Here is a 139,304-nt window from a genome sequence, read left to right on the forward strand (position 1 = left end):
CTCCCTTCACCCACTCTTCCGCTTCTGCTCTCTTCGCTCTCCAGATCTGGTTTGCTGTAGAAGGCAGCTCAGCACTAAGTCGCCTCTACCCCTCCACAGCCTGGAACCTGTACGTCAGCCTGCAGATAGCTAGAGGGTCAAAGGACTTCAGCTTGAATGAGACATTTGTGAGCCTCTTCTTTAACAAGGAGGGACTGCAGCAGGTGAGCCCGGGTAGCAGGAGTCAGACTGGAGGTGCCCTTGGTGAGCGGGGAGGGAGTGTGCTCACGGGGGTGACTCGTGACCTACAGAGGGTTTAATCTAGCCCTGGTCTGTAGTGCTGGAAAGCTGCTGACTGTGGCTGTTTGGCCGGTGGGCTAAAGAACAATCTCAGTCCAGCTTCCAGGGCCAAGTGGCCACAGCAGACCTGCCCCCCTTGTTAGCAGGTGCTGTGAAGATTGAGCTGCCTCCAGGTCACATGTGAAGCCAGTGGGCAGTGAGTGTGGCATACAGACAGGCCTTTCTGCTTCCGCTTTCAGGCCCTTATCCTGGCCCCAGGGTGGAGTGTGATGGGGTTCAGGGGTCCCCCTGCACTGCACCCCGTCCGCTGGCAGGAGTGACTCTCACTCAGCAGGTACAACACAAGGTTTATTAGGCAACAGAAGCCCAGTTTCTCACAGAAGTGACAGTACAGCAGCCAGAGACAGTCCTTCCAACCCGTCCTGGGGAGAAGACCCCGAGGGGTGTCCCTCTGGGATGTAGCTTTCCCCCTCCTCCGGCTGGCTGCCTTCCAGCTCTCCCTTTTTCTAGCCTCTCACTGCCGCCCCCGATTCAAAACCCAGCTCAGCTCCTCCCTGCTCTTTGTTCAGGCAGAGGTGTTACCTGCCAGTTGTAGCCCCAGGGTCATCCTTAGCCACTGGGAGCTGCTGCTTGCCTCAGACATCCAGCCTGACTCACACATGCACCCCCCCTCCACTCCATTACATGGAGTAACTCCATTTACAAGAATGGGGCTACTCCTGATTTGCACCCGTGTGAATGAGACTGGAAGCGGGAGGCACCCCCACTGCTCATGTCAGGGAGAGCTGCTGTGGTCCCTGTAAGCTGAGACTTGGGCGGCTGCCCAGGGGAGATCCAGGTGCCCCCCAGCTGATTAGCAGAGCGCCTGCAGCCAGCAGCCTGGGTTTCTGCTGGTGGTGCACATCTGCGCAGGCCTTGGTGCACCTGACAATAGTTATTCTGTCCATGGATGGAAAAAGTGTGAGGGAACGTTGGAGAGCTGCCAACCCACACCCCACGGGGCGTGGCCACAGGCTAGGTCAGGCCATGGCCCATCCAGAAACCAAAGGCTGTCCCATCTGCACACAGTTCCGTTCCCTGCTTCCCTCCTGCATCCAGGAGACTTCACACCAGCACCTGCGCTGGGCACTTCTAAAACCTGCCAGCACCAATGAGCCAGAACCTCTTTCCTTCCTACCACTGTTCAACCCTCAGTCGTCAGGCTCCAGCTGCCGCTGTTCAGTTCCAACTCTCCGTAATTAATGAGGTGCCCATCGTGGGCTGCCCTGAGCAGCCTTCACTCTCACACGAGTTGCTAGTTAAGGAGCATGACAGCCCCCGCCCCCGGACCCAGGCAGCTATTACTGATTCTGATCCCAGCAGCCCGGCAGAAATTCCAGGGTTGTTCAAAGTAGTGGGAGAAACTGGGGCTGGTCAGGTCTTGGCTTTGCAGCAAACTAGTTTGTTTGCCCGTTGTGTAGAGGGGCCTGTTTCCTTGAGCACCATAGGACTTGATGCCTCTGTGCTGCCAACCCCGTCCCTGAGGAGCTTTCTTTCAGCCCCCCGTCCTGCTTGCTGTGGCCTGCCTGGCTTTCTCCACTGCCTTAGCTCTCCAGGCCAGAGCTGTTCCGTCCGTAGGATGAACTCACAGGCCCCATGCTTTTGGGGGCCCCACAGCGGCTGCCCCAACCATCCTGTGGACGGGAGGGATGGGGGTTACCTGGGCTGAGGGTTGGGCACAGCAAAGGGAGCAGGGGTCACTTCTCCTCCCCTGGGCACTGACGACACGGGCGGCGGAGGGGCAGCCTGCCAAGCTGCTCCGTGCTGTGTGGTCCTCCCAGCCTGTGCACCTGGCAGCGGAGCATCCCTCCGGTTCTGGCTGCCTGCGGGGAAGCGAGGTGCAGCAGGCCAGGAGGGCAGAGCAGGCTGCTGCTCCCGCTGCCCATGTGGTGAGTGCGAGAGGGGATGGGAGGCGACTGCTGCCTCTGCCGCGCTCAGCCCTCGCCCCGAGTAATCCCCGGACACCATTGCCCTGCTCCCAGTGCTGCAGATGAAGTATGTGTTTGTACTGCAGCAGCTCCAAGAGCCCCAGGCCAGGCTGGCCCGTCACAGACCCACAAGACAAAACAAAAAGCAGTCACTAGCAAAGACTAGCAAAATAATGTATTAGGTGAGCTTTTGTGGGACAGACCCACTTCTTCAGACCAGAGCCAGAGCAGAACAGACTCAATATTTAAGGCACAGAGAACCAAAAACAGTGAGCAAGGAGGACAAATCAGAAAAAGATAATCGAGGTGAGCAAATCAGAGAGTGGAGGGGTCGGGGGGAAGGTCAAAAATTAGATTAAGCCAAGTGTGCAGACGAGCCCCTATAGTGACTCAGAAAGTTCCCGTCCTGGTTTAAACCACGTGTTAATGTGTCGAATTTGATTATAAAAGCCAGCTTGGCTATTTCTCTTTGAAGAAAGGGGGGAAAGTTTTTTTTCAGTAACACACATACCTTTAGATCATTAACAGAATGCCCCATTCCATTAAAATGTTGACTAACTGGTTTGTGGATCTGGAGTGTTTTGATGTCTGTTTTGTGCCCATTGACCCTTTGTCTAAGGGAGTTAGAAGTCTGTCCAATGTACAAAGCATCTGGGCATTGTTGGCACATGATGGCGTATATAATGTTAGTAGAGGAACATGAGAAAGTGCCCATGGTTCAAAGTGTTTGCCATGTAAGCCCAGCCGCCAGGGGGCAACAGCGTCTTGCCGCTCACCTACCGAGGAGCAGGGCTTGGCTGAGCGGCTGGTAATACCAGGCTTGCCCTGGGCCCATTCCGGGTATTTTCTGCTGTCACCTCTTGTTTCAGCTGGTTTACATCATGGACGAGCACGGGGAGGGAAAGCTAATCAAAAGGAGCTTCCCACTCCATTACATCCTGTCCTACCGGCAGCTCTTCGGCCAACCCTACCATTCCACGTACTTCCAGTGAGTATTGGCAGAGGATGGGCAGTGGGAGGGCCCAGTGCTGATGCTTGAGCTGGTGCTGGTCCCGGGGCTGCACCAAGGCCCACAGCCGAGCTGCAGCTGCTTGTACCACGGCTAAGCTCTCAGCTGGGCTAGGTGATAATTCCTGGATCTCAAAGCACTTTGCTAAGAGGAGCACTGTCACCCTCCTGCTTTACAGATGGGGAAACTGAGGCAGGGGCAGGGAGGGGTGGGGCAGGGCAGGGCGGGACTAGCTGAAGGTGACCCCGCAAAGTAGCAGCTCTGGGAGTAGGTGTCAAACCCGTCAAGTCTAGATCCAGCTCCCTGTCCACTAGGCAGCAGTGACTGAGCTCCTAGGGGCCTGATCCTGCCTTGTGTTCAGCGCCTGGAAGCGGCCCGATCTGGGCAAAATCAGACCCTGAAGCCGTCCACATCAGGCTGGGTTACAGGTGCAGCCCTCTGCCTCAGAAACCCCAAGGCAGCCTTCTGGCCTCTTCTGTGTTAACTCTGATCCTGCAGCTCCCTTTCACTTTTAGCAGTGTGGGGCACATGACACACAGCTGAAAGGTTCTGATTCCCTCCAGCACACACGCTCTGCCCCACCCTGCAGACCAGGGGCACATGCCCCACTGCCAACCTTGTGATCAGCTGGAGCTACCTTCCCCATGGGCCTGTCTCCCCTTCCAGGAGTACTCAGCACATCAGCTTCTTCCACCCCTGCCCCTTCTCAGTCATGCGCTTCCAGGACCTCCCAGCCCCGCAGCGCTACACCCGAATGGAGCACTATCGCACTGAGCCGCCTGATGTCATGGACAGAACAGGCTTCCACAACAACAGGTCGCTGGCTGTATATCAGGGCCTCATCTTCCAGCTGCTCTGGCTTCACGCGGACTACAGCAGAGTGAGCTCCTCTTCTCAGCTCTCTGAGCTGGGAGGACCCACAGCGCCAGGCAGAAAGGCTGCGAGTTTAGTGCTTGGGTAACGCAAAGGAGTGAGCTGGGACACAGGCGGGGAGTTGAATGGGTCCCTCCAGCAATCTCAGGGCCCTGGAAGCCCGGTCTACTAACATCGGGCTGGGTCTTTCCCCTGGCCCCGCCTGTTGGCCCCTGCGCACCTCCCCCAAGCGCCCCGCCAGCTGCCTGCCCTCAGATGGACCAGTGCCCCGCTCTGCCTGCAGCAAGCAGCTCTCCCTTGCTGCAGCCTGGCTGGGGGAGCAGTGCTGAGCAGGCTGACTCCTGTGTCTGCCCAGGGAGGAGGGCAGGAGGCACATGGCATTTCCCCCCCAGCCCAGGCAACTCTAAGTGGAGTCCTTCCTGCCCAGGGCTTGGGCGAGTGTGTGTGGTGCTGGGTGTAGGAGAAGGGGAGGTGGAAATGGGGAGCCCCTAGCCCCTGTCCCTCCTACACCCCAAACCCTCCATTGCCAGCCCCACCTCAGAACCCAAGTCCTCACTCCCTCACAAGGCAGGTGATGGGATGGGGCTTGGACCCACTCTGGACACTGCCAACAATAATACAAACCTGCCACCTCTGAGCAGGGGTGGCAGCAGGTGTTTGGACTTACCAGTGTGCCCTGCTGCAGGCCTGGAGTCCTTAGCAAGGGGGGCACACCTGGGCCCCAGAAGGGGCAGGGCTTCGGCTGGAAAGTTTAGGGCTGGGGCCAGACAGCCCCTCCGCCCCACCAGTCCTTCATGGCTAGTGGCTGGGAGCCTGGGGGGCGCCAATGGTGATTTGATGGTCCTGGGCCAGCTGCAGCAGCCAAGAGCCTTAGGCCCTTTCAGATCGCTCCCCCACATTGGCAGCCCCGCTGCCCCTTTAGCGTGGACCCTACCAGCAGGGCCGCTAACGTGGAGGAGCAGAAAGTCAGCCGTGTGTGAGCCAGTCCAGCAGCCATTCCCCTCAATGCACCACCTCAGCCCACACCACCCCACTTTCACCGCCAGGAGGGAGCTTAGGTGGCTCAGGGATGGGGACAGGGATTATCCAAGACTCAGGTACTCTACAGCAGGGCCGTGCTGTTGTGATGAGCAAATGCCATGTTTCCAGACGAGGGAATTTCACAAGCCCCGTGTCTTTTCTAGCCGTATGCTGACCCGGTCCATGACCCGACCTGGCGCTGGTGGAAGAACAGAAAGCAGTATGCTGTAAGCAAATTCTGGCTGTAGAAATAACCTCTGATGGGGAAAGGGAGACTGAGGTGTGGGGGGGGACTGTCTTTTCTTGGACCAGTTTCAGTAGGTGAGGGAGAGAGGTGCTTTTGTGCTCCCCCAGACCACTTCTTCGGGGCTGGGAAACAGATACTGCATGGCACAGCCAAACACACAAAGCAAGGAATGGTTTAGCATACACTGGGGTGATGTAGGGGGATGCACAATGGGTCATGTGTCACCCCAGCGCCCACCCATCTGCCCGCACTCACCGTCAGCACCATGCCATTTCTGGGGAGGGCAGAGCAAGGGAGGGGAGGGTTTGGTGGGTCGTGTAGCCTGTTTGTCCCCTGGATCCCCTATCACCAGTCACGACTGTTAACACACATTTCAAGCAACCAACATCTATACTGTATGTCCTGATCCTGCTGTGGTCTGGTCTGCCTGCACCGAAGCTCAGCTCAGCTGGCACAAGGTGTTCCAGGACGCTCAGCGTCAGGAAGTAGGATTAGGTTTATCGGAAGAAAGTCACACCAACGGCACTGCTCGAAATCGGCACATAGTGCTGTAACGGTATTGTGTGTGCAATGCACATGAACAGCTGTGGGGTGGAGAATTCTGAGCCCAGCAGATATTGGTCAACACGCTGTTACACTGGAAGGCGATTAAACCTGCCTCTCCTTTTTCAGGAGTATTTCTTTTACGTAGCTAGCAACGGCAACTCCTCCGGAGGGGTCTACATCAACATGGACAGCTACGTGAAGACCTATGACCTGCCACCCAATAACCAGCTGCCCGGAAGGATTTACTTGGACAAGAAGAACATCTATTCTTTCTCGGTGTTCCTGAGCATCGAGTCGAAGACAGACAGCAGTAAGTGCAGGGGGTCCTGGGAACTGGATGTGAAAGAAATGGGATTTTAATGCACAGGATTTGCAGATTAGAAGAGCAGGAGGACTGGCAGGCAGGAGTATGAATAACACCTAGCACTTGTCAGCTGTCAGTCTCAAAGTGCTTCACAAAGGAGGGTGGCAGCATTGCCCCCATGTTCCAGATGGAAAAACTGAGGCAAAGAGAGGGGCCTGGACTTGTTCAGGGTTACCAGTAGAAGCCACAGCTGGCAGCGTGTGTTTCTGCTGCTGGTGCATGTGTGCACATGCCTCAGTGCAGAGAGCAAAATTTATTGCATACACAAATGAAAACATGTAGAGGAAACATTGGTCAGAATTGGTTCCCTATTTTGTTCCCAAACATGAGAGGTAAGTGAGGTCTACTGACAAGAATGGGATGTTGATCTGCTGCCCTCTCTTAGCTGACATGTCTGGTCAGGGGGAGAGAAAGGAGGCACACCCCCGCCCCCCAGGGCTCTGGGCCTCTTTGAAATGCCACGGAGTGCTGTGCCACTTGTCCGTGCCGGGGGGGCCCAGGGCTGACTGCCCTAAGTCCCACTCCTTCTGCCATCAGCCCCATGCCTTCCAGGGGCAGGGAGCCAGCCCCTGCCTCCACCGTGCCCCCGGGCTGGCTGCGGCTGTCCACACCGCTGTGCCTGGCTGCCCACTGGCTTCTACAAACAGATCTGCTCTGACCTGGAGGGATCTTCCCTCAGAGGCGGAGAGGAGAGTTAAATCTCTGGCCCTTTTGATCCTTCCCGCCTTGAGGCCAGTTAGAGCCCATCAAATCAGTCCTGGCTGCAACAGGCAGAGCAAACCTGGCAGTCTGTGTGGCAAACAGCTGGTGACAACATTCCATGACTACCCACCTGGGTGAGATATGAACCAGTGACTGCCAAGCCAAGGCGTTCCTGCAGTGGGGCTGGGGGGGAGTGTAATCTCTGCATCCTTAAGCCACCCGCTGCCCTTGCCTTCGTAGAATGCTGATGTGTAGACCTGATGCCCGTCTCCCCCTTAGGGGCTTTCCTTAATTGGTCTGGGGTTGCATTATAGGCCTCTGTACGAATGCACTTAGTTGCCAGTGGCTCGGTTTGCAGCTCGCGGGATTCAAGGGCTACCTTCTCTCCTGCAGTGGAGGACATCCTGGAGAAGAACCCCCTGGATTATGTGTGGCTCACCATCGTCTTAGGCCACCCAAAGTTTGTGGTTTCACACCTCCACCGGCAGAATCTGCTCAGCCGGGACTCTGTGCTGTATAAGGTGAGAGCACCAGTGCAGCTCCTTTGGAAGGGGTGGTTTGGCAGCTGTTTCTGTGGATTTCCCATCATTACATGTTGGGGTACATTCAGTTACTCTGGGAAGTCTTGCTGGCCATGTCCAAGCAGAGGCAACGTGAGTGGGGTGCACAGGAGTCACATGAATCCTCCCAGCATCATCCCCCCATGCACCATCAGGGCAGTGCTGCCTCGCTCTCCAGAGCAGACCAGCCCAGCCCGAGAGCAGCGCCGCCTCGCTCCAAGGCTGGGGAGGATTGCCCTGTACCCACTGGAAGCAGCTTGGTGCTTCCACAGGAAGAGGCAGGTGTGGGCAGAGCAGGGAGGGGGCAGAGCAGGAGTGGGGAGAGGGCAGGGCACAGGCGGAGCAGGGGCGGGAGGGAGAGGGCATGGGCAGGGAGAGGGTGGGGCATGTATTCCCCTCTCCATCCATCCTGTTCTCTATCCATGCCACACTCTCCCCCACCCCTCCTCCACTCCCTCCGCTGCTCCACTCCCACCTACCTTCTCCTGCAGAAGTGCCAAGCAGCTTCTGATGGATGCAGGGGTAGGCGTTCCTGGTAGTTGCCTCTGCATCAAGAGGCACCGTAAGCAGACCTTCAAACCAACCCCGCAACCCATTGTAGGCTCGTCTATGCCAGTCTATCCCTAGATTTTAAAGGCCAAAAAGTACCCATGTGGTCATCTGGTTTGACCTCCTGTCTACCACCCGCAGTAATTGATGCAAAAGCCCCTGACTTCTGTTTGAGATACAGATGGGCCTTTAGAGAGACCTACTTGACTTTAACACTTCAGTGACAGAGAATCCACCACCTCCCTGGGTAAGTGGTTCTAAGAGTGGACCTCCTTCTTGACACAAGAATTCATTCTGCTCTGCTCTGTGCTGATCAGGGGAGTGTTGTGTCCAGTTTTGGGCACCACATTTCACGAAAGAGCTGGAGAAACTGGAGAAGGTCCTGAGAAGAGCAACAAGAATGATTAAAGTTGTAGAAAAAACAACGATGCATGCAACTGACAAAGCAGGTCTTTGCCCACGAAAGCTTATGCTCCAAAAATCTGTTCGTCTATAAGGTGCCATGGGACTTCTTGTTGTTTTTACAGATCCAGACTAACACACCTACCCTTCTGATACTGAAGGTCTAGAGAACATGAACTGTGAGGGAAGATGGAAAGAACTGGGCTTGTTTAGTATAGAAAAGAGAAGACTGAGAGGGGACATGATAGCAGTTAACAAGTACTTAAAACTGTGTTAAAAGGAGGAGGGAGAAAAGTTGTTCTCCTTGGTCTCTAAGCACAGGACAAGAAGCAATGGGCTTAAACTGCAGCTAGGGAAGTTGAGGTTGGACATGAGGAAAAACTTCCTGTCAGGGTGGTTAACCACTGGAATAAATTGCATGAGGAGGTTGAGATTGCTGGAGATATTTAAAAGCAGGTTGGACAAGCAGCTGTCAGGGAGCTTGGTCCTGCCATGAGGGCAGGGAATTGGCCCTGATGACCTGTCAAGGTCCCTTCCAGTTCTAGTGTTCTGTGATTCTAGGATTCCCTGTTTAAAAGAGTGTGTCTTATTTCCAGTGGGATTTTGGCAAACTTTAGTGTCTTCCAGCTGTATCTTCCGTTTTCTGCTAGATTAAAAAGGCATCTCCCACGAAAGTCCCTACGTCATGTAAAAATGTGTAGACCCTGTGAACAAGCTACATGCTGCACTCACACTAAATGGGCTGGAAGTTTTTCAGCACAAGTGATTGGATTAAGAGGCATCAACTTCCACAGCCTTCCAGTTTGAGACACATCCCGCCTCCCTCTCTCCCCTGGCCTATCCCACGTGGTTTAATACTTGAGCGATGTCCTCCTGCGACATTGTCAGAACGGACACTTCAGTGTTTTGGGTTTGGTGCTCTTTGCCACATTTCAATATGAAATTCGGTTTTTTGGTTTAAAAAAAAAACCATTTTAAAAGTTTTAAGGTGTTGGCGTTGGAACAAACCATTCTGATTTTATTGGACTGAAGCACTTTGATCAAACTTAAAGTTTGAAATGTTTCTGGCTCGCTTCTGGAATGGCCAAAAGGTTGAAACTGTGGAACTTCCTGGGAAATTGAAAGTCCCATTCCCACCCAGTTCTCACACAGACAGCCCCAGAACTCTGTACATGTCCTTCGCGTTTCACCTGCAGCCAGCCCTGTCTTCCAGTCTTGGATCTCCTTGCAGTGCTCTGCCATTGCATCTTAGTCCTGGATCGGAGCATGAAAGTGGAATGCTGAAATGCTTCCCTTGGTGCCAGCCAGCACCTGTTCTGACACTACTGAGCGGATAGCTACAGTGTGTGTGCGCTGGCCACGCCCCGAGTCTGCACCTGCGGGAACAGGGCATAGCCACAGTGCAGTGTGCTCCAGCCATGCCCTGATCTGCCTCCTGGGGAGCCCTGGGGAGCAGGGCTTCTCCCTGCTGAGAAACGAAAACACCAGGCTATCCAAACCCTCTCATCCAAATGACCGGAACAGGTGGCACCTGTACCCACAGCCATGCCCCAGTCTCTTCCATGCACTGGGGTCTGGGAGCAGGGTCTGTGCAGACCCCAAACCTCAGGTCTGTGGCTTGCGGGAAAGGGCCCCGTGTGGGGGCGGGTCTCATATTGTTGCTGCTCACCTGTAGGCCCCATTTTTGCTTCAAGAGGCTCAAGGCCCCAAATGTTAATAGACCAGAGATGTATTCAAGAGCCCAACCCTTCTCCCCATGCCCAAGGGAGTTGGATCAGGCACTTTCTTACAGAGCCTGACCAGCGCTCTGCAAATGCCCCCCATCAGGTGACCATCAGTGAGACCGGACAGTATCCGAAACAAGAGCTGAGTGGGAGGGACCTGCTCAAGAGTTCAGTGGCTCTCAAGGTAGGTTAAAAGGCTGGCCTGCTGCCCAGTGGGATCATGGGGAGCAAGGGCAGGCAGGACTGGGTGGCTGGTGAGCTTTGCCTGCTCTCTGCTCCGTGGCAGGCCGTCGGTTTTACATTTGTCTGGTCCTGGCAAAATCATTTCGGATTTGAATGTTTCAGGTTATAAATGCAGCAGCAAAATGTTACCACTACACAAGGTCCGGCCCACAACTCCAGGTAAGTGTTGGGTCTTAGCTCCTGGGGAGCAGCGAATTAATGAGATTATATTAACATTTTTGTTTGGGATAATAATGGAGCAATGGTGTCATATAATCTCTCCATCCATTCTCATCCACCCCCTGTATCTGTCTGTCTGTCTGTCTAACTGTCTGTCTGTCTATCCCTCCCTTCCCATCCACCCCCTGTATCTGTCTATCCATCCATTCCCAGGCACACTCCTCTGTCCATCCACCCCTATCCCCGTATACCCCACTATAATCTGTTTATCTAACGTGTCTGTCTGTCTACCCCCGTGCACGCTCTCTACCCGTCTGTCCTGCCCCAGAACTTGGTTCACACACAGTTCGGGTTGCTGAGAGCTGTCTCAGGCTCTTGCCCAGTGGGGAAAGTGGGTAAAGGTTACCTCTGAAAAGCAGAATACAGAAACTCTGGATGGTTTCTGCCTGCCTCACCCCCTGCACTTCCTACCTCTGCCCCACAGGATCTGGCAGTAGCCATGGTCCGTGGGGCAGGTACATTAATACGCTGGCACAAGCACGTGCCAGCGGTTGTGCTGCATTCCACAGAGGAGTCCCTGCCTGGCACTGCAGGTGTGAGAGCCCCACGACATCTGCTGGGGTACCCAGGCGCCTGGCAAGCTACAGAGCAAACGTTTGTATTCTCCCCTCCCCCTCCCACAGGGCTATGCCATGGTGCCACTCTTTATTGGCTGCCCCCCAGGCAAGGGGCTGGCCTTCGACATCACCAACACCTTGAAGTACGCCACCAAGCTGAACAAGCAGTACTTTGACTGCGTCCACAAGAACCCAGAGATGCCCTGCTTCTACTTCAGTGACGGTAAGGAGAGGCGCTGACCCTGGCCACGGCCCAGGGGCAGAGCAACCACTACGTGTGAAACCCCACTTAGGATGTCTGGTGCCAACCCTAGCATGGCCCATCTGCAGCTCCCCAGACTGGTGAGCACATGGCGGGGCGGAGATCCCGGCTCAGCTCTGATCTGAGCTGAGATTTTTGGCTGTGGCCCAAGCCCCAGCTCTGGGTGTCCTGAGCTGCTCAGAAATCAGCCTGTTTGGCTACTCCAGCATCTTAGAGCTGGACTCAGCTGCAGCCTGCTGCCTTCTGCCTTCTCAGAGCCCACCCTGGAGCAGACCCCCTAGGTCAGTGGCTACAGCCAGGAGCCTCTTCTCCACACAGGTACCCACCTGCAAACAAGCTAGCACCTCCCTGGTATTTCCCCCACTCCTGACCTAGCTGGGTCTCCCCTTCTAGTCCCATCAAGCTGGCATCTAGGGAGAGCTCCCCCTCGCCCTAGTCAGGATGTCACTAGGATCCCCTTCACTTAACAACATCAGAAGGACAGGATGGTCTCGCCCGTCTGAGGCTGGGTACTGACCCTGGCAATGACCCCTTAGTGAGGGAGACACTCACTCAGACGTTCTTCTCTTCCCTGCAGTATTTTGCCCTTTCTTCTTGATCCAAGACATGGTGACGGGGGACTCAGGACCATTTACGGGAAGGTGAGGCTCAGGCAAAGCCACCACCGTGGCTTCAGCAAAACTCCCCCAGCACTGGGAGACCAGACTAGTGAGGTCACGTCTTTTACTGTTGGTGGAAAAGACAAGCTTACAGCCTGGCCCAGAGCTCTGTTTCCAGCCCTGTCAGGAAGCTACCCCCTCTCACCAGCAGAAGTGGGGCCAGTACAAGATATTCCCTCCCCAACCTTCTCTTGCTAACAGCCTAGGACTAACACAGCTACACCCCCACCACAAACACAACTGGGGGACAGGGCTCCCCCCCCAGAAGCCAGCTGGAGTCTCAGGAGCTGCACACTCATAGGGATAAAAAGAACGGGAAGTCCCGTGGCGCCTTATCGACTAACAAATCATTTGGAGCATGACCTTTCGGGGGCAAAGACCCACTTCATCCGATGCACACAGTGGAGATTCCAGAGGCAGGTCTAATGAAAAGAAGGGAGTCCCAGTCAAGAGCAAGGCCAGAGATGACGAGGTCAGTTCAGTCAGGGAGGGTGTCCCCCACTTCCAGCAGCTGATGTGGAGGTGTGAAGGCCAAGAGAGGAGAAACTGCTTTTGTAATTGGCCAGCCACTCCCAGCCTCTGTTCAGTCCTTGATTGATGGTGTCAAGTTTGCGAATGAATTGCAGCTCTGCAGCTTCTCTTTGGAGTCTGTTTCTGAAGATGTGTGTTGCAGGATGGCTACTTTTAAACCTGTTACTGAGTGCCCAGGCAGAGTGCAGTGTTCTGCAGGGTTTGTGTGTTACCGTTCCTGATGTCTGATTTGTGTCCCTTTATTCTTTTACATAGAGACTGTCCAGTTTGGCCAATGTCAGTGGCAGAGGAGCATTGCTGGCACAGGACAGCATGAGTAGATGTGCAGGTGAAGGAGCCCCTGATGGTGTGGCTGATGTTAGGTCCTGTGATGGTGTCGCTAGTGTAGATATGTGAGCAGAGCTGGCAGTGAGGTTTGTTGCAGGGATTGGTTCCAGGTTTAGAGTTACTGTGGTGTGGTCTATAGTTGCTGGTGAGGATTTGTTTAAGGCTGTCTGTAGGCAAGGACTGGCCTGCCTCCCAAGGTCTGTGAGAGTGAGGGATCGTTGTCCAGGATGGGTTGCAGATCACTGATGATGCACTGGAGAGGTTTTAGTTGGGGTCTGTATGTGATGGCCAGTGGTGCTCTGTTATTTTCCTTGTTGGGCCTGTCTTGTAGCAGGTGACTTCTGGGTATTTGTCTGGCTCTGCCAGTCTGTTTCTTCATTTCCTCAGGTGGGTATTGTAGTTTTAGGAAACCTTGGTAAGGGTCTTGTAGGTGTTTGTCTCTGGGATTAAAGCAAATGTGGTTGTACCTTCGTGCTTGGCTGTATACAGTGGATTGTGTGGTATGCCCTGGGTGGCAGCTGGAGGCATGTAGGTTAGCACAGCGGTCTGTGGGTTCCCGGTAGAGGGTGGTGTTTATCTGACCATCACGTATTTGCACGGTAGTGTCCAGGAAGTGGATCTCTTATGTGAACTGGTCCAGGCTAAGGTTGATGGGGGATGGAAGCTGTTGAAATCACAGTGGATCTCTTCAAGAGCTTCCTTCCCAGGGGTCCAGATGATGAAGATGCCATCAATTTAGCTCAAGTAAAGAGGGGCACTAGGGGACGAGAGCTGAGGAAGCATTGTTCCAGGCCAGCCACAAAATATTGGCATATTGTGGGGCCATGTGGGTGCCCATAGAGGCGCCACTGATTTGAAATTGTCCTCAAATCTGAAATAGTTGTGGGTGAGGACAAAGTCACAAAGCTCCATCACCGGTTGTGCCTTGGCCTCATCAGGGATATTGATCCTAACAGCTTGGAGTCCATCTTCATGTGGGATATTGGTGTAAAGAGCCTCTACATCCATGGTGGCCAAAATGGTGTTTTCAGGGAGGCCACCAATGTATTGTAGTTTGCTCAGGAAGCTGGTGATGTTTCAAAGAAAGCTGGAAGTGCTGGTCGTGTACAGTCTGAGTAGAGAGTCCACCTATCTAGACAGTCCTGTAGTGAGAGTGCCAATGCCTGAGATGATGGGGTGTCCAGGATTCCCAGGTTTATGGATCTTGGGCAGTAGATAGAATAAACCTGGTTGGGGCTTCAGGGGTGTGTCCATGTAGATTTGTTCCTGTGCTTTTGTAGAGAGGGTCTTGAGCAGGTGATGTAGTTTCTTTGTGTGCTCTTCAGTGGTATCCTGGGACAGTGGCTTGTAAGACGTGGCACTGGAGAGTTGCCTGGCTGCCTCCTTTCGGTAGTCTGTCCTATTCGTGAAGACAACGGCACCTCCTTCATCGCCTCTTGGATGACAGCGTCAGTGTTATTTGAGGCCGTTGATGGCATTGTGTTCCGCACGGCTGAGATTATGTGGAGAGTGATGCCGCTTCTACACAATTTCTGCCTGAGCACGTCGGCGGGAGCACGCTATGTGTGGGTCCAGTCTGTCATTTCGACCCTGGGGGAGTCCAGGCAGAATTCTTTTTCTTGTACTGTAGGTGGGAGGGTGCCTGTGGGTCAGTGCGCTGTTCAGGGTCGCGTTGGACGTATTCCTTGAATCAGAGATGGAGGAAGTAGACTTCCAGATCCCTGCAGAGCTGTGTCAAGTTTGTGGGGCTGGTGGGGTAAAAAAAAGAGTCCCTGAAGTAGGGCCGACCCCTCTGCCGGGCTCAGTGTGTAGCTGGATAGATTGACAATATTGTGGGGTGAATTGAGGGTATATTATTGTGGCCCCAGGTGGCAAATAGGAGTTTAGATAGCTTACGGCCCTTCTTCCTCTCTAGAGAGGTGGTGTGTGTTGTAAACCTCCTGCTTGTTTTAGTAAAGTCCAGCCAGGCGGAGGTTTGTGTGAAAGGTTCGTTTTTTGTGAGAGTCTCCAGATTTGAGAGTTTTTTTTGATGTTTTCCTGCTTGTTGCACAGGACCCTGATCAGGTTCCTCTGTTTCTTAGAGAGTGTTTGGCACAATCTCTCACCAGAGTCTGCATAGTATGTCAATTGCAGTGGAGTTTTCACCGGCAGTCCTTTTGGTGTGATCATAGATTACTACGACTGGAAGGGACCTTGAGAGCTCATCGAGTCCAGCCCCTGCTCTCATGGCAGGACCAAGTACTGTCTAAACCATCCCTGATAGACACTTATCTAACCTGTTCTTAAATATCTCCAGCAATGGAGATTCCACAACCTCCCTGGGTAATTTATTCCACCGTTTGACCACCCTGACAGTTAGGAACTTTTTCCTAATGGCCAACCTAAACCTCCCTTGCTGCAGTTTAAGCCCATTGCCTCTTGTTCTATCCTCAGAGGCCAAAGAGAACAAGTTTTCTCTCTCCTCCTTATGACACCCTTTTAGATACCTGAAAACCCCTATCATGTCCCCCCTTAATCTTCTCTTTTCCAAACTAAACAAGCCCGATTCTTGATGTCCACCCGTTCACATTTGGAGAGGAAGCTGATGCCTGTCTGTATCTGTGCAAGATTTTCCATGAGGCTGATGGCTCCAGCTGATGGAGATTGGCGGTAGCTCTGCTGAAGTCAGCAGGACCGGATCCCCAGCTGGTATCAGTGGGAGCAGATCCCAGCTGGCATGAATGGGATTAGTTCCGTTGGTGTCAATGGGACCAAGTCCCCATCTGGTATCAATGGGGTGAGTTCCATTGGAGTCAATGGGACCAGATCCCCAGTTAGTGTCAATGGGATCACAGGCAGCGAGTTGTATGGGCCCGTGGTGCACAGGCTCCACCAATGTGAAGGTCCTAGGAGCCTGGCTCCACCAGTGTCAGGCCAGATCTCTCCCTAGCCCTGCCTGCCAGCCCCCGCACACCTCGCCCCAGTGTGCCTGCCGGGTGCCTCACCTGAGACGTCTGACCTGCGCCCTGCTCAGAGTGCTCTCCTCAGCAGCGGGCTGGCTGCTGCCTCTGCCCAGGGAGGAGAGCAGGAGGCATATGGCATCCCCACCACCACTCCTGGGCAGCTCCAAGGGGAACCCTTCCTGTCTGGGGCTTGGGTGGCTGTGTGGTGCCAGCAGCCTGGGGGAGGAGAGGAGAGGAGAGTAGAAGGGGCAGATGGGAGCCCTAGCCCCAGTCCCTCCCACACCCCAAACCCCTGATCCACACCCAAGAGTCTGCCCCAGCCCTGAGCCCCTCCCACACCCTCATCCCCTGCCTCACCCTGGAACCAGCGTCCCCACCCTCCCTAGACCTTTACAAGGCGGGTGTGGGGAGGGGACGACATTGGACCCGCTCTGGGCACCACCAAAAATTATACAATCCTGCCGTCCATGGTGGGAATGAACGGGACCAGGTGCTGGCGGGTATCAAGGGACACAGCTGCACCGAAATCACTGACAGCCCCGGGCAGAGGCTGAGGCTGCACCGATGCGGCAAAGCTCCCCCATCAAGGTGGGAGCATTTTACTCTCCCGCTGTAATTGGTGCCCCCCGCCCACCAGGGCAGAGACAATTGAGGGGCAGAGAATTCACACCCCAGTCCCCTCCTCTACCTGGGCCCAGCTGCCTAGCCAGGAGCTTTCCCTGCACAGAACAGGGCACACCGCCACCCAGGGGAACAGCTCGAAGGGCTGGAGGTTAGAGGTGCTTGGCTCACACACAGGGACAGAGCCCAGTACCTCTGAGCCAAACGAGGCAATGCTGATGCTTGACCTGAAGAGACAGTCCCTCAACAGAAAGCCAGGGGCAGGCTCAGGGTGCTGGGCCACCAGAAAGCATCAAAGGCCAGTACGAGTCAGCACGTTATGTCCAGCTTCCCCGGCTGCTGGGTTTGCCCTCTGGGGTTGTAGCAGCAAGCGCAGAGGCCTGGGGTGAGTGGGGTGCTTGGGTTTGGGCTGGGGGGCCAGGAGGATGAGTCCCCAGCTCAGACGGTCTAAGTGTTGAGCCCAGGGTTGGCTTTTGTTCTTTGTTCCGCTGGTAGCTACACGCTGAAGATCATTGGCGGAGGGCCGTACTCAGAGCGCAAGATCCGCCTCTACGAGCCGAGCGAGATCCTCAACTACAACATGGAAAACGGCAGGTGGGACACAGCTGCCCCTGGCAGAGATCTGCAACATCCTCACTGGGGTGGAGAAAGTCACTGGGGAGGTGTTTGTTACTCCCTCACTGCACGCACCACCCGGGGACACCCCGTGAAACTAACCGGTGGCAGGTTATAGCCAGCAGAAGGAAGGGGTCCTTCCCCTACCCCCCACAGTCAACCTGTGGGGTGCATAAGCAGAATAAGTTTTGTTATGTGCACCAAGGCATGCATGGATGTGCACCACCACAGAGTCACATGCTGCTGGCTGTGGGCGCTGTGCTAATCAGTTGGGCAGTGGTTGAATCTCTCCTGGGTGCTCAGCTAACAGGGAGCACTGGACCTGACCCTGCTGGCCCTTGCAGAAGTTACTCCTCAGCACTTAGCTTCTCTGCCCTTTCCCGGTGCCAAGGCTGCAGTAGCTGGCCTGGCTGGGTCGCTCTGTGCTCTCTTGTTAGCAGGGGAAGGGAGGGAACAGGCCTACGGAAGCTGCAGGCGTCTGGGAATACAGCGGTGCAGGCAGGGCCTCCTAGCGGGCTGATAAGGATAAGGGTGCCAGCCGGCTCCTCCCCAGTGGGGTGCAGCAGTTCTCGGCTGGGAGAAGGACTCTCACCTCTGTCCTGTTCCAAAGTTTTCTGGGTGGAAATGACATTTTGTGAAGAAATTTTTCTCGATGTAGCCCCCAAATGGTTCTTAAAAAACATTGAAATGGCCTGAAAAGGGCAGGAGCTGAGGCTCGGGGCGCTCTCTCCCCAGCACACCACCGAGTCTGATCTGGATGAGGGCGAATCGCACAAAGGCTTCCTGGACTGACCCCGAGGGCTTCAGTATCTTCTCCGGCACCGACTGTGGGATCAAGTAAGGCCTTTGCACGGGCAAGCAGCTCCCCTGCCCCGCCCCTGCCATTGGCCACCAGGGACTGAACTCTTCATCCACTCTCAGTGAAGTTTATTCCCTGTAAGTTGTCGCTGTTCGGCCGGAAGGTACCACTGGGTGGAGCTTTGATCCAGAGGTGATCGCAGGCTGCATTAGAGTCAAAGCACCTTTCTGGAGGCTCAGTGGCAGGAGCAACCAAGCCCCTTCAGTCAGTAGTGATAGCTAGAGAGGAGGAGGGAGTGCCCAAGGCAGAGCTCAGCTGTCTGGGAAGACTGGTTTGCCTGCTTGCCAGCCCAGAGAGGCTTTGTGGCCGCAGTGTGTTTCAGGGGAGAGCCTGGGGAGGCAGCTGTGAGTGTAACCCCAAGAGGCAGCAGAGAGACTGGGTTTCTTGGGCACAGCCAGTGGCAGGGGCAGACAGGCGTTTCAGAACAAGAACCCACCTGCTGCTCTTTGAGACGGGCTTTGCTAAAAAGCCAAGAACAGACCTGATTTAGGTTGCTGGTATCTCAGCCTCCCTGCAAACACCCTGCAGAGCCCTGAATATTGGGCCGGAGGGGCACTGTTACAATTCATTTGCATCGCAGTAGCGCAGGCAGGCTGGCACTCCGTCGTGCTGGGTGCTGTGCAAGCCTACCAGAGTGAGAGGCACCAGCACGGAAGCTTCCTGGCTGGTGGGCTGCCCTGGGCCCATGCGCACGATGGCAAGTTTCCCCTGCCGCAGGTGGGTCTGTGAGCGGAACTCCCCCTGTTACGACGTGGTTCCCCTGGACCTGATGGCCCCGGATTACTTCTTTTTGGTGGAAGTGTCTAACAGGTGAGCCTTGCGCGGCATCTTCAAGCCAAGGGTGTTTGACAGCAGGGTTGGCCAACCCAGGCGTCTGTTCATCCGTAGGACGCATGCAGCTCCTCTGGCTTCAGGGCAAGTCAGTAGTAACCCCTGTCCCTTCTGCATGACCCCCGCGACTCTCCCAAGGCCCCCCAGTCCTCCAGAGTCCTAGTCCAGCACTTGAGCCACTAGGCCACGTTATCCATCCCAGACTCTGTCTCCGGGACCAGCCTTGCAGCTGGAACAACTGGGAGCAGCCTCAGGGCTGCTCCAACACATGCTTCCTAAGGGACATCATTGGCCGCTCTGCCCATTGGGTCCTTGAAGTAGGTAGAAGCAGCTCCTGGAGATCACCCTTCTGCAAGGGGCCTTCTCAGCTGGCTTTGCCCCCAGCAGGTGTTAGGGTGGGCATGGTCAGACCCCCTTCAGCTACAGCTCCTCTCTGGTCCTCGGGCTCTTGGAATGTGGAAGATAAACTAGAGCAACCCCGAGGCTGCTCTAACTCATGCTGCAGGGCAGGGCCCTACACAGCACCTTAGTGCAGCCAGCACAACAGGGGCTTAAACCCACCTTCACCCCCCACCCCAGGATCAGGACCAGAATAATCAAGAATCACGCCCCCCACCCTGTGTTAAATGCTCTCCTCTTCTGATCTCCCAAGAGCTGTATCCAGCGCTCACCTCTGATCCCGTCCCCTGCCAGGGAGCTCTCTCGCCATGCACTGGCCACCCTGGCACTGACAAGCCACCGCTGCAGACGTAGCACAAGGGATTCTGGGACGGGGCAGAGCTGGGCTGCAGGTCCGGGGTGGACGGGTGCGCCCAGGCTGGTTGTGTGGGTTGAACGCCAGTGACAGCCACTCCAGCAGCCCGGCTCCTTGTGCCCTGAGCCCTCAGCACCTTTTCCTGCAGGGGCGTGGACAAGAGCACATACTGTGACTATGACCTGAAGTTTGTGATCCACATCCACGGCCTGCGGCTCAGCTCTGCCCGGGCGTTTGCCTTCATTAAGGTACCGGGAGTGGGGCCCAGGGTGCACTGCTTCAACTCAGCCCAGCCGGCTGGCGCTGGGGGGTGGCACTCAGCACCACAGAGTGCAGCCGGGGGATGGCCAAGAGCTTTGCCAGGCAATGGGCCGGGTCTGGGACAGTTTGTACGTGCTAGCCACTGCAAGGTGGGAGGAAGCTTGTTGTCAGGCCATGCTGGGGATAGAACCGCCCCCCCACTCTAACCACTAGCCCCCACCCCCCTCCCAGAGTTGGGATGGAGCCAGGAGATACAGCTCCCACCTGCTGTTCTAACCCCAGGCCCTGCTCCGCTTCTCAGAACAGGGAGAGAACCCAGGAGTCCTGCATCTCTGTGCCAGCCCAAGCCAGACACCACCTCCTCCCAGATCTGCGCCTGCCCCGATCTGCCCAGGTGCCCCCTGACAGCAGCTCAGAGGCCAGTCCTGCCTCCGTCTTAAAGGGACCGCAGTTCTCAGCAGCTGCAGAAAGGGTTAATGTGCCCCCCTCCCTCTGCAGTTTTCCATGGCAGTTCTCACTGGTCTTGTCTCCTTGTACATCCTGTACAAGGTCCTGGGGCCCACGGTCTCGGCTGGTTTCACCCACCTGATCCAAAGGATGGAAGAGGCCCTTGCCATTCGCACCGGTGAGCTGGTCGCCCTCCCACTGCCTTCCCGGGAGAGCTCAGTCCCGCCGCTATCCCCGGCCATCCCGGCTGAGCTCCGCCGGGCAGGCGGCCACCCCACAGGGCTTTGAGCGTTACCTGCGGCTCCTCCTCGGAGCCGCGGGCCGGGAGTGCTGGTCGGTGCCCTGCACACGCAGCCCAGGGCTGGGTGGGAGAAGCGCGTGGCTGCAGCGGTGGCTCTGCGGGAGGGGGAGGGCAGTTAGGGTGGGGTGGGGCTGGGGAGCCTGGCTCTGCAGGAGGGGGAGGGGGAGGGCAGTTAGGGTGGGGTGGGGCTGGGGGGCCTGGCTCTGGGGGAGGGGGAGGGCAGTTAGAGCGGGGTGGGGTTGGGGGGTCTGGCTCTGGGGGAGGGGGAAGGCATTGAGCCATGTATTACTGATGTATTTTATCTAGCTGTACACACATTGCTATCTAGACAGATAAAACAAATGCATAAAACATGGCTCTTACTCCCTAACTGGTTGGCCACCCCTGGTTCAGAGGGGCAGATGTGACAGTCCCATAGGGTTTGTAACAGCTCCACCCCCTGGCTCATAGCCGGGGTCCCCACCTGCCCTAGGTGCCAGACAGAGGTTTTTCCATGTGGCTGGGGGTGGGTGGGCGGTGCCTCTGGCCAGCCCCAGGGGAAGAGCCTGGTGGGCTGGGTGTGACGCCTCAGCTGGATTTCACTGCCTTTGACCCAGGGGTCACGGCCTTGCCCTCCGCGCCCACCAGCCCTTCTTCCTCTCTTCTTGCAGATTCCACCATCACCTTCTCCACCTCCACCTCCTACGCCAGCCAAGTCACGGGGGCTCCCCAAACCTCACCGTCCACATGAACCAACTCAGCAGCTCCCTGCCCCAGAGCGGCCGGGAAGAACTGGCCTTCCTGCTGCGAGTCCCCTCCTGTATCCACACGCCTTTCCTCACTGCGGTCTCCAGAGCCCCTGCCTCCCCTGCTGTGTGCGGCAGGCCGGGGCCTTTGTCCCCAGCCGGTGCCTGGTGATCTGAGCCACCCACAGGGGCAGGACTGGTTCTCAGAGCTGACCCTACCGGGCAGCCTTTCCTGGTAAACACAGAGGGATCAGGGTTCTCCCCGGCAGCAGATTCCCTCCTGTCCCTGAGCAAACAACAGTCAGAGTGGCTCGGATCCGAACCCACCAGACGTGGTGTGGAAATGTCACCTGGGTTCAGCCAGTGGGGAATGGCGGCCGATATCCCATCAGCAGCCAGCCCGTCCCAGCTCAACCCGCAGGGGATCTCCGTTGGACAGCTCATTTGACGGCCCAGCCCTTGTCCGCACTGGCAGCCGAGCCCCAGGCGCGATTGTCTGGGGGGCGAGTGGCCAGGCTGAGCAGGAGCCGGAGCTCCAGGGTGGGGAGTGGAACCGCCGGATGCAGAATTCCCCTGCAGAAATCTCATCACTTTCCAGTTCCTAATGTGGCTGTGGGAGCGTTGGCTTCGCTGGCCCCTGCGTCAGGCTCCGGGGTATTTACGAGGTTGTTCAATAAACTCTTGGTGTTCTAGGCATTCCTGCGTGGGTGAGGTGAATTTGTTGCTTCCCCCAGAACTGGCACCAGCCGCTCAGGCTGCAGCAGTTGGTGGGGAGACGGTCTGCCCTGGGCTCTGATCACCTTGGTCCCTTATGGGCCAGAGCCCGCTGCTATGAACTGGTGCAGCTTGTTGGCCTGGCTGGGAGCCTGCAGAGCAATGCTGGTGGATGAGCTGGTAGGTTTCTTTCTCCATAGACCAGGGGAGCTGGGGGTCCTGGGTCCGTCCCTGCCACTGACTGTGTTCACTCCACAAGGGGGCCCGGGACCCCACCCCAACACGGGTACCCGAGGGTGCCAGTGAGCTGGCTCTGTGCCCACCTTCTCCCCTGCGGGAGGAGCACACTGGAATGGGATCCTGCAACACCCATGACGCCTCCTGCAGCCCATCGGGAATTAGCTGTTCTTCAGCCTCGCAGTGCATCTCACCTGTCTTCACTGGCCCTCTGGTCAGCCACTCATCCCTTCCAGATCAGTGTGCCCCCTCCTCAGAGGGCTGCCCTGTCTGGGAGCCCTGATAGCCCTAAGCCCACCTAGCCTCTGACCACTGCTGTTCTCCAGCTAACCCCTTCCCTCTGGGCGAACGGCATCTGAACTGGCCACACACCATAGGCAGGGACTGGGCCTGGACTTGTTGCCTGTTCCTGCCCCACTGCAGCCCTAATACCTCCATGGGTCTCAGCCTGGGGTCTAGTCAGGCCCAAGCTCCCCTGGCCCACCACCCCTGCCTTTTCCCAGCACTGCTCTGTGCAAGGCACCCCTGCAGCAAAAGCCAGTGTCTTTTTGCCAGCCACCTATTTATAGCAACTAGCCAGGCTCCAATTGGCTGCCTTCAGCTCTCCCCTGATTGGCTCCCAGCCCTCTCCCAGGGGTGTTTTAACCCCTCGTGTGCCAGTGCAGGGCAGCACCCCTGTAACAGACCCCATCTGGGATGTGAGCAGCAGCTGGCATAACTTAGAGCAGCCCCAAGGCTGCTATAAATTACATGCTGGACTGGTACTGACCTAGCATTGAGGGAGAGCAGAAAGGCAGTTTAAATCCACTTCTCCTTGTATCTCTTTGGCTTCAAGGATGTAATTTCAGTCTGCCTGAGGAGTTATTAACACTTAGCTCTGAGGCAGAACTTTCCCTCAGTAGAGCCAGATCATTACACCTGTCTTATAGATGGGGAAACTGAGACACAGAGAGAGGTTGAATCCTGCCCAAGGTCATCCAGTGGGCCAAGCCAGGAAGAGACGCCAGATTTCCTGAATACCAGACAAGCCCAGTACCCGCATCTGAAACCCTGCTCTTCACTGCATCTCTGCCACGGTGTTTTCGCAGCAGGCTCCTGTTGCTGTGTCTTGCTGATAAATGTGCCTTGCCACCTCCTCTGCCTGCTGCCAGGATTATCTCCCCTCCCGCGTTGCTGGTCTGTCCCAGCCCTGACCCCAGAGATGTGGTTCTCTAGTCAGCCAGCGCTGTCTGTCTTGGCCTCCTTTTGATCAGGAGCTGCCATTTATCCTCGATGCTGAGAGATAAAGGCAGGGTCTTTCAGCTGGGTGGTTGGTATCTCCTGTTTCTGTGCTGGCTTTTCAGCTGGAGAAACTGAGAAACCAGCAAGGTCTGAATTCCCACTGGAGGAAACAAAGGCAAAAGAACTAACAACAGAGCCCAGCAGATGGACTGTAAGATCTCAATCACCTGTCCAGCACTGCCCCTTTCAAAGCTTGTCAGGATCAGTATCCACCACTGAAACTGTCTCGATGATGCAGCTACCTCTGGGGCAGAACACAACAGCTGTTTAAAACAGCCACACTGCAAACCCCATGGAAGAAGGAGAAGAGTTGCTTCTCCAGTGGAAACAGACAGGAGAGAAGTCAGGGAGGCAGGAATGGAATTAGCAGACCTGGGATTAGGCTATGAGTGAAGGGTTAAGTGTTGCCCAGTGGTTATAGTGGTGGGTAGTAGCTAAAAGAGGGCAGCTGGGAAGTCCTGGGTTCTCGTTGAACTAGGACAAACCACTGGGCTAGACACGATTACACTGGTGGCTTTCTGCCACCCTTCAACAGGGGTCAGCAAACTTGCCAAGGCGGAGGGCCAGAACTGACCTTTTGGCCTCTCTGTGAGGGCTGAGTGCCCATGAGACTTTATGAAGTCACTAATTGCCCTACTTACAACAGCTCCATTAATAAATAAATGCAGATGCAGAGCTTTCCCATTTAGGTCTTTAAATCTCCGGCCAACCGAGTGTTTTAAATGTCTAAAATGTCCAAGATTTGATTACAGGTTGAACTTCTCGTATCCTGGATGCTTGATCCTGGTCTGGCAACATCTGTGTCCTGAATGAGGGGGCCCCAGCCACAGCGATTGCTAGGGGCTGGGGACTCAGCTGGACTGGCAAGCAGCCCCACTGGCTGGGAGTAGATCCGCCGGCAGCCCCGGGTGGGGAGACCCAGCAGCCAGAGGCACAGAGCTGCTGCCATCCCAGACAGGGAGCCAATGCTGGCCCCAGACGGGGAACCCTGGCAGCCCGGAGTGCGGAGCTGCCTGGGGAGAAGAGGGGCGCTGCTGAGCTCCCACCACGTGCCACAGAAAATCAGCTCACGTGTGACTTGTGGCACATGTGCTGGGGGTTACTGACCCCTGCCCCACAGCTTGCGTGGCCACTGAGGCCAGAGGCCAGCAGATCTCTGTGCTGACAGGGTGACATTCAGCACTGCTGTGACCGGCTGGCCTGGGTGCTGGAGAACAGAGAACTGCCCGGCAGTGGGTTCCTGAACTAGACACCCTCTGGAACTGATGCTCCGGGGGCCGGATTCTGGGCTGGGTGGCGCTACATAAGCGTGTATGTTTCACATCCTCTCCCCCACTGCAGGGCAAGTGACACTGGAGAAGGGGGATCCCCAAGGCCCAGGGACAACGGCACATTGCTTCATGGACCGGGCCCTGGCTTCCGGCGCCATCTGCATCCAATTGCCACCTTAAACGTTCCAGCATGTGCTCTAAGTAGGTGATTAGTGCTAATGGCCCTCGTTAGGGGTAATTAACCTAGCCTGGGAAAGCTGGGCAGAACTGTGTCCTTTTGTGGACTCCCGCCTGCTCCCGTGGTGGGTGTTGAAGAATCCATGTGGTTTAGCAAGGCAAGATGTCCAGGACTTCCTTTCCATGCTCTCAGTGAAGGAAGGGGAGTGGGGCCTAGTGGTTAGAGTAGTGAGGGGCCAGGACCTGGGACTCTTGGTCTCTGCCCAGCTCGGAAAGGGGAGTGTGAAGAATTGGGGGGGGACTGGGAATTTGGACCCCTGCGTTTTATTTCTAGCTGGGGCAGCAGACTCACACTGGGTTTTCTGGCTGGTGGCATCCCTGCTCTGTCCCTCCGTGTGTTCCCCTCCCACTGCCCCAGGCTGGCTTTGTGGCTTGGCCCCACTCGAGCTGAACACTTGGGGCTTTTCCCAGTTTAGTGCCTGTTGCTTTATTGACACGTCTCTGAGACTGGATCCCCTTGAGACTGTCACACCAAGTGCTGAAAAGACAGCCCTGCCTACCTGCTCTCTATGGTTCCCCACCACCTGGTCCTGCTCAGCCAGACCCTCCGGTCTCCCCCCTGTGCTGGCACGGGATTGTGGTCACAGCCCACAGCAGAGTAATACAGACACTGAGACCAGCTCAGCTCTGGGAAAGCTCAGCCAAAGGGACTTGACACCATGTCCAGGTGCACAGTCCCACTGGGACCAGAACTCCAGAGAAATCCATCTTACTTTGCATAGAGTTGATCTAGAGAAGCGCCTATGAGGGTGTTTGCCTGCTTTATCAAAGAGAGAGAGAGAGAGACCCGCCCCCCCCAGTGATGATTATTTACGCTGGGTTTACTAATGAAGCCTAGTTTTCACTTACCCTGAAATCACAAAAGCAATGTCATTATGCGGTGGCGAGCGATAACAGACAGAACAAAGTGAATTATTGAGCAAAATAAAACACAACCCCTCCAGCTGCAGAAAGAGAACTTGTTACAAAGCATCATTTCCACCCCAGCCCTTATTTCACAAGTCCCGAGACGCCCTTTCTGGCCTGGGTCCAGCAGGTCTCCTCACTCCTGTCCTTCCCGTTCTCTTGTTCCAGGGGTTTTCATGCCTCCCCTGGTGGGTGGGGAGCACCAATTACAGCAGGAGCGTAGCCTGCTCCCAACCTGACGGGAGAGCTTTTCTGCACCAGTGTCAATGGCTGCACGAGTAGCCTGAGCCGCTGCTGGGGGCTGTCACTGAAGACCCTCCTCGGTTACTTCCCTGGATTTCCCTGGGGCGGGAGCCTTCGTTCCATTCCCTAACACCTCTGTGGAAAGGTACAAAATTCAAGAGGGACTCCAGCACCAGGTGACGCGGTCCCACGTCTTTGTTCCTCTCTCCACCACCTCTTGCTCGTAGGCCGTGTTTGTCTGTATGCTCAAAAACAACAAGAAGTCCTGTGGCACCTTATAAACTGACAGATTTATTTGAGCATAAGATTTCATGGACAAAGACCCATTTTGTCAGATGAAAGGATTAAAGATCCAGAAAATATGACCTATGAGAAAAGATTAAAAGAACTGGGTTTGTTTAGTTTGGAAAAGAGGAAGCTGAGGGGACATGATTGCAGCTTTCAAGCACCTAAAAGAGTGTTACAAGAAGGAGGGGAAAAAGTTATTCTCCTTAACTCTGAGGACAGGACAAGGAGCAATGGGCTGGAAATGCAGCGAGGGAGGTTTAGGTGAGACATTGGGAAAGACTCCTGAACTGTCAGGGTGGTTAAGCACGGGAATAAATTGCCTGGGAGGTTGTGGAATCTCCATCACCGGAAATATTTGAGAAGAGATTAGATGAATATCTGTCGGGGTGGTCTAGATTGCACTTGGTTCTGCAGGGCAGGGGACTGGACTCGACGAGCTCTCGAGGTCCCTTCCAGTTCTAGGGTTCTATGGGTACATTTCCATAAGGAATGGGGGGTGTAACGTCACAGTCTCTTCTTGAGGACTTGCAGCTACACGGGGTCAGGGCTACAACGTCGTCTTCTTCTCCACCCAGTCCATCCTTGGCAATGCGGCACCTGAGTGCTGGCAGAGGGACCTTGTTTTAAATAGCTGTTGTACTGCACTCCAGAGTCAGTCGCAGCTCAGCCTCAGGGGACACGCTCTGGGGGGTAGAATTTGAGGGGGGCTGAAAATACTAGGTACATGTGACAGGGATTGCCCAAGGGATCAGAGTGCTGGCAAACCAGATGGGACGTTTCTCCTTCGGCCTCTCCCAGAAATCTGACACAAAGCCTCTCTGAGAAGTGGGGAAAAAACACCCCCTCCTCCATTTCCAATTAGTCCAGATTCTTCTGTTTTCCTTGGGGTTACAAGCCCCCTTTCTTTCCAGCCAGCATCCTTCTTCTCTGCTAATTCCAAGTGACACCCGTGGCCAGAAAACTACCTGCAAAACAGATGATTTTTTCCTGCTTTAATTGGGGACACTTCGTCCCTTAATTCTCGTTAATTAAACAAATTGGCTCCGGCCTCCAGCAGTTGCCCAGCTCACCTAGAAATGGGAGGCAAAAGGTTAATTGTGGCTAAAAATAGCTTTCTAGAAAGAGCTGCTTGGGGAGGCACAACCGTCTGATAGATCCTTCCTGATGTGCAGTGGGCAGGAGCTGGGCGGGCCGCGCCAAGGTAATATCCAGGCTGGGCTAAGGGAGCACTCAGCCCCTTGGCAGCCTCTCCATCAGCAGAGTTCAGTTCTGTTTCAGGCAGGCAGGGGGAATTCGAGGCCGGGGGGAGAGGGAGGTTTTTCAGAGGGTTTGTTTTGGTGGAACGCCGGCCGTGGTGCACTCGCTTGACCCACACGCCTGTCCCCGCAGGGCTCTGGTGCAAAGTATCGCAGCAGTACCTCCTAGTGGGTAGAGAGGCAGGCCTGCCCCCTCGTCGGGACACGCTCGGAGAGCTCCAGATGGGCAGCGTAGCCAGGTGCGAGGGGCGGATGCCGTTACAATGGCCTAGGCTAGTTCTCTGCCTGGCCAGGACTAACTTCTCCTGGTCTGGACAAAAGCGCTGGGGCCCTCGTTCCCCTCAACCGCGTGCGTTAGTTTAGAAAACCCCTCGTGGGTGTAAGAGCCGCTTGCTTGGCGTGAGCTGGAGCCTGTTCCGACCACACCTTCAACTGAACCGTAGCCCAGCCCAGCCCGCGGGCTCCGCGCTGCCCACGAGGTGGTCTTGGCAGAGGGCTGCTCGCCTGGCACTTTGGCCTGCACCCGCCGAGATTTTTAGACCTGTTGCCCACCTCCGAGAAGCCAGGCTGGGCGTCCACACAGCGTCGGGTTGTGGGGGCAAGGGCGGTGGTGTGCGGGGCTGTCTCCTGCCAGGCGCCGGGTGGGAGATGGCTGTGGGGCGGGGGCAGGAGGTCAGCGCTGAGGACGGGGGAGTCCTCCCTGCTCGGTTTAAACCCAAATCCTTCCTGCAGCGGCCAAGCCAGGCCCAGTGCTGCTCCACTCGATGGAGGTTCGCTGCCCGTTTCCAGGCCCTGAGGCCCTTGTACCTCTCCCACGGATGCGGGCTGGGGTGTGGGGGTTGGGAGTGTGGGTGTGAGTAGGTGTGGGTATGGTGTGAGTGTGGGTATGGGTGTGAGTGCGGGGGGGTGGGGGTGTGAGTGGGGGAGTGGGTGTGGGTGTGATGGTGGGGGGGGCGTGGGAGTCTGGGTGTGGGCGTGTGCAGTAATGCTGCTGTCCCAGCAGAGGGCGCCACCCAACCACAGATAAGTGCCGTGGCCTGGTCCCTGCCATGGGCTTAGAGCTCCGGTGAGTTCCCTGCAGCAGGATGGGGTATCCCCCCAACCCCCAGACAGAGTCCACCGTCCCAGTGCCTGTGGGAGACCCAGACAAACACCTGGCGGGGGGTGGGGGGGGCAGGACGCCTGGGTCCAGCTCCTGGTTCTACTGGGTGACGTCGAGTAACTCGTCCCCCTCCCCCCCGCTCCGTGCCTCAGTTTCCCCTCCCACCCTTTGTCTCTTTGGGACAATTGTCTCTCTCTCCCTCGGGCCTTGTGCACTGCCCGGCCCAGTGGGAGGCTCCCGTCTTGGCTGGGGGCTGGGCAGCACCTGGCACAGTGCAGGCCCTGATCTCAGCTGGGGGTCTGCATTGCCCGTCGTAACTGGGCCTGATTCCAAATAGGACCAGACTGCGCTCTCCTGATGATGACCAATCCCAGCAACTGGTCCTGTGCAACGGCGGAAATGGTGATTGTTTTACGTGGCCCGGCCAGAAGCCCCAGGTATGGTGTGTGGTTGGGGAAACTAGGCACAAAGCCGAAAACACCTGGACTTGACTGCTGCTATGGCACGTGTCAGGGCAGCTGCAAGGGGAGAAAGAACCCAAATCACCCTGCTCCACAGGTGCAGGTGCTGTGCAAAAGGGGGCTCCCACGGAGGCAGCAGTATAAGGCATATGATCCGCGATAGAGGACTTCTCATTCCAGCCAGCGGAGGGCAGGGGATCAAATTTTGATTTGGACCACTCCCATGAAATTTATAAGGAAAGAAAAGGAACATTTTCAGGCATATTTGTGCCTAATTCCCATTTCCCAGCTGTTAGAAATGGCTGACGCAGGCCGATTTTTTCAGAAATAAGTTCCCAATTTTGAATTTTTTTCTGAACTTTGCTACAAATCGAAGACCCCCTCATTTTGACAGTTGAATTCTTCCCTCTCCCCACCCGAATTTGGCTAATTTTTAAAAACCTACATTTGACAACATTTCGATTCATATGATTACTGTTGGGCAAAATTTGTTTTAAAAAAACTCAATTTGGACAGGATTCCCAGTACTCTTTTTTGAGGGAAACTGGAGATTGTTTCCATCCAGATGTACTGACTGCTGAGGTCCCCTTCCTCTGGGTCTTTCTGACCTACTGAACGTCCCTCGACTGCAGAGCCAGGTAACAAAGGACCGTCCACCTTTGAGAGGAGGATTAAACTCACACACAGAAAGGGGGGTGCTCAAGAACACCCAAGCAGGCCAGGAGCAGAGGGAGGACTATCTCCCGACTTGTAGATCAGAGCTGTATCCAGTAGGTAACACTGCCTCTCGCATGACTGCCCCATTGAGCGAGCGTAAGGTCAGGTCACAATTGTCTCTGGGCCAAGGAACCGATGGGCTGTATGGAATGATCCCTGTTGCACTGATTTCTTTGCTTCTGATTGGAATCTGTTCCCGCGCTGATCCAAGCCGATGCAATCTGCTGGAAAGGATTGCACCCGAGCCTCTGATTAAAATCTCATTAAGCAGATTCTTCCACGGGGCTCAGAGCTGCGGAGCTGGGGAAAGACACCCAGCGCTGCTTGGAGCGCGGAGTCTCTGGGGACCGGCTGAGGAAGCTGCTGCTCACATGCGCGAGCCTGGGGGCTGGAAAGGGGCCTGGGCTGAGCCGCCACCAAGAAGCAGGCCGCAAAGTCCTGAGCTTGAGAGGCATCCAGGAAATGTGCCCATGAACTCACCTGGGTCTGTGTCACACCTAGGCAAGGCAGGGCCCCGATCTCCGCTACCACGTCTACAGCTGTACGAACACCCAGTGCTCACCTGTGGGCCTAGGCACAGGGTTCCCTATAAGGTGAGCCCTGGGGCAGCTGCCCAGGAGAGATTATTCATGGCTAATTAGCAGTGCACCCCCTCAGCCAGCAGCCTGGGTTTCTATTGATAGTGCACATCTGCACATGCTTGGTGCGCATAACAAAATTTATTCCACCCATGGATGGAAAAAAAATGAGAGAGACCCCTCTGTAGGTTGCTGCTGGGATTTTAATGGTGGGGGGGGCTTTGAGCTGCCTTAAAGGGGCCTGGCTTTCAGGAAGCAGGGGTGTTCCAGCCACTTTCAGGCACGTCATGTTGGCCACCTCCCCAAATAAGCCAAAGCGCACAGGTAGCCGAGGTCTCACCAGATTAGTCTGTATCTGCCCAGATAAAGGGCGTTGGCACAGGGACACACCCGCCACTCTTCAAAGGGGAGCCACGTGAGCTAAGGAGGCGTCTCCAGGGCGTGGTGAGGGGGGGCAGTAGAGGTGCTATGACACACAAGCATGAGAGGTTCTGGTGGTGGCTGGCATAGTTCTCTGTGGTATTCGGGGCATGCTGGAGAGATGGGAGGCGGAGAAACAGAAGCCCAGGAACCCACCAGCGTGATTCCTGTCAGCGCTTTCCAAGACAAGAGGCAGAACGCTGCCCTGCGTCTTCTAATCGCAGCCCTACACTGGACGCTGGGGTCGGGGGGGGCCATGGCTGTGAGATAACTGAGCGTGTCCACCCCCACCCACGCTGCCCCATCTGCTTTGGGCACGAGCACTCCTGGTGATGCAGTGGGAGGCTAAGTGCTTAGAACTGTGCTGTGACTTTCAGCTTGTGCTGCTCACATGGCAGCGTTTTAACAAGGAGACTAACTAACCCTGGGAGCAACTTACCACCAGCCACGGCCACGCCGCGACGGGCTGGTTTTCTTAAAGGTCTGCTGTGGCCGAGACTGGAATGAATTCAGGGACATTCTCTGGCCTGTGTCGCGATCACTGAGCTGGTCCTCCTGCATCAAGGGCCCAACTGGAGTTAAATCCAGGCAGCCGTTAATCACATCAGTGCTCAATGCATATGCTCCTGCTCTCAGCTCTACCCAGAAGCTTGCATAGCAAAGGTGTGTTGGCAGGATGTCTCCCAGAACCTGAGCACTTGCTCGCGTGTTGGGAGAATGTGCTTGAGAAGAGTAGGTACATTCCCACCTCAGAGATGGGGTAAGAACCCAAGAGTCTTGTCTGCAGACCGAGGCTCTGAATCAGGGTGGGGTGGGGTGTGGGTGAGCCAGTAGCTCTGGAAAGGGAGCATTACCTAGTGGCTAAATCAAGGGCTGGGTGTCAGGACTCCTGGGTTCTGTTCCTGGCACTGCCATTGGCCTGTTGTGGGAACTTAGGCTCAGGAATGTCCTGCTTTGTGCCTCAGTTTCCCTTCCAGACGATGTTTCAACCAGAAGTGCTCCTGAGGACAGGGCGAGTGGTTAGCATGTGGGCTAGAAAGCAGGGTGCCTGCTTTTTCTGCTCTGTGGGAGAAGTGGGGCTAAGGGGTTAGCCCACCCCCCCAGCCAAGCTCTGGTCTCAGCCCCCCGTCCTCATCCGTCCGCTCCTGAAATGGCCAAGCTGCCAGGGATACAGTGGGGCCAGCCTCCACCTGTTTAAAAGCCAGATGCCAGCAGCTGTAGGGTGGGGGCTGCTTTGTCCAGCTTCCCTTCCTCCCAGGATTTCAGCCATCCCAGTCCGCCTACAAGACCCCCCCCCCAACAGCTCCCTTTCCCGGGGTCAGCTCTTTTGTGTCTGTCTTTGTGCCCCTCCAATTCGTTCTGCTCCCCCAGCCCTGCGGGCGCCTGTGCCCCCACACCCATTCACAGCTCCCCCCGGCATTGTTGTGAGGCTGACAGGTGCATAATTGGATGATTAATGTAGCTTCATTAGCCTCTGACTGAACCAGAGGCGCTGGCCCACCCCCCCCCCACCCGAGCCGAGCCTCATGGCTCCCCAGGAAGAGGCAGGGTCTTGGCAACCAGGCCCAGCCCATCTGTTTCAGCCTTTTGTGCTCAGATGGGGGGAGCACGCGGCCGGCCGGTCCCGCAAACGCCTGCCTTGACACACACCTGCCGGGCTGAGCTGTGACCACCCAAGTGTTTCCAGGGGCTGCACGCCTCTGGTGGGGCTTGGTTCGTTTCCTAAAGCCCCAGCTCCCGGAGTCATGGGATGCGGCCGGACTCGCTGCGGTCCTTTGCTAGTTATTTCTTAACTTGCTGTGAACAGCTTCTAGCCCTAGGGCAGTGCGCCCTGCGAGCTGAGCGATGGGGCAGCTGCCCAGGAGCGTCAGTGTTGCCCAGCTGCTTAGAACAGCATCTGCCTTGGAAACACCTAAGCGAGTTGGTACCGGGGGGGTGGGGTGGAGTGGTCCTCGCCCTTGGCTGGGCCAGAGGAGCAGCAGTGCACCATGAAATGAGTGAGGTGGTGGAGGCCTGGTCACTGGAGGGGGGAGAGAGAGTGAGAGAGAGAGAGAGAGAGAGTGTGTGTGTGTGTCTCTATGGGTGGTTTGTCTATGGGGGTGTGTGTGTCCAGCTCTGGAGGGGAATGGAGTCTAATGGCTGGAGTGGGGCTGGGGGAGGGGCTGGGAGCCAGGACTCCTGGGTTCTCTCCCTCCTTTTAGCAGGGGAATAGGTTCTAACCCCCAGGCCTGTGCTTCGGCCTTCCTGCTCCCCAACCACAACCTTGCTTAAAAACCAGCTGCTTGGAAAACAGCCCCCCCGGGACACCCCCTCCCGCCTCTCCACAGAGCCCCCCCCGACACCTGCTTGACTGACAAGCCTCAGGCGGTGATAAAGGGCTTTATTTCTGCAGTGCTCCAGCCTCCTTCCCTCCTGCGCCACCCGGCTCCGCCGACACTGCCCTGCTCTGCCTGGGCTGGCAGCATCCACCATGCGCCTTCCCCGGCCCGCGACAGAGCCCAGCTGTGAATCAGAGCCCCATGATGGCGTGCGCTGGCTGGAGACCTCCAGCCAGCCGCCAGCCACCGCCACTGGCACTGTGTCCGGGCAGCGCAACAGGGCGGGCTTGGAGGCCTGGTTAACGCTGGGTGGGGGGGTTCCCTGCTGCCCTGCGCTGGAGGGGCTGAGAGCTGCTCGGCTGGGGTGGGGGATGGGTTCGGCTGAGTCTGTGTGTGTGATTCTGGACGTGTGCAGGGGGGTTGGTGCACGGTGCGGGGCGCTGTGAGTGTGTCTGACTGGAGCGTGTGACTCCCCCAGTAGATCCCAGTCAAAAATGGCTGGCACGGAGGGGCTGGCATTGACCGGGGGTAATGAGCCACTGGACAAATGCACCCTGGGGTGAGCTGGGTATCCTGGCCAGGCCCATTTTAAAATCAAGCCTGGCCGCTGTTTGTTTGCTGTAAGCTCTGCGCCAGGAGCCATTTCTCTGCGCTGTTCCGCAGGGGCTCAGACCCCCATGGCCACAGCAGTCCTTGGCAGGGCCAGCTTAGTCTGGGCAGACTTCAGTGTGTATCGCGCGCCATCAAGGTCACACACCGACTGGGGCGGCGGGGACAGGCCGGCCGACGCATTTCCCCATCGGCAAAACCCCCAGCGAGGTGCGACAACCCAGGCCTCCTCCACCGGCTACGTCGACCCCCTGGGCACGCGGCCGTCGTCCGGGCCTCCAGCAACTCACCTGCTTGCCTATTTTGCAAGGTGCTCCAGGAAAAGCCCTAGCAAAGTCGGTCCAAACTGCAGTGATGGACTGTGTGGTGCTCACGCTAGCCACTGAAACGGCAGCGCCCTGTCTCCGCGCCAGCTGACCCATTTTACAACCCTGCGGCGCCAGCAGGAAGAGGGGCCTGCGACGCGCTTGCACTTTGAGGGCTGATTTTCGTGAGCCAGTAGTTTTTACGTGAGGTGAACCCTGGGGGGTACCCAAGATGCATCGGGGGCTGCATGTCCCTGATTTAGCCTTTGCTTTAGGCTGGAGATGGCTGGACTTACCCCTCTGCAGTAGAACCAGGTGTGAGGAGCGGTACGTGGTGCAGTGTGATTTAGGGGGTCATAAGGCATTAACTTTTTGAACCTCCGTAGCCACTAGTATCACAGAATCATAGAACAACAGAGCTGGAAGAGACCTAAAAAAGCCATCGAGTCCAGCCCCTGCTCTAAGCAGGACCAAACCCATAGGATCAGCCCCGCCATGGCTTTGTCGAGCCGAGACTTAAACACCTCCAGGGATGGAGCCTCCACTGCTCCCCTGGGGAGACCATTCCAATGCTTCACCACCCTCCTAGGGAAAAAGTTTTTCCTAATGTTCAACCTGGACCTTCCCAACTGCGACTTCAGACCATTGTTCCATGTTCTGCCATCTGTGACCAGCCTCTCTCCAGCCTCTTTGCAGCCTCCCTTCAGTAAGTTGAAGGCTGCTATCAAGACCCCCTCAGTCTTCTCTTCTGCAGACTAAACCGTCCCAATTCCCTCAACCTTTCTTCATAGGTCATATGCTCCAGCCCCCTAATTATGTTGGTAGTAAATGGTTGTCCAGCCCTGCTGGCCTGGCTACCTGCTGCGATGTGCACTGAGTGTTACAATTGCTCGAGCGCTGTGAGATTTTGGCCTGGCTGCTGTCCCTGGCCTTGGTCTTCCAGAGCCGTGTCTACACGTGCACACTACTTCAAAGTAGCGGCACTAACTTCGAAATAGCGCCCGTCACGGCTACACGTGTTGGGCGCTATTTCGATGTTAACATCAACGTTAGGCGGCGAGACGTCGAAGCCGCTAACCCCATGAGGGGATAGGAATAGCGCCCTACTTCGACGTTCAACGTCGAAGTAGGGCACGTGTAGTCGTTGCACGTCCCGCAACATCGAAATTGCGGGGTCCTCCATGGCGGCCATCAGCTGAGGGGTTGAGAGACGCTCTCTCTCCAGCCCCTGCGGGGCTCTATGGTCACCTTATGCAGCAGCCCTTAGTCCAGGGCTTCTGGCTGCTGCTGCTGCAGCTGGGGATCCATGCTGCATGCACAGGGTCTGCAACCAGTTGTTGGCTCTGTGGATCTTGTGTTGTTTAGTGCAACTGTGTCTGGGAGGGGCCCTTTAAGGGAGTGGCTTGCTGTTGAGTCCGCCCTGTGACCCTGTCTGCAGCTGTGCCTGGCACCCTTATTTCGATGTGTGCTACTGTGGCGTGTAGACGTACCCTCGCAGCGCCTATTTCGATGTGGTGCTGCGCAACGTCAATGTTGAACGTCGACATTGCCAGCCCTGGAGGACGTGTAGACGTTATTCATCGAAATAAGCTACTTCGATGTAGCGTTCACGTGTAGACGTAGCCCAGAAGCTGGGAACGTGACAGGGGAGGGATCACTCAATGACGACCGGCTCTGTTCTCTCCCTCTGGGGCACCTGGCACTGGGCACTGTGCCCAGCCAGGAGCCTGGGCTTGGTGGGACCGTTGGGCTGACCCCGCGCGGCCGTGCCAAGGAAGCTGTCAAACAAGATAACTTGGATTCTGCCGAGCCTGGCGGGCGGAGGGAGGTTGATCTGTGGGCATTGGGGGGGAGGGAGGGAGCTCTCCAGAGACAGGAGAGAAACGCTTGAAAGGCAGCAGCATGGCCTAGTGGCTAGTGACGCAGACTAGCCCGTGGGAGGAGGTCCAGGTTTGGGTTCTAGCCACAGCTCTGAGCTCCGCCGAGCGTGGAGAACAAGCCCGACCTTTGCGAAGTGCTTTGACGTCCATGGAAACGCCTAAGCAAGTTGGTACCCGGGGTGGGGTGCGGTTGCCCTCGCCCTTGGCTGGGCCAGAGGAGCGCCGGTGCACCATGACATGAGCGAGGCAGTGGAGGCCTGCTTGCTGGAGGAGTCGAGGAGAGGCCGGACAAACCCCAGCTCTGGCCAGGCTGGTCTAGCCCAGGGCTCAGCAACTTCTCCCAGGCAGTGTCAAAGTTTGGCCTTTTAACCTCTGAGTGCCAGTGATGCTTTTTAAAGTCACTAATTGTCCAGCTCACCACAGCTCCAGTCACAAACAAACGAAACCGCGGACTTTCCCGGTCGGGGGCAGCTGGGAGCATTAGCTGCTCTTCGGTTAATCTGCAGGCGGCCTGGCTTTGCACCAGCTCCAGCTGCATGGAGGAAGAGGGGCCCAGCTGAGCTTCCTCCTCGCGTGCCGATGAAAATCAGCTCGTGTATCGCTCTCGGCACCTGTGCCAGGAGTTGCTGACCCCTGGATTAGGGTCTGGTGTAGGGGGCTGGCTAAGGCTCTGCTAAGGGCCCGGACAGGTCTATGCCCAGGCATTACCTGGAGCCGCGCCCACACACACACGCAAAACCGCTCTTTGGGATTTGTTTTTCACATCAGAAACAAAACCCGGCGCGAGCCAGACCCGGCGCCTCCCCCCGCCCCACAGAAAAACCCTCGAACCAGGAAAAAAAAATGTACAAGTTAATTTACTTCCCCGTTCTGCACGGTCATAATAATTAATTCATTAATAATTAAAAAAACCAAACCAAAAAACCCCCAAAACCCGACAGATTCCGCTGCCCTGGAAGACCCGGGCGTGCCGGCGGCGGCGGAGGGGGAGGGAAGTCGTCACGGAGAGGCTGTGGTTCCTTTCCTGCGGAGGGGTGGGCTGGGGAAGGGGCGTGCGTGGTGGGGGAGAAGGGGGCCCATACGCTGCTCTGAGGTGTGATGCAGCAGCTCCTTTGCGGACAGCCGGCCGGGCGGGGCCACTTTCAAGTTCCGCTCTGGCCCGCGCCTGGCGTCTCCATCAGCTGCCTCGCACGGCCTTGTGAGCGTGGCCGGTCCGTGCGATCGCACAAGGGGGGTGGCGGGGGGGCAGCAGGGTGGGTCTCTGCGTCCGTGGTCGCCCCGCTCTGGGGCAGTCTCCCCCATCTCTGGGGCGTGGCGGGCGTGCGGCCTGGGAGCGTGGGGGGGGGCACGGTCTGGCAGGAGGGGGGACGCAAGCTGGGGGTGCGGCTGTACCCTGGCTGCTGCGTGAGTTCTGGACCCGTGGGGCCGGTAGGATTACGGCCCGGCCCGGCCCGGCGTACCCTGGAACGCTGGAAGAGATGGGGGAGGGGGGTTAGCGCTGTACTGGGGGGAGGGGACAGGCAGGAGGTTTGTCGGGAGAACGGGAGTGGGGGGAGCTCATGATTGCCCCAGCCCAGCTCACTTGCCCCCGGCAGCTGCACGTGCCCCCCCCCCCCGCCGGTGCCGCCCCCAGGGGTCTGGCTGGAGGAAAGGCGGAGGCAGGGCCCCTTGTCGCCCCCCCATACTCACCTCCCCCAGCGTCAGTCAGCGTCCGCGGGGAGCTCACATGTAGTGCCACTGGCCCTCCATTCCCATGGCAATGCCCATGCTGCCCATCGGACCTGCGGGGAGGGAACGGACGGAGGGCTGAGACCCTGCCCCTGCACGGGACAGCCCAGGCCACGCCCCCCCCGGCGCTCCCACCTCCAGCCCCGCTCTGGTGGGCGAGCTGGGAGCCGCCTTCCACGGCTCGGGCCAACGGCCACCCCGGCGCTCGGCGCTGCCTCGGTGCAGGCGCGAAATGGGGGCACCGGGCCAGCCAGCCGGGCTGCAGCCAGCCAGGAGCCGTCGGTGCCAGGACGGCCTCACGCCCCCCCCCCTCCCCCCGCCAGCCAGGAGCCATCGGTGCCAGGCTGGCCTCACGCCCCCCCCACCAGCCAGGAGCCGTCGGTGCCAGGCCGGCCTCACGCCCCCCCGCCCCGCCAGCCAGGAGCCGTCAGTGCCAGGCTGGCCTCACGCCCCCCCACCAGCCAGGAGCCGTCGGTGCCAGGACGGCCTCACGCCCCCCCGCCAGCCAGGAGCCGTCGGTGCCAGGCTGGCCTCACGCCCCCCCCGCCAGCCAGCAGCCGTCGGTGCAGCTCGCCCAAAAGGGACTTGCCTGGAGTCAAGACCTGGCTTTGTGCGGGTGACACAAAACACACCCAGGCGGGGGGTGGGGGCTGTTGCTGGAACCGGGGAGGTTCCTCCCCCGCGGAGACGAACCGACCGTCTGGGCTTTGATTCCAATCGGTGGGAGAAGATATCGGGGCAGTTTAAAATCTGGCCCCTTGCAATCAGCTGGTACTTCCAGGGGCCCCTCCTGGAACCGGGGGGTGGTCAGAGGGTGCCTGGCCAGTGGCCTGGGGGGTGCTTGCCGCCCCTGCCCCGCTCTTACCTGGGGGGCGGATGGCCATGTGGTGCTGCCCGTCCACGCCGTACCCGCCCATGGACTGCCCGTCGGGGCTGTACGGTGCGCCCTGGCCTGCAGGGAGAGGGAGGACATGTCACGGCAGGGACGGGCCATGCGGTGGGGGTCGGCTTTACAGAGGAGGGAGCACAAGCTCAGTGGGGGGGCTGGCAGGTGACCCCACATCCCCTCATCTGTTGGGCATCGGGGGCTTGGTCCCTGTGGCCAGCTCAGCCCCATTTCCTGGCTGGGGGAGCCGGTTCGTGCCATTGTGCCGGGGTGCCCCAGCCTGGTGGGAGGCCAGCAGAGATCCAGCCAGCTCATCTCATGCAGGAGGTGTTGGGGGTGCGCTGTGCAGGCCCCAGGACTTTGTGGGCTCCTCCGGCCGGGGCCGAGGCCTGCCCCTTACCTGTGCGGTTGGACTGGTCGATCATGGGCTGCACAATCCGCCTCCGGGCGTTAATAAACCTGTGCCGGGTGGGACAGACAGACAGGCAGACAGACAGAGGGTGAGGCCTGGAGCTGCTGGGGCTGGCAGGGGCCAAGCACCCAGCCCGGCCACTGGGGCACAGGGGGCGGCGGGGGGGTCACATCCTGCCTAGGTACGGAGAGTCCCACAGCGACCAGCTCTGGGGTGTGTGCCGCCCTTGGGAGCCAAAAGTGGCCGACGAGGGAGCAGACACCTATCCCCCCACCAGCATCATCCCACCCCCAGGAAGAGAACCCCGGAGTCCTGACTCCCAGCTCCACTTCCCACTCTGACCACTAGACCCCACTCCCCTCCCAGAGCTGGGAACAAAGCCCAGGAACGCTGATACCCAAACCTTTGCTTTAACCACTAGACTCCCCCCACCCCCCCTTTTGTAGAACTGGAGAATGAACCCAGGCATCCGAGAGATTCCCCTCCCCGATTCCAACCCTGCCCCCTCCCAGTGTTCCCTGCAGGGCCCAGGGACTGCGAGGGAGGAGGGAAGAGCCCCCAGCCCCCCCCCCCCCCCCCCCCCCGAGCAGAGGCTCCCCAGGGCTCTGCGCCTCCTGGGGGAGTGATGAAGGTGATTCATACTGGTTCTGGGGTGGGCTGCCAGGGGAGGGGGGAGGCAGGAGGCCCGCGGGTGGGTGGGGGAGGGATAAGTGGGGGGCGGGGAGGGGAGATTACCATGAGGTGTGAGGGGCTGTAAGGCAGGGGGGCCTGCAGCGGAGGGAGGGGGGCTGAGGAACGTCAGCCGGGTGAGAGGAATGGGGGGTGGGATCACCCACTGCCAAGGCAGCCTCTGCGCCCACCTTACCAGTTATTGACCTGCAGGATGGTCAGCCCCGTGTCCTGCGCCAGCTGCTTCTTCTGCTCCTCCGAGGGGTATGGGTGCTGTGGGCCAGAGCAGAGCGCAGCATCACCCCGGGGCGGCCCTGCCCATGAGCCGCCTCCACCCGCAGGAGCATCTCAAAGCAGCTGGCTGGTGCCCCCAGGCCCACAAGCTAAACAATCCCATTACAAAGGCAAGCAAACTGAGGCACGGACCAGGTAAGTGGCTTGTTCAGTGACTGGGTGGAGCAAGCACCTGAGCCAATTAGAGAACCCAGGAGTCCTGACTTTTATCATCCCCCTTCCTCCAGCTTATTGGGCCCTCCTCAGAGCATGGGACAGAACGCAGAAGTCCTGGCTCCCAAGCCCCCCCTCAGAGCAAGGGAGTGAACCCAGAAGTCCTGGCTCCCAAGCCCCCATCACAGCAAAGGAGAGAACCCAGGAGTCCTGGCTCCCAAGCCCCCCCCCAGAGCAAGGGAGGGAACCCAGGAGTCCTGGCTCCCAAGCCCCCCCTCACAGCAAGGGAGAGAGCCCAGGAGTCCTGGCTCCCACTCTGCAGCCCTGACCCCTAGACTCCCTTCCCACAGGTGGAGAGAGAACCCAGGTGTCCTGCATCTTCTACTTAGTAAAAGGTCAACATTTGCCAAATGCTTTGAGATACACAGATCAAGCAAAAACATAGCTAACAGTTGTCACCATTTTCCCACCCAAATACCCAACAGTCCCTTCCCCGGATGCTGCCAGCCCCAGGGCCTTGGATCTACCACTAAAGGGTTTACAGCTCCCTCTAGGTCAGCGTTACCCAAATGGTGTGCCAGGAAACCCCGGTGCTCTGCGCCATCTGCCGGGGTATTTTGTGAAAAATGTTGGGACTAGCGCTATTTTTCCTTCTAAAATATCACACATGGAAGTATGTGTACATCAACGACACGGAGGTAGCTGAATAGGGTTCAGATTGTCAGTGTATTCATATTCATAACACATCCCTAACAGCAGAGTTGTTACTATGTGACTTGTACCGGAACAGTTCAAATATGTCTACACTTGCATTCCTCTTTTGAAAGAGGTATGCAAATGAGGTAATATGAAAATGCAAATGAGGTATACATTTGCATATTGGGTGCCTTATTTGCATATTCTTATTTCAAAAGTGCTTCTTTCAAAAGAGGAAAACTAGTGTAGACGCCGCTCTTTCGAAAGTAAACCCATCTTCGAAAGAATCCTTCTTCCCTTTATTTAATGGGAGGAAGGATTCTTTCGAAGATGGGGTTTAATTTTGAAAGAGCAGCATTTACACTGATCTTCTTTCGAAAGTGCTTTCGAAAGAAGATCATGCAAATGAGGTGCCCAATATGCATATATGCACCTCATTTGCAGTTGCAATTCCCCTCATTTGCATACCTCTTTCGAAAGAGGAATGCAAGTGTAGACGCACCCTCAGAATCGATTTGGATGGTTTGGGTGCGAGTTGTGTTCAGAGAAATCAGGTGACGCTGCACCTGATATGTGGATCCAACTCATTGTTCCTAACGCTAAGCAGATTTGAGCTAAAAAGACACAAAAACACATTTCCCGTTAAAAAAAAAAAACCTGCCAAATGTTACTGATTTTTATCGTCCAATAGTTGTCTGTAAAAATAACAAATTTATAAAACCACAAGATTTAAGAAGTTTTTCCCATACCTAATTTGGTTTTTGTTTCTTTTTCGCAAAAATGGTTTTTAAGCTTTAAGGAGGGACAGTCCTTCAAACCATACCGTCCTTTCGCTCCTTATGCAAAAGCACAACTCTAACCATCCTCCTTCCGGCTGTTATTGATGTTCTGTTTGGGGTTTGTGCTTAATTTTTATACTTAGTTACAGGGTTGCTAACTGTTCTCCGACTAGGAGGACATTACTGGTTATTCACATGATTTTCTCTAGTTATTTTTTGTTTGTTGCAAAATAAAAGACCCCCGCACCATTCCCGTGTTCCCGCAATGTGTTCCCAGCCCAAAAGCGCTCCATGCCCTAATTAGTTTGGGAAACCCTGCTCTCGTGGCTTGAATTGGGGGTGGGAGCCAGGAGTCCTGGGCTCTGTTCTCAGCTCTGGGAGCAAAGTGAGGGCCAGTGGTTAGATAGGAGGGAAGGGAGGCCTGGGGTCCCTCCCCAGTGCAGGGAGGGGAGTGGTGTCTAGTTGGGGGGGGGGAGCTAGACTCCGGGATTCTTGGATTCTCTCCCTAGCTCTGGGACCCTTCCTGCCTTACCCCGCTTCCCCAGCCTCCAGCCAGATGGCCTGGTACAGAAACCTCGTCCCCCCATCCCCGGGGGCAGCAAAGGTCCTGCAGATCAAAGGCCAGGCAGCCTCACACCCCTGCCAGGCCCCAATGATGGATGAGGCGGCACCTTTCTGTAGCTCACCCCCAGACCTCTGCCGAGCCCGCCCCCCCGGCCCTGACAGCACAGTGACAGATGACAGGCGGCCCACCCCAGGCACTGCCAGCCGGACTGTTGCTAGGAGGCAGATTCAGAGCTCCCAGGGGAGGTCTGATGCATCTGAAAGATAGGTTAGCATGACGGACGACGGGGGGCTGGGCTGGGCTGGGCTGGGCTGTTTGGTACCAGGATCAGGGCCAGGCCCATTCCGTGCCAGCTGGGAGTTGAGCTGAGCCAGGCCCATTCAGTGCCAGGATCGGGGCCAGCTGGGAGTTGAGCTGAGCCGGGCCCATTCAGTGCCAGGATCGGGGCCAGCTGGGAGTTGAGCTGAGCCGGGCCCATTCGGTGCCAGGATCGGGGCCAGCTGGGAGTTGAGCTGAGCCGGGCCCATTCGGTGCCAGGATTGGGGCCGGCTGGGAGTTGAGCTGAGCCGGGCCCAGTCGGTGCCAGGATTGGGGCCGGCCCCTTTCGGTGTCAGAGGGGACCTGGGCTCTTTGAGGAGGCTGCGCTGCGCCGTGGCCCCGTGTCTGGCCCACGCAGCGGATAAACACCTCCTGGTTGATGGAGTCACCCCCTCAGCTCAGGGCCGCAGATTTTCCCCCCGGGGGAGCTGGCCCCAGCCCGGGCAGCTCCTGACCCCTGCAGCTCTGACAGCCAGCCCCCACCGCCCCCCAGAGCCAGGGTAGAACCCAGGAGTCCTGGCTCTGGGTCTAATCCTGTTCTTCTCTCTTGCCAAAACTGCCTCTTCCTTCCACCCCCACCCCTGGGCGTCTCTCAGCCAGAGCAGGGAGTGCTGGGGGCAGGCCCACTAGTGCAGCCCTCTGAAAAGGCAGGCAAGCTCCTGGGTTCAGGGTAATTGGCTGGAATTGATTACCCTTCACCAACCTCTAATGGGTTTATGGCGCCTTCAATTAGCGACTAATTGGTCAGCGCTCATTAACTCGGCTTTGTTTAACTAGCCAGGGAGAGCTGGGGGGGGCGCTGCAGCAGCAAAGCCAGCAGCCTGCGCTCGAGGGCTGGGCCCTGCCCCACTGCTCTGAGCTGGAGCTGGGCACTGGCTCCGGGGCTGGGCACATGTGCCACAGGCCTGTTCTCTCAAGTCAGTGCCCCTCTGGGCACCCCAGCCCAAGGGGGAAGAGAACCCAGGAGTCCCGGCTGCCAGTGCCCTCCGCTCCAACCACTAGGCCCTGTTCCCCCCCAAAGCTGTAGACAGAATGCAGGAGCCCTGACTGCCAGCCTCTAACCACTAGGCTCCGCTCTGACCCCCACCCTCTGACTTCCCTCCTTATGTCTCTGTGCCAGCACTTGCCCTGCTCCCCCCGGGCACTCACCGAGAGGTGCTGGAACAGCCAGCCCCCCCGGCACTCACCGAGAGGTGCTAGAACAGCCAGGCCCCCCCCCGGCACTCACCGAGAGGTGCTAGAATAGCCAACCCCTGCCCCGGCACTCACCGAGAGGTGCTGGAACAGCCAGGCTCGCATGATATTGGTGGCCACTTTGGGGAAGATCCCCCTCTTCTTGTTGCGTTTTTTGTCCCGGTCCAGGTCATCGTCATCCCCGGTGCTGGGTGAGGCCACGCTGTTATCCAGGCAGTCCCCTGCAAGAACGGAGCAGCTGGGGAATGGTGCCCGAGCGGCCAGGAGTTGGATTTGAACCTGCAACCTTGGCTCTGCCAGGACAAGTGCCCCCTGCTGGTCGCACTAAAGAAGAGCCAGCAGCACCCCCTGCCGCTGGCTCATAAATGCAAGCACTAAGGGGCAACAAAGAGCACGTGCAGCTCCCCCTAGGGGCAAGAGTGAGACACGCAGGGTCTTTGCTGTCCGCACCCTTGGGCTCAAGTATCAGAGGGGTAGCCGTGTTAGTCTGAATCTGTAACAGCAACGAAGGGTCCTGTGGCACCTTATAGACTAACAGAAAAGTTTTGAGCATGAGCTTTTGTGAGCACAGTTGCATGCGCCTTTCAAAAGAGCTATGCAAATGATGTCGCTTGAACATGCAAATGTGGTACAAACTTGCATCTCTGACATCTCATTTGCATATTCTTATTTCAAAATAGCATCTTTCGAAAGAAGAAAACCGGTGTAGACGCTGCTCTTTCGAGAGTGACCCCCCCATCTTCGAAAGAATCCTTCTTCCCATAAAAAAGAACTAAGAATATGCAAATGAGGTGAATTAAAAATGCAAATAAGGTATACATTAGCATATCTGACACCTCATTTGCATACCTCTTTCGAAAGACGAATGCAAGTGTACACACAGCCTTGGTGTGGGTTTTCTCTTGCACCTTGCACACGTGTCTTCACCAGCGCACAAAATGCTCGTGCCTATTCCTTCATGCACCAGCCCCATTCTCCTGCCAGAGCTGGGGTCAGAGCCCCAGGAATCCAGCTCACACCCCCTGCTTTAACCCCTAGAGCCGCTCCTCTGCCAGAGCAACGAAGGGTCCTGTGGCACCTTATAGACTAACAGAAAAGTTTTGAGCACGAGCTTTTGAGCACGAGCTTTCTCAAAACTTTTCTGTTAGTCTATAAGGTGCCACAGGACTCTTCGTTGCTGTTACAGACCAGACTAACACGGCTACCCCCTGATACTTGACTCCTCTGCCAGAGTGGCCCGATTCCCAGCTCCTTGCTCTGACCATTATACCCCACTCCCCTCCCAGAGTTGAGGGCAGAACCCAGCTACCTTGGCTCTGTCTGCGGCTCAGCCCAAGACCTCTGCCGAGGCAACCCAGCCCCTGCCAATGGCTGCTGGTGGAGCCTTGCCCTTGCAGGCTGGGCTGAGCTGGACCAGTCTTGGCCATTTGGGGGTGTTTCTCTGGTTGCTTGTGGTACTGGGCCCAGACCAAGGCAGCCTGAGATGAGTCTCAATTTGGTGTCGGGATGGGGGTCTGAGTAGCGCGAAAGCGACTGGGGTGGGGATTATACCTGTTTGGTACCTGGGCCCAGCTCCTCAGAGGTGTAGGGCAGCTAGGGCCTGCCCAGCGGGAGGAGGGAGGCCTAAAAGCTACAGGGGTGGAGTGGCCCGGTAACAGACGGACAGACAGAAGGGTGTGAAGGACGGACACTTGCACTTGCACACCCCGCCCACCCAGCTCCCTCACTGCTGTCTTTTCCAGAAAACTCCCACTGGGGGCTGGATTCGAACCTGCAGCTTTGTGGGCCGGAGGAAAGTGGCTCCCCACGAAAAAACAAACCTCCCGGCAGCTGAGGGACCATGAAACAGAACCCAGGCCTGCTTGCTGCACGGCCTGGGCTGCCACTCATTGCACAAAGAGCCGGCAAGCGAGTATGGGTGGTATTTCACTCGGGCTACGCTGCGTGTGTGCATGTGGGCGTGTGTGCTCGCACGGCCTGCTCCATGTACATGTGTGGGCGTGTGCTTGATGCATGTGTGTGTGTGTGCTGGCACAGACTTCGGGGGGGTGCACTTGCACGGACTGCTCTGTGTTCATGCATGTGTGTGTGTGTGTGTGTACTTGCACAGACTCCTCCATGTGCATTTGTGTGGGTGCACAGACTTGCATGGACTGCTCTGTGCAAATGGCCCTGGGTGTATGTGTGCTTGCAAAGACTGCTCTGTGCACATGCATGTGGGTGCGTGTTCTTGCATGGACTGCTCCATGGGTGTGTATACCTACGGCTGCCACCTCCTGGATGGAAGGGGAATTGCACCTCTGTTTGCCCTAGACCCCTCGGCTGCTCCCCATGGCCAATGTCTCTATAGGTCAGGGTGCTCTGGTTCAACTCCCTCTTCCCCGTCCCTGACAGGCTCTGATCGCTGCTTCTTCCATTCCCTGCTATTACCTCCCACCCCTCTGAGCGCTACAGCCCCTCCACCTCTCCTCCAGGGCTCGGCTCCGCTCCTACATCCCCCGGAGGGTGAGCAGCCCATTAGGGGCGCACACCAGCGAATGTAATTTGCAAACCTCCCACCCCTGGCGAACCCAGGGCTCCCCCAGCTGCTGAGCTTCCACAGCCTCCGGCTAAAAAGCAGCTTAAAAGTCTTGCCTGAAGGGCCAGTAAATTATGCATCAGAGGAGGTGCTGCTGGGGCTGGGTTCTCCCTGGCCCCCCCTTGCCACCTCCGCCAGCAGGCCATGGATTCTCATAGCTGGGATCCCAGAGAACAAAAGGAGCAGCTGGAACAAAGGGACTGGCGGGGGGATGGGGACTAAGTGGGTCGTAACAGGTTGCGGGGAGAGGAGCAGGGTGGGGGAAGGGACTGGGGTACAGCACAGATGAGCCAGGTGGGAGGAGGGGTGCTAGGAGCAGGGAGGGGAGGGGGAGAGGGAGTCTGGGCAAAGAGGGGGAGGGGGGCTGGCAGCACAGTGAATGGGGAGCCCCGAGGGCAGTGGGGTGCACCAGCTCTGAACCCCAGTCTGGGACAGGTGGCAGTGGTGACCCCCACTCAGGGCCAGCACCGTGCACCTGAGAACAAGTTGAATCAGCACCCCACCCCCGCAGAGCAGCACCCCAGCGGCCATATTGGAGCAGTGAGGGGTGCTTTCCTCTGACTGCAGCACAGCCCCCCCCGCTGGGTCCCCGCTCCACTCCCTACAGCCCAGCGCCCCCTGATGGCCCCCCTCCCTGCAGCCCAGCCCCCCCTGCTGGGCCCCCACCCTGCTCCCTGCAGCACAGCGCCCCCTGCTGGGCCCCGCCCCACTCTTGTGTGTTGGGAAGCTGTGTGTGGCTACGTCTACACGTGCACCCAACTTCGAAATAGCTTATTTCGATGTTGCGACATCGAAATAGGCTATTTCGATGAATAACGTCTACACGTCCTCCAGGGCTGGCAACGTCGATGTTCAACTTCGACGTTGCTCAGCCCAACATCGAAATAGGCACAGCGAGGGAACGTCTACACGCCAAAGTAGCACACATCGAAATAAGGGAGCCAGGCACAGCTGCAGACAGGGTCACGGGGCGGACTCAACAGCAAGTCGCTCCCTTAAAGGGCCCCTCCCAGACACACTTTCATTAAACAGTGCAAGATACACAGAGCCAACAACTAGTTGCAGACCCTGTATATGCAGCACGGACCCCCAGCTGCAGCAGCAGCAGCCAGAAGCCCTGGGCTAAGGGCTGCTGCCCACGGTGACCACAGAGCCCCGCAAGGGCTGGAGAGAGAGTATCTCTCAACCCCCCAGCTGATGGCCGCCATGGAGGACCCCGCTATTTCGATGTTGCGGGACGCGGATCATCTACACGTCCCTACTTCGATGTTGAACGTCGAAGTAGGGCGCTATTCCCATCCGCTCATGGGGTTAGCGACTTCGACGTCTCGCCGCCTAACGTCGATTTCAACTTCGAAATAGCGCCCAACACGTGTAGACGTGACGGGCGCTATTTCGAAGTTACTGCCGCTACTTCGAAGTAGCGTGCACGTGTAGACGCAGCCTGTATGTTTCACAGCCCACTTGTGCATGCAGCTGCATGGTATGTGTGTGCAACTATTGAATATGGGTGTGCCTATTGTGAGGTGGCACGACACGTGTGGACGCATGGCACACTTACGCATGTGCTGTGTGGCTGCGGACGACTCGTTGTGTTCTGCACCATATGCCTGTGGGCGCGTGCTGGACAGGCAGCATGGCCAATGGCTCTGTGTGTTGTGTGACTGTACGGTGTGTGCAAAGCTCCTGCATGCCTGGTGCATGCAGTACTGTGTTGCTGCCTAGCTCGTGCGTAGTGCATGGATGTGTGGGGTGTGCATCTCTTGTGTGGCTGCATGCACAGGACAGGAGTGCCTCACACTCATCTTGCACTGGTGCAAACGGTGGGGGGGGCAGCGAATGGAGCAGGTGGCCACAGCATTCCCCCGCTGCCCCTCCAGACCCCACAACCCATCCACACCCCACAACTGCCCCCCACCCACCCCTGCCTCTCCAGCATCCTGTTGCCCCTCTGCTCCCGCCGACTGCCCTGGGCAGGGAGGGAGATGGATGGAGGACGGGAGGTGGCGCTGGCAGAATGGATCGAATGGGGAGGCTGTTTCCTGCCGGGCAGGCCCTCGTGCAGCCCGTGTGTGTGACACAGCTGCACCAACACACTGCACCAGTGCGGGCTGTGATAGGCTGCGGGGGAGGCTCCCTCCCTGGGACAGTACTGGGCCTGCTGCAGCTGGGGGCTCTGCGGTACCCCAGGCTGCTGATCAGAGACTTGTGCCAGACTTGTGCAAACTGCGTCCCACCAGCCAAAGAAACTGGCTCCAGGGATTCTGCTGTTCTGCTGCTGCCCACCTCGGTCAGTTCACTGCCTCCTCCTTCGCATCGCGTCCCAAGCTACTCTGTAGCACTGTGGCTGCTGATTGGCTGCCCCGCTGCACCCCAGAGGTGGCTGCATTGCAGGTGAGGGGTCCCTGAATAAACAGCTGCTCCGCTGCACCCCAGAGGTGGCTGCATTGCAGGACTTGATGGGACCTAGTCAGCATTTCTCAGGTTGCAAAGAGCCTTTACTCTCAGACAGATCTCCCGCTCCCGCTCCCGGGTGGGCTTTGCCCCACAGGCTGGGCCGGGCTGGGCCATTGTGGGGCGGAGGGAGGGGCCCTTCTTACCTGGCTCACTGGAGTTGTCGCCGCTCTGGGAGGCGATGCCCCCGCTGGAGGGGCCCGGGGTGCCCGAGTGCGTGGAGCCCGTCTCGTCGTGGTCTCGGATCCAGGAGTTGTTCTACAGGCAGAGAGGGCAGCATGGGGGCGGGTGTTAACTGGGGAGCACGGGGGGGGTGTTAGCTGGGGAGCTCTTGGGGTGTTAGCTGGGGAGCACAGGGGGGTGTTAGCTGGGGAGCTCTTGGGGTGTTAGCTGGGGAGCACTGGGGTGTGTTAGCTGGGGAGCACTGGGGTGTGTTAGCTGGGGAGCACTGGGGGAGTTAGCTGGGCAGTGGGGAGTTAGCTGGGGAGCACTTGGGGGGTGTTAGCTGGGGAGCACTTGGGGGGTGTTAGCTGGGGAGCACTGGGGGAGTTAGCTGGGGAGCACTGGGGGGGAGTTAGCTGGGGAGCACTTGGGGGGTGTTAGCTGGGGAGCACTGGGGGGTGTTAGCTGGGCAGTGGGGGTGTTAGCTGGGGGGTGTTAGCTGGGGAGCACAGGGGGGTGTTAGCTGGGGAGCACTTGGGGGGTTAGCTGGGGAGCACTGGGGGGGGTTAGCTGGGGGGGGTTAGCTGGGGAGCACTGGGGGGGGTTAGCTGGGGAGCACAGGGGGGTGTTAGCTGGGGAGCACTTGGGGGGTTAGCTGGGGAGCACTGGGGCAGGGGAATCTGTGCAGCTCCTGGCAGGGTGGGACCCAGATTTCAGTCTCTGCAGCCCCTAGAGCCAGGGGGACCCAAGTCTGGGCCTGGGGGGCATCTGTGCAGCATAACAGACACCCTGGGTCTCGGTCGGGGCCCCCAACATCAGCTGGTGCCCAGCAAGGAGTCAGGGCAGTGACAGAGCCCCAAACCTCCACCGGGGCCCCCACCTCAGCTGGCGATATGAGCACGTTACCAGCAGTAAAGGGGCCCCCCCGCAAGACCCCCATGGGTGTTGGCCTCCTGCAGCACAGGGGAGCCAGGACCCCACGCCCCTTGGGACAGGCCAGCAAGGCCCTGGAGCTCAGCCTCTGCCTGCAGCAATGGGGCAGGGGGGCGGGTTGTACACCGCATCCGGCCCGCCAAGGCTCAGCGTGACCCCCTTTGCCCCAGGAGGAAGGTCACAGCTCAGGTTGCAGCCCCCCCCGCCCAGCCTTGCTCCCGCGGGGGCCCAGCCTCGTTAACCCCGCCGCCCAGGCGCCCGGCGGGTCGAGGGGTTAAGGAGGGATGGGCACGTGGGGAACACGACACGGCAACCCCCCAGCAGATCAAAGGTCCTGCTTTAGAGGCCCAGGGTGGGGGGGAGGGCAGAGCTGCCTTAAAGTGACTGCAGGGGCCCCAAGGGAAAGAATTTCACCTTCATAGCTTGGGGGGACCGGGGGCTGGTCTCCTTCAACCTGGTCTCACTTCAGAGTGACTCCAGCCTCCCTAATAGCTGGGGACAGAACCCAGGGGTCCTGGCTCCCAGACTCCCCTTGCTCTAACCACTAGTCCCCCACCCGCTTCCAGTGCTAGAACCCAGGAGTCCTGGCTCCCACGCCCTGCTCTAACCACTAGTCCCCCACCCCCTTCCAGTGCTAGAACCCAGGAGTCCTGGCTCCCACGCCCTGCTCTAACCACTAGTCCCCCACCCCCTTCCAGTGCTAGAACCCAGGAGTCCTGGCTCCCACGCCCTGCTCTAACCACTAGTCCCCCACCCCCTTCCAGTGCTAGAACCCAGGAGTCCCGGCTCCCACGCCCTGCTCTAACCACTAGTCCCCCACCCCCTTCCAGTGCTAGAACCCAGGAGTCCTGGCTCCCACGCCCTGCTCTAACCACTAGTCCCCCACCCCCTTCCAGTGCTAGAACCCAGGAGTCCTGGCTCCCACGCCCTGCTCTAACCACTGGACTCCACTCCCTTCTCCCACTCCAAACAGCTGCCTGCTTCTGTGCTTACCACCCTCCCGCCCTACACTCACCCCAGCTCCCTCTGCCCCTCTACCAGAGTTGCTACCATCCGCTGGGCGGCCCCGGAGCACACAGCAGCCGACTGGCCCCAGGGGTCTCAGAGAGTCCAGATGCCTGCTGCTCTCCAGGAGTTAGTGCCCCGTGTTTCTACAACTGCCGACAACTCAGTTCAGTGCTTGTGGGGAGGCGGGGAGCTCTCAGGGCCCGGCCTGTGCATTAAACAGCCGCTCCGCCAGCCCCAGAGCAGGGCTGGGGAGTTGCCCCCGCCTGGCCTGAGCCCTGCTGGCAGCATCAGCCTGCACCCATTCCCCGGGGCAGGGAGAAATCCTGCCATGCACACAAGGGAGCGTGTGTTGGCTTGTCCCTCCCGGCGGCCACTCTCGTGTGCAAAGATCACGAGTGTTCACCAGGGTGCTCCGACGTTGGTCACACGCGTTCGCCACCCGTGCCCCGCTCATACACGGCTCCGCAGCACACGGCCAGAGCCGTGTGTGATCCTTGCACGCACACAGGAGACCAGAGACCAGGTGTCGGTTTGCAGCCCCCGTGCGGCCGTCCGCGCCCAGACGGATGACACAGGATGGTGGCACCGTAAGCAGCACGCCAGGTGCTGCACAGACCCGTTGTCGGAGCCGGCCCCACCCCAGGAACGGAATCCAGGGAGCCGTCAGAGGGTCCTGGTCCCAGGCCTGGGTCTGCCATTCCCTGACCCCCAGGACAGCTGGCTCAGTCGGGGGGGCTGGAATCGGGGTCTACGCAGGGTCATGATGCTGACGCTGAAATGGACCCAAACTGACCCTCCCACGGGCGGGGGGCGGGGCACCTCTGATTATCACCCCCCAGCCCCGGCTGGGGACCAGCTCCCACCACCCACTGTGGCCTCGCTGGGGGGGCGCATGAAATACGCCGAGGAGTTGCTATAGGCAAATGGCAGCAGCGGCAGTGTTAGCCGACGGGGACGGAGGAGGGGAGGGCCAGGGTGGCACAGACCCTCCCTGGCTCCACAGCCCAGCTCAGCCGTCAATGGTCTCAAAGCCAGAGGGGCACAAGTTGTGAGGGGCCCCCCAAGATGCCCCCGTGTCCTTCCCTGCAGCTGCCCAGCCCTGGGCCCCCCCAGCTCTACCACAGCCCCTCGCTCCCGACCCGCAGCCCTGGGCCCTCCCCAGGTCCTGCTGCCACCTCTTACCCCTGCCCTTCCAGCCTGAGCCGAACACCCAGCGAACACGAGGGAGCTGCCGTTGCCTGATTTTCATCCCTAGCTCTCAAAAAACGGAGACACTGAGGCACAGGGCTGGGAAGCACCGTGCTGCTTAGCAGGCCAAGTGAGTGCTAGTGCAGTGCTCTGCCTGCTAGGCCACACTGCCTCTGGGCTGCCCGGACACCAGCTCTGGGCCCTGGGAGGGCAGGAACAGACCCAGTGGGCCCTGCCCACCTGCACTGGGCACTGTCCCTCGCCCTCCTCCAGGCCCCTTCATGCTGCCTGGATGGGGGGTGCCGCGTGGGCCTGGTGCAGAAGGGGACCTTCCCCTGGCCTGGCCAGCCCACAGGCCTGTTCTTTGCAGGGCAGGTGCCAGAGGCCTTTTGTCCCCAGTGGGTTTCTCCCCATTCTCACACCAGCCACTGGACGGCTGCAAAGCGCAGGCGCCAGAGAGCAAGGTTCCCGTGAATTGTTTCCACCCAAGTGCGGAATAAATTTTGTCACATGCGCTGAGGTGTGTCTGGGGGTGCACCACTAGCAGAAACACAAGCCGCTGGCCCTGGGCACTCAGCTAACATGCTGGGCCTGAAGCGCTCCTGGGCAGCTGCCCCAGGGCTCAGCTCGCAGGGAACATGGCGGGAGATGGTGCTGCTGTAAGTTTCCAGCGCCTGCTGACATCCTGGGGAACCCCGGAGCACGAAAAGGGGGCTGGGGACACGGGCGGCCCCTCTGCACCTCTGTGCATAGGGAGAACGGATGCAAAGGTTCCTGCCGCATCTCGGCCAACCCTTCCCACTGTGTGCCATGGCAGGGCCGAGCTATGCGTGTGCTTGTAGCGTTGAGAGCCCTGGGTGGCGTGTTACACGCATGCGGGGGGGGCGCTTGTGTAAGAACAAGCGGGGGGGCTCTGCCATGCTCCTCGTGTGCTGCATGCACGTGGGGGCAGGTCGTAGAGCTGTTACACACAGGCAGATGTGTGCAGTGGGGGAGGGCACACGCGTGTGCAGGGAGGGAGCTCCCTGGACATGTCTGTGCAGTTAGTCTGGCTCCGCTTTCCAGCCCTGCCTCAGCTGGATGTTCCGGGCTGGGGCCCGGTCCCAGCTTAAAGCCCAACACACAGAGCCAGGGGCCAGAACAACGCCGCGGCTCTGTGCCTCAGTTTCCCCTCCAACCCCTGACCTGGGGAACCCCACAGCTGGGGTAGGCTCCCCATGGGGCGCGGCCGGGAGCGATACCCTCCGCTCCCCGGCACATCTGACACAGGCGGCCGCTCACCTACCTGGTCAGAAAGGCTGGCGCAGGAGCCTGTGAAGTCCTCCAGGTCGGATTTGGAGCCCCCGTCCCGGTCGTCGATCACCAGGTCGATGGGCATCTTCCCCTTCAGGCAGGTGATGTAGCGGTGGCAGAAGTTGTCGCACAAGTCATGGACCTGCTCCCCAAAGAGGAGGGCCGTCAGGAGGCGCCGGGCAGCCCACCGCCAGCCATGCCCCATCGGGCCTGCCCACCTGGCCCAGCAGCACCCCTCCCCAGCCCTGCCTGGACCAGGGAAGCCAGCAGGAGCTGAGGGGAAAGCTGGTCTAGTGGTTAGAGCACAGGAGCTCTGCAGTCATGCCCTCACCTGCCTGGCTCTCCAGTGCAGTGAGATGCTCGGAGGCTCTGGCCCCTTGGCTGCCCTGTTCCTCAGTTTCCCATTGGCGGAAAGGGGGGCAGAGCCCTGCCTGACCGCACAGCAGGGCCAAGGGGATACACACACATCCCATGGGCGGGTGGGACCCTGGGACCCTCCCCCTCCATACCAATCTGCAGGGGAACCGAATTTGCCGCACTCCCCAAGAGCTGGGCTCTAGCCCAGGTCAGCACCCCACCTCACCGTGAAGGGCGATCAGCTGGGATCAGAGCTGAGGGGTCACTGCCGGTGTCTGCCAGCAACAGACACCTCCAGAGTCTTCAGAGACAGGGGAGAACCCCACAGCAGCAGACAAGGGGCCCATGTGAGCGCCACTCCTGACCCCCATTCTCACAGGACAGCTGGACCTCTCCTTGGACGTTTCAGGGGCAGGGGGGTGTTTATTAGGTGCATTATGGTAGCCCTAGGACCGCAGGGTGCTCGGCCCTGCAGACGATATTTGCCCAGAAAAGCCCCTTGCCCCATTGGCAGGGGGCTGCCCAAACAGTGAGCTGAAAAGCCCTGGGGTCTTGGCTGCGGGGGTGGGGTCTGGGCAGCGCCAGGCACAAGAAGGAGCCCCGATCCTGGTCAGGGTGTGTGCGTGCGAGTGCATGAGTGTGAGTGTGCGTGTGCGTGAGTGTGAGTGTGCGTGTACTTGTGGGGGTGTTGCTGCAGAGACAGGCCTGGCGGGAACCCCCTGAGCTGGGGGTGCTGTCTGGGTATTGTGTTACTATAACACACCTCCCAGTGAAACAGGTGGAGCCCATCTGCCCTAACCCAGGGCCCTGCCCAGGGTACGTTTTGGGAGGCACAGTGGGTCCCTCCTCTGCCTTTCATCTCCCCGGCCTTCAGCTGGGAAAAGCCCCTGCCCCCACCTTCCCCCCACTTCCCTGCCCCCAGCAGAAGCACCCCCCCGGCCCTCTTTTAGCAGCTCCCCACAGACACCTGCTGTGACACTCGAAGGGTTAATCCCCCATGAACAAAGGGATTACCAAGTTAAGGGCCATGAGGACACTGCGAATATCATGAAGTCATTTCCCCAGCAAGCCACTTGGCTGGGGCTCTGGGACTCCCCCCTCCCATTCCCTCCCCTTCACACCGCATGGGCCAGACCCCCCCCGCTCCGAGCCAGCCAGGGATCTGGCCCCCACATACCCATGGAGCCGCCAGAGACTGGCCAGTCAGGGGCCCGATTCTGATCTCGCTCCTCCCTTCTTCGGTGGGTTTGGTCCCCCTTTACCCCCAGATACGAACAGGGGGAATCTGCCCTACTGACTGAAACCACACCTCTGCGCCGGGGGAACAGACCTCTCCAGCGCCAGCCAGGGCAGCCAACACCTGCTCTACACCAGGGCAAGGGCTGAAGGAGGTGTGAAGCCCACGGGGCCTGATTCTGATCTCCCTGCCCGGTCCCGCCCGAGCTGTGTGCCCATTTGGAAGCTGACCCTCGAAATAACTCCGCCAGGTTGTGGGAAACCGAGTAGCAATTTATTCCCGTTTCACTAGGCTGCGACGCTGACCCCCCCACCTCCAGCCTTGCAGGTGCCAATGACGCCCAGGTAACATTACGAAGAGACCAGACGCGTTCTCCGATGCCCTCCGCGTACGGGGGAAGGTATCTCAAACACCTCCCCGCTGAGGCCCGGGACAAAAATCAGAGCGCAACCTAGGTCTTAGACACCCTACCCTAGCTCGCCCAAGACACGGCATCCAAACGCAAACAGCCTATTCCGACCTCCGCCGGGGGGACGTGGAGACATTCCCCTGGCTTCTCCATAAATCAGAACCAGCTGCCGAATCCACTCACCCTTCTCCTCATCCCACGAGCCAACTGCTTTCAAAGCGCCCCCAGCGCCACGCACCGCCTGTCCTGCCCCCCTGCAGCTCTGGACCCTCTCTCCCCGATTTTAAAGGACCCGCTCTGAGTTAACCCAGTGGGAGGTCTGGCCAGGTGTTTGGTTTGTTTCCTTAGCCAGACAGAGCTGCGGTGTAGCCTGGTCTATTGCCCTGCTTCTAATATAGCCTGAACCTCTCTAGTCCGGCAACATCTGTAACCCTCGTGACTCTAGTGAGCTGGGCGACCACTTTCCATGGGGGGCGGGGCCAAGTTTCCCGCTGTCCCATAAAGTTTGTTTCCAGCCTCCAGTCCCGGCTTTCAGTGTCTTGTGCTGTTATTTTGCTGTAATTTACCCCAATTGTCTTCTAGGAGCCCAGTGACCAGGGGGAGTGTTGGGAATGTGCTAGACATTATTGACCTCCCGTGGTCCGGCAAATCCCCGTGTTCGGTCCCAGTCAGGTCTGTGCTATACTTTAACTTGCTCCCCGGGGCCTTGGCTAGTGGAGGTTGAAGGACCATTAGAACCAGATGCAGCCACGGTGACTTAACAGTCTGTTGTGCAAAGTGGCCACATCAAGGTAAGATGGCTCAGTGGTTAGAGCCCACACCCGTCTCTTGGACAGCCTGAGTTGAGGCCCTGGCTCGCCTACCGACTCCCTGTGAGATCTGGGGCAGGGCTGGCAGGGTGAATACACTGAAGATTGGGACGTGCCCAGAGGCTGCGGCGATGGGCACCGTAGACGGACCGAATGCTTAAAATAACCAGGAGAGATTCCTTGCAACTTGTTGGAATCAGGCCCTTCACCATCATTTGTGCTAGAAGGCTGCCATGGAACTCACTACAGAGCACACCAGCTAAGGAGCCAGGCACTGAAGCCAAAAGCCTTTGCAGGTGCTTAAAGGTAAGCTCGTGCTTAAGTCATCAGGACATGTTTCCGCCAGGCCGTGAAGCCTGCACTTACTGCCAAGCAGGTACTTGATTCTATCTTTACTCTGCAAAGCACGATGCCTAATTCAAGGGGATTTAAACTGCTCCGTGCTGGTTCAGACCACAGTCCGGCAGACACACAGGCGGGGAGAGGGGTGACTGTATTCACTAGAGAAGTATGTCTCGCCTAACTCGGTAATTACTATTTGTGATAGTCTAGCGCCTAGCAGTTACAGCTGCCCCAGGAAAACAGGAGCAGCAGGATGTCACAGTGGCAGTTAAAAAAAATATTTTAAATCATTTCATGCTGACCTGGTATACAAAATTCCCTGCACCTTTTAGCCAATCCAAAAGCTTTAAAAATTGTGTTTTGATTTGATAAAAAAAAACAGAGGAAAAGAAAATTCAACGGGAAAAGTGGATTTTTCCCACACAATCAAAGATTGCCTTCTGCAAACATCAAACTGAAAAATGTGGATGTTTGCCCATGTTTTTGGGGTCATTTGTTTTGTTTCTTCCAACCTGTACGACTCATGGAAACGCCCGCCTTCGCAAAAAGTCTCGCATCGGCTTCTCTCGAGGAGCAAACTTCCAGCTGCAAACTTTTGCGCCTTTCTAGCTAGTCTGATCCCCTCACAGGGTCGCGTGTTGTACGTTCTTATTGCTCTTAGGCATGTTACAGGAGCCCTAAGGAGCACCGGTGCACCCACGCCAGGCATTGGAACCCCATTGCACCAGAATCCGTCCAAATGCAGAGACCACTAACCCTTCCTGCTTAGAACGGGGCGAGAAAACACTGGCAAATAGTCAATTTAAGTCGAATTTGAGGAACAGTTTCACCAGGGGAAATATAAAATCGGGAAAAAGTCCAAACTGTTTGTTTAAGATTGAGCCAAAACTTTTAATTGATATCCTTTTATTTTAAGATGGTCCTTCCCCTGCCCCGACCTCTTTAATACCTGGTCTTCACTATGAACCTGTCCCTCTTCCCCCTATTTTGCAGCATAAAAAAATTAATCCTTTAGATGCGTCTACACTTGCATGCCTGTTTCGAAAGAGGCATGCAAATGAAGGAAATCAAAAATGCAAATGAAAATTTACATATCCGGCACCTCATTTGCATATTCAAGTTTCAAAAGAAAAAACAGTGTAGTCGGGGCTCTTTTGACAGTAAACCCCACCTTTGAAAGAACACTTCTTCCTATTTCGCTTTGAGGGCCATTGGAAACAGGATAATAACCCCAAAGCCGACATGCAGCCCCGCATGGGTTGAAAACCCTTTTATTTGGCCACTCAACAGCTGCCTGCAGGACTGAGGGACTGGCCAGCCAGTTTTCACCATCTCAGGCAACAGGACTGTGTTTGAAAACGTAAACTGAGACAGGCTTTGGCTTTCGAGAGTCTTTCCCCTCGCGAAAATGACTAGCTTGGAGGTTCGTTTCTGCTGTCGGCATATAAAACCTCAGCTCCGTCATCGACACAGCTGCAAAAGCGCCAAACCGGTTGTGCCGTATTGAACAAAACGCTCTTGCACTGTTTGCAGCAGCTCCAGCTGGAAAAAGAAAACCTGGCCAGAGACCAGCCTGGCTACAGCTCTGCCGGAGTCACTGCGGCCAGCTCCTCTCACGGGCATAAAACAATGCGGCTCCTTGCAAGTCTACAGGCCTAACGCCCCAGGGGTGTAAACCGGCAGGACTCTGTGAAAAGTGACTGGGACCGATCTCCAGCTGGTGGAAGCTCTTTGCTCTATTTGAAGCCAAGGGAGCTGGGCCGACAGAGCGCTGCAAAAGGGAAGTGCTGCCGACCGGCGTAGCGCTTTGCTTTCGGATGGGAGCGATGCAGCGAGCCCTGAGGCCGCGCTGGGGAGGGGGGAAGGCAGAAAATGTTGTCGCTTTACCTTTTCTAACTCCAAGAGATGGAATCGCAGGACCTGGATTGCTTGAATCATCTGCAAAGGGAACACAAAGGGACATCTGCCTGAGTCTCACACCTCTGACGAAGCGGAGGTTTGCCCGCAACAGCCGATGCTGCAAAGTATCCGTTAGTCTATAAGGTGCCCCGGGACTTCTTGTTGTTTTTGGCTGAGTCTGTATCTCAGAGGGGCCCGAGCGGCGGACGGGGCCCGCAGCAAACACAGGAAGGATGGAGCTGTGAGCCAGGGGTTAGTTTATTTGCTGTCTGGATTGTGCCCAAAGAGTCACTGAGAAGGAGCCTTTAATTTCCCCACCTCTCTCTCCCCAGCCCATCAGCCCCTCCCTAGGAAATGCAACCAGCTGGATTCTCTGGGGCCAAGGTGCCAGCATTTACACCCCCCAGGCCCACATGAGGTGAGTGAGACTCATCTGCCTCCTGTGGAAAAGTCCAAAGCGACAGAGAACGAGGCCTAACAAAGCAGCTACGAGCCAGGGGTTAAAAGCCTTTCTGAGGGATGGGCCTTTGGTGTAACTCAAGTGGGCCAGATCCTGAGCTGCTGGCCTTCCCTTCCCTTCCCAGCAGCCAGGGGTGGAAGGGATTTTGGAAGCCACTGGGACACAACACGGACCCCCCCTTTAGAAAGTTTGGCCTTGCCTCTCCCATGCAGGAACCGGATCAACCCAAAAATCTGCTTCTCTCATTTCCCCAAACCGTAAAGAGAAAGAGAATCCTCTGTCCCCGCAGACACCCCTCATATCTCACCCCAGGCTCTGCAACCTCCATGCATCTGACCATATTCCCACCCTGGCTCAGCCACTCCTAGGGGAGATCAGCAACTTTAGTCTGGGAGCCTGCTAAGGCTGCAGGCACGTGTGTAACTTTGTGTGCACCAAGTCCCATCACGAGTCCTCATTGAGGAAAGTGCTGAGCTTCAGCTGTGAGCAGACGCTTCGGTCTGCAGCGTGTTTCTCAACCTGGGTACAGTGTATCCTTGGGGGTGTACTGAGGTCATCCGGGAGGTGCATCAACTCATCTCGTTATTTGCCTAGTTTTACAACAGGCAACACAGAAAACACTCATAAAGTCAGCACCATCTAGAAGTTCATTCAGACAATGACCTGTTTCTACTGCTCCATATGGCTTACGCTGACATGTGAGCACAATATTTCTATTCCAATTCATTTGTGCGATAGTAAGATGGTAGAAAGTCAGCCAGTTTTCAGGTGTCGTCCCCTGTGAGATTTGTGCATGTTTTCCTAAGTAGTTTTTAAGTGAGGTGTAACTTGCGGGCATGCAGAACAGATCTGACTCCTGAAAAGGGGACAGTCATCTAGGCAGGCTGAAAGGAACAAGTTTCCAGACCTCAGATTACCTTAGGACCATGTTTCTCAGCTGGTGGTACGCAGACCCTTAGGGGTACATGGGACAAGTCTGGGGGTACTTATCATTTGTTTTGAAAAAGAAGTACCTTCTAAAAAAGGTCGCAAAACACTGCCCTACGGCCCAGTCTGAATTGGATGGAGAGCTTAAATAGGGGCTGTGCCAAAGCGGCTGCCTCCTGGGGCAGGCCTTGGCCAGGTAACACGTTTCAATCCAGATGAGGAGAAAAGGAAAGAGAAAAACAACCCCCAGCCAACCGGAACAGGCCAAGAAGTGATTTTTTTTTTTAAAAAAGGAAATGATTATTTGCATTGTGCTCAGAATTATAGATTAAAAAAACCAAAAGTTACTTACCAAATTGTCCAGCTCCGGGTTGGAAGAAAATAAAGGCTTTTCTGTCCTGATCTAGAAAGGAAAAGAGATGAGGGAAGCAGCACAAATAAAACACGCAGTGGCAAAAGGCTGGAGCAACCCCAAAATCTGCTTTTCTCATTTCCCCAAATCATAAGGGGAAAATCTCTTTCCCCCTGTGGCTCTGCAACCTTTGCTTATTTGAGCACATTCCCACCCTGGCTCAGCCTCTCCTAGGGAGGGTCAGATTTCACCCCCCATCTCCCTCCAAGTCAAGGTGGTGGGACCTATTTAAGCACTTAACACATGGAGATGCACCTATCCCTGTCTTGCAGAGCTGGGAAGGACCTTCATGAGTCCCAGCCAGGCTAGCACCATCCCTGGCAGGAGTTTTGTTATTTATTGGGCCCAGACCCCAACTGACCCCCTGCAAGGATTGAACTCCTATCTCTGGGCTTAGCAGGGCAGTGCTCTAACCACTGAGCTTCCCCCCCACCTCATGCAAGCTCAGGCTCCAGCCAAGCAGCTCGGTTGGGATCGCTCCTCCGGCCTCACTGAAGCCCACAGCTGGGCCAGATTTGCAGCGCCTGGGTCAGGCCGGCTCGGCCCAGGGGTTCCCTGGACTTTTCTCCTGGGGGGGCGTGTGAGCCAGCTGGGTCACAGCCACCTCCCGCGTCCCTGCCCTTGTGGAGCCTCCCCCTCTCCGGGCAGCGCCGGGCACGGACCTGTTTGGCAAAGACAGCGATGTCCTCGTTGAAGGAGTCGGAGGAGCAGACGTCCCCGCCGGGGTATGAGCCCGAGGTGTCCCTGGGGGAGCAGGTCGCCAGCTCGCACTTCTCAAAGACCAGGGCCAGCAAGGGGAACAAGGGGTGCCTGGCACACACAGGGGAGGGCTGAGTTGGAGGCACAGCAGGCCCTGCCCTGGGCCACAGCCAGCTTGGAAAAGGGGCAAGAAGCCTCTAGCCCCAGGGACCCCCCGGCACCCACAGCCAAGGGAGCTCGGAGCTCTGCCACCCCCCAGTCCAACACCCACAGAGCAGCTTCTGCTGCCTGGGCCCTGGCACGACTACCCCTCGTGGCAGCTGTGCCGCACCAGCTGTGCAAAAGTGCACAGCCAATGTGCCCTTCAGCCCTCTCCCCACCCCATACAACATGTGTGCAGAGCGTGCGACATGCTTACCCCACCTGGGCCGCACCATGCAACCAGTAACACACCTGCAACACGTGTGTGACATGCTTACCCCGCCTGGGCCACCCCATGCAACCAGTAACACCTGTGCAATGCACGTGCAACACGTTTACCCCGCCTGGGCCCCTCCATGCAACGAGTAACACCCATGCAATGCGTGTGCGACATGCTTACCCCACCTGGGCCGCTCCATGCAACCAGTAACACCTGTACAATGCGTGTGCAACACACTTACCCCACCTGGGCCGCTCCATGCAACGAGTAACACACGTGCAACACGCGTGTGCAACACGCTTACCCCACTCCATGCAACGCGTAACACCCATCCAATGCGCGTGTGACACGCTTACTCCACCCGGGCCCCTCCATGCAACGAGTAACACACACACAAGGCTGCACATTCCTGCTCACACGCCCAGACCGCGTGGCGCACACGGGCGGTGGCGCGTAAGGGCCGCGGAGGTTATTAGGGAAACAAGGGGGCCCAGGCGGCCTTCGAGCTTGCACGGAGCTCTGCTTTCTTCGGTCCGCGGGCTGCGGAGGTGTCACTGGAGCACGCGGGGCGCTCCGCACCGGCCTGGGTCCCTTACAGCCGCTGGCTGTGCGCTCCGAGCGCCTTTCCCGGCTTGCCTCCCTCCCGGGAGTGGGGCCAGCCCAGGATATTCGCTCCCCCGCTGTGTCCCGCTCGCCCTCCCAGCGTCGGATCCCCGCGGTGTGTCCTGAGGCGCAGCCCGGGCAGCCTCTCCCGGGGCGCACGAGGCCGGACACGCGGGGAAGGAAGCAAAAGCCACGCGAGCGTAGGAACACGCAGCGCCTGCGGCACACACCCTCTGCACACAGGTCCAAGCACGCCCCGGCGTGTCGCAGGCGCTCGGGCAGAGGAGTAGCCCACACACAAACCAGCCGCGGCTCAGACACACCCGGGCGCAACCGCAACGTTGTGCAGAAGGCTCTTAACCCCGGCGGAGCGTGTTCCGCTCCGGGAAAAAGGCCCGCACAGCCCGTAAGGGCGCAACTGTGAGCACACGGGTTGCGGGGCGGTGCGTGTTTGCACACACACACTCAGAGCAAACACACACCGCCCCGCAATCCCTGTGCGCACGGCCAGGCCCGGGACGCGCAAGGGGCAAACAGGGATGTTTCCGGCGGGGTCCTTTTCCAGGCGCTGTGTTTTAAAAGGACCCCCCCCCGCCCCCGCGGGACGGGGGAGCACCGGGCGAGCCCTACTTCGTGACAGCCGACGGGCACATTCAAAGCAGGGTTGGAACCGGCAAAAGCAAAACCACCGGCTTCGCTGCAGAGCGCGGGGATGAGCGACAGAAATATTTTGGTGGTGCGCGGGGCTGAATGCGCGTTTCCAATGGGAAAAAGCCCCCTGTTCTTCCCAAGCACGCAGGGCAGATCTGCTACATGAATATTGCAAGACCAAGAAGTCCCGTGGCACCTGATAGACGAACAGATATTTTGAGCAGGATCTACTGCACTTACCCGCCCACGGAGGGAAGACATATCAGTGTGTGTCCACCCTGCCCAGATCCCATCCCTTCACAAGCGCAGAGGTGGGACAAGAAGCTGGAGAGGGGTGGGGCAGGTTTTAAAAGTTTCTCGGGCGGTCGTGGAGCGCGAAGGGGGCCTGTGGCAGCGGAACTGAGAAGTTTGGCTTCTGTCTTGGCCAGTTCCAGCCGTTCCGGAATTTAAAGGGGAACTTTTGAGACATCCGACAGGTGGGGAAGTGGAAAATCCGAACGCTTTGGTGTGGAAAATGGCAGCCCCCTAAGGGGTGAGGTTACTGGGGCGTATACCCCCAGTATCTACAATAAAGTGGGCTCAGCGGCTGACTGGGAGAGAGGCTGGGTCCAGCCCTAGAAGGGGAGGGGGCTCGGAGGCAAGGGGTGGTTGGCAAACGGGAGAGGCGAGCTCCGTGCGCTCTGCACCTGCCGGGCGCAATGCGGACCTGGTCAACCCCCGTAATAAGCCGAAGACGTTAATAGGCACCGTGCAGGCGAGCAGCAGGGAGCAGGCGGCTGCGCCCGTGAAGCAGGGAGTTGGGGAAGGAAGGAAGGAAGGAAAGCGGAGGGGGGGAAAGAGAAGCGAGAAAGGCGGCAGAGGTCGTGCCCAAGTACCCAAAACACACCTCTGATGCGCGCAGGAGCGCACCGCTGCGCCGTGCGTGGGGGACAGCTCAGGCACCCAGGCGCGCAAAGGCGCCGACTGCTAACGCCGGAGGAGCGTGTTACTCCGACACACCCGGCAGGGACAGGCACACTCCGGCACTGGTGCATCCAGAGGGCGGGCGCACGGTCCATCACCGAGGGGCGGAGAACAGGTCCCCCCGTACATTCAGCACAGGAAATACCGTACGCGGCCCGCGCTCATAGCGCCGCGTGTGCGCCCGGGACGCGGGGGCGGTGTGTTTGCCTGCGCAGGCCACATCCTGCTGCGGAACACGGTGTCGGCGTTGCGCAGAGCCCTGGGAACGTGGGTCCGCGCACACGGACGAGCTGCGGTCCGGGCTGGAGCCTTCCCCGAGGTGCAGGACTCCCGGGGGCAGGAGGGTGCCCCGGTGTGTCTGGACACAGACGGGCCCCCGGGAACGCACAACGCGGCCACGCACTTGGCCTGAGCGGCGGACCAGTGTGTGTGTGTGTCTGTGTGTGTGTGTGTGCGTGCGCGCAGCCCCGCCGCAAGCCTGGCACCCCACACTCGTGCTCCAAGGCGAGCCGGGGCAGAGGCGCTGCGCTCCCTGGGAACGTGCGCCGCAGGGAAGATCCCAACTCAGGCTGGACTCGGGGCCGGATCCCCGGGGAGTGCGGGCGGGCGCGCGGCCCTGGGCTTCCCCGCAGCGGATTGGAGCCCGCGGTCGCAAGCGGAGCTCATTTCCCATGTAAAACCTCCACACGCAGCGCCACCGCCCTCCAGGGCCCCTGCACCGCGGGCTGAAGCCGCAGCGAGGGCGGCACCGCCTGGGAGTCTGCCCACCCGCCAGGTGCGTAAACGCAGCCGCTTTACACCCTAGAGACAGCCGCTCCGTGCGCGGGCACTTCCCCGGTGCAGCGGGTGCGTGCAGAGGCCTGCGGGCCGCTCTGCGTCCACACACACACACACACACACACACACACACACACACACACACACACACACACACACACACACACACACACACACACACACACACACACACACAGAGAGGTCCTGAGCTTTCCTGGGTAAAAGCCTGAAATGGAGTGAGAAAACCCACCGCCTCCGGGGTTTCTCTGGGAGGGAGCCGGTGTGTGTGTGTGTGTGTGTGTGTAACGGTCCCGGCTGCTCACCTGCTTTGCAAAGCACACACACAACCCTCACACCGCCTGCCCAGCCGGAGCCACGCAGCCCAGATGGGTTAGTGGGCGCCAGGCGGACGCGCTGCGCCGATCTCTCCAGCGCCCAAAGGCTGCAAACACCCCCCCAGCCCCGTCTGTCCGCGGCCTGGTGCGCCCGGGGACCGGCCAGCCCTGGGGCCCCTTGCGGGGCACGGCTCCAAGCGTGGCCCCGGACTAGGCGCCAAGGGCGCGACGCGGCGGATGTTCGCTCCGCCCGCCGAGTGTGAAACCCTTCCGCAGCCAGGCCGGGCTGCGCCGGGCTCGCACTGGGCGGGCGCCGATGTGCGCCCCGGATCGGGGCTGTGTCGGGCTCCCTGGGCCTGTCTCAGCGCGGGGGGGGGGGCCCGCTGGCCCCGATGATCTGAGCCCCCCGCCGCGCCGATCCTTTACAGACACTCACACGTGTCCCCCCCCGCACGTCCCTCTCTGTCCCCCCGGGCCCCTCCCTCCCTGCGCCCCAGCTCACCCCGCGCGCCCTGTGTCGATGTGGGCACCCCCATCCGCCGAGTGGGTCTCTCCCGCCGGGAAGTGGGGGGCTGCGGCGCGCCCCAGCAGCTGAGCCACAGCTCAGAACAACCCGCGGTGGGTGGGAGGCGGCCGCCCCTCCTGCAAAGGGGCCGGTGGGGGTCTACGCCCCGGGGGGAGGGAAATCCTTTTACCCCCTGACGGAGGCGGAACAGGCGAACGGAGCGGCCCCGGGAACAGCCGGGCTCGAACCCCGCGCTAGCGACTGCGGCAGCCCCGGAGGCGGTGCGAGGAGGGGGGCCCTCTGGCTTTCCCTCTCCCGTCTCCTCCCTGGGCTCTCTCCTCCCCTCCGCCTCCCCCTCGGCACCCCCGGCCCTTCCCGGAGCTGGGGGCACCTCGCGGCCCGAGGGCTGGGTTTGGGGCGCGGGGAGGAGGCTGCCTCCCAGGCGGGGTTCCTGCTCCCCGGCCCTCGCTCCATCCCGGGCTCGCGCTTGTAGGGAAGCCCCTGGAAAACCTTTTCCCATCCAGCCTCGCCTCCTGCCTGGGGAGGCCGCACCCCCGGCCCCGCAGCCGTGGGCTCGGAGAGAGGCGGGGAAAGAGGCCACGCGAGGGGCTGGGCTGGGCTGGGCTACGTTCCCCCGGAGCCCGATCTGCAGGCCGGCGAAGTGGAAAACTTCCTTTCCCCGGGGCTCGCGGAGTCCGGGCTGGTCCTGCCCTGGGCCGGGGGCGGGAGCTGGTGACCTCCTGGGGTCCCTTCCAGCCCTGGGGTTCTATGGGTCTATCCCCGCCCCATCTCCTGCCTGGAGCCACACACGGCGCCCTCTGCCAGTGCCTCCGGCCAGGGCAGCGACCGCCCGGCTCTGGGTGCACGTGGGCCCACGACAACCTCGAGCCCGCGTGTAAAAACCTCGCTGTGGGCGTGTAAATCCGTCCTGTGCGTTGGAAACCTCTGGGGTGGGAGTAAAATCTCGTGTGCGTCACTAAACCCCCCTCTCTGGTGTTGGTGGGTATAAATCTCACATGCGTGCGTGTGTCTGTGTGTGTGTAAATAAAGTCCCTTCTCTCCCAGAGCAGGCGGCGGCCGGGCGCAGAGATCCCCCTTCAAACACACGAGTGGACACGAGCGATTCCCACAGAGAAGGGAAAGGCACAAGGGACCGGGCCCCGCTAGAACTCAGCCCCAGCCCGCCGGGACCCCAACCTCCACCGCGGCCCAGGCCATGGCCCCAGGGGCCCAGCAGGCAACCCCAGGGCCCCGGTCAGCTGGAAAACCCGGCAGGGCCGGACGCGCTGTTGGCAGGGGCGCCCACACACACAAAGCCACAAACACACACACAAAGACGCACACACACAAACACACACAGACACACACACATAAAAACACAGACACACACAATCAGACACACTCAGAACCAAACACACACACAAACACACACAGACACACACATACAGAGACACAGACACACACAAACACACACTCAGAACCAAACACACACAGAGAGCCACACACAAACACACACAGTGAGACACACACACACACACACACACACACACGGTAACTTGCTGCGCCCAGGGCCGGGCCGGGCCGGGCAGGGGGCTGGTGTCCCCCCCCGGCCAGTCTCTGGGTGTCCCCGGCCGGTCCCGGAGCCGCAGCCCGCCCGGCTCCTTACCCGTAGATCTCATCCTTCTCCCGCTTCAAGGCCTCGCTGCTCGCCAGCCCCGGGGGCACGCCAGCCCGGTGCGCCGCCCCGGCCGGTCCGTAGGGCGAGCCCTGGCTCAGCGAGTGGTGCTGCAAGCTGCGACCCGCGTGAGGGTCCCCGAAGCCCGGCACAGCGACTCCGTCCATGGCAGGGCAGTGAACCAGGTCATCGTACTGCAAGGGAGGCAGGTGGGAAGCAACGGGGAGGGGGTCAGACCGCGAGGCAGCCGGGGGATGAGGCGTCGCCCCCAGGCGCAGCAGCAGCCCCGGAGCCTGAATGCACGGAGCGCGGGGGCAGAGGAATTTCTGCACCAGAGACCCCCGTGCACGGCCCGATCCGGGGGGCTAGAGGGGAATTCTGCACCAGAGACCCCACCCGTGCAGGCCCGATCCGGGGGGCTGGAGGGGAATTCTGCACCAGAGACCCCACCCGTGCAGGCCCGATCCGGGGGGGGTGGAGGGGAATTCTGCACCAGAGACCCCCGTGCACGGCCCGATCCGGGGGGCTAGAGGGGAATTCTGCACCAGAGACCCCCGTGCACGGCCCGATCCGGGGGGCTGGAGGGGAATTCTGCACCAGAGACCCCACCCGTGCAGGCCCGATCCGGGGTGGGTGGAGGGGAATTCTGCACCAGAGACCCCCGTGCACGGCCCGATCCGGGGGGGCTGGAGGGGCAGCTTTGCACACACCTCCTCTGAGGCTTAATCAGCCGAGTAATTTTGCAGCGGCCACCCTCGTGACAGGCTCCACCGAAGGGGAAAAATAAGAAGCCGCTTGGGGCGGGGGGTTTGTGTCTGTCTCGCACGGAAGTTACGGACCAGGGCGAGAAGCGAAGACCTCCAGCCCCTGAAGCGCAGCTCTGAACGGCGCGGCTCCGCGCTCCAGGCGGGCTCTCGACACCCTCAGGGACCCCTTTGTCATTTGAACTCCTTCCCTCGCCCGCCTTGACTCGAACTGCCCCCAGCGCCGCGATCAGCCGCTTCCGAACCGGCAGGTCCTGGTCAGTTTCACCCCGGCCGCGGCGCCCTGGGGCAGTTGGTAAATTTCACCCGCTCGGCCGAGTTTCCCCAAGAGCCGCGGGATTTCCAGCGGCCCAGGGGGCAGGGCTGAGCTCTGGGCCGGTCTCGCCCTTCAGACGCGCCGTGGCCCTCCGCGGGCACGGGCGGTTGGAGCTGAGGGGCGCGTTTTCAGCCCCCCGAGACTCCCCGGGTATTTTCTCTCTATTTAAAAGCCTCCTGCGCGCCCTCCGCCTTGCGTTCGCTCTTCCCGCTTCACCAGCTTCTGATCCGCGCGGGACAAGGGGCCGCCGCCCCGAGGGCCAGTTTCTCAGTAGACATGAGCTGAACCCCCCCCCCCGCCAGGGCCCCCCACTCGCCTTTTCTTCTCAGCCTAGTTGAACCCTGTGAACTTCTGTATAATGGATTAAACGCGCCTTCCACTTTCCCCTAACCCGCCCTTTTCAGGCCCAAATCCGGACTGTGAAATTTTTCCAACAGGACAACTATTCTCATTGAAATAGGGCAGCTTCAGCAGCTCAGCCAGCCCCTTCTCCGCCCCCCACCAGCCCTTTGGAGGCTGCTTGGCTTCGGAAGGAGCAGAGGCAATCAGCCCTAGAGAATATCTAATCAGCCCTATAGAATCACCCCATAGAATATACAACCATCCTACCTAATGTATAATCACCCCTATAGAATCGCCCCTATGGAATATATAATCACCCCATAGAATATGTAATCACCCCTGTGGAATCGCCCCTATAGACTATAGAATCACCCAGCTAATATACAATCACCCCTATCGCATATAGAATCACCCCGATCTAATATCTAATCACAGGCTTCGATGCTCAGGAGCCAGGGGAAAATCCATTTTAAACACGTTTTAACTTCCCCCCAAATCCGACACCGCCCGTCCCCGCGCCCCGCACGCCGCCCTGAGTTTTCTCTCGCCCTTTGAGAAGCGGCTGAGCTCAGCGGCTGTTCTGGCCTCGCCCCGCCGCCCCAAACCAAGCGCCCGCCGCCGCCTTCTCTCTCCCCAGAGCGCCGACCTCACGGGCGAACGCCGCCCGGCTCTATCCGCCCCCCCTTCTCTTCAACGGCAAACTTTGGTCCAACTTTTCCCGCGGAGCCGCATCCAGGCTGCGGGGAGCAGCGCCTCGCCCTTCTCCCGGCGCCTTCTGCAGCTTCTGCGGGGGGATCGACCCCCCGGCATCACTTTCGCCCCGCTTCTAGCCCGCTAGTGGCAGCGGGGCTGGGCTTTGCGGCCCGCTGGGGAGCCGGGAGCCCGGCTGTACCTGTCTCTCCCCGGCAGCGGCAGATCCCGGCAACTGCCAGCGAAAGGGAAAGTGTCCCGGAGCTCTTTGGTCAGTTCGTGCCGCGGACCGCTGGAGGACAGCGGCAGAGCTCCCGGCCCGGGCCGCGGCGCTTCTCCTTCACTCGCCGGGAAGGGGGAGTTGGGAAAACTTCCGAAGAGAAGCCCGACTTGCTCCCCGCCCCCCCGTAACATGTAACCCGGTGCAGCGGCGAAGGGGGCCAGGGCGGGAAGCGCAAAGCCGCGGGGGTGGGGGAGCCCGGGGAGCCCCCAGATTTCCCCCCGACCCCTTGTTTCCCCCCAAAGAAAAACCCCAGTGTCCCCAGCAACCTGCCCCCCGCCCGCGGAGGTCACTCACCCGCTGGGCCATCGGTCCCTCGGCGGCTCGGTCCCGGCTGCGTCCGCCCCGCTCGGCGCTGTCCTAAGCGAGCGCCCGGCTCGGCTCGGCTCGGGCCGGGTCCCCCCGTGCACAGCCCCGCTCCGCAGCGCCGGGGGGGGGTCAGTGCTGGGGGGCCGGGGGCTGAGCCGGGCGAGGAGGAGCCCCCCCCATGCGCCCCCCCGCTTCGCCTTGGCAGCCCCGAGCCGTGGGGGTGGAGTGGCGGGGAAGCGCCCCTGCAGCAGCCCCCGGCGCGGCTGCCACCGGCCGAGGGTCTGACGGGTCCCGGGGAGCCCCGCGGGCCGGGCCGGCCGCCCCCCGCTGCCCGCTGCGCGCTGCCGGGGGGCCCGGCCCCCCGCTCCGGGGATCGGCCCCCCGCCCCCCGTGCGCAGCCGGGAGCGCCGGAGCAGGGGGCCGGGCGGCCGGGGGAGCCGGGCCGGGCCGGGGCGAGCGGGCCTGGCGGAGCGGGAGGCGGCGGCGGAGGAGGAGTGATGCTCCGGCCGCCCAGCCCAGCTGTGAGCGCATCCGGAAGTGGAAGGGGCTTTTCTTTAACCCCTGCCTGGCCCCGCGCCGCCTTCCTCCTCCGCCTCCCCTCCCCAGGCGCCGCCCGCCCGCCTCCGGCCGCCTGGCTGGCTGGCTGTCCGGCCGAGCCCTCCCCGGGCTCCGCCTGTCTGTCTGTCCGGCCGAGCCCTCCCCGGGCTCCGCCTGTCTGTCTGTCCGGCCGAGCCCTCCCCGGGCTCCCTCCGTCCGTCTGTCCGGCTGAGCCCCCCCCCACCGCCGGGCTCCCTCCGTCCGTCCGAGGCCGGGCTCCATCTGTCTGTCCGTCCATGCCCCCGCGGGTCTCTGTCAGTCTGTCCGTGGCCCCACTGGGCTCCATCCAATTCCCTGAGCCCCTACCCCTGGCTTTGTCTGTCTGTCTAGCACCGACCAGGCTCCATCTGTCTGTCTGTCCCGGCCCCCATTGGGTTCCATCTGTCAGTCCGTCCACACTCTCTGGTGCTCTATCTGGCTGTCCAGGTCCCCCCACAGGCCCCATCCCACTGTCCATCCTCCCCCGGCTCCAGATGCCTGTCTGTCTGTGCCCCTCTGTCCATCTGTCTGTTTACACCCCCGCACAGGCTCTGGCTGTCTATACCCCCCACCTTCCATCCATCTGTCTGTCCCCCCAGTTCTGGCTCCCAGGGGCTCCCACCTGTCTGTTGGTCTGTCCACAGCCTCCATGGGCTCTTTCTGTCTGTCTGCACCCCATGCCCAGGGGTCCTTCTAATTTTTTCCATCCATGAGCAGAATAAATTTTGTTCTGTGCACCAAGGCAGGTGTGGATGTGCCCCACCCATAGAAACCCAGGCTGCCAGCTGGGATTGTGCTGCTAATCTGCTGGTGGGGGGGAGGCACCTGGATCTCTCCTGGGCAGCTGCCCACATGCTCAGCTTACCAGGAATCAGCGCCCATGGTCCCCCAGCTCCACTCCCATGTGTCTGTCTGTCTGCCCACATCCCATGGGCTCTGTCTGTCTGTCTCCTCCCTATTGCCCCAACTGCACGGGGTTCTGTACGTCTGTCCCCTCCCTACGTCCTTCCACAGCTCTGGTTCCCATGGGTGTCAGTTCCCTCCCCATATCCTCCCACCTTGGTTCTGGCTCCCCTGGGGGTCTGTCTGTCTGTCTGTCTCCCATTGCCCTGGCCCCAACATCAGCGCCCACTGCTGTCTCTCTGTCCCTTCCACTTTCCCCTCCCCACCCCCGGCTTCCGTCCCTCCCTCCTCCTCCCCCCACATCTCTGGTGCACCCTTCTGTCCATCCCTCCCTCCCATTCCAGCTCCCACCGGCCTCTCTCCTTGCCACCCTCCACCCCTGCTCCAGGTCTCGCTGCTGGCTGCTCCCTGTCCCCAAGGCCACCTGATCTCCTGCCACCGCCCATCGCACATTTCAATCCACCACACCCTACTTGACACAGGGCTCTCCTCCCCCATCGGTCTGTCTGTCTGTCTGATGCACTGGTACTAACCCCCAACTCAGAGTCTGTCCTGAGCAGAGCAATCCAGTACAGCCAACACTGGTGGGGTGGGGAGGAGTTTACTGGTGATTTAACACTCCCCCTCCCCATGGGATTACTCTGTATTTATTATTTACAGTGCACCTGGTTTCCCTCCTCTGGCTGGTGAGACTCAGGAGCGGAGCCCTTTGCACTTCCAGGAAGTGGTGCCCTGGTTTTATTAATAACAATCCCATTGACGTGTTAACCTGTAGCTTCTGCTGTCGTCTCGGGGTGTGTGTGTGTGTGTGTGTGTGCGCACATGTGTGTGTGTGCGCGCGCGCGCAGATGCTTCCCTCTGCTGGCTCTGAAACCCAGGCTGGGAGCACAGTTATCGCAGCCGCAATTGCAGGTCTTGTGTGAGTGGTACTGCGGCCCAGGTTGGTCCTGCCAGCTCCCCTAACGTGAGCGCAGTCCCACCGCTGTGCCTCGTGCTGGGCTGCGCTCCCAGCGCCTCGCCACCTTCATCCGCAGATCTCATGGCGCTTTACCCACAGTCCCGACTCCAAGTTACAGATGTGGAAACTGAGGCACGGCACAGGGCCAACGACTTGCTTGAGGTCATTGATCAGGCCAGGAGGGGAGCTGGGTGTAGAATTCGGCCCTTGCCTCCGCTCAGGCCTTGGGCAAAAGACCTTAGCCACTCTGGCCAGCTCGGACGGCAGCCTCGTTACGGGGTCTAACCACAGTGAGCCTAAGTGATTCCTAACGCGGGGCTTGTCTCCATGGAGAAACGGACCAGGTTAGCTGTTTGGTAATCACTGTCCAGCGGTGGCCTTTCCAGGGCCACGTGAGGAATGTTCACACTTTAAATTCCCACCCAGACGTCCCCTGGAATCGCTCCTCCAGGAAGGCAGGCCCCACAAATCCACGTCCACCTCTTCTGAAATTGACTTGGGCGGTGACGGAACATGTGACACCATCTCCAGGGCCAAGCGCCATCTGGGGAGGTAGAAACAGCGGATTCTTCCTCTGCATTTGACCCTGGTGTGACCCTGGCTGGGATCCCTGGTCTGGTTCTGGGGCCCATGACTCAGGCAGGCAGTAGGTAAATTGGTGAAGGGTCAGAGAAGAGCCACCGATGGGAGTAAAGGTTTGGGGAACATATCATATAGCTAGGCCCTCTGAGGTAAATACCCACATGGAGCATAAATATTCCATCACCCAGGGCTCCTTGGTCTTGCAGACAAAGGACTGGCAGGTTTTTAACAGGGCTGTAACTTACCCCTTGCCAGGATCCCCGAATGGGTGTGGCGGGGGCTTCCGCAGAGTTGATTTTTACATCAAGGTGGGCAGGTTTTCTGAAAGGGCTGCTCTCATTCCAGCAGGAATTAATTTAGGGAACTCCCCGGCCTGTCTTAACACGGGAGGTTTGATTGGATAACCCGCTTTCCGGCCTTGGAATCTGACACACTACGAATGCTGTTGAAACAGTGTGGATGGAAAAACTGTTTCACCACGAGGGTGGTGAAGCACTGGAATGTGTTACCGAGAGCAGTGGTGGAATCTTCATCCCCAAAGGTTTTTAAGTCCCAGCTTGGCAAAGTCCTGGCTGGGATGATTTAGTGGGGTTTGTCCTGCTTTGGGCAGGGAACTGCACTCGATGACCTCTTGAGGTCTCTTCCAGCCCTAGGATTCCGTGATTCTACGTCACCACCTGTTGAGATGTTAGGTGCAGCTCACCGTAAATCCCCAGCTCCTGGAGTCCCGTGATTCCAAGAGACCCTCAGCTCACATTTCCTAAGAGTGGGGGAATGAGTTACGAGCACTCAGCATGGTGAAACACAAGGCTGAAAACAGGATCCTTCCCTCACTTGAGGCTAAGAGGCTAGAAGGTGCATAAAAAAGAACCTCACTGCTCTTCTTGTTTAAATAGCAGGGATTGTTCGGCCTGTCTGTGGTTGGGAAGGGGTGGGCTCTTCCTGGGTGATTGGCCCCTTTAAGAGGGATCAGGCCTGTATACCTTGTCTGGTCAGCTGCCTCCCCACTGAGCTGAGGAGCAGGCTGCTGGGCCATGCTGAGGGAAGGGCTGGCTGCGGGAGACTCCTCCACACAGGAGTGCTGGCAGAAGACAGTGGCTGGAGGCCAAGCGCTGCAGGATCTGTGAGTTGCTGGATCCCCAGGGAATGGCAGGGAAGTTTTTGCAGAGGGTCTAGGAAGGAGGGGAAGAGCCAGCTCGGACTGGCCCTGGAGGGGGCGGCTGCGAGGCTGGGGGAGGGAAGACAAGGGAGGGATCTCATCAATGTGCTCTTGTACCCTGCACTCCCGTCGATGCTCTGCTGCTGGCTGTGGGCCAAGCCAGAGCCCCAGGCTGGCTGTGACCCTGGTTTGCAGCAGACTTGCCTTGGGCTCTGGGTCTGTCGGGAGAGCCGGTTGTGGGTCTGTCTGGAGGGCTGGTTGTGGGTCTGTCGGGAGGGCTTGTTGTGGGTCTGTCTGGAGCGTGGCAGGTAACGGAACCGGGGTGGAGCAGTTTGTGATTCGCAGCAGGGTTCCCCGATGCCCTGGCGTCTCCTCTAGCGTGGCCAAATGGGCCTTTCAGACTTATCGGGGGCAATGGGCACGGCTGTAGCACGCAGACCAGGCCTGGGCGAGGTGGGTGTGGCGGGAGGAGGGGGAAAACTCAGGCGGGAGCTGCTTGCTGTGTCCTCCGGGTGGCTCTGGCTGATTTTCCGGGCGTTCGCTGATTTTTGCCCGTCCTCCAACCGCACACGTGTGTGCGAGGGTGGCAGCACTCCTGTGCATGTGCAGGCGTGTGCGTCCGCACACAATTAAAGGGCAAAAAATCCAACCTGGCTAGTGCAGAATGGAAGGTGGCCTGGAGCTCCCTGGTGCGTTTCCAGAATGTCCAATGCAACAAAATGCAAACTTGTGACAAGCAGCAAATCCAGCACTGAAGTCCACACTCAGGTAGCGTCTCCTCTGTCTCTGGAACCAACCTGCGAATTTGCTGCTGTTGCTGCGGCTAGTGGTGCTGAGCAGTGACAGAATCCCTGGTTGCATCCTGTTGCCTTCCCTCCCTCCATCTCTGCCTGCATTGCTGTTAGCAGCACAGCCCCACCGCAGGGCTGCCATCACTGTTGGACAGATGGGGAAACTGAGGCAGACAGGTGCATAACGGTTGCCGGACAGCTGGAGTGGGGAATCAAACCCAGGTTTCATGCATGTTTAGTGAGCGCCCTCCCTCCCCAGGGCCACTGGTTTGGTTTGAGGTTTTATTTAGAAATGCCAGCCCCACGGACACTGAATGAAAGGCCAGCCCCGTCCCCGTACACTCCCCACAGAGATATGCTGTAGGCTGGACTGCCAGTCCCCACAGCAGGGAGAAGCTGCTTGTGATATATGCAGCTGGCAACAGGAGGCACCAAAGTAAGCCCTCTAGCCAGACAGGACAAGAGGTGGGAGGGGAAACTGAGGCACAGGGCAGGGCCACGATTCAGCATGGATTCATGAAGGGCAAGTCATGCCTAACCAATCGGATTAGTTTCTATGATGAGATAACTGGCTCTGTGGATAGGGGAAAGTCAATGGATGGGATTTTTCTTGACTTTAGCAAAGCTTTTGATACGGTCTCCCACAATATTCTTGTCGGCAAGCTAAAGGAATGTGGATTGGATAAATGGACGGTAAGATGGATAGAAAGCTGGCTAGAAGGGCGGGCCCAGAGGGTAGTGATCAATGGCTCAATGTCGGGATGGCGGTCAGTTTCTAGTGGAGTGCCCCAAGGTTCGGTTCTGGGTCCTGTTCTGTTCAATATATTTATCAATGACCTGGATGAGGGGTTGGATTGCACCCTCAGCAACTTTGCGGATGATACTAAGCTAGGGGGAGAGGTAGGTACACTGGAGGGTAGGGACAGGGTCCAGACTGACTTAGACAAATTGGAAAACTGGGCTGCAAGAAATCTGATAAGGTTCAATAAGGATTGGGCAGGAAGACTCCCAAGCATTGTTACAGGCTGGGGTCCGACTGGCTCGGTAGTAGTTTTGCAGAAAAGGACATGGGAGTTGTAGCGGACGAGAAGCTGGACATGAGTCAACAGTGTGCCGCTGTAGCCAAGAAGGCTAATGGCATATTAGGTTGCATCAAGAGGAGCGTTGCCAGCAGATCCAGAGAAGTGATTATTCCTCTTTATTCGGCTTTGGTGAGGCGGCATCTGGAGTACTGTGTCCAGTTCTGGGCTCCCATTTATAGGAAGGATGTGGATACACTGGAGAGGGTCCAGCGGAGGGCAACCAAAATAATTAGGGGGCTGGAGCATATGACCTCTGAAGAAAGGTTGAGGGAATTGGGACTGTTTAGTCTGCAGAAGAGAAGACTGAGAGGGTCTTGATAACAGCCTTCAACTTACTGAAGGGAGGCTGCAAAGAGGCTGGAGAGAAGCTGTTCATAGTGGTCACAGATGGCAGAACAAGGAACAATGGTCTCAAGTTGCAGTTGGGAAGGTCCAGGTTGAACATTAGGAAAAACTTTTCCCCTAGGAGGGGGGTGAAGCATTGGAATGGTCTCCCCAGGGAAGCAGTGGAGTCTCCATCCGTGGAGGTGTTTAAGTCTCGGCTCAAGAGAGCCCTGGCAGGGCTGATCTGATGGGTTTGGTCCTGCTTAGAGGAGGGGGCTGGACTTGATGGCTTTTTTGGGTCTCTTCCAGCTCTATTGTTCTATGATTCTATGATTTTGTGATTTGCCAAAGCTCAAGCAGAGCTCGCCTGACTTCCCTGTGTGTCCCCAGCCAGCGGCTCACACAGCCTGTTTGTAAAAGGGCCACACACACAAAAAGTCTCTCCTTGGTCCCTAAATTATCCACATCTTCAGGGCCACCTCCTAGCACAACACTCATGCCAGCAACAGTTATTTAATTGGCATTGCCATAGCGCCAGAACCCTGTGGAGGGGACCAGAACCCTCTCCCATGCCAGGTGCCACCCCCATCCCTTTCCAGTGAGCTCTCAGGACTGGCCGAGCCAGTGAGCCAGGCTGGCTCCTCAGCCGGGGGTCGCTGCGCAGGCCCGTCCCCCAGTCCTGGATCTGGGCCCCGCAAGTGTTTGAGGCAACAGCATCCGCCTTCCCTCTGTACTGCAGACAGTCTCTGTTCTGACCCCCGGCGGGTGTGACGGGGGTGTGGTCGTCCATTTCAAAGCTTTACGCTGATTTACACCCGTCAGTCCAGGCCCAATTTCCCCAGCATCATCCCCACCTCCTGCTCCGGCCCCCAGTCACTCACTCCCCGACAACTGGACTGGTCACACACGCGGCCTCTGGGAGCTAGGGCAAAGGGCATCTGTTCCTAATGGCCTCGCCCCCTGTGCCCCCTGGGTATAGCGCCCGCCAGGGAGCAGAGCCTGGTCTCATTTGCCATCCCACGGAGGCTGGATTTGACTGACGGGAGTTAGGTTTGGGGCTCTTTGTTTTTAAAGGCAGCTGAAGACTAGTAACAAAACTGACCATGCAGCCAGCACTACTGGCCTTGAAACAGCTGCTGGGGGAGCAGCGAAGCGGCCGAGAGGAAGGGTTCTTTCCAAACGTTGGACTAGTTTTGCAGGTGGCTTGGCCTAGTGGTTAGAGAAGGGGACGCTGAGAGTCGGGTGTCTGGGGCCTATTCTCAGCCCTAGAAGGGGACTGTGGCCAAATGGTGGGAGTGGGCTGGGACCCAAGACTCCTGGGTTCTGCCCTCAGCAATGGGAAAGAAGTGATTTAGCAATCAAGGCTCTCAGCTGATATTGAGGAGATAAGGGGTTTCCTTTCTTACGCTGCCAGTGACCTCGAGGAGATGCGATCCCATGGAGTGAGGCACCCTGTGTCCTGGAGCACGGAGAGGCAGGTTCCTTGCTCCAGAGTCCCCACACCTGCCCCTCCAGCCAGTTCTGTGCCCACAAACCCCTGCCTTTGGGAGCAAGTGACTAAGTGACCATTTCCTGGAGCGGTCTCCTCCAGCACATACCCACTCTCCTTCTAGCCTGGGGTCAGCAACCTCGCAGAGGCAGAGGGCCAGCATTTGACCTTTTGACCTCTAGGGACCATCTGAGTGCCAGTGATACTTTTTAAAGTCACTGATAGTCCTTCTCCCAACAGCTTCTTTCATAGATAAATGAAGACGCGGAGCTTTCCCATTCAGGGGGCAGCTGGGAGCATTAGCTGGTCTTTTGTTAATCCGCAGGCGGCCTGGCTTTGAGCCAGCTCCCGGCTGCATGGAGGAAGAGGGGTGGGGCTGAGCCCCCTCTTCGCGTGCCGATGAAAATCAGCTTGTGCGCTGCTCTCAGCACCCGTGCTGGGGGTTGCTGACCCCCTGACCTAACCCCTGTGTCGCTACCCAGGTGACTCCCCCAGCCCCCATGGCTGAGCTTTGCCCTGCTCTGAGCCTGGGGCACTCCCTCTTGTGTCAGTGTGTGTGATCTGAAAGGGCTCCTTTACTCCACCTGGGAGCTGAAGAAGGGCTCCTGGCACTGGCCTGGGCAGAAAACGGTTTCCCCATCCCATGAGAATTGTTGTCATTTAAAAAAAAATGCTCCCGAGGCCAAACTGGGTGTGAAAATTTGAAATTTAAAAAAATTTAAACTTTGCAATGTCGAAAACCCAACACGAACGGCATATTCCCCTAAGGCTCCTCAGCAGAAATGCTTCACTTTGACGTCAGCGTGGGTTTGACTTTTTGTTTCCACTTTCAACCTGTTCTTTTCAGTGTCACTGAGTTACACTCCCACACCGTGAGACACTCCAAACAGCAAAGCCCCAAACTTATTCGGAACCCCCCCGGCATCCCATTCTGACCCTTTCGAAAGGGTTCTTCTCGATGGCTTTCATCAGGACGCTGGTTGAAGCCGACCTTCTTCCTCAAGACAGGTTGAGCTCTGCTGCGCTGGCATTTTTGGCATTAGAAAAGGTTGAGAAAAGGGCGACTAAAAGGATGAGGAGTTTGGAAGGGGGCCCATATGAAGAGAGATTAAAGAGATTGGGACTTTCCAGTTTAGAAAAGAGGTGACTGAGGGGAGATATGATACTGGGCCCCCCAATATAATAAGGATGTGGATTTGCTGGAGCGGGTTCAGCAGAGAGCAACAAAAATGATTAAGGGTCTGGAGCACAAGACCTATGAGGAGGGGCTGAGGGATTTGGGTGTGTTTAGTTTACAGAAGAGAAGACTGAGGGGTGATTTAATAGCAGCCTGCAGCTTCCTGCAGGGGAGCTCTAAAGAGGAGGGTGAGAAACTGTTCTCAGTGGTGACGGGTGGCAGAACAAGGAGTAATGGTCTGAAGTTGAAGAGGGAGAGGTGTAGGTTAGATATTAGGAAAAACTACTTCACCAGGCGGGTGGTGAAGCACTGGAATGTGTTGCCTAGAGAGGTGGTGGATTCTCCATCCCTCAAGGTTTTTAAGTCCCGGCTGGACAAGGTCCTGGCTGGGATGACTTAGTGGGGTTGATCCTCTTGAAGCAGGGGTCTGGACTAGATGACCTCCTGAGGTCCCTTCCAGCCCTAGGATTCTGTGATTCTATGATAGAGGCCTATAAAATTGTGAGTAGTGTGGAGAGGGTGAATAAAGAAAAGTTATTTACTTGTTCCCATAACAGAAGAACTAGAGGACACCAAATTAAATTAATGGACAGCAGCTTGAAAACTAAGAAAAGAAAGTTCTTTTTCCCACAGTGCACAGATAACCTGTGGAACTCCTTGCCAGAGGAGGCTGTGAACGCCAGGACTAAAAGAGAGTTCAAAGAAGAGCTAGAAGAATTCATGGAGGTTAGGTCCATAAAAGGCTATTAGCCAGGGGGTAGGAATGGTTTCCCTGGCCTCTGTTTGTCAGATGCTGGAGTTGGATGGCAGGAGACAAATCACAGGATCCTTGTCTTCAGTCCACCCCCTCTGGGGTACCTGGCACTGGCCACTGTCGGCAGACAGGATGCTGGGATAGATGGACCGTTGGTCTGACCCAGTAATGGCCATTCTTATGTGCTTTTTTTCCCTGTGTGTGTGTGTGTGTGTGTGTGTGTGTGTGTTCGGGGGGAGGGAAGTTATTGAAAAAACTTTTGATGTCTTGAATTTGGCTCCCACGTGGGCTGTAACGAGATCAGTTGTGCACCTATGGTTGTTTAAGGTTAGATCGGCTTTCTCTTGAAATCCTAAGGCTTCCATGTGTGCTGAGCCTGCTGGTGACCGGGAGTGCCTTGTAATGTGGCAGAGGGCGGAGGGTACGGTGTGTGATCCAAATCTGGGACTGTTTGCCCTAGGGGTTCCCGAGAGCTCGCCTGGTAAGCACAGTGCAGAAGAATGGCCAGAGTGCGTCCATCTGGCCCTGTGTCTGGGCTTCACGCAGTCTCTGTGCCGGCTGCTTCTGAGCCAATGAACAGAACAGGGCAGTTCTGTGCCAGCCAGCTCCCAGCTCCTGGCACGCAGAGATTCAGGGACACCTGGTACACAGGGGTGGGATCGCTGCCCGTCCTTGCTAACCACCATCGATGGACCAGCCTCCATGAATAGTTCTCATTCTTTTGGGAATCCAGTGATAGTTTTGGCTCCATGGCCTCCCCTGGCAAGGAGTTCTGCAGGCCGGCTGGGCATCTCATGAGGACATCCTGTACCTCCTTGCGGATGTTTTACACCTGCCACCTGGTCACATCATTGGGTGACCCTGGGTGTAACAAGGAGGCTCTGAAAGAAAACTCCTGAGAGGGTCAGATCAGGGTGAATTGCCTAAAGACATTACTGCTTACTGCCTAGGTCCTCCCTACAGGGCACCAAACCAGTCACAAAATGCACTTCAGTTCACCACACTGCCCAGTAAGGGGCCACACAAGCAAGCCCCTCGGACACTACCGTTCTCCTGTGTCACCACCAGAACCCTTTCTTGCACCAAGGAGAGGATATGAAAACCAGGCTCGCCAAAGAAAAGGTCCTTCTCTTTCCAGAGGACCAGCCATGTCCCCATGTTAATTTGTATCTCAGGCACGGTGTGCCTGTCCTTTAGACTCTAAAATAGAAAGAAAGAAAGAAAGAACATTTCAAATTGTTCAAAGGAATCCAATAGATACCCCAATTGCAAAATGCTTGGTGCAGGCTTGCAGCAGATGGAATAAACTGCTGGCTTAAGTCATGTCTCTGGAGTACGTCCGCAGCTGAGATGGGTCATTCAATCCTGCGTCCGGAGCCACAGCTCATAGCAAACATCCTCCAGAGATGAGAAGCCGAAGACAAAATGGCAAAGTTCCCAGGGCCCTTTATCGCTCCTGTACAATGGAGGCAGGGGAATCCCATTGTTCTGGCTGGGGGAAAGTCTGTCCCAAGATGGAGTTGGAGGTTGGTGAGCCAGTCCCGGCCCAGGCCGGTCTCAGATCTTTGCAGGTGCCCACATTCCCGAGGGAAGGTTTACAGGACAGTTCCATTAAGCGCACTTGGTGCTCTCCAGCTGCATTTGGGCCCGTGAGTTGGAATAGCCGGCTGGATACGCTGTGGGCATCACTCCAGGGGCTGGGATTTGTAGGGCGGCCACACGGCTCCGGTTCAGTGCTTCACATGCAGAAGTGATAGACGCCCGCCAGGCGCATGAGGATAACCCGCCAGCTGTGAGCTTTGCACAGTCCCTTGGTCCGCTTTGTACGTGGTTTGTTGCAAACAGAGAACTCTGGTTGCAACAGTGACCTGTGAAGACACAGCCCAGCCTGGGAACATCACTTCTGGCTCATGTGTAATGGGAAGAGGAAAATTCCGTTTCCTTTGTCTCTGTCTCCGCACCGTCCGTGATTTTGTAGACATCCATCACCTCCCCTCTTAGCTGTCTCTTTTCCAAGCTGCAAAGTCCCTGTCTTTTCCATCTGTGGTGGGGCTCAGGGGTCCCCAAGCTCTGCACCCCGTCTGTCCACAGGCAGGAGTGACTCTCGCTCAGCAGGTAGAACAGGAAGTTTATTAGTTGACAGAGGCCCAGCTCAGTGCAGCCGGCAGACAGTCATTCCAACCCATCCTCGGGAGAAGAGCCCGAGGGTGCCCCATCTGGGGCGTAGCTTCCCCCCAGCCTGGCTGGCTGCCTTCCAACTCTCGCTCCCCCCCACCTTCTAGCTGCTGTGTCCGATTCAAACCCAGCTCAGCTCCTCCCTGCTCTTTGTTCAGGGCGGAGGTGTTACCTGCCAGCTTAGGTTAGAGCCCCAGGGGGTCATCCTTAGCCGGTGGGAGCTGGTCTCCCTGTCACACATGCATAGCCAGCCTCAAGCTGGCTCTCTCACATGCACCCCCACACTCCATCACACCATCGCCCCTTGTACAGAATCTGTTTCAGACCCTGACACGTTCTGTGGCCTTTCTCCATCCCTAATACTCCAAGGACGGCAAACGCTTTTCCAGGGGTGGGCAGAGCATGGAGCATCCTGGGAAACCACTGCTTTTCCGAGGTGATGTTTTCCCACACGTGGGGGTCAAATTGTGGCTACGATGCTGGTCAGACGGGTCTCACAATGCAGGAACCCCGAAAAAGGTCACTTCCCCCTTTCTCTAGGGCAGCGAAGGGCAACACAGGCTACCGAGGGGGCTGCAGGAGCAGCCCCCTCTTCACCTCAGTGGGCCACAAGATTGTTGTAAGCCAGACGGTGTCCCGGGACAGGGTAGCTTTGCTAATGGCACGGACACCCCTAGATTTGTGGGGCGTGGATGGAATCATAACAGTGCTCTGATTGGCTGGAGGGGGATCCCACGGCACTCACACTCAGTGTTGTGGTGGTAAATAAAATGTCTTGTGGCCACACCTCGAGTCCTGCTCAGGACTGCCGGCAGGGGGGCAAAGACGTCTGTTGCCCAGGAATGCTGAAATGCTTTGAAATGCTGCAGCAGCAGGGGAGCAGTGAAGTCTGATTGGCACTACAGGCTGACTGCCTTTGGCCCAGCCCTGCCCCTCCCACAGCCGGCAGCGTGCGATCCTCTTGGTGGTGCACCTCTGCCCATGTCTCTGCGTGTAGAAGAAACTTTATTCTGCACATGGGTGGAAACTGTTATTCCTGGAGACGGGGGAAATAGCTGCACATGTTAGACAAAGCCCCTGCTACTGGGCAGGTTCCTATAACAGCAGGAAAGCTAGTCACCCTTCCTACGGCCAGGCCGGCTTTAAAGTTGAGTATGGGTTTTCAGCATACAGCCCCACAGCTCTGTTGCATGCAACTCCCGCCGGGGGTGTGCCACAGGGAGGGCAGGGTCTGATGGGTTAGCGACAGATGCTCCATTAAGGGCTGGGGTTCTCCCCCGCAGTGGGCGAGGGAGGTGCCCGTTGCGGTGGTGGCGGGCTGACAGGATGATTAGCACTGATTGCTAGTTCGGTTCGGAGGGGCTGGGGCAGATAACAGTAATTACGCGTGGAGCCTTCCATCACAGCGGGGTATAGAGCTTGGAAGACACCCCCAGCTGGTAGCTAAATATTCTGAGTACAGCTGGGGGGGAAGGAGAGCTAAGGCAGTCCAGGGAGTCTGATTCCCATCCCCCAGTGATCTAACCTCTAGACCCTACTCCCCTACAGATCCAGGGTGTCAACCCAGGAGTTCTGCATCCCAGGCCCCACTCCTCTCCCAGGGCTGGCGATGGACTCAGAAGCCCTGCCTCCCAGCACCTCGCTCTGACCACTATGCCTCACTCCCCTCCAGAGCGAGGCACAGAACCCAGGTTCCCCAGCTCTGCTGCTTTAACCCACCAGACCCCACTTCCCTCTGAGGGCTGCAGACAGGCCCAGGAGTCCAGGCGCCCAGCTGCCCTGCTCTAACCACTAGACCCCACTCCTCTCTGAGAGGTGGGGGCAGACCCAGGAGTCCTGGTGCCCAGCACTCCCCAGCTCCAGACACCACACCCCGCTCCCCTCCCAGAGCTGGGGATAGAACCCAGGGGTCCTGAAGGAGGAGGGAGATATCTGTGTGGTCGTATGTGTACATCCAGGGCCTACAGCAGCAAGACTCAGGATGCCTGAGCCTCCTCACAGCACAGCTACCGACCTGCTGGGTGATCTCAGACAAGTCCCTCTTTGTGCCCTATTTCCTCTGCCCTCCTCCCCGCGCCCCACGGGCACTTCCATTGACTCCGGCCCCTTCAGGCAGTTCTTTGGGCCAGATTGGCCCAGCCCAGGTTGGGAAGAGGAGGCCAATTAGGCAGGGGGCAGGGCTGGCTTGCTAACACGGGAGTGGCTTCCATAGAAGGGAAGAGGCGGCCAGTTTCCAAAGACCCTGGGTTGTGTCTCTGACAGCCAGCAGCACCTTTCCGAGGTGCCTCGGAGATCAGCCCTGAGCTGGTTCCCAGGCCAGATGGGCCCCTTCTGTCCACCTCCCCGACCTCCTGGATGGCCCAGGCTGGAGAACGGCCCTGAAATAGTTGTCCCAGAGCAGATCACTTCCATTTAGCCATGGTCAGTGCTGGAAAATCCACCACAACCCGTGGGGAAGGAGGAGTCCTGCGGAAAGGGATCTAGGGGCCAGAGGGGCCACAAGCTGAGTATGAGTCAACAGCGTGACACTGTTGCAAAGAAAGCAAACGTCATTCTGGGATGTATTAACGGGTATTGCGAGCACGAGGTGAGAAGTCATTCTTCTGCTCTACTCTGGCCTGAGCAGGCCTCAGCTGGAGTGTTGTGTCCAGTTCTGGGCACCACATTGCAGGAAAGAGGTGGAGAAATTGGAGAAGGTCCAGAGAAGAGCAACAAAAATGAGGAAAGGTCTAGAGAACATGACCTAGGAGGGAAGACTGAAAGAACTGGGCTTGTTCAGTCTGGAGAAGAGGAGGCTGAGAGGGGATGTGATAGCAGCTTTCAAGTACCTGAAAGATTGTTTTGAGGAGGAGGGAGAAAATTGTTCTCCTTGGCCTCTGAGGATAGGACAAGGAGCAATGGGCTTCAGCTGCAGCCAGGGAGGTTTAGGTGGGACATTAGGAAAAACTTCCTAACTGTCAGGGTGGCTAAACACTGAGATGAGTTGCCTGGGGAGGTTGTGGATCTTCATGCTTGGAGATGTCGAAGAGCAGGTTAGACAAGCATCTGTCAGGGATGGTCTAGATGGTACCTGGCCCTGCTGTGAGGGCAGGAAACTGGACTCGATGACCTTTCACAGTTCCTTCCAGTTCTAGTGTGATACGATTCTCTGAACCCGTTAATGACACTCGCTGTTGGAGCAGCTGCCCTTTCTCCCTTCCGAATTTGTCCAGTGTCAGCCCCTAGCCCTGGGGTGTGTTAGATATTTGTCCATTTGGTTACTGAGCCATTTACTCACTAACTGTTCCCCAGGCAGCTGTTTCCAGACAGTGACCACGCCAACCCCTGAGCTGTGTCTCTATTGTTCTCCACGGGGCAACTGCAGGTCTCTGTCACAGTACGGCAGCTCTTATCATAGAATCCTGGGGCTGGAAGGGACCTCAAGAGGTCATTGAGTCCAGCCCCCTGCCTAAAGCAGGATCAAACCCAACTAAATCATTCGAGCCAGGACCTTGTCAAGCTGGGACTTAAAAACCTCGAGGGATGGAGATTCCACCACCTCTCTAGGTAACAGTGTCAGAGAGGTAGCCGTGTTAGTCTGTAGCTTCAAGAACAACAAGCAGTCTTGTGGTACCTTGTAGACTAACACATATTTTGGAGCATCAGCTTTCATGGGCAAAGACCCACTTCATCAGATGCATTCCAGGGCTTCAGCAACCTCCTGGTGAAGTAGTTTTTCCTAATATCTAACCTACACCTCCCCCTCTGTAGCGTCAGACCATTGCTCCTTGTTCTGCCGTCTGTCACCACTGAGAACAGTTTCTCAGTTCTAACCCCTCCATCCTTCTCAGGGCTCTTCCTGAATCCCTCTCTGATCTATCAATCGCCTCCTGGAGTTGTGGGCACCAGACTTGACCACAGGATGCAATGAAAACCCTATCGCTCACTGGGCTGCAGAAGGAGCTGGGGCAGGGAGACTGTCAGATCAGGCGGCAGTGACCAGAGCTCAACAGCAAAGGCGGAGGAGGAAAGGCAGAAATAATAACAACTCTGCCCTGAAAAGTCCTTTTTTTAATTGGCACTTTCTGACACAAGCCTTGGTTCTCCACTCAGAGAGAGTGGCTCTCGGAGGTAATTTGCCGCTAATTGCCCAATTATCTTCCTCCAGAGGAGCTTTAAAAGGAAACCACTAGAAATACTTGGAACGACTCTTTAGGCAAATATTGCTGCCCTGGGAATGCTCCCAGGCGACTCATCTCCTTAGACCTGGGCTTTACCCCTAACCCTAACCAGCCTGACCCGGGCCAGCTTGCAACAGTCAGTTTCTGGGAGGTTTCTAAAGAGGGCCACAGCTCAAGGGTAGTGAGAAGCGAAGGAAGATCCACAAGGTCCCAGTCTGGCACCTCCATCCCACTTGTGACTCCACCTCTCGTTAGGCCTCTAAAAAGCTACAGAGTTTCCCGGGGTATTTTCGAAATTGCCACGTGCCTAATTCCTAGGGAGTTCGGTGTGTTCATGTCTTTGCTGCTCTCTGGGCCTGAATCACTTACTAGCGCTCGTCTACATGGGGATGCTCAGGAAAGTTAATCTGAATTAACAAAAGGTGTGATGTGAAAGTGGATTAGTTCACCCCCTGTGCGAATTCTCATATTCAGACTTAAAGTGACTTAATGTGGTTTGGTTTAATTCGTTTCAGGCTGGTTTCGAGGGAAATGGCCAGGGAAGGGAATCTGAATGAGGGTTTGTCTATACTTAAAAAGCAGCTGCGGTGGCCGAGCAGCTTCACCACTATAATGCTTCAGTGCAGATGCTCTCTACTGCAGCAGGAGGGATTCTCCTGTCAGTGAAGATAACCCACTGCCCTGGAAGACAGTTGATGGAAGAATTCGTCCGGTGACCTCATGCTGACTACAGGGGGATATAAGTTATTTTAACGACACCGCTCAGGGCTGTGGACTTTTCGACACGGTTAAACCAACCTAATTGTCTAGAATAGACCTCAACTGGAGGTGTGACTATGAAGTGGATTAATTAAACTCCATTAAATCTGTGTGTGAACAGGCTCATTCAGAATTAAAGTGGCTTTAATTCTGTTTATTGTAAAACACTTTCAAAGTGAATTAAACTAAACCAAACTTTCAGTGTAGTTACGGCCTCTGCTCAGGTGTTAATGCCATGTAAGGAATCCACTTAAAAAACTAATTCTAATGAATTAATCTCAGTGTCCCTGGGTGGACAAGTTCCTTAGGCCTGCAATGATCAAGCAGAACAATGGCTAAATACCAGTGTTCCCTGTAAGCTTGGGTAGCCGCCCAGGAGAGATTCAGGTACTAGCCAGCTGATTAGCAGAGCACCCACAACACCCATGTGCTTGTGTTTCTATCAGCGGTGCACATCCCCACGTACCTTGGTGCACAGCACAAAATTTATTCTACATGGTAGGAAAAAAAAATTTTTCTGGATGCAAAAAATTAGGGGCAACATTGCTAAATATCTTTAAAAAATTTGTCCTGAATAACCGGTGTCTCAGTTTCCTCCGCTGTAAAATGGATAGAGACGTTTGGGACATTTTAATCTAATCAGTTCATTTAGCAAAACAGAAACTTTTCATGACATTCTCAATTCAGATGAAATTTCATTTTAGAAAGGGGCAGCAGGACCAATGGGTATAAAAAATGTCAGGGCAAACACGGCTTGATTTTTATTACAACTTGGCTTGCCGTTTCCTGTTGCTGACAATGTCAAAGGGTTTTTTTGGCACTTTTGTCCTGATTGGGAACTAAGCTTTTTTCCCCCAAAATTTCCGTTGTCTTCCTGGGATGGAAAACCCTTTTTGTAATCAGTTCTGCAAATGGTGATAAAAATCCTTTACTTGCCTGTTTTTAACTGGTAAAGTTTTCAAGGGAGTGGCTGGGGTCCAGGCAGAACTCAGCACAAAGATGTGGGGGGGGTAATTGATCTCAGCTGGGGTCTGAGCAGCACCCCGAGGTCGGTAAGTGCTACTTAGTGCTGCGTTAGTAGTTATTATCCGTAACCCCATGCACCGGGTGTGTGAGGATTTCATTCCCTTGGTTAGGTTGCATGTGTTTTCTACTGTCCTGCAGTAACACCAAGCGGTGCCTCAGTTTCCCTGGGCACAGCATCAGTGCGTAGTGGTGAGGGGAGTTTCGGTGTGATGACTTCTAACACCTACACAATGGCCCTCCCTGGCCTTTGTAACCTCGGCAACCAGGTGACACCTTTCTTCCCAGGAAACAGGACAAAGGCCGGAGGAGGGGCCTGGCCGGTTTGACGTGGCACTGGGCTGTGGAGTGGGACTCTCTGGTCTGGCTGGAGGGTGAGGAAGGAGGCCAGGGCCCCGGCTTGGGGACCCCTCTGGGCCTCTTCTCCCCAACATGGACTGTACTGACGCTTCTGGTTCCTGTGCTGACGGGTCTGTTCTGTGCTCTGTCCCCGGTGCCTCGTCACCCTCCTGTTCTCCCTGTGGAGTGAGAGTCGCCTCTGCCTGTGGGTGGGGGGCAGGGCCTGGGGACCCCCCCACACCCTGACACCTGGCTTCCTAACCTTCCAACTGCACCCAGCATTGGCCAGAGTCAGGGACGGGACATGGTTAGGCCGGCCATTGGGTCTAACTCAGACGTCCTTTTTCCACTGGTGCTGATGGAGTCTGTTGCGATCTTACCGTGAGATCGGTTTTCTGTAAGGACCAGCAGGGGACGTGTCAGTCCTCCGGTCATGCATGTGCTCCGGTGGGGCTTTGCACGCCGGCCCAGGTTGTTGCTTGCAGCGTGCACCGCCCCGTGCGGCTGCTTCAGGCTCTGGGCAGACGCAGGCAGACAACAGCTGGAGCCGAGGCCCAAGGCAGGGGTCTGTAGAGTCCGTGGCTGATTCACAAGGAGCAGGAGCAATTTTAAAGGGTCAATGCCTCATTCCTCTGGCTAATTGCAAGGGCTAATTACGCAGGACGGGGGCTCATACGCCTGGGAGAACAATGCGGGGGTTTGTGTTGTGTTTGAAGGGAAATTTGGCTCCCTCTCTTTGGGGGGCTGAGACTTTTGGAGGAAGGCTCATTTGGCGCTTGGTGGCTGCTAACAACAGCTGCAGCTCTGCGCTCTGTAAAAAGGATAAAAGTATCTCGCACCTCTGGGTGGAAGACGGGGGATGAGGCCTGTAGCCCGGGTGTGGCGGTTTGCACGGGTGTTTGTTCTGGTGTGTTCAACCTCTGGCTCTGCTGCTGGGGGCACTGCTTGGTGCCTCAGTTTCCCCTCCTTTCAGACTGGGCTGTGCTGGGGAAGGGCTGTGTTTTGGCTGGGGCCGGGCTGGGCTCACAGTGTGTCCATACAGTGCCTGATACAGTCGGGTCCAATGTTCCTTCTATTTTTGTCCATCCACGGGTGGAATAAATTTTTCAACCTGCACTAAGGCTTGAGCAGGTGAGCACCACTAATAGAATGAAACGCTGCCGGCTGTGGGTGCTCTGCTCATCACCCGTGAGGGGCAGCTCCCGAATCTCCGATGGGTGGCCGCTCCGCCACTCAGCTTCCAGGGAACAGCTCTGATCTCCGCAGAGGCCTGCGTGGGATCCAGAGCTCTGATTCCTGCCAGCAGGTGCCTTACACAAGCCAGCTTACCCGCCTGCCTCAGTCCCTCGCCCGAGAGCAGATCGCCAGCCATCTGGCCATTTTGCCTCTCCCTTTGCAGCGTCTGCAGCTGGCCACACGGAGAGACGGAACAGCAACCCCGAGGGGTCTCGGTTCTGACCCGCTGGAGATTCCCAGGCGTCTGCGGCATGAACGAGAGCCTGGCTGCGGGAGAGGGGAAATGGCGGTAGGAAGGAAGAGGGACAGGACAGAAGGGGAGAGGAGCGTCAGACCTGAGGACTCTGTGATCATCCTTAAACAGACTGTCCCCCGCAGGCCTTTTTCCGCTGCGGGGTCGCCTGCCCCGGTGAGCAGTCTCGGAGCGGGTGAACCCAGCCGTGCCGCGCTACCCGGGGAAACGTTTCGTCCAGAGCCCCGTGGCAGTGGAGGCACGCTGAGCCTCGGCCAGCCCCGCCGAGGAGCGTTCCACGCGCAGAGGGCGGCTCGTGAGCAGACGGCGAAAACTTGTGCAACCCACCTCCAGCTGCTTCCCCCCGGGAATAGCCGGGGCTTGAACCCAGCTTTCCTGAGCCCCCAACCTGCACCTTGGAAGGGAGCCCGGCCTAAGGATAAGGTGCCCAGACACCTCAGTGATGGGCTGCAGGGTAAAGGACTCCAGGCTTGCAGAAAAGGCCAAACTTCCCCATGGTGCTTCCCCCTTGGCCCTCCCTTCCTGGCCCCCGGCCTGGCTGTTTGCACCCTCCCTTGCCAGCCCCAACCCCCCATCTCGCCCACTCAGGCATCTCCCCAGCCCAGATCTGCAGCCTCAACTGGCTCCACCCACGGGAAGATCTCAAAGCACCAAGCCTTGCCCTCTGCTTGGGAGCCTTGGTAACGACGTGCTGGGGCAGCTGTCGCTTGACCCTCCACCCAAGGCAGGTGCAAGACTGTGGTGCTGCCGGCAGGCTGCTCCCTTGTCACCGGGGGGCTCCAGCTGCTTTGCGGAGTGAAATCTGCCCCAGGCCCGAGTTGGGGGGCTGCTGTCTGTGCTCTCAGCCCGGGGAGTCTCTGCTTCCAGCCTGCTGCAGTGGCAGCTCAGAGGGGCCAGTGGGCACTCAGGTGGTTGCTATAAGCAGAGCCGTGGCCCCATACGACTGGCGTTTCTTTTCTCCCTGTCTCCAGGGCTCCTTAATGAATTGACACTCCCCCGACACACACCTCAGAGAGTAGGCAGGAGACAGGACAATAGAGTTCTAGGTTCCCCTGGCCAGCCCTGGGGAGTTCTCATCACCGTTCCCTGGAAGCCGAGTGCTTGGGCGGCCGCCATGGGGAGATTCAGGTGCAGCCCAGCTAATTAGCAGAGCGCTGGCAGCTTGGGTTTCTGCTGGTGGTGCACATCCGCACACGCCTCCAGGCACATAACAGCACTTATTCCGCCCACCGATGGCAAACGTTAGAACAGCGGCTCCCACAGGGGGTTCTGCAAAGTGACAATAAGGGGCTGCGAGAAAGATCCATTGAGCCTCATGCGGCTCTCTAAGGAGCCATTTGTGGCTCCGGACGCTGCCGCTGCTGTCTGACTTCTGCTGAGCCAGTCGAACTCAGTGGAATTGGTTTAACGGCTGACAGGGCAGCGGGAGGGAGCTGGCCATTAAACCCACTCAATTCAGTTCCATTGTTTCAAGGGGGCAGGGCAGGGAGCTGCAGGGAGCCCCTCACTCACCCCTCTGCCCAAGCAGCCACATCCCTCCAGTGGGCCTGGCTCAACTCGCCCCCGCCAGTGGAACACCCCCATGCCAGCTTTCCTTCCACTGAGCACACGTGGCTGCCTGGCATAGGCTCCACAGCCAGCTCCATAGATGGGTCAGCCCCGGGGGACTGGTTTGGGGCTGAGAGGGGTTAATCCTGGGTGAGGAGGGGGGATGCTGCTTCCACACCTCATCCAGTCCTGGATATCGACGTTTCTTCGGCGAGCCAGTGAGGAGTACGAGGGAAGTTTTCCTTTGGAGGCCTTTGCAGGGCTGGAGCAATTTTTCTAGCAGGGAAGCTGAGAGCCACAGGAGACCGCTTCAAATCAGGGGGTGCTGCAGCTCCCCCAGCACCCCAATTCCCCCATCTGCGGAGGCCTTTGAAGAGAGGGAGAGGCAGTGAGGTCACTGAACAGTGCGGGAGACCCGACGTGACCGGCGTGTTGTCGGTGTGGGTGGCCAGGGGGCGTGCGTGTGTGTGTGTGTGTGTGTGTGTGCGGTGACAGGCAGGGGCCTGATCAATAGCTCTGCCTTTTTTCCTGCCTGCCCAGTAAGTCGTCTCAAAGCCCTTCCCAGACAGCAACAAATTCAGCCTGGTGCGGTCGGTCTTGAGACTTCCGTCCACGTTAGCGAGGCGGACGCTGCGGCCTGGCCTGTGGCGCAGGCTGGGGCTGGTGTAAGGACATTTCTCAGCACCGTGAGGGTTTCCCACCCCGTGCACCATGCTGACGCCAGCGTGAGGCTGGGCAGACGTGGCAGGGGGGTGGGGGAGCTCTACCAGCACTAGGGAGGGGTCATTGCGATGGCGGCGGCCGAACGCTCCTGGAGCGTTGACATACCATGACAAGCAAGGAACGGAATGAAACCCAGGAGTCCAGGCTCGGTTCCACCTGCTGCACCAGAGTGATGACAGAGCATGTGGGTGGCTGCCTGATGGGGAAGGTAGGGCTGAGTCGTTGCTCTTGGACGTCCAAGATCTGCCCCCCAAGATAATCCGCGATGTCCCCAGAGCTCCTGCCCTGCCCTGGTGTCCATGGGGGGGTGGGTATATGGGTGTCCAGACACGGTAGGAAGCCAGGTGTGCTTCGGAGGAGTCCTGGGGATTCCCTGGTGAGATTGTGCAAACCCCCTGGAAGCGTTGGGCCAACCAGCAGGGCCAGCAGCCTGTGGCCTTTGCAAAGAGAGGGTGAGACTTATCTGCTGCAGGGTGACAGCAAAGGGCTGGGCCTCCGCAGAGCTGAGCATCTTGCTCTGGATGGAAAATGGGCTGCCTGGTGTGCTACTAAACACAGAGTCAGGTAATGCTGCTTTCACCACTAGACCTCCCCCCCCACAGCAGGGAACAGAACCCAGGAGTCCTGGCTCCCAGCCCCTTGTTCTAGCCACTAGACTCTACTCCCACCCAGCCAGGGACAGAACCCAGGAGTCCTTGCTCCCAGGGCCCTCCTTAACCCCTGGGCCCAACTCCCCTCCCAGAGCTGGGCAGCAGTCCGTGTGACCTGACGCTGGCACCCACTGCGCCAGCTTCTCAGGTCCTTCCGCAGTGGAACTGATGCCCCCAAAGCCCGGCTCCTTGTGGGCCATCCCTTCCTCCCTGCCCCATCCCCTCACCAGCCAACTGCTCTGAGCAGCTCCCTGGGAAAGTGATGGATGGCCCTGCCAGCTCGGTGGGCCTCTCTCCCGCTCCAGGCCCTGGCTCGGCTGCAGCTGCAGCCCACGCCAGCAGCAAGATCCCACAGACAAAGGGCCTGTTCACACACGCTGAGCCCAGCTCTGCTACCTGCCCTGCTTGGGGCTGGGGACCCAGCCACCCACCTGGCCCTGTAGATGCTCCCTGGCTGCAGCCCCCTCTTAGCCAGGGCAGTGACACCCCCCCGCCAGCACGCTCTTGCCCACTTCCCATCCCTGGAGAGATGCCAGGAGGGTGTGACTGATCATTCTGAGCCCAGCACCCACCTCCTCCGCTGACAGGCAGCCGGAAGACAAGCCAGGAGAGATCATTTGTTTCTATTGCTGACCGGGGCCAGGGGAGCAATTTGCGGCAGCCCTGCACTGGGAGGGGCAGAGAGTTGGCTTTGGAGGCCCTTGCTGCCCTGCTTCACCCATCCTGTGTCATGTAGAGCAGCCTGGAGGCTGCTCCAGCTTGTGCACTGCTCCCTCCAGGCCCTGCAGAGAGGGGATACCCACAGCGCAGTGGCAGGGGCTGGCAGGAGCAGGCTGGCCGAAGAGCCTCTCTCTCTTCCACAGCACGTACATGGGTTCGTAGGGTTGATCCTGCCCCGGAGAGGATGAAGCTGCTGGTCTCCTCTTTGGGCTGTGGGGTTAGAAACCCCAAACCCTTCTCTCCAATCCCTTTATTTCCCCTCCTCTTCCCTCTCCTCCTCCCTCATCTCCATCGCCCAGGTGGATGGGGGTAGGGAGAAACTGGGCAGATGCAATGGCCGGCCTAGAAAGATGCTACTTCCCCTGTAAGGGGAACCTTCCCTCCCCCCGCCAGGAAAATGCCTCTCCCTGTCCCGCCCCCGGCCAGGTGGTGGTGGGAATTCTCACCCCACCACTCTCAGGCACCAGTCCCCATGCAGGGAGAGGAAATGAATCCCCAGCTAGCTTGAATTAAAATGTCCCAAACAAGGTCAGGTCCCCAACCTCCGGCACAGGGCTGAGACCAGCCAGCAGCACCAGCTGCTGGACTCATGTCACTGCAGCGAGGGAGCAGAGGGTGGCACCCCCCCGACGGCTGGGTCACTCAGTGCCTGGTGCCACTGACCTTGGGAGGGAAATGAGGAGCCTGTACAGGAGTGACATGACTTGCTTTTTCCCCGCGTGCCGTAACTTTAAATTTTCTGCTGGCTCTTACTGGAGGGGGCAGCCTTCTGCAGCCATGCTGTGGGCGCTGGGGCTGCAGACTGTTACAGGGGCAGAGCTAGGGGGCTTTGCTGGGAGAAAAGCCTTAGCTGGTTCCCCTTAACCTTTGGGCTGATTATCCTTATTTTGAAATGAAAATCACACCACCCTGCATGTCCCCAGGGGCGCTCTCTCTCTCTCTCTCTCTCTCTCTCTCTCTCTCTCTCTCTCTCTCTCTCTCACACACACACACACACACACACACACACACACACAGAGTGCTCTCCCTGGAGCACTTCACTTAAGTTCTTTCTTGTCAACCCTTTTCCTGATGCTGCAATAAAGTCTTTATCCCAGCCCCAAAACAGAGCAGGTGGCAGCATGGCCCTGCCCCACACAGCAGCTCTCCGAGGACAGGGGCTGCAGTTCCAGGCTGCTGTTGCCGCTAACAAATGGGATCTCAAGCATCATCCTTCCACTGAAAGCTTGGGCCTGGTTCAGCCAAAGCCATGCAGAGCCTCCACCCTGAATGTTAGAGCTTTGTCAATTGCATAATTGATTCTTAAAAGCACCATACAGACCCCTAAAATCTGAGGGGAAGGGAATAATTCCCCCCTTCCCCTTTCTAGCCCTCTCACTGCTTTTCAGCGTGACTGTAGCAGTAGTGGCAGTAACAACATGCAATAGTTTAGAATGGTTAAGTGACGGGTACTACTGCATCCAGCAGAAACTGTAGAGAGTTTTAAAGGGGGCAGGATTTGGATCTGGATAAACTGGAGAAATGGTCTGAGGTAAACAGGATGATGTTTAATAAGGACAAATGCAAAGTGCTCCACTTGGGAAGGAACAATCAGTTTCACACATACAGAATGGGGAGGGACTGTCTAGGAATAAGTACAGCAGAAAGGGATCTAGGGGTTATAGTGGACCACAAGCTAAATATGAGTCAGCAGTGTGATGCTGTTGCAAAAAAAGCAAACATGATTCTGGGATGCATTCACAGGTGTGTTGTGAACAAGACACGAGAAGTCATTCTCCCGCTCTACTCTGTGCTGGTTAGGCCTCAGCTGGAGTATTGTGTCCAGTTCTGGGCACCGCCGTTCAGGAAGGATGTGGAGAAATTAGAGAGGGTCCAGAGAAGAGCGACAAGAATGATTAAAGGTCTAGAGAAGGTGACCTATGAAGAAAGGCTGAAAGAATTGGGCTTGTTTAGTTTGGAAAAGAGAAGATTGAGGGGCGACATGATAGCGGTTTTCACGTATCTGAAGGGGTGTCGTAAGGAGGAAGGAGAAAATTTGTTCTTCTTGGCCTCTGAGGATAGAATAAGGAGCAATGGACTTAAACTGCAGCAAGGGAGGTTTAGGTTGGACATTAGGAAAAAGTTCCTAACTGTCAGGGTGGTCAAACAGTGGAATGAATTGCCAAGGGAGGCTGTGGAATCTCCATCGCTGGAGATATTTAAGAGCAGGTTAGATAAGTGTCTATCAGGAATAGTTTAGACAGTATTTGGTCCTGCCATGAGGGCAGGGGACTGGACTTGATGGCCTCTCAAGGTCCCTTCCAGTCCTAGTATTCTGTGATTCTATGATTTAATTTCAGGATATTACAAACATGCAGCCTGAAAGGCCAAAGTAATTAGACAGGGTAGATTCCCACTCTCAAGCAATTTTGCTTTTTGTCATCAAAGCTCGTTGTCTTTCAGTGGAAGAAGCGAGCAAGGTGTGGAGATTGTAAAGTGGGAGGGCACAATCCATGCTCTGTGTTAGACAGAAAGGACAAAACCCATGAGCTTAAATTGCAGCAAGGGAGGTTTAGGTGGGCCAGTCGGAAAAATTTCCTGCAGGGTGGTTAAGCACTGGAATAAATTGCCAAGGGTGGTTGTAGCATCTCCGTCACTGGAGATATTTAAGAATAGGTTAGGCAAATATCTAGCACGGATGGTCTAGACCAGCGGTTCTTAACGTTTACTGCAGCCTGTGCCCCTTTGGGTCTCCAAATACGTTCTCGCACCCCTCGTCAAAAATCAGAAATGCAGATGCGGGGCCTGTGCACTTTTAAATGCATATTAAATATATGTAAAATAGTTTTATAGAATCATAGAACACTAGGACTGGAAGGGACCAGGAGAGGTCATCAAGTCCAGCCCCAGCCCCAATGGCAGGACCAAGCACTGTCTAAACCGTCCCTGATAGACACTTATCTAACCTGCTCTTAAATAGCTCCAGAGATGGAGATTCCACAACCTCCCTGGGCAATTTATTCCACTGTTTGACCACCCTGACAGTTAGGAACTTTCTCCTAATGTCCAACCTAACCCTCCCTTGCTGCAGCTTATGTTATTACTCACCACAAATGCTAGTACAACAGGCATACAAAAGTACGCAAGCACTACCCAGAGATGTTGTGGAGTTTTGCTGTGGGTGTAAACTGGAACCGAGCCGCTAACAGTTGGCCGCTAAGTGAATTCCTACGTCAGTTTGCTGAAACGAAGTAGCTGTACTTACGGGCCTGGGCTTAGTCTGTGTTTTCGATGATTTACCTTCAAAAAAAATCTGGCTTGTTTCGCACCCCCAGAAGGGGCCTCAGGCACCCCCAGGGGCTGTGTGCACCCCAGTTTGAGAACCACTGATCTAAGTGGCACTTGGTTCTGCCATGAGGGCAGGGACTGGACTTGATGACCTCGGGAGGGCCCTTCCAGCTGTGGTGTTCTATGATTCTAGCTCCTGTTATAACACCCTAGTCGGCCAGTGCTGGCCCGAGTTCGCTCTACCGCCCCTTTACAGCCTGCACAGCTCCCATATAACCCCACCGCTCCAGGGACAGTCAGTAGAGGGGGACTGCAGCCTTTTGCTAGTAACACAGGCTGCGTTACTCATGGAGCTGGGTCTGGCAATAGCTTGTCCGCCGAGCCCCACTAGACGGGGACAGCAGGCTGCCCTGCCCTGCACAGGCCTCACCTCAAACAACTCCGGGGCCAGAGAGAAATTAGGCAGGAAATCGCCAGCAGCGTCCCATTTTGGGGGCCGGGGGGGTGTTCATAAAGCCAGCAGGGGGATGGCGTTTTTAGCAAGTGCGCTGTTGCCAGGCCTGGGCTGCACCCAGAGTTCCCTGGAAGCTGAGCACTTGGGCTCCCACCCAGGAGAGATTCAGGTGCCACCAGCTGATTAGCTGAGCGCCCACAGCCGGCAGTGTGCGTTTCTACTGGTGGCGCGTGTGCCTCAGTGCACCGGACAAAATTTATTCCACACATGAATGGAAACGATTAGAGGAACCGTTGGTGGGGACCCAGGCAATTCCTCTCCTGCTGGGGAGGGGCGTGCAGTGACTGAATCTGCCTTGGTTCTAGCTCAATGGGGCTAACTGGTAACGGAAAGGGAAAAAGTTCTGTAGCTTCTTCCAACGCCCATTTACAGCGGTTCAGAGATTGTAGAGCCAGAAGGGACCACAACAGGGCATTCGAGGGGAGAGGGGTGTGGAGGCTGGGACTCAGGACACCTCCCTCTGTCACTGAGCAGTAGCAAGTCACTCTCTTACTCGGTGCCTCAGTTTCCCCGCCCCACTCTTTGGCTGTTTAAATTGTAAACACTTTGGAGCAGGGACTGTCTTTCATTCTGTGTCTGGGTGGAACCCAGCCCGACGGGGCCCTGATATGGCCCAGGGTTTGGGCAGTGCCTGGCACAACAGGACCCTGATTTTGGCTGGGGTCTGGGCAGCGCCCAGCCCAAGGGGCCCTGATCTCAGCTGGGGTCTGAGCAGCACCTGGCAGGTTAGGGGCTTGAATCAGAGCTGGGGCACATAGATGCTACTACCTCAGTATATAACATAACCACATATGTATTGAAAGCTAAACACGTGCCAGGTGTCAGCATCAGCAGGGTCGGGCACTCGCTTGGTCCATCCCATTTAAAAGCTTCTTGGCCATGTTTCATATTTCAAATAATCCTGCTCCTAATCCCCCGTGTTGTCTTCCCGAAGTCCAGCAAACGAGAAAGCCCCACTGCTAGGATACGGTATCGTAAATCACAGGCCTGCCAGGCCATAAAATCAACAGGGCCTGGAGTGTTTATTTTGCTGCCTTAGACCAGTCCTTCCATTATAGGCAAGAAAACATGTGAGGAATGCCCCCTTTGAAATTCTCTGCTGCATAAAACATATTTATGGCAGGGCAGCTGTGAATTTAAAGGCACAGCGCTCACATTTACGACCTCTCGTTACTTACCATTTTCAGTTAAAAGAAATTTTTTTTCTTCTCTCTCTTTCTCCCTGCCCAATAATTCACTCTCGGGCCAAAAGGGGAGGGAGCGGAAAGAATCACTTGCAGTCTGCGTTGGCATTCGGATCAATGGAAAAGGGAGAGCACCTCTCGGGACAGAAACACAACAAAATGCCGCAGCAGAATGATATTTAGAAGAGGCGAAGAAAGTGCATCAGAAGGGATGGTCTCAAAATGTGCAGCAAGGAGGGTGTTTTTCAGTTAAAACCTGATGTCGGCCAGCTGCCTATCAGTGCTACTAAATGAATGTGCGGGAAACTGGTGATTTTTTTAAAAAGAAAGACTAGGAAATTCAAAAAGGATGGATGGATAGATGAATAAAGAGCTAGAGAGGAGTGTGCATTGGGAAAGATAGATAGGTAGATGGGGTGGGTGGGGATAGATTAGATTAGATTAGATTAGTTTAGGTAGCTACCACTTGAAATAAAATGGATTTATAGCGACAGATTGACTAGAAATTAGATGGACAAACCCTACTAGAAGTAAAATGAGAAGATAGACACTAAGAACCTCGAGAAATTAAATTAGATTTAGGATAAAATTATGTTTCTCAGGTTTGCAAATTTGTGCCTTACAAATTAAGGAAGAGAAAAATATCCTACCACTGTGCTGAAAAAAACATTTTTTAAACATGCTAACTTTGTGTCCTCCAGAATGAGGGTGTTAGGGGAAATTTGGTTTTTCTGTTAGTAGATTTATTTCTGTTGAGGGAGAGGGTTGTTTTGTGTCTTGATCAGGTTTTATCAATTCTACCCTATTTGTCTTTAAATATGTTCCTAATGTCAAGGTAAAATCCAAAGCTTATAAATCCCCAAAGTTTCATCCAATGTGTTTCTACAGACACTACTTTCTTTTTCGACAGTAGCTTTTTGGTTGTGCATCTCAAAGTAATTTAGCCGTGTGGTTAATCACATATAAATCATATATTAAATCTCTGTTGGCTTTGGTATAGCCTCTTAGAAACCCATGAACAGTTAATTCAAGGATAATAATGCCAGCTGATAAATTAAGCAAAGAATTTATTAGCAATTTGAGCTTATCTTTCCCATTTGCCAGTTGGTCATTTGAAATAATATTGGTTAACACAATTTTCCCCTTGACTGGTGCAAATAAAAGAAAAAAAAGACACAGAGCTGGAAGTTAAACCCTTTCCTAAAGCGGGGGCGGGGGGAAGGAGTGGAGGGGGTGAAAATCAAATCTCTAGAGGAAAGTTCTGTGGGTATTTTAAGTATTAGATTCCAAAGCAAGCCACTGGTATCGGATCTAAAGTTCAAAGGCCTGTGTCCTTGGTATGGTAAATAGATCATGTGGAAGCAACAATGTGATAATTGCCTTCCTTCACAGAAAGGAAAGGGAAAGGAATGAAAATGATGATTAGGGTGAAATTTCAGGCTCAGATGCATTTCCCATCGTGGACAGATTTGTCCTTAGCGGGTGTTGTCCAGTTGTTTGTTTCCAAGCCCTCAAAAAGCCTTGAAACACAAAGATTTGCTAGATACGGATTAGAAACGGAAAAAGTAGGCCCCTGGGTTTTGCTAATATGCCCAGAGCAGTCCTGGAAAGTTTGGAGAACTTTTGTTAATGTCCAAGAAGCAGATTTTGAAAACAAAATAGAAGCCTTATTGGGGTGGGAGGGAATCCCAAGATTTCACATACTTCCCCCCTAATCCTTCCACTTTCAGGGTTCCAACACAAGAGACCTGCTTGTTTTCAGCCTGCATAAAAAATTGACCTGCGTGCAAAAGATTTGCCAAGTCCATTAGAGAATTCAAAGACAATAGACGAGGAGGCTGAGGGACTGATGGCAAACCAGTACCACCGTGTCCAACTTGGGTCTTTCCAAGATATTTAGTTGGCCAGGTTTGGATATGGGGAGGGAGGTACTTCTGTTTTTTAAACAACGTTTGGGTCCTCTTATAAAAGTGATGCATTTGAAAGGCAGAACCAGGGAATACTTTTTAAAGAGGGTTTAAAGCAGGGATTCCCAACCTACAGGTCAGGACCCAAACCTGGGTTGCAGTTAGGTTTCTTTGGGGTTGCCAGCAGCTCGCAGCTGCATCTGGCTCTCGAAGAAGCCATTTGCAGCTCCTGAGCTGCTGAATGTGGCAGCGTTATCTCTATCTATAGAGAAGCAATTATTCATTACACAGACAGCTCGTCCATCTTTGATATTTGTAGCCATCCCTGGCGAGCCATTTAATAGACTCTTGCAGGAAATCATTTTTGCCGCCCTCCACCCTTCCCCCCTTTGCCCCCCCCATTCTATGTAGCTGATTTGTCAGCTTTCGTCTTTTGTTTGTAGCTCCCCCAGCTGCTGAGTATGACTCCCTCCAGCCCCTGAGAGTGACTCCCCCCCAGCCTGAATGTGACTGCCCCAGGCTCTGAGTGCGGGGGAGCTGTTTGAGGATGAGGGTCTTTCCCCCACCACAACTCAGATGAACTCTAATAAAATAATAATTAAGTAGAATAAACATAGTGTTATTATTGTATTGTTATTAATGTATTTTCCCTTTTTTTCTATGAAAGAACTACTATGAGTATATAAACATGAGGGGGCACAAAATTAGGTGCAAAATTAGCTAGTTACAGCTCTGTGGCTCCCCGCCCCGCCGCCCGTTTTTGAATTGCCTTGGGTCACCAAGTCTTCCTGAACTGTCAGAATTGGTCCCTGTCTGGAAAAGTTGGAAACCGCTGGGTAAAAGCCAGAAAGCGCCACTGGGACTTCCACAGCAACAAAAGGGAGGGGAGCCGGGGGGCTGTTCTGTGCACTGTTTAAAGAAGTCCGTTGCATTTTTTTTCTAGCTCCAATTCCTTAAAAACAAGCCAACAGCCCCAAAAGGTGGATTTTAAAGGCATCTTGAGCAGGGCAAAACAGCAAGGGAGAAGGGCCACAGTAAGAAGCAAAGGAGAACAGAAGGTGTTTATGCAAATAATTCACTGCAACAAGAAGGACTGTCCCCCCCGCCCCAGCCTCTAATAAAAGCCTGGCAATTTTCAAACAAGAAGGAAAGGGCTTGGGGAAGGGGGGTCAAGAGAGAAGGAAAGGGAGCTGGTCCTTTTGCACTGTCAGACCCACCGAGAGCTGCTCGCACCAGCAGGAGGCGTTTTTTCAACTGTTGGGTTTAGTTATCGCAGGGGGCCTGCTGGCCTGTGTCAGTGAGGTGGGTGGCTGACATGATCTGCTCTTGGCTTGCCGTTCAGATGCTGCCCAGCAGACTGGCCAAGCACCCACAGTTAGGTTTGTTTTTCCCCTGCTGGTGCACATTTGCACAAACCTCAGTGCCCATGAAAAAAGTTATTCCGCACATGGATGGAAAACACCACACCTGGGTGGAAAAGATCAGAGGGCGCATGGATACCCATGTCCCTGGTTTAAGGCTCAGCCTGGGGCTGGGAGCAGGGGGACATTTTGGGATATTTTCCAAACTGGGAGTTGGAAATTTGGACAAGATTTGGAGCCGGGAAAATAAATTGTTTTAAAAAAAATAAACCAACTGCTCCCGTTGCTTCCTACCTTCTGCCTCTTTCCTGTCCAGGTGGGGCCCAGGCAGAGAGGTTTTCTCTGGGGCTAACAGCGACCTGCTTAACTTCACAGTGGCTAAAGGCTTAGGCAGTTTAACACAGCAAGGAGGTAGCTAACCTCTGGCCCTTTCGCTGTGGCTTACTTAGGCTGGGATCTGCGTCACTGCAACCGTTTGCAAATTGGGTGTGTTGGGAATCGCCCAGTGCTCTGCAGCCAATCGTCCCTGGCTTACCCACAGTTGTGTTTATTATTGTAGGGTTAGCTGGATTACTCTGCTCTCAAGGGGAAGGACAGAGGTGGAGCCCTTGAGAGCCTGCCTTGTTTTCCTATTTATGTAAGGCACCATCCTGGGCGGGGTGAGCGGGAGGTCAGAGCTGCCCCTTTAAAGAGTAGCACAGCTGGAAAGGAGCCCCCCCCAAGTTAAATAGCTACCCCCCCACACACTTTTCCAGAGAGCATTAAGAATCCAGCCACTCTGTTAGGCCCTGTAGCTCTGCTGGCCTGCAGTCAAAACCCACCGAATCTGCACCATGGCGCCCCATCCCAGTGAGACGTGCACATCCCCCTGCCATGGTTCCCTGCAAGCTGAGCACAGGGGCAGCTGCCCCAGAGGGGTTCGGGGGCTGCCCCACTGCTTAGCAGAGCACCCCCAGCCAGCAGCCTGAGTTTCTTTGGGTGGTGCACATCCGCACAGGCTTCCATGCACAGAACATCATTTATTCCGACCCGAGAAGTCTGCTCTCCACTCCAACTGTTAAACAGGCTCCCAGCGTTTCTCTGAAAGCCCTGGAGCTGGTTGCAGCACGTGGAGGGGGGAGAACTCGGCCCATTTGCATCTCTGGATTCTATGTCTGTGCGTTTGTTTTGTATTTTTTTTAAACCACTTTAGATGCTGTTTACACAGACTCACAAAACCCCTAAGTGTCCACACACAAACACCTGGACACGACTGACACACAACTTTAGCCAATATTCACACATGCACAGGGCTCTGTGTGTTGCACAGACACACAACTTCTGCAGTCGCCAGGCACCCCATTAGAGACACCTAGAATGTCAGTGTTTGCACACGCACATGCGACTAGACAGCACGTTCACATCACACACACAAAAAGTTTAGAGAGTATCTGCAGACCCGCATACAACGTTAGCCAGGGTTTGCACAAGCACTGGACAACATGTGCACTTGCTCTCTCTCACACACACACACACACACACCCATGGCCTGACACCAGACCACACTCAGCTCCCTTCAGATTTTTTGTGCTTCATAAAACTTGCAAGAGAAGCTCTAACCTATCACATTCCTTGGCTCTCAGCATTTGGCCAGCAGGACAGCAAGAGGTGGCGGTGGGGCAGGCGGGGAGCCACCAAAGAGGGCCATCCGTTACATTCAGCATTTGCCTCCTGCCTCTTCAGTTTGGCTTTTCCTTATTGAGCCAGTGTTGGCCCATTCAGATTGTGGCTTTTGGAGGGGGCAGGGGGTGCTGCGGAGCGTTTAGGGATTACAGCTGATAAGACACTCAGTATAGGCACACCTTTTCACAGCCTGAAAGGCAGGTGGGAAAAAAGAGTGAAAAAGAGCAAGAAAAAAGGAGTGGAAAGAAACGAAATAAAGAACAGAGTGAGAAAGTGAAGGAAAGAAAGAACCCTGGGGCTGGAAGGGACCTCAGGAGGTCATGAAATCCAGTTCCCTGCCTAAGGGAGGATCAACTCCAACTAAATCATCTCAGCCAGGGCTTGTCAAGCCAGGACTTAAAAATCTCTAGGGATGGAGATGCCACCACCTCTCTAGGTAACATATTCCAGTGCTTCCCCACCCGCCTGGGGAAGCAGTTTTTCTTAATATCCAACTTCCACCTCTCCCTCAAAGGACTCATTTTTCCCCTTTCATTAAGGTAGAAAGCGAAAGAGACAATCGTAGGGTTAGAAACCGAGAGTGAAAGAAGGAAAGAGAGAAAATGAAAGGGACCATGAGAAATACAAGAGTGAAAGCAAAAGTGAGAAAGGAAAAAAGAGAAAACGAAAGTGGCGCAGAAAATAAAAGAGCGAAAGAACAAAGGAGGAAAGAAAACAAAGGAGGCACTGGAGAAAAGAGGGAGAGAATGAAAGCAGGAGGGCGAAACAGAAAGCTAAAGGTGGGACAGGAAAATGAAGGGCCGAGGCTGAGAGTAAGAAAGCAGAGGCAGCAAATGAGAGCAAGCAGAAGAAAGGAGGAGGGGGCGGGAAGAGTGAGAGGGAGACGGTAAAAGTGAACGAGAAGGAGGTGAGAGAGGAGAACAGAGGGCGAGCGAGAGCGGACAGGTGGGTGAGAAAAGGCAGAAATCCGTCCCCTTGCAATAGCCTCCCCAGGCTGCGGATCTGGCCCAGGCAAGAACCGGTCGCTTGTGGCTGGGGGAGCAAACGCCTTACGCCAGGCCCCACTTTTCATCCCGCAGTTAGCAGCTCCTCCCCCACCTGTCTAGTGTCATCCAATCCGACAGAAATGTCGAGTATGTTCATATGAAAAAACCAGATCCCTTTCGGCACGTGTGAGAAAACAGGTCTGTCGAATGTCAGTGCCCTGTAAAGCAGTGGCTAAACAGCCATAAACCCAGGAACCTCCTCCACTGTTTCTAATAAGCAGAATGAGCCTGAGACCCCTTAGGAAATTTCTTGCCCTCCCCCGAGGGGACCCGCTCCCCACCCCTACCTTATGGGGGGCTGGCCTGTGGGTGGGGTGCACTGGGCCGGCTCACTGTGCTGTGGGCTTTTCTTTCTTTGCTTTTCCACAAATGCCGGGGGGTATTTGTGGTCCTGGGGCGTTAACTGCAGCTTCTCTGGTGGGCCGAGGCAAGGAGCATGTGCCGCTCACACAGAGAGGGATTTGGGGGATAAAAGGCATTACCACCCAACGACCCCGCAGACCCAGTGGGAAGCCATAGCCAGGCCATGAAACAGACAAGCAGGCGAGCTTGCGGTAGTGGGGCTAGGCAGGGGAGAGGTGCGACCTTGGGAGTGTGGACACAGGCCGGGAAGCTGAGTGCTCGGGGGAGTGGGGCTGCTTCTGCCAGGGGAGGCTATTTTCAAACCCCAGGGTTCAAAACCAGCCTCTTCTTTTCAGCCAGTTGAAAATAAAAATAGCCCCAGCTGGCTGCCAAGGCAATGAAGACCACGGAGAATAAATGATAAAAAAGCCCCAGCGCAGAGCATGGGAGATTGCAAGCGAAAGACGTAACTCCATGCACCACGATGGCCCCGCCAAGGACTTCCAGCCCAAGGAGGTGATCTGGGGGTGACCACAGCAACGCAGGCCTTGAAAGCTGCTTAAGGAACGAGCTTTTTCCATAGCTGCGCAGAAGGGCCAAGTTAGCAGAAGGCCTCTGATCACCCCATTTATGGGGATTCCTCTTGAAGTCCGGGCTGGGGGCATATTTTAGGTTGATATAAAAATGTCAGGGCCTGCATCCGGCTTAAAGGGGGTGGAAATCAGCCATCTGTTCTTTGGTTGAAGAATTAGAAGAGGCGGCTATGTTTGCTCTTTTCCTGACAGCATAAGAACGCTGTCCGAGTCTCTTCACATCAGTGCTAAAACAACTTGAAAGATTTAGGACGTAGCTTTCATTTGACCCAACGGTGGAAGAAAGAAAGAAACTCTAATCCCAAGATCATCTTCCCAATTGTATGCACAAGACACAGAGCTCTTCTTGGCAATTGTAACAAGAAATAGGACAAGACAGAGCTTTAAAGGAGAACAAAAAGGATGCTATTTTGTTGTATCAGATTTGTTAGGGTGATCAAATTTTCCTTTTCCTTCGCGGTCCGGATTTATTTGACATACACACGGTCCGTTCAGTCTGTCTCCTGGGTGCTGGGACCCATAAAAAACTTAATTAAACTAAAATCAGATTTTTGGGGGGGTTGCCCCCCCATACTGTTAATGAGAGCTAATTTTCAGGAACTAAGCTTTCAATCCCCCATGTGTATCTCCTGATTAACAATCAGTAGACAAGTAAAAATGAACTTTAAAGAGCAAAACAATCTAACATTTGAGGACGAGCGGCCTTACAAATCTCAAATTATAAAACCAAAACCCATGCAAAATTAAAGCACGATTCAGGCTGGTGCAAGTTTCTCAGTGAAAGCAAGAGGCCAACGGATTTTTCAATAAAATTCCGCTCTCTCATCTAGAGCCACAAAGAAGATTATCAGCCATGATTGATTTAGTCTTGTATTTTTCTTGTCATTTGCGTCAGTCATTCTAGCTCTTCCCCGGCCTGTTAAATATTTATCAGATTTGTTTATTTCGAAAGACAGTTCGTGTCTGAGGTGCCTTAGAAAAATAAACGGGGGAAGATGGAGAGGGACAGGTTGATTGGGAGAAATGGGGATAAAATAATAAATAGGAACAAGATTTCACTCCGGAGAGGATCCCAGGGCCCCCTAATGGCTGTACAGTCGAGCCTCAGAGCCCCGGAGGACTGACCAATCACCCACATGTGGCCTTTGCAACTGGAAGCATGCAGTCAGGCAGGGGAGACCAAACCAAAGCAAATATTGTAGAGTGTTAAATGGGAAGTAGTGAAAATCGAAAGGGGAGGGTTAAAAACAAAGATCTCACCAGGCGAGAAACCAGTTTCTGTGTGATTTGTGTGAAGTACGATGTTAAAAGCAGCATTTTTCTTCTGCAGAGTAAAACTTCACAGTTGCTTTATGTTGTATACTCTTGAAAGAACAGCCCCAACATTTTGTGCAGAGCCACAAACCTTTTCCGTGTCACAAACAGGCTGGGGTCTGACGGGCTCGGCAGTAGTTTTGCAGAAAAGGATCTGGGAGTTGTAGTGGACGAGAAGCTGGACATGAGTCAACAGTGTGCCGCTGTAGCCAAGACAGCTAATGGCATATTAGGTTGCATCAAGAGGAGCGTTGCCAGCAGATCCAGAGAAGTGATTATTCCTCTTTACTTGGCTTTGGTGAGGCCACATCTGGAGTACTGTGTCCAGTTCTGGGACCCCAACTATAGGAAGGATGTGGAGACACGAGAGAGGGTGCAGCGGAGGGCGACCAGAATAATTAGGGGGCTGGAGCATATGACTTATGAAGAAAGGTTGAGGGAATTGGGACGGTTTAGTGTGCAGAAGAGACGACTGAGGGGGAACTCGATAACAGCCTTCAACTTACTGAAGGGAGGCTGCAAAGAGGCTGGAGAGAGGCTGGTCACAGATGGCAGAACACGGAACAAGGGTCTCAAGTTGCGGTTGGGAAGGTCCAGGTTGAACATTAGGAAAAACTTTTTCCCTAGGAGGGGGGTGAAGCAGTGGAATGGTCTCCCCAGGGAAGCAGTGGAGTCTTCATCCCTGGAGGTGTTTAAGTCTCACCTCGACAGAGCCCTGACAGGGCTGATCTGATGGGTTTGGTCCTGCTTAGAGCAGGGGGCTGGACTGGATGGCTTTTTTAGGTCTCTTCCAGCTCTATTGTTCTATGATTCTATGATTCAAACCCCCTCCATTCCCAAGCTGTTTCCCATGCTGAGCTTACTTCAAAACCAACGAGCAGTCCTCTGGCACCTTAGAAATTAGCAAGGTTAGGTCATGAGTTTTGTATTCAATGGGAAGTGCTGAAAAACTAGAGGAGAAGGTTAAAAACATGAGCTGTGGTGGGTAAAACCCATTTCGTCAGACGGGTTGGAGTGGAAATTACAGAATTCAGGAGAGAGAGAGAGAGAGAGACCAGCAAAAATAACAAAAAACAAAACAACCAACCAACCAGCCACCCCCTGCCCCTCACCTCCTGCCACCAGGAAGTTGCCTGTCATTAGTAGGACCAGTTAATGAAACAATGAAGCTGGTTGTACCTCTCTCCTAGCGTGCGAGGAGGTTACTGGAGAATAATTGTTCTGCCGGCCGGACGCTTTTTGTCGGCTCAAAGAAGAGAGAGGGGGGTCCAATTTTCAGATAAGTAATTGGCCTGAGACCTGGCCAATGTGATACATGTAGTGGTGTCACAGTGCGAGTGCTGACGTGTTGTTTTGACAGAAAATATCCGGGTTTGTTTGTAAGCAATTTTTTTTCTTCAGCTTTTCATCTATTTACATTTTTACAGTTACAGAAGATACCAGGAGGCGGAGTGGGGTGAGAACCAATTGATAGCAATAGAGGCTGCAATTCAGAAGATTCAAGATTTATAAACCTTTAAGACACAAACTGCCACTATCCCACGTCACCATATACCAAGTAAATTTCAGTGGTTGTCGCTGGAATCGTTTCTCGCTGGGTTCTGTGTGTTTGCCGTGTAATTGACATTTCCAGGCATACAAGAAATCGAATCTTTCCCAGTCTAGCTCGAATGCACCACAGTGGAATATACACGGGCGGGGGTATGAAGTTTCAGGCTCAGTTCATTGTGTGGTAATTTAGACAAAAGTCCCTTTGCTACGGGGGTTTGAAGCAGGAGACGATTCCTATGTGTTGTTTTAAAAAATGTTGCTCGATAATAGAAACAAGCCGTAAACCAACACAGCTGCCAGGAGAGAAAAGGGTGGTAGTTATAGGGGGGCTGTCATACACAGGTATTGTACTACACACCTAAAAAGAGACCAGGCCTGTTAGCATCTAGCTAGCTACTTACCTATCCCCACCCTCTGTCTATCCATCTAGCTAGCTAACTAGATAGATAGATAGACAGATAGACAGAGGGAGTGGGTGGGGATAGATAAGTAGATAGATAGATAACCTATCCCCATATGCCCCCTTTATCCATCGCCACTCATCTTGACCCACCCCCTCTTATCTATCTCTCTATCTATCCATCCCCACCCACCCGCTCTATCTGCTATCAATCTATTCAGCTCAACTAACTCTGTCTATCTATTCAGTGCCTTATTAGTAAAAGAAAAGAGGAGCCAGTACTCAGCTGCCCTGCTGGTACTCAGTACCAACAAGAACTGGCACAAAAAAAGCATTCTATGTATCTATCTATCTATCTACCTATCTATGTATCTACCATCTATCTATCTATTCCTACCCACCCCTCTATCTATCTATCTATCTATTCCTACCCACCCCTCTATCTATCTATCTACCTATCTATTCCTACCCACCCCTCTATCTATCTATCTATCTATTCCTACCCACCCCTCTATCTATCTATCTATCTATTCCTACCCACCCCTCTATCTATCTATCTACCTATCTATTCCTACCCACCCCTCTATCTATCTATCTATCTATTCCTACCCACCCCTCTATCTATCTATCTATCTATTCCTACCCACCCCTCTATCTATCTATCTACCTATCTATTCCTACCCACCCCTCTATCTATCTATCTATCTATTCCTACCCACCCCTCTATCTATGTATCTATCTATCTATCTATCTATTCCTACCCACCCCCCTATCTATGTATCTATCTATCTATCTATCTACCATCTACCTATCTATTCCTACCCACCCCTCTATCTATCTATCTATCTATCTATTCCTACCCACCCCTCTATCTATCTACCTATCCCCACCCACTCCCTCTCTCTCTCTCTACCACTCTCTCTACCCACCTATCTACCTATCTTTGACAACCACTGTTACCAGCCCCGTTTACATGTTAAACTCTTTCATGTCCGGCATTCTATCATGCGGAACTCTCAGACAACCGGCACTTTAACCGTAAGTCAGTTTTCATTATGTTGTCCAGAAGCACCGTCTAGTGATAGTAAATACACATAAATGCAGCCAATCCAGTATAAGTTTACAGTGCCCGATGCTAGGTAATAAAATACTCCCCGTGCATTTTTGTTTGTTAATGGCTAATCTTGTTCTTCTGAGTGTTCTGCACTGCTGGTATTCTACCCCTCTCTTATCCAGAATATTTATGCATCCGGCGACCTCCCAGTCCCAGGGCTTCTGGATATGAAAGAGTTCACTGTAATGTGGCCCAGGCAGCGAGACGGATAGATAGGACTTGTGTCAGTGTGACATACATTGCATGTGACTCTGTGCGTGTCATGCAACTCTCTACAAGACAAAGTGCCCAGTGCTGAGTCTAGTCTATTCTGTGTCTAAGTACCCAGCCCACCTATATTGTTAGTGTCTCTGTACAGATATGATTGCAAAGGCCCGAACTTACCACTAGACGGCTAGAGTTTGTGTCAATGCGGTGTGTCTGGGTACACAAACATAGTGTGTTTGTGTGCATCACTATACAAGTTAAAGAGCCCAACCCTGGGCATGCATCTTTTGTATAGTTTCTATGCATGTCTATGGTTGTGCTGTGTGTCGGTACATACGTCACCATAACCTAATGATCCTCGGGCTGTGTAGGTAGCTGGGTGTCAATGGGGCTGTATGGAGCGGTATTGTACGTTTTGTGCATGTGTGTGTTTGTGCATTGATTGATGTGTATGTAATGCACAAGTATTTGCACGTTCTACGTGCCCAGTTGTGCTGCCTGTGACACATGAAACGGATACCCATGAGACAATAGTAATCTCTCTGGTGTCACGTTATACATGATGCATATCGTTAGGGGAGTCGCTATATTTATCATAGGCTTGTTACATACACAGTCACACCACACTGAGCCAGAGCGGGTTACCGTCCATGGGGCTGCAGCGTTCCTCTTTCCCTGGACCAGCCGTTTAGCATCTCGTCTCATTGCAAAAGCCCAGCGTTGGCAGTGGGACGAGGTTCGTGTGTTTTTTTTAAAGACAAAAAGATTTATTTTTGCAATCTGTGCCCTAGAGGGTTTTTTTCCAAATGCCCCTCCCTTTTTGATACCCACTAAGGCCTGATCCAATTAATCAGGGGTGTGATTTGGGGGTAACACATTCACACCCCCGATACCTGCCCTCTCTGCATACATGACATAATTTTAGTGGCCACCCCAGGAGCTCACATTCTCCCCGCTCCCTCTTGCGTGTGATTTATTCTTTTCAAATTGAGATTTAAAACAAAATACCACTCACTTTTACCCAGAGGGAGGGGGAAACCTTGCCACCAGATTTCAGAATGATTAAAATGGTACCCGGCAGGAAAAACGGACTTATTTGACCCAGCTAGGAGTGTGGGAAAACTTCTTAAAGAGGGTCCTCGAAATAGCCTCCTGTGTCCCTTGGCTTGTTTTTACTCAGTGAGAGGGTTATGCCAGCAAAGAGAGAGAGATGGATTCAAAGGGATCGGAGTGGGGTAGAACAGCTGGGCCAGGTGTCAGGCAGGTATGGGTGGGTTACAAGCTCAGCTCAATTATGACTGACTGGGAGGGAAGGGGTTTTGGACTAGTCAGTGGGGGAAAGGCCAGCCAATTGGGGTCAGGGCATCTTGCAAGGGTGAGGCTGGAAAACTTGGTGCAGAAGCCTTTGTTCGCCAGAACCAGCTTCAGTCCCCATGTGGGGCGGTTTTGATAGAGAGTCTCAACAAACAGCTTCACCTGGGCCCCTGGCCTGGAAGTTAGTTTTCTAGTGTTTCCATCCAGGTGAAGAATAAATGTTATTCTGTGCGCTGAGGGAGGCGTGGATGTGCACCACCAACGGAAACACAGGCTGCTGGCTGCGGGCGCTTTGCTGATCAGCTGGGTGGCCCTGGATCGCTCCTGAGTGGCTGCCCAAGTGCTCAGGCCCGGCCCACCAAACCAGTGTTTCATTTGTAATGAAAGAGGCGCAAGCAATTTTTCACATTCATAACCGAGGAAGCAGGCTGGGGGATTCTGGGGCTCTGAAGGGCCAAGCCTAGAGGAGCTGGAGCTTAGGCCTTGCCAGGCTTGGGTGTCCTGTACATAACTCAGTGGCCGACCCTGTGGGATTGCCTCCCGGTGCGTCACTGGGGACCTAATGGGTTGTGAGGCACACAGGGGCCAGGGACTTGTCCACATGGCAGGAGAATGAATCCAGATTAACTCAAGGTGAGACAGTGTGAAATCCTTGTGTGAACACGCCCCCATTTAGAATTCCAGGGGCCCTCGTTCCGTGTGAGTACTACCTATCGTTAGTCCGTCGTGTCCGACGATGACATCCTGAGCTTGCACAGACTCGTTGGTTGTGGACTCACGTGTGGCTGAGGAGTCCAAGCTTTGAACAGCCTGGGCGTTCACAGTGGGGCAAGGGAATTGTCCCGGCTCTGTTGGTGAGGCTGCTGCTGTTGCTTTCTTCCTCTCACCAGCATCACTGAGGCCTACGTGTCGCTGCTCTTCAAAGTTGTCATAGGAGCGCAGGCCAGCCTGTTTGGTCTTTGGCACGCTGCTCTAGCTGCTCTGGTTTTAAACCAGCATAAGCAACCTTGGCCTTCACGCAGTCTTTGTGAGTACTAGGGCTGCTGAAACTGACCAGCGTGAGCAATTGTTGCCAGATTTGTCTGTTATTCTGGGGTGTGCTCATTTATTTGAGGTTACGGGGGGAGAGGTGTGTTGCTTCTGATGCTAGTGTTCCTAAGGAGCTTTACTTCTTCCTTCTCCCTCCCAATGGAATTATTCTGCCCGACCCAGGGTCCCACAGGATTCAGTTTTTCCCACCCTGGGCTCAGGTGAAAACACACACACACACACACACACACACACACACACACAGAGCTCACCTGGGAGGACCGGTCAATCAGCACTTACAAGCTGACACCTTATATGTCCCTGCACTCAGTGGGCTGGTTGCACGGCCATGCCAAGCTGTGGCCCTCCTGTGCCCTTGGACTCAGGAGCTGGTTTAAACAGCACCTTCAGCAGCCACCCTCATCTGCCACCCCTGTCCATCATCCCCTCCCCAACCCCCACTTTCACAGCACCACCCTTCAGTTTAAGCACTGAGCAATTCTTTTATTGACTGTATCTTTCAGATGTGTGCGTGTGTTCTGCTGGCCTATTGGTTCAAGAACTTCTCCTAGACACTCAGAGCATGGACCACCCAACTCGGCACACAGCTGCCTCTTAGCAGAACTTGCAGCAAGCTCAGGGTTTGGCTGTGCCAGGACAATGGGATGTGCCTGTAACGGGATTGCTTCTCATAAAGCCATGCGGAAAAGAGACAGAATCAGGCAGCAGGTGAAGGGACTACCTGGGGGTGAGCCCCCCGGCCAGGACTGCTTCAACCCTTGGCCTTCTGCTCCCCGTAGATGCCCTCAATGGGAGGCTGAAGCTCTTTTCCGCCTATTCATACAGGAACATTGATGGCTGAACTTGGATCTGCCCCGGCCAGAGGGATGTGCACCCCACCACTGGCTGTGCCTGGCCCTGGAGAGGGGCTTCTGGCCTGGCCTCAGCTGCTGCGGGGGTGCTGGGGGGAGTCAAGTATTAGATAAAGCCAAGTATGCATAAGAACCCTGATAATGACCTAGAACATTCCCATCCTGGTTAATGTGTTAACATGTGGTTTGAACCAGGATGGGAATTTTCTAGCTCATTTTCGGGGCTCTTTTGCATACTTGGCTTTATCTAATTCTTGAATCCCCCCTCCCACTTCTGCCCGTCTGCTGTCTGATTCGCTCACCTTGATAATATTTTTCTGATTTGCCAACTTTGATTACTACTTTTGGTTCTCTGTGCCTTAAATATTGAGTCTCTTCTGATCTGGCTCTGGTCTGAAGAAGTGGGTCTGTCCCACGAAGGCTCCTCACCTAATAAATTATTTTGTTAGTCCTTAAAGTGCTACTGGACTGCTTTTTTGTTTTGATGGTATACGGACGAGCACAGCTTTCTCTCTGTTACTATGTATTAGGTGATGAGCTTTTGTGGGGCAGACCCATTTCTGCAGCTCCAGAGCCAGCCCTGTACTGGAAATGGCATATCTCCGGATCTGAGGGAGTGAGTCTGCCCCAGGAAAGCCCATCACCTAATAAACAACTTTGTAAGTCTTTAAAGTTCTTCAGCACAGCTGGCTTGTGTTGTTGGGATACAGACTCACACGACCACCTCGCTGTTACAATTCATCTGAACTGGAATTCATCTGCACGTTTGATTCCTTTAAGCGCGGACTCAGCAAAGGTCTCAGTTATCTTAACACATTACCAGGACAATTTCCCCACCTTTGTTATTCACAGGGGTGGCAGACATCCTGCTGAACTTGATTTACTCCTTCCACAGGTCCTGTCCATGACATGTGACGCTCCCCCACCCCGCCTTTTCCCCCCTCTGATTCTTCCTGCCCCCCTCCTCTACATATATCCCCGAATTATCATTTTTGCTCCAAAGCTGAGGAGGTGAGTCTGACCCACGAAAGCTCATCAGCTAATAAATAAATTGTTAGTCTTCAAGGTGCTGCAGGACTGCTGGGTATGCTTCCATGCAATGTTTTGCTTTCGACCTCCAGGCATTTCCCAAGAGAGAAACGCTCCTTTCCAACGCCCTGGCCCTGTGGCGTCAGTGCGGGAACAGAGGTTAACACCAAGTGAGAGAAGTGTCTACCTTTGAACGGGCCTGTGAGCTGGCTGGCATTCAGCGGCTCTCGAATGGCTGCACACAGGGCGGTTGAAAGAAGAAGGATGTGTGGGTTAATGAGGGCCACTTAACGGACTGCAGCTCATTCATGTTTTTCCCTTTATCACCAAAATGAGCAACATTTGTCAACAGCCCAGAAGCCTTTTCCCAGGAGGCTTCAGAAGCTGGCCCGTGTCAGAGCTTCTTTCCCTGCTTTAATCCCCTTCCTGCTCTGCAGGGACACGCCGGGGGGGGAGGAGCCGGCATCGGGGGCTATTCCGGAGCTGCGCGGCGTGCCCTTTGCCAGCGGGGCTCTGCTGGAACTGCACCAGCGGAGCAGCCGGCCTGGGTCTCTTTTATTTAAAAGTAAATGAAAGGCAGCCAAGGGGCTGTCTCTGCCGGGTGGCTCGTAGCTGCGACCCAGCCCTGCTGCTGGAGGTCTCTGTGTGTGACCGCTGCTGGCTGGCGCTTTGCCATGAAAACCAAGCCACGTCCAAAACCTTGTCGTTCCCGGGGGGTGGGAGGGAGCACCCGAGAACAGTGATGTGGGAGCATTTTTACAAGGGGGGGGTGCTGAAAGCCAGTGCCCCCCGCCGAGTCCTGTCCGCCCCCTGCCACTCTCTAGAGCTGGGGCCAGGAGCAGGGCTGCGATTCTGGGCAGATAGATGGGCAACACAGATGGGAGCAAGGGGGCCCAGGCTGGGCCTCTGGGGGCTGGGAGATATGGGCACAGGGCGGCTGCTCGCCAGGAACTGAGCCGCAGGTGCAAGGCTGGTGGCAGCCTGGGCCCTGCACAGTGGGCTGTGTGCAGAGCCCAGGCCTGGCTGCTGCAGCTGGGGCTGTGGGTGCAGGGTCAGGGGTGACACCCCAAGCACACGGAGGGCAGGATCCATGGTCCAAGGCGGCATGTGGGAGCCACACAAACACGGGGTGGGGAGGCTGCTGCCGCCCCTCCCTGCAGCCCTAATTTCTCACCTGTGCCCGGCAAGGCCAAAACTTTTGTTGAGCAAGCGCAAGTGTAGACACAGCCAAGGTGTTTCCAGCCCGTTTCCCTCTGAGGCAGTGGGGCTTTACCCCAGAAGCTCCTGACTCAACAACTTTGTTAGCGTTAAGGACACATCTACACTGGCCTTATCCCGGAATAGCTTAGCCCAGAGTTATTCTGCTGAAATAAGCTAGTCCAGAGTCAGGTGGCCACACTCCAGGGACGCCCCAAAATAAGCAAACCTGATTCCAAAAGAGTGCGTCCACGCACAATTAGGCCAGTTGCGGATTAGTGGAAGCAGATAAAAGACAGACACTTGTGACCAGGGTTGTGTGGCAGCGTTATTTCAGAACAGGCTATTCCGGAACAGCTTGCGTCGAACTATAAAGCTGTAAACTCCCAGTTCCCGAATAGCTATTTCAGACTTGGGGCTGGTCCCTGTAGAATGCGGTTTACAGAATTCGATTTCCCAAGAGCGGGTCTGCCGGCTGGCACTAACAGAGTGATGTCGGCAGAGTGGCGGTTATTCCAAAATAACTCGGCTGTGTGACGCCCTGCGGTTCTTGCCTCCGGATTGCTCGCTGTTTGTGACACCACAGTTAGCGCAGGCCCAAGACTTTGCCAGCCACGCTTGTTTCCCCCAGAGGTGGGGTAAAGCAGTGTATCCATACCAGCTTGATGCCATCGGGGCTCCAGCCCTTGCTAGCATCGCAAGCTAGTGGTGGATCCCTGAGGCCAGGCCTTGCCCTGTCGCAGAGCAGAGGGTGTAAAATGGTCCCTCGCGGCGTGTCGTTTCCCCCTCCCTGGGGGTAAAACAAGAGTCACGTGGCTGAAGTGAGGGTGGGCGTGTGGCTCGGAAGTCCAAGCAAGATCCAGGGGGTGGGCCTGATACAGCCTCATGAGCTCACCTGCTTTGGACCCTGAGTCAACCAACCACAGCGGAAGTGAGCCTATGGAGAATCAGGCCCCTTTGGTGGAGTGACTACTGATTTGTGCCAGTGCCTAGAGAGAGAGACCCCTGGAGTTCTAAACCAGATACAGGTTGCACCTCCTAAAGCTACCACTCTCTGCTCTGGCAGGACGAGGGATGCTCCCAGACCAGAGGCCGGGCAGGAGCGCAAGCCAAGCTGGCCTTCCAACAGCTATGCAGAGCCAGGCTGGGGCTGGGGATCACGCATCCCCTGGCAAGTGCATGGCAACAGCGTGGGGCGGGAAACCTGCTGCAGCGGCAAGCCACAACGTCAGGGCCAGGAGCTGCAGCCAACCAGGCAGGCATCAACCTCCCTTGGTCCAGCAAAATCCTGCGTTGGGACCACAGAGGCCCCCAGGGGTGTGGGACCAGGGAGGTGCCACCTGCAGTGAGAAGCGCTAGCCCCAGGGAAAGGAACCAGAGTGAAGGTGCCAGGTGCCAAAGGCCTTTGCAAGTCCTTTCCTGGCTGCAGCACCTGGGGGCTGGGGGCTGGGCAGCAGAGGAATCAATTCAGAAGGAAATGTACAGAGGGCTGGAGTCTCAGCCGGTGTAAAACTGCCCTGCGGACAACAGAGGTGTGGCCATTCACCAGCTGGGAATCTGGCCCTTGAGGGGCATTTTACTCATTTATTTTGTTGCACTAAACTTTTCTTAAAGCCGCTTGAATTTAGAGCCCGAGTCTTCTCTCGCCCTGGTGTAAATCCCTCTTAACCCCGGCGGTTGTGCTCTGGCACCTTGCTGTACAGCCCTTCCTGTCGTCAGCGGCAGCGTCTCACCGCAAACATCAGTCCTCAGGGCAGCGTTCCTGCTAATTCCTGTTCTAGGGCCAGCCATGTGGGGAATAAATTTTGTTCTGTGCACGGAGGCACATGGGGACGTGCATCACCACCACCACCACCACCACCACAAACAGGCTGCTGGCGGTGGGTGCTGTGCTAACGCTCTGGGTGGCACTGGACGCTCTCCTGGGTGGCCGCCCAATCACTCAGCTGACAGGGAATGCTGCCTGTGGGTAGAGTCAGGAGAGGCCACTCACGAACCCACTTACACCAGATTACGGTCCCTGGCAGGGCCCAGCAGGGAGGCGGGGGGACAGGGCCAGGGGAGCCATTTGGCCTCACGCTCAAAGGGGGGGATCCTATTTAGTCCCTTGTTGGCATTTGAGAAAGTTTCCCAACTTATTTTCACACGCATCCCTAAGTCATTGGGCCTGGCACAGGAGAAAGCTATTCAGTTCGGCTCAGATCATGTCTCTGGCTGTTAGGGCTGGGGGCCTCTGAAGCTGGAGGAGGCCGGGCCCCTCTGGACCTCTGGGAGGGGCTGCGCCATGGCCCTTGCATCAGAACCCAGATATGGATCCAAGGGTCTAGTCACGCTCAGCGAGGCTGATAGCCACCACCAGCCCTGGCGCAAGGGATAGGGCAGGGCCAAGGGACAGAAGAGGCGGGGCCAAGGGGAGGAATAGGCGTGGCCAAAAGGAGGACTAGGCGGGGCCAAGGGCAGTCACTCCCTCACAGCTGCACAGAGCCACAGAGCAGCCCTGTCAGGGCACTTCAAAAGGACCCGGAGCTCCGGTTGCTGCGCTGGGCCCCTTTGACATGCTGGGGTGGGGACAGCTGCCCCCTTTGCTGCCCCCTCCGGTCAATGGGGCTGGTTAGGGCTGAGGGTCTCCCCGCCATGGTTCCTGCGCAAACCCCATCCATCCCATGATGTCTGCTCCTTTCCCACCCTGACACAGCTGCTCCGTCCCTTAGCACTAAACTCAGCCCATCACAGGCCCATGTTACCGGCTGGTAGTAAAGGGCCTGAGTGCAAACCCATGGGCCCAAGGTCTGTACTCCGTCCCCACAGTCTCTGGCCCCATCTTCAAACTCACATGGCCCAGGGCTTCCAAGTCGCTTGCCCAGCGCTGGCGAGCAAGCGAGCAGCGGTGTACAGCCACACAGCAGCAGCCAGGGTCCATTGCCCGGTGCTCTCAAAGGGGAGAATGAGGCACGGAGCAAGGCAACCGCCTGCTCAAGGTCACCTAGGAGGCGGAACCAGGAATAGGACTCGGGTGTCCAGAGTCAGTTCATTAGGCCACCCCCTGCCTGGCTGTAATGGCTGCTCCCCCTGGATTCTGGGGCTGGGAGAGTATGTCAGTGGGGGTGGGGGGGTGAGGCTGGCCGGTGGCCCCGCTGCTGCTGGGAGTCCTGGACTCGCCCTGAGGGTAAACTGAGGCGCTAGGAAACAGCCAGGCACCTTGTGTGTCTTTCTGAGCCCCGTCCTGGCCGCAAGCCCCCCCGGTTCGCCAGCAGCGTGTAGAAGCGTGTGCAGCACCGGCCTGGGGCCAAAGGTGGTGGGTTTATACCTGCAGGGGATGCTGCACCAGCAGGTCCTCCAAGAGCAATAACAAAAAAACTATGTAAACCTCAGGTATTTCCACTTCTGCCGTAACAATAATGGTGAAAGAAAAATTGCAGTTGCCCTGCGCTCAGCACTCCCTGGGCCGGCTCCGCTTGATGGATGTTTCCCTAGATCTATTAAAAATCCAGGCGGTGCACGGGGTTATCCGTCAGAGGGGCTGATTGATTAGCGGCTCAGCGGCAACGGGGGAAATGAGATACCAGCCGATCTGCGGAGCTGGCGGCTCAGACACTGGCTCCGGGTGCCAGATTCGGGGCTCGTGCATCAGGCATTTAGCCCTGGCTCTGGAAGAGTTGCTCCCAATGCATGCACACAGCAGCTCTCATGGCTAGGACAAGGAGCCCTGGCAGAGCTGGTAGCACAGCAGCACTTAAGGTGCCAACCGGTGACACCTGTCTGGGCTAAACAGGCGCAGGGAGGTTTTAACTGGGACTTGACAACCAATAACTAAAAGGTGCCGAAAGGGTTTGACAAGGAGGAGGGAGAAAAATGATTCTGCTCTGAGGACAGGACAAGGAGCAACGGGCTTCTACTGCAGCCTAGGAGGCTTAGGTTGGATGTTGGGAAAAAATCCCTAGTGGTCAGGGTGGTTAAACACCGGAGTAAATTGCCCGGGGAGGTTGTGAGATCTCCAACGCTGGAGATATTTAAGAGCAGGTTTGACGGACATCTGTGAGGGATGGTCTAGATCAGGAGCAGGGGGGTACCAAGTGGATGTTCTCGGCTAGAGTCTGTGCAGTACCCGGTGCGCTGGGAGACCCCTGATCACACTGGGGTCAGTGCAATGCCCGGTGCACTGGGAGACCCTGATCACACTGGGGTCTGTGCAGTGCCCGGTGCGCTGGGAGACCCCTGATCACACTGGGGTCTGTGCAGTGCTCGGTGAGCTGGGAGACCCCTGATCACACTGGGGTCTGTGCAGTGCCTGGTGCGCTGGGAGACCCCTGATCACACTGGGGTCTGTGCAGTGCCCGGTGCGCTGGGAGACCCCTGATCACACTGGGGTCAGTGCAATGCCCGGTGCGCTGGGAGACCCCTGATCACACTGGGGTCTGTGCAGTGCCCGGTGCGCTGGGAGACCCCTGATCACACTGGGGTCTGTGCAGTGCTCGGTGAGCTGGGAGACCCCTGATCACACTGGGGTCTGTGCAGTGCCTGGTGCGCTGGGAGACCCCTGATCACACTGGGGTCTGTGCAGTGCCCGGTGCGCTGGGAGACCCCTGATCACACTGGGGTCTGTGCAGTGCCCGATGCGCTGGAAGACCCCTGATCACACTGGGGTCTGTGCAGTGCTCGGTGAGCTGGGAGACCCCTGATCACACTGGGGTCTGTGCAGTGCCCGGTGCGCTGGGAGACCCCTGATCACACTGGGGTCAGTGCAATGCCCGGTGCACTGGGAGACCCTGATCACACTGGGGTCAGTGCAATGCCCGGTGCACTGGGAGACCCTGATCACACTGGGGTCAGTGCAATGCCCGGTGCACTGGGAGACCCTGATCACACTGGGGTCTGTGCAGTGCCCGGTGCGCTGGGAGACCCCTGATCACACTGGGGTCTGTGCAGTGCCTGGTGCGCTGGGAGACCCCTGATCACACTGGGGTCAGTGCAATGCCCGGTGCACTGGGAGACCCTGATCACACTGGGGTCAGTGCAATGCCCGGTGCGCTGGGAGACCCTGATCACACTGGGGTCTGTGCAGTGCCCGGTGCGCTGGGAGACCCCTGATCACACTGGGGTCAGTGCAGTGCCTGGTGCACTGGGAGACCCCTGATCACATGGGGGTTCTGGACTCTGAAGCAAATAGTGTCAGCCACTAACTCACACTTGGAGCTGGGGAGAGAATTCAGATGTCCCGGGCGCCATCCCCAGCTCTGATCACTGGATCCTCCCCTGGGATCCTTGATGAGTCACTTCCTGCTCCAGGTCCTTGGTTTCCCAGCCCCCTTGGGTCAGTGAGGGCTGACCGCTGGCTGCACACGAGTGCCAATCACACGGACGCTCTACTGGCCTAACGCTGGGGCAGCTCAGGAGTGCCCCTATCAGACCAGTGCAGTAAAACTGGTGTACATCAGGCATCACCCCGCTGAGGTCAGTGGGGCACGAATGGTGTAAATTATGTGTAACTCTATCAACATTCTTACCCCGATGCAAATCAGGAATAGCCCTAGGAAGCCACTGGCATTCGCACGGTGGTAAATCTGAACCGGAAGTGCTCAGTTCGGTGCACGCTGGATGACAGTGGGGTAACACTGGTGCAAACCACGAGTCCCAGGATTGACTGGGGAGGAGGGGAGAGAGATTCTTTTTCGACACCAGTGTCACACCGCCACTGGCTGAACTGGAGTTACTCTTGATTTACACCAGTTGCTGCAGAGGAGTGTGAATCAGGAGCAACTCCAAATGCTGGGTGCGTTCTGGCCCCCCCCTTGGCCCCCACAGAAGCCAGAAGCTGCAGCAGAACTCACCAAGCTCCTCCGGAGAGGTGGAGACAGGGCCCCGAATTTCCAGTTCCTGTGAGCCCCTGGCCCACTCCTGCCAGGGCTTCGGTTAATGACCAGAACTGGAGAGAGCCCAAGAAATACCAAAGGTGAGTGGAAAACATGGGGCAAAGATGGGGCCTGAGTTAACCCTTTTCTGGCCAGGCTGGCAGCTGGGGCGCCTTGGGGGGAGGGGAAGGTAAACTGAGGCCTGCTGCTGTGTTCACCTTTTTTGCTCCCATTTTGCACTGCTGTGCATGGCACAGACTGCTCTGTGTGTGTGTGTGTAGACACCATGCTCCCAGCCTCAGCACCATCAGGGCAAAGCTGTGGCCCCTCGAGTGGCTCTCAGGCGTGGCTGGCACGTTTGGAGCCGCAGGGTGCTATTCTCTGACACACCGTGTACACCCAGCAGCCAGTGACCCCCTCCCCCAGCAGGGTGTGCCCAGCACGGCTCAGCAGCAAATTAGAAAAAGGGGGGAGGCGGGGGGGTTAAAAATTAAATTTCCCCTGCTGGTCAGTGGCTTAAAAAATGCAAGTGGGGGCCTGGCTGGCATCTCCATGGCAGAGCAGACCGCAGAGATTTGAGGAACGTTTGTGGCTACCACTGAGTGCCCGGCACACCCCACCCCAGCTCTGTGTGGGGTGAGGGCTCTCTTGGGGGGAGGAGCTGGGCTGGGACTACACTGAGCACCCAGGAGGCCTGATACCCAGGGTGTCCAACACACAACCACGAGCCACAGGTGGCTGGTTGAGTGTGGCTCGTTGATTTGAGCAATAAATCTACGTTCACATTAATGGGGCTACTTCAGCCGAACAGCAGCCGCTCCTGCTTCAGGACCGGTGAGACACCAGGGCTATAACCACTAGTCCTCACTCCCTGCCCAGAGCTGGAGCTGCTGCGCTTCGCGCCCGTTTCACCAGCGGGCTAATTCCAGCGGTTTCCCAGCCTGGCAGCGAAGCAGGCCTGGGGATGGGGGGAGCGTGTGGCACAGCCCAGCCTTGGGCCCCGAAAGGGTTAAACCGGGATTTAATCAACAGCCGCTAATTAATCCCCCGGCTGACACCAGCGCGTGGGCTGCGCGGCGGGGCGGGGGCTCGAACTCACTCTAGTGATTTCTCCCGGGAGCTGCGGCTGGAGGCAGGGCCGTAAATCAGCGTCCCCAGCGCGGGGGTGGGGCTGCTGCTGCTCTCGGTGCACCACGCACAGCTCGCCCCGCCCCGCCCCGCCCCGGGGGGTGCCTATAGGGGGTCGCCCTCTGCAGCCCTCCTCTTCCTCTGGGGGCGCCAAGCTGGGCACCCACTCCGCCCCCCAACCCCACGACACGCGTGGCCCCTTTGCTGCTGTGCAAGTGGGGTGGCAGGAGGGGAGCGTTTCACGCCCGCTTTGCACGAGTGTGCACGGTGGCACCGGCGGATGGACGACAGAGGCCTGAATCAGCTCGTGTTGGCTGATGCCTGCGCCAGGCCTGCCAGGAAGATGGCACCCGTGGCTCCAGGACGCCTGGGTTCCCTCCCCGGAGCTGGAAATATACCAGGGCCTAGGGAGGGGGGCTCCTAGGGTCTCGGGTCTCAGGGGATGCAGGCCCGGTGGGGACTAGGAAGCAGGATGCCTGGGTCCCTCCCCTGAACCATTAACAGGGGTGCTGGAGTCCTGCGTTCGCAGCTCTCGGAGGGGCCTCAGGCCCTGTGGGAATGGGGAAGCCGGACGCCTGGCTTCTCCTGCCGGCCCCAGGAGGGCGCTGGTGGTTACAGCAGCCGAGCTGGGAGCGGGGACTTGTGGGTTCCAACTGCTGCTCCGTCACCGACGCCACATGACCTCGGCCTGGCCTGTGCCTCAGTTTCCCAGTCTGGATGCAGGGTCGCCAAAGGGTCTTTGCTCGCCGCCCCCCACCTCCCGGCAAGGCTGCCGTCCATTCCTCAACGGGCAAGCGAACCCCTGCTCGGGTGGGGGACGCCGGCCCTTGTGACCCCTTGGAAGATGGCTGGGGGGGGCTGGCTGCGGGGAGAGGGGGACCAGGGTGAGGCCCAAAGGGGCTCGGGAGAATGGGGGGTGCTTGTTTTCCACAAGGGCCCTGAAAGCAGATGGGAACAACTGGGGTCAGTATTAGAATCCAGCTCCCCCCCCCGCACCCCCTCTTCTGCGCCGGCCTCCCCCCTAGGCAGATGTCTGGGACCCTGGTTATCTGCTGAGCGCGGTCCCCGGAGATACAGGGGCAGGTTCCCATCCATCACGCTGGAGGGCAGGCTGGGGGGGGCGGGCGTGCTCCAGCCATTCTGCCTTGGAAGGGTTAAGTAAACACACTTTATTCCGCCTCTGCGGCTGCGTTTCATCCCCTCCCGCCCCCCACATCTCTGCCACAGCCCATCCATCATGTGGGGCGCGCCGGGAGCGGGCTGGGCATGTGTAAATAAACCAGGGAAGCGCATGCAAAGTGGGGAGGGGGGAGGTTTCCATGGGGAAAGGAGCAGGGGGAAAGTGGGACCGCAAGAGATGGAGTAGGCAGAACCCAGGAGTCCTGGCTCCCAGCCCCCACCCAGCTGTAACCACTAGACCCCACTCCCCTCCCCGGACTGGTCGCTGCTGTGACAACGCCCATTTCACCATCTTGCCAAAGCGGTTTTAAACAGAGAGCTGGTTAGCAAGCGGTGGAGCAGGATGCCTGGGTTCCATCCCTGGCTCTGGGAGGGGAGAGGGGCCTAGCGGTCAGAGGAGGGCTGGTGTGAGAGCCCTGGATTTCCGGGTTCAATCTTGGGGAGGGGTCTTGTGGTTAGAGCAGGGGGCTGGGACCCAGGACTCCTGGGTTCTCTGCTCTGGGAAGGGAGTGGGGCCATTGGTTCTAGCCTTGGCTTGGGCAGGGGAGCAGAGTTCAGTAGTTAGAGCAGCAGTGCAGGGCTGGCTTGCAGTAGTCCTGGGTTCTGTTCCAGCTCTGGCACCAACGCCCTCTGGCAGGTGGTGTCCTCTTAGCCTCCCTACCTCTGTGGCGATAACGTGTGTGGCACTGCCCTGTCCCTTCCTGGCAGATGAGGGTGACAAAGGAGACTCTGGGCAGGGGGGGGGATTCTCCTTGTAGCAATATTCCAGCGAGACAGGATTTTTTCACTTCCTCTAATTGAAACCCATTCTCTCCCTCCCCGCCTGGGGCAGGCAGCCAGACCTTGCATTTACCCACCAAGCCAGCCCAAGCCGTGCCAGCCCCCGCTGGAAACCTGCCCCCTGGGCGTAAAGCCTGTGACTACGGTGCCCACGCAAAGCCCAGCACGAGGAGGCTTGGTCTGGGTTAGCACGTGCAAGGAACCTCGGACAGCCGACCCAGGGGGCAGGAAGGAGCCTCAACAGAGGGCGCGCGCTCTGCACAGGCAGCGCTGACCTCTGCCACCAGGGGGCGTTCTTCTTTCAGGCAGCGCTGACCTCTGCCACCAGGGGGTGCTCTCTCTGCACTGGTAGCGCTGACCTCTGCCACCAGGGGGCGCTGTCCTGGAGGGGCTGGGTTCAAGACAGTGTTTCCCCGGGTGTCCGGGGGCGGAGATGGAGTCTTAGCAGTGGCCCACCCCAGACCCTTGGCTGCCTTCATCCCCCTCCAGCTGCTGGGAGGAGGGAAACGTGTGGGCAGGAAATTTCCCTGCCCCCCCTCCCCCCACCACAGAGGAAGTGGGGGGACCCCTTAACGAATGAACCCAAGCCGCTCACAAGGGGCTCTGCTCACTACTCTCCCTTGCAACCCTCTGCTCGCCCCTTCCTCTCTCCCGCTCTCCCTTCCAGGCCCTTCCTTGGCCTGGTCCATCCTCTGCACTTCCCCGTCCGGGGGCTTGGCCCTGGGCTGCATAGAGCAGAATGGAGCAGCTCAGTGCTGGCGCCTTTTGCACCCCCCTGCAGGGACCCACACGCTGGGGCGGGGGGAGGTAGCCCCGGTGTCCCGGCTTTGGGGACAGTGATAAAGAGTTTCAGTGATCGCGTGGCTGCAGCCTGCCCCTGCCTGGGGGGTGGCGGGTCGGGGGCCTGCCAGCAGCTGCGCGAGGCGGGGTGGGTCTTGGCCCCTGAAACCGGAGCTGGGCAAGGACTTTGGGCCCCCACCCACGGGTGTCCTCATCTCCTACTGCTACCGGCGGAGTCCCCAGGCCCGAATCTAACCACTAGGCACCACTCCCCTCCCACCCCTGCGCTGGCTTCCAGGCCTCCCCCCCATACTTTAACACCCCTTCAGCACCAGGAACGGAGGCCTGGCCCCCCTCAACTCGCTTGCGCCGCGCCGCTCCGCTCTCCCCGCTCCCCTGCAGCCAGGGATTGGACCCAGGAGTCCTGCCTTCCCCTCCCCCACCCCCGGCCGCCGCCGCCGCCGCCTCCTCCTCCTCTCCCTTAAGCAAAACAAATCTGCTGCCAGGGCTGCAGCCCATCAATCCTGCCGCCGGGCCCGGCCATCCGTCTTGCATTGCGGGGCGGCCCGCCTCGCTCGCCGGGGCGGCTGGTAATTAAATTCCCCGCGCCCCCAGTGCCAGGCGAGCGCCGGTCAATGCGGGCGCATTTGTCTTCCCGGAGCAGCTCGGCGGGCCCGGCCCCAGCGCGGATGGAACTCATTGATTCCGGCCCGGGCCCATTCATCACGGGCAACAGCTTCCTATTACCGAGCCGGGCGGCCTCGTCCGTCATCCGCCTTCCCCCGGCGCTAATCAGATTTTTATTCAGATTGAATTTGTTTTCTCGCTGATCCCCGCCCCTCCCCTGGGGCCGACGCTGCCCGCGGGGGCAGGAGCCCCGAGGCAGTGGGGATGGGCACCCGAGGGTGTGAAAGCTGGAGGGGCCGAGATGCCAGGGGCCTGGGTAGGCAGAGAGCTGGGAGGGTCTGGGGGGGGGTCGCTGGCCCTGGGGTGGAGAGAGACAGATGGGTGTATGGGTCTAGAGCGCGCGGGTGGGGTGTGGAGGGATTGGTGTAAAGCAGGAGGGGTGCAGGGGCGGAGGGAGGGAGGGATGGGGTGTAAGGCAGGAGCAGTGCGGGGGGGAAGGGAGGAATGGGTGTAAGGCAGGAGGGGTGCAGGGGCGGGGGAAGGGAGGGATGGGTGTAAGGCAGGAGGGGTGCAGGGGTGGGGGAGGGGAGATGGGGTGTAAGGCAGGAGGGGTGCGGGGGGAAGGGAAAGTCTCCCCCCGGCCCCTCCCCGGCCAGCCCAGCGCTGGGCTCTCAGCAGCTCTCCGGTGCCCGGCGCTGCACGTGTAACCCTGAGCAGAGCCCAGCAGGGACACAGAGGCCCCTCGGGTGCGCTGGGCGCCCAGCCTCACCCAGAGCACTGCGGACCCGGTGCCAGGCCCCAGCGAGCCTCAGCCAGCCACGGTCCCCCCGGCGCCAGAAGGGTTTGTCTCGGCGGCTGGCACCGAGCCGCCTCCAGCGGGCCGGGAGGCGAGGAGCAGCCTGGGGGCGAGGGGTGGGTGCTGGCCCAGCAGGAGGGCCTGGGGCGGGCTGCGCTGCTCTCCTGGCCGGGCTTGCGGGATAATGATCCCATTTTCCAGGAACTCGCGGGAGACGCGACAGTAATTATGAATTACGCCCGTTAATGGAACAAAAGGGGAACGTGGAGTGGCTGGAGGTCACGGTGGCCGCTCGGTGCTGGAGCTCCGCGTACGAGCGCGGCGACCTTGGAGTGCTGGGAAGGAGGGGAGGCAGCTGGCGGGGGGGAAGGGATGGAAAAGAGATGATTGAGCGTCTAGGTGGCTCCCTGGGCAGTGGCGGAGGGGGGAGCTGGGGGGCGACTGTCCCCGTCCTGCCTCTGTGTATCACCCCGGCCAAGTCATGGCCCTGCGCTGTGCCTCAGTTTCCCCACTCATGGGGATGAGCTTGTTTCCACGTGAGGGGCATTTTCACCCATCCCTAGGTGTGTTAAGGCAATGCGGAAAAACACCCAAGAATAAACAAAAAGAAAAAAAACCCAGAAAATCACAACCAAAATAGGAACAAAGACATATTCTCGAAGATTAACCTGGTGTTGTTCAGGTCCTTCAAGGAAGGGGGCTGTGGAGGTGGGGGTGCAGGAGTCAGAGCTGGAGGGTGAGGGTGGGCTCAGGGTTGGGGCTGTGGGTGTGGGGTGCAGGAGTCAGAGCTGGAGGGTGAGGGTGGGCTCAGGGTTGGGGCTGTGGGTGTGGGGTGCAGGAGTCAGGGCTGGAGGGTGAGGGTGGGCTCAGGGTTGGGGCTGTGGGTGTGGGGTGCAGGAGTCAGGGCTGGAGGGTGAGGGTGGGCTCAGGGTTGGGGCTGTGGGTGTGGGGTGCAGGAGTCAGGGCTGGAGGGTGAGGGTGGACTCAGGGTTGGGGCTGTGGGTGTGGGGTGCAGGAGTCAGGGCTGGAGGGTGAGGGTGGGCTCAGGGTTGGGGCTGTGGGTGTGGGGTGCAGGAGTCAGGGCTGGAGGGTGAGGGTGGGCTCAGGGTTGGGGCTGTGGGTGTGGGGTGCAGGAGTCAGGGCTGGAGGGTGAGGGTGGGCTCAGGGTTGGGGCTGTGGGTGTGGGGTGCAGGAGTCAGGGCTGGAGGGTGAGGGTGGGCTCAGGGTTGGGGCTGGGGTGCAGAAGGCAGAGCTGCGAGTTGGCAAGTGGGGCGCTCCGGAGAGGGGGTGAGCTGCAGGAGTCAGGAGGGGGCTGGGAACTGGGGGGGGGCTCGGGGTGGAGGGGAGGTGACGGGGCAGGGCTGGGAACTGGGGTGGGCACTTGCTGCCCCCTGTGGTCATTCGGGAATATAACTGTCCCTGCTCCTCCGGCCCTTTCCATTTGCTAAGACATAAGCCCATTCCAGGCACACTGCATTGTCCTGGCCCCACTGGGCCCTGCCCTGGCTGTCCTTTGGGTCCCAAGTCTGGTGCTCCTGGCTCCCGCTCGGGGAGTTTTCGAAGGAACGGCCTCAGGCACAGACGGACACAGACAGACACGCGAGTAGATAGGTGTCAGGGTGTGTGTGGGGGGGTCCAATGGTGTTTGACTCACCCTGAGCTGGGGGAGAGTTTTGTTTGTCCGGGTGAGCTGGGGAAGTGTCCCATCTCAGGCTGGCTCCCAAAAGAGACGCTGTTTGGGGTTTGCCACCAGAGCAGCCTCTTGTTCCTGGAGGTGGAGAGAAAAGGTGGCTTACTCCTCAGCTGCCATGCTCTGCCCCCTTCCTCCACGCTGCTGTGGGAAGGTAGGCCCCTGGGCTAGTGGGACCCAGCTCTGCCCCAGAAGGGCTCTTCTGCTGTTGGCCCTGGTGGCTGGTTGGCAGCCCAGGCTGCTGCACGCTTGCTCTTGGATGGAGAAAGACTTACAGGCCTCGCTCAGCGGATAGGCTAGTTAGTTTCTGGCGGGTGGGGGAGTGGGGGATGCAGGAGTCAGGGTTTGAGGGTGAGGAGGGGCTCCTGGCAGGGCTGTGGGGGTGTGGTGGTTAGAGCTGGTGGGGAGGGGGCTCGGGGCAGGGGCTGTGGGATGCAGAGGTTAGAGCTGGGGGGAGGGGGCTCGGGGAGGGGGCTCAGTGTGGGGGCTGTGGGGTGCAGTGGTTAGAGCTGGGGGGAACGGGGCTCAGGGCAGGGGCTGTGGGATGCAGAGGTTAGAGCTGGGGGGAGGGGGCTAAGGGCAGGGGCTGTGCAGGAGTTACAGCTTGGGGGAGGGGGCTCGGGGCAGGGGCTGTGGGATGCAGAGGTTAGAGCTGGGGGGAGGGGGCTCAGTGTGAGGGCTGTGGGGTGCAGTGGTTAGAGCTGGGGGGAACGGGGCTCAGGGCAGGGGCTGTGGGATGCAGAGGTTAGAGCTGGGGGGAGGGGGCTAAGGGCAGGGGCTGTGCAGGAGTTACAGCTTGGGGGAGGGGGCTCAGGGCAGGGGCTGTGGGGTGCAGTGGTTAGAGCTGTGGGGTGAGGGGGGATCCTGGCAGGGGCTGTGGGGTGCAGGAGTTAGAGCTGGGCATGCGCCCCTTTCCCTTCCCCCACCCCCTCTCGCAGAGACAGCCCCGCCGGGTGCCATAACTCATCCGCTCTGAACCAGCCCCTCTCGCTCCGCTTTAATTTCCTGGGCTGTGCTCCACTCCCGGGTCAATCGCAAACATTTTTCTTCCCCATTGTCAGGCGCCCGGCGCCCCGGCAGCAAACCACACAGCCCCATCCGCCGCTCTGCGGATTAAAACCCTTGTTTACGGGCCGGGACCATTGATCACCGAAATGGCTTTATGTTAATGCAGGCGCTTTCCACGTCCATTTTTCTCAGCCAGCCTCTGAGCGCCTGTGACAGGTGCTGCAACGCTGAGGAGCAGGCGGGGGGCGTTTAAAGCCGCAGCTTCCTCTCCGGCTTGTCCTTTAACAAGCTGGGAGAGGCTCCTTCTCTGATGGGCCCCCCAGCAACCAGAGGGAAGTCTGTGGAGGCAGGCAGGGGGACAGTCTGGGGAGGATGGGAGGGATGATAGCAGCCTGGGGACAGGCACGAGAGAAAGCACAGTGGCAAAGGTAAGCTAGCCCTTCGGCCTCCCTGCAAACCTCAGCGTCTTCAGTGGGCTGGTGTTTAAGAGGTGCTAGGCCTGGCAGAGAAGGGTGTCCCATTGTGCTGGGAGCTGCAGACACTGCCTGTCCTGAAAAACCTCCTGGCCTAAACAGCCAAGGCAGAAGGCCCATGTTACTGTCCGAGGAAACTGAGGCAGAGAACTAAGATCACGCAGGCAATCGAACCTGGCATCCCACCCGATGACCTGCTGCCTTACCCATGAGGTCTCTTGCCCATTGGATGAATGCCAGCATGGTAGGAGGCGGGTGGGGTGCTTGCATACCGGGTAGGGATCTCCCTGAGACATGGCTAACGACTCTGCTCAGTCTCTTCAGCAACGATTTAGATAATGGCCTAGAAAGGAGAGTTACGGTGTTTGGCGGATGCCCAGCTGGGAAGGGTTGCAAGTGCTTTAGAGGACAGGATGCAACACGAGCCGGAAAAACTGGCCAAGTGGTCTTAGGTAAATAAGGTGAAAATATGGACCAACACCAAGCACGTCACTTAGGGAGGGACAATCTGTGTCGAGCGCACAGAATGGGAAACAAAAAAGCAGCCCAGCAGCACTTTAAAGAGTAACAAAATAATTTATTAGGTGATGAGCTTTGGTGGGACAGACCCACTTCTTCAGATCAGAGCCAGACCAGCACTGAAGAGGAACTTTCACAACACTTTGCAAAGAGAGGCTGCGGAACTCTCTTTTATATTCAAATTCGACACATTAACAGGTGGTTTGAACCAGGATGGGAATTTTCTAGCTCATCATAGGGGCTCTTTTGCATACTTGGCATTATCTAATTCTTGACTCCTCCCACCCTTCTGCCCCTCTGCTCTCTGATTCATTCACCTTGATAATATTTTTCTGATTTGTCAACCTTGATTACTATTATTGGTTCTCTGTGCCTTAAATATTGAGTCTGTTCTGCTAAGGCAATAGATCTGAAGAAGTGGGTCTGTCCCAGGAAAGCTCCTCACTGAATAAATTATTTTGTTAGTCTTTAAATTGCTACTGGACTGCTTTCTTGTTTTGATAGTACATAGACTAGCACGGCTTTCTCTCTGTTACAGAATGGGATGTGACTGCCTTTGAAAGAGTCCTGCAGAAAGGGATCTAGGGGTGGTAGCGAACCACGAGCTAAACATGAGTCAGCAGCGCCAGAGAGGTGGCCGAGTGAGTCTGTATTCTATCCAAACAAACCAGCAGTCCTGTAGTGCTTTAAAGACTAACAAAATAATGTATTAGGTGATGAGCTTTGCTGGGGCAGACCCACTTTGTCAGCTCTATAGCCTTAGCAGAACACACTTGATGTATAAAGCCCAGTGGGCCGAAAACCGTTGTCAAAGTTGATAAATCAGCTAGAAGAGCAGAAGGAGGGGGGCGTGGGGAGGGGAAGTTAAGCGTTAGGTCAACCGGCAAAGTATGACAGGAGTCAAGAGTGTGATGCTGCTGCTGCTGCAAAAAAAAGCAAACACAGGCCTGGGGTGTAGCCACAGGTGCATTGTGAGCAAGACGCCAGGGCCGCGTCCACATTAGCCCTTTCCTTTCAGAAGGGGCCTCGTAATGAGAGAGTTGGGAAGATGCTAATGAGGTGCTTCCATGAATATGCAGCACCTCATTAGCATAAGTGCCGCTTTCGAATCGCGCACTGCCCTTGTGGGGGGGACCTTTCGAAAGGACCCCTCAGGCTTTGAAAGCCCCTTCTTCCTATTTGGTTTTGGGAAGAAGGGGCTTTCGAAGGCGAGGGGGGGTCCTTTTGAAAGGCAGCCGCCATTATGCTAATGATGCATATGCATGGCAGCGCCTCATTAGCATCTTCCCCACTGGCTCATTACCATGCCCCTTCCGAAAGGAGTGGGCTAGTGTAGATGTAACGCAGAAGTCATTCTCGCGCTCTACCCTTCGCTGATCAGGCCTCACGTGGAGTGTTGCGTCCAGGTCTGGGCACCACATTGCAGGAAAGATGTGGCCAAAGTGGAGAAAGGCAACAAAAGTGACGAAAGATCCAGAAAACATGAGCTAGAAGGGAAGACGGAAAGAACCAGGTTTGTTTAATCTGGAAAAGAGACGGCCAAGAGGGGACGTGGTCGCAGCTTTCATAAGAACGGCCATACTGGGTCAGACCAAAGGTCCATCTAGCCCAGTATCCTGTCTGCCGATAGTAGCCAATGCCAGGTGCCCCAGAGGAGGTGAATCGAAGACAATGTTCAAGCGATTTGTCTCCTGCCATCCATCTCCTGCCTTCGACAAAAGGCTGGGCACCATACCTTACCCCTTGCTAATAGCCATCTATGGACCTAACCTCCAAACATTTATCGAGCTCTTTTTTAAACTCTGTTAGAGTCCTGGCCTTCACAGCGTCCTCTGGCAAGGAGTTCCACAGGTTGTCTGTGTGCTGTGTGACGAAAAACTTTCTTTTATTAGTTTTGAACCTGGTACCCATTAATCTGTTTAAGTACCTAAAAGGTCATTACAAAAAAGAGGGAGAGAAATGATTCTCCTTGGCCTCTGAGGACAGGACAAGGAGCAATTTTGGTTGGACATTAGGAAAAACTCTCTCACTGTCAGGGTGGTTACACGTGGGAACGAATTGCCTGGGGAGGTTGTGGAATCCCCTTTGTTGGAGTTGTTTCAGAGCAGATTAGAGAAACACCTATCGGGGTGGTCTACTCTAGATGGTGCTGGGGCCTGCCGTGAGGGCAGGGGACAGGACATGATGACCCCTGGAAGTTCCTTCCAGTTCTAGTGTTCTGTGGTTCTATGACGCTAGCGTCTGAGTCTCACAAGCGTTCATACCACCTCCCCACGGAGGGCGGCTTTGGCCCTAAATGGCCAAAGGAATGGCTACAGCAGAAAGGGACCTAGGGGTTATAGTGGACCACAAGCTAAATATGAGTCAACAGTGTGATGCTGTTGCAAAAAAAGCAAACATGATTCTGGGATGTATTCACAGGTGTGTTGTGAGCAAGACACGAGAAGTCATTCTTCCGCTCTACTCCGCGCTGGTTAGGCCTCAGCTGGAGTATTGTGTCCAGTTCTGGGCACCACAGTTCAAGAAAGAGGTGGAGGAATTAGAGAGAGTCCAGAAAAGAGCGACAAGAGTGATCAAAGGTCTAGAAAATGTGACCTATGAAGAAAGGCCGAAAGAACTGGGTTTGTTTAGTTTGGAAAAAGAAGATTGAGGGGCGACATGATAGCGGTTTTCAGGTATCTGAAGGGGTGTCGTAAGGAGGAGAGAGAGAACTTGTTCTTCTTGGCCTCTGAGGATAGAACAAGAGGCAATGGACTTAAACTGCCGCAAGGGAGGTTTAGGTTGGACATTAGGAAAAAGTTCCTAACTGTCAGGGTGGTCAAACAGTGGAATAAATTGCCTAGGGAGGTTGTGGAATTGTCTGGAGATATTTAAGAACAGGTTAGATAGATGTCTGTCAGGGATGGTTTAGACAGTACTTGGTCCTGCCGTTGGGGCAGGGGGCTGGACTCGATGGCCTCTCGAGGTCCCTTCCAGGCCTAGCATTCTGTGATTCTATGATTCTAAATACTTGTCTAGAAGTGCCTAAATCCCCTTTGACAATGAGACTTGGCACCTCCAGCTGTTGGGCACTAGCCATGTGCCCTTGAAAATCTGGGCCTTGGGAGCCTGGGGTTTAGTCTCTGTGCACGTGCAGGGACACACAAGTGCACCCAGGGTGTTAGTTGCCACCATTCAGCTGCAGTGGTGTTGCCACAAGTGGGTTGCCCTTGTGCGAGATGCTGCAGGAGGGTAGCGGTGCTGGTGACCTGACCCATCACTCTTAGCTGGTGCTTTTCAGCAGTGGCTCACAAAGCCCTTTGGACAGGAGGGCAGGAGCCTTTTGGCCCATACAAGGCTGCGCCCACGGGCACAGAATTTTGTTGTGGTCAGTGGGTGCTCCTTGCCGCCCCCTCCCGCCACTGTTTGCGTGGTGGGTGGGGCCCTGGGAGAAGAGGTCAAGCAGGGGCAGGGCTTCACGGTGGGAGTAGAAGGTGGGGCTTCGGGGCAGAGAGGGGGTGAGGCCTAACATGGGAGGTGGAGCCTTGGGGAAAAGAAGCAGAGTAGGGGCGGAGCTGTGTGGGGATGAGGCTGAGCAGGTGTGTGGTCTTGGGGCAAAAACACAGAAGAGGAGTGAAGTGAGAGTGGACATGGGGAGGTCAGTGGATGAGATATGGATGGGATGAGATGGATATGGATGGGATGAGATATGGATGAGATATACCTTGACTTCAGCAAAGCTTGTGTTACAGTCTCCCACCACATTCTTTCCCATAAGTTGAGGAAGTTTGGGTTGGATCCCTGGACTGTAAGATGGATAGAAAGCTGGCTTGGCAGTCAGGCCCAATGGGTCGTGGTCAATGGCTCAGTATCTGGATGGCAGTCGGTTTCAAGCGGAGTGCCCCAAGGCTCGGTTCTGGGGCTGGTGGTGTTCAACATCTTTATTAATGACCTGGATGAGGGACTGGATTGAACCCTTAGTGAGTTTGCTGACGACACTAAGCTAGGGGGGAGGGGTAGACACATTGGAGGGTAGAGACAGGATCCAGAGGGGCCTAGATAAATTGGAGGATGGGCCCAAAAGAAAACTGTTGCAGTTCAACAAGGAGAAGTGCAGAGTCCTGCACTTGGGACGGAAGAATCCCAAGCATTGTTACAGGCTGGGGACTGACTGGCTCAGCAGCAGTACAGCAGAAAGGGACCTTGGGGTTATGGTGGCTGAAAGGCTGGATATGAGTCAACAGTGCACCCTTGTAGCCAAGAAGGCTGACAGCATATTGGGCTGCATTAGGAGGAGTGTTTCGAGCAGGTCTAGAGAAGTTATTATTCCCCTCTACTCAGCACTGGTGAGGCCACATCTGGAGTATTGTGTCCAGTTTTGGGCCCTCCAGTACAGAAAGGATGTGGATGTGCTGGAGCAGGTTCAGCAGAGGGCAACAAAAATGATTGTGGGGCTGGAGCACATGACCTGTGATGAGGGGCTGAGGGATTTGGGCTTGTTTAGTTTACAGAAGAGAAGACTGAGGGGTGATTTAATAGCAGCCTTCAACTTCCTGATGGGGGCTCTAAAGAGGATGGAGAGAGGCTGTTCTCAGTGGTGACAGATGGCAGAACAAGGAGCAATGGTCTGAAGTTACAGAGGGGGAGGTGTAGGTTGACTATTAGGAAAGTCTATTTCATCAGGTGGGTGGGGAAGTATTGGAACGAGTTGCCTAGAGAGGTGGTGGAATCTCCATCCCTGGAGGTTTTTCAAGTCCCAGCTTGAGAAAGTCCCATCCTGGATGATGTAGTTGGGGTTGATCCTGCTTTGGGCAGGGCGCTGGACTCGATGACCCCCTGAGGTCCCTTCCAACTCTGCGATGCTATGATTCTATGAGAGTGAGCCAGGAGATGTGTGCTGAGTCCCCCGAAAGGTTGATCCAGCCCTGCAAGCACTGATCACCCCCTTTTTTGGTGACAAAAAGTGGTTGGACGAAGTGTTTGTTATGCATTGGCCTGGTTAATAGCTGGCACTTCAAAGCACCTGCCTCCTTATTCCTCCTTTCTAGGTAGGGAAACCGAGGAAAGGTAAGCCGAACACTACGGCTGAGGTCACTCATTGGCTGAAGGCAGGAACAAGACCCCAGGAGTCCGGTCTGCAAGAATTACTAGAGGCCTGTAAAATTTGAAAGGAAGGATCGGGGTGTCTTTAATTGACCCCACTCAGCAGTAGTGGGAAAGGCACCCACAATGTTACTTGAGTAAAAGTGCCACTGCTTTCACTTCTGGGTCCTTGAGTACAATAAAGAGGTGCCAGGTATGGGTGTGTGCTCAAGCGTCTGTTTGTGTGCTTTTATTCAAGTAGTTTTCCAGAGGGATACAGGTGACTTGTATTTAAGTGTGTACACACACACACACACGCACACACACACACACACACGCGTGCGCGCAAGCAGCTGTATTTTTACTCGAGTAACTTTAGGGGTTCATTTTTTTCTGCCTTTGCCACACAGATAGGCAGATCTAAGAGCTGGAACTGAAGGTGGATGAATTCAGCCGAGAAATAAGGGCCGAACATTTGGCAGGAAGGGGGATTATCCACTGGAACAACTGAGCCAGGGCCATGGCCGATTCTCCCTCGCAGCAGCCTGGAATGGAGCCTGGAGCTCTTACTAACAGCGCCATTCTAGCTCACCCACCAGATATGGGCTGGCCTGCGAGGTGGTCAGTCCAACTGGCCTCACTCTTACATTAACCCATCTGTGACTAGCTCTTTCAGCCTGGCACAAAACACACCCTCAGCCATCGCACACCCTGGGGCCTGCGCTGCTCAAGTGGGAGCTCAGCGTGGGGACGCCAGGCCCTGACTGCGCAGGAGAGAATCAGCCTCAGAGCCCACACGGTGACACCGTGCTGCCAGCTGCTGCGGTATCATTTTTCCCAGGAGGTTTCAGTGGTGTGGGTCCTTGGCCCAGCCGAAATCCAGAGGGACCCAGTGCAGGGCTGCTGCCCTGTGCCCCCCACCCCAACTAGGAGCTGTTTGATCCCTCTGGGAACACAATCTCTAAGTTGCTCCTGGCTGGTGAGGGCAGCTGACAGGCTGGCCAGAGGCCCAGGGAAGGGAAGGGAAGGGAAGGGAGGCTCTGGAGCTGGTCAATGGGGCGATGAATCTAGTGGGGTTTATTTTCACGCCTGAGGGTGGGAGTGGCCTGCTGCAGTGGCAGTGGCCTGAGCACCTCCAGCTCCAGCCCAGTCATACCTGCCCTTCGCAGGACTGTTCCGCTGGTGGGAATGGGCTGTTTCCCTCCCCCGCCGATTGACCCTAGCAAGGAACAGGGATGGGGGGGTGGTAAGTGATGCATTAGTAACCCCGATTTACACAAGGGGAAACTGAGGCACGCTGCAGTCACCCAGTGGGCCGTGGCATCTCCAACGTCCTGTCCAGTGGCCAAGCTGCCAAGACGCGCGTGGACGCTGCTGGGACTTTCACTTCCAGTGTTCCCAGACCCAAGGACTGAAAAGTTATGATCTCTCCCCCCCCCAACCACGCGCACCCCCCCAAAAAAAAGTCCCAAGTTGGGCCCCTGGGGAAACACCCAGCCTTGCAGTGTGACAGTCGGGCCCTGGCACAGACCTGGGCAGACACTGGCATTTCTGTGATGGGGTGGAAAAACAAGGCAAGGGAACACTGGCACTATGTCATATTCCATGATGGTGGGCAGGTGGCTTAGCTGCATCCCTGGCGCAACAGGGAGGCACGGTTGCGGGGGGGCTAAACTGGACCAGGGGAAGGAGGGCAGCAGAGTGTGGGGTGCTGAGAACCCAGGTGTGTCCTTAAAGCAGCAGGTGCTACCCACCTTGTCCCCCCTCCAGCTCTGAGCAGGATAGGGGGGGGGTTGCCTGTGGGAGCACTGCCAGTGTCCCCCCACCTCTACCCTTGTCTGTGACTGCACCCAGTCTCCCCACAGCCCCCAAACAGTTGTGCCCAGCCCCACGCTGAAAGGCTGCCCCCCCGCAGCCCTGCGTGCCCAGACTGACCCCCCTGCCCAGCAGTCTGCCGAGCCCAGCACCCAGCCCAGCTTGCCTATGGGGTCAGGAAGGAGGGGCTGGGGGCAAAGGAGAAGCGGGGGAAGCTGGGGGGGGGCAGGGAGAGACAGAGAGGAGAAGAAAAATGAATCACTAAAAAGGCAGCAGCGTTCACCCAGAGGAGCTCGAGGGCTGGACCCATCTCACACGGTGCACCCTGGACCCCACCTGTCCAGCTCTGGAAGGGGAGGGAAGGGGAGTGGTTAGAGCAGGAGGGGGCTGGGAGCCAGGATTCTTGCTCCAATCCCCAGCTCTCGGAGGGGTGTGGGGGCAAATGGGCAGGCCGGGAGTCCAGACTCCTGGGTTCTTGGCCTGGTTCTGGGAAGGGAGTGGGGCGGGGGGGCTGAGCGATGCAAGACAGGGTGGGAAGTGGAGAGCTGGAGGCAGGACTCCGGATCTAGCCCTGGCTCTGTCACTGATTCCCTCTCTGATCTCAAGCAAGTTCCCTCCACACTCTGCCTTAATTTTCCCATCTGTGAAATGGGGGAGTGGGTAGCTAACACTGCCAGCCTTCGGGTAAGGTGCTGGGGCTCTGCGCTGAAAAGCCAGGGATTACACCATTACAAGTGCCTGCATGTTCCCCATCTGAGGCCCTCTGCCCCGCGCTGCCCAGCCCCAGAGTGAGGGAGACATGAATGTGCCGGCCATGTGTGTTTGTGCAGTGGGCAGTGCACGCATGCATGGGTGGGCGGGTGTACAGCCGAGTTGTGTGTGCGCACACAAGGAGCATGAGTGGTGTGTGTGTGTGCATTGTCCATGTGCAAGGGGCTGGGGGATGTATGCCTGTGCACAAATGCTTGTACTGTGTGTGTGCACATGCAAAGGACTCGTGTGTTTAAGAGATTGGTGTGCACACATTTGCACACATGCCAGGAGCTGTGCATGCACAAGAGTATGCCGGGGTGAGTATGTGCACATGCACAAGGGGCTAGCATATTTGTGGCTATGTGTGGGTGCACGAGTGCAAGGGGAGTACAAGGAGCTAGCATGTGCACACACTGATGTGGGTGTGTCATTCTTTAATGGGCACAGCTGCCGATGCAAGTGGCTTCTCATCCATTCTCCCTATTGAAGGAAGTGCCCGAGTAGAGATCTTCGAATCATGGAAGTAAAGGCACGCTTGCGCAGGTGGTGCCATAGAGGATTTGGTTTCTTTGGCGATGGGACTCTGTTTTGAGAGCCAGGATTGCCAGGAAGTGATGGGATCCACCTAACAAAGAGAGGAAAGAGCATCTTTCCGGGCAGGCTTGCAAACCTAGTGAGGAGGGCTTTAAACTAGAGTCGTCAGGGGACGGTGACCCAAGCCTTGCAGTTAAGTGGGGAAGGAAGAAGGTATGACAAAGAAGGATCACTCGTTCGAAAGGAAAAGGTTGGCAAACCAGCTTATTATCTAAGGTGTTTGTACACAAATGCAAGAAGCCTAGGAAACAAACAGGAGGCATTAGAGGCCCTGGCACAGTCAAAGGCTTATGAGGTGCTTGGCATAACGGAGACTTGGTGGGATGACTCATATAACTGGAGCACTGTCATGGAAAGGTGTAAACTGTTCAGGAAGGGCAGGAGGGGAGAAAAGGAGGAGGAGGTGGGATTTATGTGGGAGAGCTGGATGATTGCTCCGAGCTCCAGTTTATGGAGGGAGAAAAGCCAGCTGAGTGTCTTTGGGTTAAGCTTAGAAGCGGAAGCAACAGAGGCTATGTTGAGTTTGGCCTCTACGATAGGCCACCAGATCAGGTAGATGAGAATTCTTCAGACAGCTAAGAGAAGCTTCCAAATCACAGGCCCTGGTTCTCGCGGGAGACTTTAATCAGCTGGACATTTGTTGGGAGACCAATACAGCAGCACACAGACAATGCAGGAAGTTTTTGGAGAACGTTGGCAATAACTTCCTGGTACAAGTGCTGATGGAACTGACCAGGGGCTGTGCACTGACCTGCTGCTCACGAACAGGGAAGAGCTAGTAACAGAGAGGGAGCTGTGCTAGTCTATACACTATCAAAACAAAAAGCAGTCAAGCAGCACTTTAAAGACTAGCAAAATAGTTTATTAGGTGAGCTGGGACAGACCCGCTTCTTCAGACCATAGCCATATTGAGTCTGTTCTGGTCTGGCTATGGTCTGAAGAAGTGGGTCTGTCCCACAAAAGCTCACCTCATAAGCTATTTTGCTAGTCTTTAAAGTGCTACTTCACTGCTTTTTGTTTTGCTAGGCAAGAACTAGTAGGAGAAATAGAAGTGTGTGGCACCCTGGGCTGCAGCGATCATGAGATGGTAGATTTCAGGATTCTGACAGAAGGAAGAAATGGGAGCAGTAAAACACAGACCCTTGATTTCAGAAGAGCAGACTTCAACTCCCTGAGAGAGCAGATGGGCAGGATCCTCTGGGAAGTTAATACGGAGGGAAAAGGAGCTCAGGAGAAATGGCAATATTTTCAAGAGGC

The 139,304-nt window shown here is 56.5% G+C and overlaps 2 protein-coding genes and 1 long non-coding RNA gene across 5 annotated transcripts in view; 2 read left to right on the forward strand and 1 right to left on the reverse strand.

The window, feature by feature from the left end:
- The window catches only part of CATSPERG (catsper channel auxiliary subunit gamma), a 43,874-nt gene extending 21,790 nt beyond the window's left edge, over positions 1-22,084 (forward strand). Inside the window, exons 15-31 of one of the 3 annotated variants that reach the window (XM_075016282.1) lie at positions 45-203; positions 3,116-3,234; positions 3,922-4,135; positions 5,313-5,375; positions 6,068-6,251; positions 7,401-7,528; positions 10,346-10,426; positions 10,588-10,644; positions 11,328-11,484; positions 12,101-12,164; positions 17,099-17,197; positions 17,954-18,055; positions 18,795-18,887; positions 19,811-19,910; positions 20,206-20,317; positions 20,422-20,548; positions 21,322-22,084. In XM_075016282.1, the coding sequence (XP_074872383.1) occupies positions 45-203; positions 3,116-3,234; positions 3,922-4,135; positions 5,313-5,375; positions 6,068-6,251; positions 7,401-7,528; positions 10,346-10,426; positions 10,588-10,644; positions 11,328-11,484; positions 12,101-12,164; positions 17,099-17,197; positions 17,954-18,055; positions 18,795-18,887; positions 19,811-19,910; positions 20,206-20,317; positions 20,422-20,548; positions 21,322-21,568 (2,106 nt within the window). In that variant the 3' untranslated portion in view covers positions 21,569-22,084. The remainder of the gene's footprint in view (positions 1-44; positions 204-3,115; positions 3,235-3,921; positions 4,136-5,312; positions 5,376-6,067; positions 6,252-7,400; positions 7,529-10,345; positions 10,427-10,587; positions 10,645-11,327; positions 11,485-12,100; positions 12,165-17,098; positions 17,198-17,953; positions 18,056-18,794; positions 18,888-19,810; positions 19,911-20,205; positions 20,318-20,421; positions 20,549-21,321) is intronic. The other 2 variants (XM_075016283.1, XM_075016284.1) reach the window with 2 other exon arrangements.
- Positions 22,085-37,060: 14,976 nt separating this feature from the next.
- MEIS3 (Meis homeobox 3) lies at positions 37,061-70,242 on the reverse strand. Its single transcript, XM_075016365.1, has 13 exons — positions 69,700-70,242; positions 67,002-67,204; positions 61,044-61,191; positions 60,322-60,372; positions 58,571-58,621; positions 53,522-53,671; positions 49,092-49,203; positions 43,989-44,134; positions 40,111-40,187; positions 39,234-39,292; positions 38,813-38,899; positions 37,909-38,000; positions 37,061-37,688 (listed from the first exon to the last, which is right to left on the reverse strand). The coding sequence occupies exons 1-12, from the start codon at positions 69,709-69,711 to the stop codon at positions 37,942-37,944; spliced, it is 1,155 nt and encodes a 384-aa protein (XP_074872466.1). The 5' UTR covers positions 69,712-70,242; the 3' UTR covers positions 37,061-37,688; positions 37,909-37,941.
- Positions 70,243-73,776: 3,534 nt separating this feature from the next.
- Positions 73,777-112,432, forward strand: LOC142024190 (uncharacterized). The gene is made up of 3 exons (XR_012648437.1): positions 73,777-73,853; positions 107,710-107,840; positions 112,422-112,432. It is a non-coding gene; the product is annotated as an uncharacterized LOC142024190 (long non-coding RNA).
- The last annotated feature ends 26,872 nt before the right edge of the window (positions 112,433-139,304 follow it).

This window comes from Carettochelys insculpta, chromosome 22 (assembly GCF_033958435.1).
Source record: "Carettochelys insculpta isolate YL-2023 chromosome 22, ASM3395843v1, whole genome shotgun sequence".
Taxonomy (NCBI): domain Eukaryota; kingdom Metazoa; phylum Chordata; order Testudines; family Carettochelyidae; genus Carettochelys; species Carettochelys insculpta.

Excerpts from the sequence above, each read along its gene's own strand:
- MEIS3 (XM_075016365.1), bottom strand. Across the intron at positions 53,672-58,570 it reads ATCTCTTGGAGTTAGAAAAG|GTCCATGACTTGTGCGACAA; the intron begins GTAAAGCGACAA and ends TTTGGGGAGCAG. Across the intron at positions 39,293-40,110 it reads ATCCTGCAGGTCAATAACTG|GTTTATTAACGCCCGGAGGC; the intron begins GTAAGGTGGGCG and ends CACCCGGCACAG.